The following is a 144179-nucleotide window of genomic DNA, read 5'->3' as shown; positions in this document are numbered from 1 at the left end:
GAGAAGCAAAGGAAGGGGAGTAGAGAGGGAGAGCATCATCAACGTGTGCTTCCTTCTCCTGCACCCTCTGCGAGGCCCCTGGCCGGCAAGCCAGGCTTCGGCCCCGACTTGGAATCGAACAGGCCACCCGTCGGTTCCCAGGCCGGCACTCAGTCCCCCGACCCACAGCAGCCAGCGCTAAAGGCTCTTTCACACTTCCAAAGAGAATTAGACAAACAAAATACCTGTGTTTTCCTGAGGGGGGTGGGGGCGGGGGGGGCCTCGCAGTGGTCAAAATGACTGCTGTGTACACATAGGAAGATCTGTGTGGATATACACGACACCTATAAATTATTGGCAAATACTTCCTTCTTCCCAATGGGCTCTTCACCCTCTTCTGGCCTTTGGCACAGCATTAGTACCATTGTGCCTAAAGAGAAGGGATTTGGGGCAGCAAGAGTAAAGCAGCCCACTCGCTATGTGACTTGCACAGAGTGAACGCAGCAAGCTCTCCCTAGTCCATCGGTTCTTCAGTGTGTCCCCTTTGTGACCTCGGCCACGATCCTACCCAGTCCTCCAGTTCTCCCGTTCGCCCAGCGCTGCTTCAGGGGCTCAGCAGATCCAGACCCCTGGACTGCTCAAGGGGCCAAGCCTTTGACTGAGCTGCTGGCAGTTTCCTGAGTGTATGCTGCTGTGGGCCATTTCTTAGCTTTCTCACTGGGGTTACTTGATCTAAAATGCTCTTCTCGTTCCTATACCTCCAGAAAGCCACTGTTTCCATGAAGGCACAAGGGGCACCCTCTTAGGGAAGATTCCCTTACCCCTCACAGTCAAAGGCCCTCCCTCCGTGTTCTCAGAGTGCCCTCCGTATTTTCCCCAGAGCCACGATATCCTCCTTTAAATTCTGAGGACCACTGAAACAGAAACCTGGCCTGTTTTACTCACTGGTGTGAGACCTCGGTGCCAGGCTCGCTGTATGCATTCAAACGGGCAAAATGTTTTTATCCATCTTTCCCCAACACACTCTGCGGTCCTTGGTGGGTGGGTGGGTCTGTGTGTGAACTTTTCCCTCTGGCGTTGGGCACTTAGCATGAAGGCCTCCTCGCACAGAGAAGTCTGTGGAGCAGCTCAGCTTTCTCTGCATTCCCATCAGTCTTTACAAGGTGTAGCTTCGAGAAAGAGAACGCATCCTCCACCTGCAGGGAGACGGGGTACTGGGGACCGTGCCCTCCGTGTTTCACAGGTAGGGAAACAATGCACGTGAGGGACCTGAGACTGCTGGCCACAACTGCCAAGCTCTGTGGCTGGGCTCCATGCTCCTGTTTCCACCCTTAACCTAGAAGGAAGAAAACTGGAAAGAAGCCTCCAGGGGATAATCTTAAAATAATCAGCTAAAACCTTACCAACAACAACAAAGAAGGTGGGATTCCTACCTCAGTCCGGTTTTTTATGGGTAAACATTACCTAAGTTCCCTGATTCGTCCTGTGGTGTGTTTCCAACCCAAGTTTACTATCCACCAAAATCAAACTGTGAGCAATATGCAAAAATTACGGGCACTGCCCTGCTCCCCTGAATCTGAAAGTATACAAAAAGGAAAAAATCCCCTCAGAATAGCATCTAGAGGAAAAACATATTCAGGAAGGAACTTAAGTCAAAGAAGGACTGAAGCATATTCAAGATGTCCTAAATATGTGGAAAGGCAGCCCATTTTCATGGATTGAAAGACTTAGTATTGCCACGATGCCAGCAGACCCCGAGGAAGAGGCACAGAGTCCATGCGACCGAAAGGCAGTGAGTGCTCAAAAGTGCCGGCCAGTGTGGCGCAGGCCATACAACAGGCCTCGGGGGAGTCTGCTACTCGGGGGCTGGGGAAACACGACACGGAGAGGGACACTGCGGCCCACGTGAAGGATCTGACAGGAGGCGCGACCCCACCAGGCACCCCACCGTGCGGAGCAAGCCTGACTGTTGCGTGACACATGAAACCAAAATCACTTCATCTGCTGCTACCTGGGGCACGGGGACATTCTTCTGTTCAAACCTGGGTAAAGCCTGGGCTGCGTCACACACCCGTGATCCATCCAAAGACGGGGACTGCAGACCAGGTTCCAAATACCAGAGATGCAATCTTCAGCCTGGCCTAAAGGAAGCCCTTGATCTTGAACCTTTATTGCGTTGTCCTGTACGGGACATTCTCTGTGCTCATGCAGGCGATGATAAAACAAAGAGCAAAACAGCTAACATTTATATTTGTTTTCTATTCCATACCTCTCTGCCCCACGTTATTTACTCCTCAAAACCCATTCCTTTCCTAAATAAATGTGTACCTGACTAACTAAGTGATTAAATGAATCAGTCTACCCCGTGGAGAGCACAACTCCAACAGGCTCCTTGGCTGAAAAGGACAAGCTACTCCTAAAATTTCTAGGAAAACGCAAGAGACCCGACATCCCCAACACCAATACAGAAAAAGAACAGAGCTGGTAGTCTGACACTTGCCAACTGTAAACAATATCTTTAAAGGTTTCCTTTCTTTGGGTTTAGAGAGAAGCAAAGGAAGGGGAGTAGAGAGGGAGAGCATCATCAACGTGTGCTTCCTTCTCCTGCACCCTCTGCGAGGCCCCTGGCCGGCAAGCCAGGCTTCGGCCCCGACTTGGAATCGAACAGGCCACCCGTCGGTTCCCAGGCCGGCACTCAGTCCCCCGACCCACAGCAGCCAGCGCTAAAGGCTCTTTCACACTTCCAAAGAGAATTAGACAAACAAAATACCTGTGTTTTCCTGAGGGGGGGTGGGGGCGGGGGGGCCTCGCAGTGGTCAAAATGACTGCTGTGTACACATAGGAAGATCTGTGTGGATATACACGACACCTATAAATTATTGGCAAATACTTCCTTCTTCCCAATGGGCTCTTCACCCTCTTCTGGCCTTTGGCACAGCATTAGTACCATTGTGCCTAAAGAGAAGGGATTTGGGGCAGCAAGAGTAAAGCAGCCCACTCGCTATGTGACTTGCACAGAGTGAACGCAGCAAGCTCTCCCTAGTCCATCGGTTCTTCAGTGTGTCCCCTTTGTGACCTCGGCCACGATCCTACCCAGTCCTCCAGTTCTCCCGTTCGCCCAGCGCTGCTTCAGGGGCTCAGCAGATCCAGACCCCTGGACTGCTCAAGGGGCCAAGCCTTTGACTGAGCTGCTGGCAGTTTCCTGAGTGTATGCTGCTGTGGGCCATTTCTTAGCTTTCTCACTGGGGTTACTTGATCTAAAATGCTCTTCCTCGTTCCTATACCTCCAGAAAGCCACTGTTTCCATGAAGGCACAAGGGGCACCCTCTTAGGGAAGATTCCCTTACCCCTCACAGTCAAAGGCCCTCCCTCCGTGTTCTCAGAGTGCCCTCCGTATTTTCCCCAGAGCCACCATATCCTCCTTTAAATTCTGAGGACCACTGAAACAGAAACCTGGCCTGTTTTACTCACTGGTGTGAGACCTCGGTGCCAGGCTCGCTGTATGCATTCAAACGGGCAAAATGTTTTTATCCATCTTTCCCCAACACACTCTGCGGTCCTTGGTGGGTGGGTGGGTCTGTGTGTGAACTTTTCCCTCTGGCGTTGGGCACTTAGCATGAAGGCCTCCTCGCACAGAGAAGTCTGTGGAGCAGCTCAGCTTTCTCTGCATTCCCATCAGTCTTTACAAGGTGTAGCTTCGAGAAAGAGAACGCATCCTCCACCTGCAGGGAGACGGGGTACTGGGGACCGTGCCCTCCGTGTTTCACAGGTAGGGAAACAATGCACGTGAGGGACCTGAGACTGCTGGCCACAACTGCCAAGCTCTGTGGCTGGGCTCCATGCTCCTGTTTCCACCCTTAACCTAGAAGGAAGAAAACTGGAAAGAAGCCTCCAGGGGATAATCTTAAAATAATCAGCTAAAACCTTACCAACAACAACAAAGAAGGTGGGATTCCTACCTCAGTCCGGTTTTTTATGGGTAAACATTACCTAAGTTCCCTGATTCGTCCTGTGGTGTGTTTCCAACCCAAGTTTACTATCCACCAAAATCAAACTGTGAGCAATATGCAAAAATTACGGGCACTGCCCTGCTCCCCTGAATCTGAAAGTATACAAAAAGGAAAAAATCCCCTCAGAATAGCATCTAGAGGAAAAACATATTCAGGAAGGAACTTAAGTCAAAGAAGGACTGAAGCATATTCAAGATGTCCTAAATATGTGGAAAGGCAGCCCATTTTCATGGATTGAAAGACTTAGTATTGCCACGATGCCAGCAGACCCCGAGGAAGAGGCACAGAGTCCATGCGACCGAAAGGCAGTGAGTGCTCAAAAGTGCCGGCCAGTGTGGCGCAGGCCATACAACAGGCCTCGGGGGAGTCTGCTACTCGGGGGGCTGGGGAAACACGACACGGAGAGGGACACTGCGGCCCACGTGAAGGATCTGACAGGAGGCGCGACCCCACCAGGCACCCCACCGTGCGGAGCAAGCCTGACTGTTGCGTGACACATGAAACCAAAATCACTTCATCTGCTGCTACCTGGGGCACGGGGACATTCTTCTGTTCAAACCTGGGTAAAGCCTGGGCTGCGTCACACACCCGTGATCCATCCAAAGACGGGGACTGCAGACCAGGTTCCAAATACCAGAGATGCAATCTTCAGCCTGGCCTAAAGGAAGCCCTTGATCTTGAACCTTTATTGCGTTGTCCTGTACGGGACATTCTCTGTGCTCATGCAGGCGATGATAAAACAAAGAGCAAAACAGCTAACATTTATATTTGTTTTCTATTCCATACCTCTCTGCCCCACGTTATTTACTCCTCAAAACCCATTCCTTTCCTAAATAAATGTGTACCTGACTAACTAAGTGATTAAATGAATCAGTCTACCCCGTGGAGAGCACAACTCCAACAGGCTCCTTGGCTGAAAAGGACAAGCTACTCCTAAAATTTCTAGGAAAACGCAAGAGACCCGACATCCCCAACACCAATACAGAAAAAGAACAGAGCTGGTAGTCTGACACTTGCCAACTGTAAACAATATCTTTAAAGGTTTCCTTTCTTTGGGTTTAGAGAGAAGCAAAGGAAGGGGAGTAGAGAGGGAGAGCATCATCAACGTGTGCTTCCTTCTCCTGCACCCTCTGCGAGGCCCCTGGCCGGCAAGCCAGGCTTCGGCCCCGACTTGGAATCGAACAGGCCACCCGTCGGTTCCCAGGCCGGCACTCAGTCCCCCGACCCACAGCAGCCAGCGCTAAAGGCTCTTTCACACTTCCAAAGAGAATTAGACAAACAAAATACCTGTGTTTTCCTGAGGGGGGGTGGGGGCGGGGGGGGCCTCGCAGTGGTCAAAATGACTGCTGTGTACACATAGGAAGATCTGTGTGGATATACACGACACCTATAAATTATTGGCAAATACTTCCTTCTTCCCAATGGGCTCTTCACCCTCTTCTGGCCTTTGGCACAGCATTAGTACCATTGTGCCTAAAGAGAAGGGATTTGGGGCAGCAAGAGTAAAGCAGCCCACTCGCTATGTGACTTGCACAGAGTGAACGCAGCAAGCTCTCCCTAGTCCATCGGTTCTTCAGTGTGTCCCCTTTGTGACCTCGGCCACGATCCTACCCAGTCCTCCAGTTCTCCCGTTCGCCCAGCGCTGCTTCAGGGGCTCAGCAGATCCAGACCCCTGGACTGCTCAAGGGGCCAAGCCTTTGACTGAGCTGCTGGCAGTTTCCTGAGTGTATGCTGCTGTGGGCCATTTCTTAGCTTTCTCACTGGGGTTACTTGATCTAAAATGCTCTTCTCGTTCCTATACCTCCAGAAAGCCACTGTTTCCATGAAGGCACAAGGGGCACCCTCTTAGGGAAGATTCCCTTACCCCTCACAGTCAAAGGCCCTCCCTCCGTGTTCTCAGAGTGCCCTCCGTATTTTCCCCAGAGCCACGATATCCTCCTTTAAATTCTGAGGACCACTGAAACAGAAACCTGGCCTGTTTTACTCACTGGTGTGAGACCTCGGTGCCAGGCTCGCTGTATGCATTCAAACGGGCAAAATGTTTTTATCCATCTTTCCCCAACACACTCTGCGGTCCTTGGTGGGTGGGTGGGTCTGTGTGTGAACTTTTCCCTCTGGCGTTGGGCACTTAGCATGAAGGCCTCCTCGCACAGAGAAGTCTGTGGAGCAGCTCAGCTTTCTCTGCATTCCCATCAGTCTTTACAAGGTGTAGCTTCGAGAAAGAGAACGCATCCTCCACCTGCAGGGAGACGGGGTACTGGGGACCGTGCCCTCCGTGTTTCACAGGTAGGGAAACAATGCACGTGAGGGACCTGAGACTGCTGGCCACAACTGCCAAGCTCTGTGGCTGGGCTCCATGCTCCTGTTTCCACCCTTAACCTAGAAGGAAGAAAACTGGAAAGAAGCCTCCAGGGGATAATCTTAAAATAATCAGCTAAAACCTTACCAACAACAACAAAGAAGGTGGGATTCCTACCTCAGTCCGGTTTTTTATGGGTAAACATTACCTAAGTTCCCTGATTCGTCCTGTGGTGTGTTTCCAACCCAAGTTTACTATCCACCAAAATCAAACTGTGAGCAATATGCAAAAATTACGGGCACTGCCCTGCTCCCCTGAATCTGAAAGTATACAAAAAGGAAAAAATCCCCTCAGAATAGCATCTAGAGGAAAAACATATTCAGGAAGGAACTTAAGTCAAAGAAGGACTGAAGCATATTCAAGATGTCCTAAATATGTGGAAAGGCAGCCCATTTTCATGGATTGAAAGACTTAGTATTGCCACGATGCCAGCAGACCCCGAGGAAGAGGCACAGAGTCCATGCGACCGAAAGGCAGTGAGTGCTCAAAAGTGCCGGCCAGTGTGGCGCAGGCCATACAACAGGCCTCGGGGGAGTCTGCTACTCGGGGGCTGGGGAAACACGACACGGAGAGGGACACTGCGGCCCACGTGAAGGATCTGACAGGAGGCGCGACCCCACCAGGCACCCCACCGTGCGGAGCAAGCCTGACTGTTGCGTGACACATGAAACCAAAATCACTTCATCTGCTGCTACCTGGGGCACGGGGACATTCTTCTGTTCAAACCTGGGTAAAGCCTGGGCTGCGTCACACACCCGTGATCCATCCAAAGACGGGGACTGCAGACCAGGTTCCAAATACCAGAGATGCAATCTTCAGCCTGGCCTAAAGGAAGCCCTTGATCTTGAACCTTTATTGCGTTGTCCTGTACGGGACATTCTCTGTGCTCATGCAGGCGATGATAAAACAAAGAGCAAAACAGCTAACATTTATATTTGTTTTCTATTCCATACCTCTCTGCCCCACGTTATTTACTCCTCAAAACCCATTCCTTTCCTAAATAAATGTGTACCTGACTAACTAAGTGATTAAATGAATCAGTCTACCCCGTGGAGAGCACAACTCCAACAGGCTCCTTGGCTGAAAAGGACAAGCTACTCCTAAAATTTCTAGGAAAACGCAAGAGACCCGACATCCCCAACACCAATACAGAAAAAGAACAGAGCTGGTAGTCTGACACTTGCCAACTGTAAACAATATCTTTAAAGGTTTCCTTTCTTTGGGTTTAGAGAGAAGCAAAGGAAGGGGAGTAGAGAGGGAGAGCATCATCAACGTGTGCTTCCTTCTCCTGCACCCTCTGCGAGGCCCCTGGCCGGCAAGCCAGGCTTCGGCCCCGACTTGGAATCGAACAGGCCACCCGTCGGTTCCCAGGCCGGCACTCAGTCCCCCGACCCACAGCAGCCAGCGCTAAAGGCTCTTTCACACTTCCAAAGAGAATTAGACAAACAAAATACCTGTGTTTTCCTGAGGGGGGGTGGGGGCGGGGGGGGCCTCGCAGTGGTCAAAATGACTGCTGTGTACACATAGGAAGATCTGTGTGGATATACACGACACCTATAAATTATTGGCAAATACTTCCTTCTTCCCAATGGGCTCTTCACCCTCTTCTGGCCTTTGGCACAGCATTAGTACCATTGTGCCTAAAGAGAAGGGATTTGGGGCAGCAAGAGTAAAGCAGCCCACTCGCTATGTGACTTGCACAGAGTGAACGCAGCAAGCTCTCCCTAGTCCATCGGTTCTTCAGTGTGTCCCCTTTGTGACCTCGGCCACGATCCTACCCAGTCCTCCAGTTCTCCCGTTCGCCCAGCGCTGCTTCAGGGGCTCAGCAGATCCAGACCCCTGGACTGCTCAAGGGGCCAAGCCTTTGACTGAGCTGCTGGCAGTTTCCTGAGTGTATGCTGCTGTGGGCCATTTCTTAGCTTTCTCACTGGGGTTACTTGATCTAAAATGCTCTTCTCGTTCCTATACCTCCAGAAAGCCACTGTTTCCATGAAGGCACAAGGGGCACCCTCTTAGGGAAGATTCCCTTACCCCTCACAGTCAAAGGCCCTCCCTCCGTGTTCTCAGAGTGCCCTCCGTATTTTCCCCAGAGCCACGATATCCTCCTTTAAATTCTGAGGACCACTGAAACAGAAACCTGGCCTGTTTTACTCACTGGTGTGAGACCTCGGTGCCAGGCTCGCTGTATGCATTCAAACGGGCAAAATGTTTTTATCCATCTTTCCCCAACACACTCTGCGGTCCTTGGTGGGTGGGTGGGTCTGTGTGTGAACTTTTCCCTCTGGCGTTGGGCACTTAGCATGAAGGCCTCCTCGCACAGAGAAGTCTGTGGAGCAGCTCAGCTTTCTCTGCATTCCCATCAGTCTTTACAAGGTGTAGCTTCGAGAAAGAGAACGCATCCTCCACCTGCAGGGAGACGGGGTACTGGGGACCGTGCCCTCCGTGTTTCACAGGTAGGGAAACAATGCACGTGAGGGACCTGAGACTGCTGGCCACAACTGCCAAGCTCTGTGGCTGGGCTCCATGCTCCTGTTTCCACCCTTAACCTAGAAGGAAGAAAACTGGAAAGAAGCCTCCAGGGGATAATCTTAAAATAATCAGCTAAAACCTTACCAACAACAACAAAGAAGGTGGGATTCCTACCTCAGTCCGGTTTTTTATGGGTAAACATTACCTAAGTTCCCTGATTCGTCCTGTGGTGTGTTTCCAACCCAAGTTTACTATCCACCAAAATCAAACTGTGAGCAATATGCAAAAATTACGGGCACTGCCCTGCTCCCCTGAATCTGAAAGTATACAAAAAGGAAAAAATCCCCTCAGAATAGCATCTAGAGGAAAAACATATTCAGGAAGGAACTTAAGTCAAAGAAGGACTGAAGCATATTCAAGATGTCCTAAATATGTGGAAAGGCAGCCCATTTTCATGGATTGAAAGACTTAGTATTGCCACGATGCCAGCAGACCCCGAGGAAGAGGCACAGAGTCCATGCGACCGAAAGGCAGTGAGTGCTCAAAAGTGCCGGCCAGTGTGGCGCAGGCCATACAACAGGCCTCGGGGGAGTCTGCTACTCGGGGGCTGGGGAAACACGACACGGAGAGGGACACTGCGGCCCACGTGAAGGATCTGACAGGAGGCGCGACCCCACCAGGCACCCCACCGTGCGGAGCAAGCCTGACTGTTGCGTGACACATGAAACCAAAATCACTTCATCTGCTGCTACCTGGGGCACGGGGACATTCTTCTGTTCAAACCTGGGTAAAGCCTGGGCTGCGTCACACACCCGTGATCCATCCAAAGACGGGGACTGCAGACCAGGTTCCAAATACCAGAGATGCAATCTTCAGCCTGGCCTAAAGGAAGCCCTTGATCTTGAACCTTTATTGCGTTGTCCTGTACGGGACATTCTCTGTGCTCATGCAGGCGATGATAAAACAAAGAGCAAAACAGCTAACATTTATATTTGTTTTCTATTCCATACCTCTCTGCCCCACGTTATTTACTCCTCAAAACCCATTCCTTTCCTAAATAAATGTGTACCTGACTAACTAAGTGATTAAATGAATCAGTCTACCCCGTGGAGAGCACAACTCCAACAGGCTCCTTGGCTGAAAAGGACAAGCTACTCCTAAAATTTCTAGGAAAACGCAAGAGACCCGACATCCCCAACACCAATACAGAAAAAGAACAGAGCTGGTAGTCTGACACTTGCCAACTGTAAACAATATCTTTAAAGGTTTCCTTTCTTTGGGTTTAGAGAGAAGCAAAGGAAGGGGAGTAGAGAGGGAGAGCATCATCAACGTGTGCTTCCTTCTCCTGCACCCTCTGCGAGGCCCCTGGCCGGCAAGCCAGGCTTCGGCCCCGACTTGGAATCGAACAGGCCACCCGTCGGTTCCCAGGCCGGCACTCAGTCCCCCGACCCACAGCAGCCAGCGCTAAAGGCTCTTTCACACTTCCAAAGAGAATTAGACAAACAAAATACCTGTGTTTTCCTGAGGGGGGGTGGGGGCGGGGGGGCCTCGCAGTGGTCAAAATGACTGCTGTGTACACATAGGAAGATCTGTGTGGATATACACGACACCTATAAATTATTGGCAAATACTTCCTTCTTCCCAATGGGCTCTTCACCCTCTTCTGGCCTTTGGCACAGCATTAGTACCATTGTGCCTAAAGAGAAGGGATTTGGGGCAGCAAGAGTAAAGCAGCCCACTCGCTATGTGACTTGCACAGAGTGAACGCAGCAAGCTCTCCCTAGTCCTTCGGTTCTTCAGTGTGTCCCCTTTGTGACCTCGGCCACGATCCTACCCAGTCCTCCAGTTCTCCCGTTCGCCCAGCGCTGCTTCAGGGGCTCAGCAGATCCAGACCCCTGGACTGCTCAAGGGGCCAAGCCTTTGACTGAGCTGCTGGCAGTTTCCTGAGTGTATGCTGCTGTGGGCCATTTCTTAGCTTTCTCACTGGGGTTACTTGATCTAAAATGCTCTTCTCGTTCCTATACCTCCAGAAAGCCACTGTTTCCATGAAGGCACAAGGGGCACCCTCTTAGGGAAGATTCCCTTACCCCTCACAGTCAAAGGCCCTCCCTCCGTGTTCTCAGAGTGCCCTCCGTATTTTCCCCAGAGCCACCATATCCTCCTTTAAATTCTGAGGACCACTGAAACAGAAACCTGGCCTGTTTTACTCACTGGTGTGAGACCTCGGTGCCAGGCTCGCTGTATGCATTCAAACGGGCAAAATGTTTTTATCCATCTTTCCCCAACACACTCTGCGGTCCTTGGTGGGTGGGTGGGTCTGTGTGTGAACTTTTCCCTCTGGCGTTGGGCACTTAGCATGAAGGCCTCCTCGCACAGAGAAGTCTGTGGAGCAGCTCAGCTTTCTCTGCATTCCCATCAGTCTTTACAAGGTGTAGCTTCGAGAAAGAGAACGCATCCTCCACCTGCAGGGAGACGGGGTACTGGGGACCGTGCCCTCCGTGTTTCACAGGTAGGGAAACAATGCACGTGAGGGACCTGAGACTGCTGGCCACAACTGCCAAGCTCTGTGGCTGGGCTCCATGCTCCTGTTTCCACCCTTAACCTAGAAGGAAGAAAACTGGAAAGAAGCCTCCAGGGGATAATCTTAAAATAATCAGCTAAAACCTTACCAACAACAACAAAGAAGGTGGGATTCCTACCTCAGTCCGGTTTTTTATGGGTAAACATTACCTAAGTTCCCTGATTCGTCCTGTGGTGTGTTTCCAACCCAAGTTTACTATCCACCAAAATCAAACTGTGAGCAATATGCAAAAATTACGGGCACTGCCCTGCTCCCCTGAATCTGAAAGTATACAAAAAGGAAAAAATCCCCTCAGAATAGCATCTAGAGGAAAAACATATTCAGGAAGGAACTTAAGTCAAAGAAGGACTGAAGCATATTCAAGATGTCCTAAATATGTGGAAAGGCAGCCCATTTTCATGGATTGAAAGACTTAGTATTGCCACGATGCCAGCAGACCCCGAGGAAGAGGCACAGAGTCCATGCGACCGAAAGGCAGTGAGTGCTCAAAAGTGCCGGCCAGTGTGGCGCAGGCCATACAACAGGCCTCGGGGGAGTCTGCTACTCGGGGGCTGGGGAAACACGACACGGAGAGGGACACTGCGGCCCACGTGAAGGATCTGACAGGAGGCGCGACCCCACCAGGCACCCCACCGTGCGGAGCAAGCCTGACTGTTGCGTGACACATGAAACCAAAATCACTTCATCTGCTGCTACCTGGGGCACGGGGACATTCTTCTGTTCAAACCTGGGTAAAGCCTGGGCTGCGTCACACACCCGTGATCCATCCAAAGACGGGGACTGCAGACCAGGTTCCAAATACCAGAGATGCAATCTTCAGCCTGGCCTAAAGGAAGCCCTTGATCTTGAACCTTTATTGCGTTGTCCTGTACGGGACATTCTCTGTGCTCATGCAGGCGATGATAAAACAAAGAGCAAAACAGCTAACATTTATATTTGTTTTCTATTCCATACCTCTCTGCCCCACGTTATTTACTCCTCAAAACCCATTCCTTTCCTAAATAAATGTGTACCTGACTAACTAAGTGATTAAATGAATCAGTCTACCCCGTGGAGAGCACAACTCCAACAGGCTCCTTGGCTGAAAAGGACAAGCTACTCCTAAAATTTCTAGGAAAACGCAAGAGACCCGACATCCCCAACACCAATACAGAAAAAGAACAGAGCTGGTAGTCTGACACTTGCCAACTGTAAACAATATCTTTAAAGGTTTCCTTTCTTTGGGTTTAGAGAGAAGCAAAGGAAGGGGAGTAGAGAGGGAGAGCATCATCAACGTGTGCTTCCTTCTCCTGCACCCTCTGCGAGGCCCCTGGCCGGCAAGCCAGGCTTCGGCCCCGACTTGGAATCGAACAGGCCACCCGTCGGTTCCCAGGCCGGCACTCAGTCCCCCGACCCACAGCAGCCAGCGCTAAAGGCTCTTTCACACTTCCAAAGAGAATTAGACAAACAAAATACCTGTGTTTTCCTGAGGGGGGGGGGGGGGGGGGGGGCCTCGCAGTGGTCAAAATGACTGCTGTGTACACATAGGAAGATCTGTGTGGATATACACGACACCTATAAATTATTGGCAAATACTTCCTTCTTCCCAATGGGCTCTTCACCCTCTTCTGGCCTTTGGCACAGCATTAGTACCATTGTGCCTAAAGAGAAGGGATTTGGGGCAGCAAGAGTAAAGCAGCCCACTCGCTATGTGACTTGCACAGAGTGAACGCAGCAAGCTCTCCCTAGTCCTTCGGTTCTTCAGTGTGTCCCCTTTGTGACCTCGGCCACGATCCTACCCAGTCCTCCAGTTCTCCCGTTCGCCCAGCGCTGCTTCAGGGGCTCAGCAGATCCAGACCCCTGGACTGCTCAAGGGGCCAAGCCTTTGACTGAGCTGCTGGCAGTTTCCTGAGTGTATGCTGCTGTGGGCCATTTCTTAGCTTTCTCACTGGGGTTACTTGATCTAAAATGCTCTTCTCGTTCCTATACCTCCAGAAAGCCACTGTTTCCATGAAGGCACAAGGGGCACCCTCTTAGGGAAGATTCCCTTACCCCTCACAGTCAAAGGCCCTCCCTCCGTGTTCTCAGAGTGCCCTCCGTATTTTCCCCAGAGCCATGATATCCTCCTTTAAATTCTGAGGACCACTGAAACAGAAACCTGGCCTGTTTTACTCACTGGTGTGAGACCTCGGTGCCAGGCTCGCTGTATGCATTCAAACGGGCAAAATGTTTTTATCCATCTTTCCCCAACACACTCTGCGGTCCTTGGTGGGTGGGTGGGTCTGTGTGTGAACTTTTCCCTCTGGCGTTGGGCACTTAGCATGAAGGCCTCCTCGCACAGAGAAGTCTGTGGAGCAGCTCAGCTTTCTCTGCATTCCCATCAGTCTTTACAAGGTGTAGCTTCGAGAAAGAGAACGCATCCTCCACCTGCAGGGAGACGGGGTACTGGGGACCGTGCCCTCCGTGTTTCACAGGTAGGGAAACAATGCACGTGAGGGACCTGAGACTGCTGGCCACAACTGCCAAGCTCTGTGGCTGGGCTCCATGCTCCTGTTTCCACCCTTAACCTAGAAGGAAGAAAACTGGAAAGAAGCCTCCAGGGGATAATCTTAAAATAATCAGCTAAAACCTTACCAACAACAACAAAGAAGGTGGGATTCCTACCTCAGTCCGGTTTTTTATGGGTAAACATTACCTAAGTTCCCTGATTCGTCCTGTGGTGTGTTTCCAACCCAAGTTTACTATCCACCAAAATCAAACTGTGAGCAATATGCAAAAATTACGGGCACTGCCCTGCTCCCCTGAATCTGAAAGTATACAAAAAGGAAAAAATCCCCTCAGAATAGCATCTAGAGGAAAAACATATTCGGGAAGGAACTTAAGTCAAAGAAGGACTGAAGCATATTCAAGATGTCCTAAATATGTGGAAAGGCAGCCCATTTTCATGGATTGAAAGACTTAGTATTGCCACGATGCCAGCAGACCCCGAGGAAGAGGCACAGAGTCCATGCGACCGAAAGGCAGTGGGTGCTCAAAAGTGCCGGCCAGTGTGGCGCAGGCCATACAACAGGCCTCGGGGGAGTCTGCTACTCGGGGGCTGGGGAAACACGACACGGAGAGGGACACTGCGGCCCACGTGAAGGATCTGACAGGAGGCGCGACCCCACCAGGCACCCCACCGTGCGGAGCAAGCCTGACTGTTGCGTGACACATGAAACCAAAATCACTTCATCTGCTGCTACCTGGGGCACGGGGACATTCTTCTGTTCAAACCTGGGTAAAGCCTGGGCTGCGTCACACACCCGTGATCCATCCAAAGACGGGGACTGCAGACCAGGTTCCAAATACCAGAGATGCAATCTTCAGCCTGGCCTAAAGGAAGCCCTTGATCTTGAACCTTTATTGCGTTGTCCTGTACGGGACATTCTCTGTGCTCATGCAGGCGATGATAAAACAAAGAGCAAAACAGCTAACATTTATATTTGTTTTCTATTCCATACCTCTCTGCCCCACGTTATTTACTCCTCAAAACCCATTCCTTTCCTAAATAAATGTGTACCTGACTAACTAAGTGATTAAATGAATCAGTCTACCCCGTGGAGAGCACAACTCCAACAGGCTCCTTGGCTGAAAAGGACAAGCTACTCCTAAAATTTCTAGGAAAACGCAAGAGACCCGACATCCCCAACACCAATACAGAAAAAGAACAGAGCTGGTAGTCTGACACTTGCCAACTGTAAACAATATCTTTAAAGGTTTCCTTTCTTTGGGTTTAGAGAGAAGCAAAGGAAGGGGAGTAGAGAGGGAGAGCATCATCAACGTGTGCTTCCTTCTCCTGCACCCTCTGCGAGGCCCCTGGCCGGCAAGCCAGGCTTCGGCCCCGACTTGGAATCGAACAGGCCACCCGTCGGTTCCCAGGCCGGCACTCAGTCCCCCGACCCACAGCAGCCAGCGCTAAAGGCTCTTTCACACTTCCAAAGAGAATTAGACAAACAAAATACCTGTGTTTTCCTGAGGGGGGTGGGGGCGGGGGGGGCCTCGCAGTGGTCAAAATGACTGCTGTGTACACATAGGAAGATCTGTGTGGATATACACGACACCTATAAATTATTGGCAAATACTTCCTTCTTCCCAATGGGCTCTTCACCCTCTTCTGGCCTTTGGCACAGCATTAGTACCATTGTGCCTAAAGAGAAGGGATTTGGGGCAGCAAGAGTAAAGCAGCCCACTCGCTATGTGACTTGCACAGAGTGAACGCAGCAAGCTCTCCCTAGTCCATCGGTTCTTCAGTGTGTCCCCTTTGTGACCTCGGCCACGATCCTACCCAGTCCTCCAGTTCTCCCGTTCGCCCAGCGCTGCTTCAGGGGCTCAGCAGATCCAGACCCCTGGACTGCTCAAGGGGCCAAGCCTTTGACTGAGCTGCTGGCAGTTTCCTGAGTGTATGCTGCTGTGGGCCATTTCTTAGCTTTCTCACTGGGGTTACTTGATCTAAAATGCTCTTCTCGTTCCTATACCTCCAGAAAGCCAGTGTTTCCATGAAGGCACAAGGGGCACCCTCTTAGGGAAGATTCCCTTACCCCTCACAGTCAAAGGCCCTCCCTCCGTGTTCTCAGAGTGCCCTCCGTATTTTCCCCAGAGCCATGATATCCTCCTTTAAATTCTGAGGACCACTGAAACAGAAACCTGGCCTGTTTTACTCACTGGTGTGAGACCTCGGTGCCAGGCTCGCTGTATGCATTCAAACGGGCAAAATGTTTTTATCCATCTTTCCCCAACACACTCTGCGGTCCTTGGTGGGTGGGTGGGTCTGTGTGTGAACTTTTCCCTCTGGCGTTGGGCACTTAGCATGAAGGCCTCCTCGCACAGAGAAGTCTGTGGAGCAGCTCAGCTTTCTCTGCATTCCCATCAGTCTTTACAAGGTGTAGCTTCGAGAAAGAGAACGCATCCTCCACCTGCAGGGAGACGGGGTACTGGGGACCGTGCCCTCCGTGTTTCACAGGTAGGGAAACAATGCACGTGAGGGACCTGAGACTGCTGGCCACAACTGCCAAGCTCTGTGGCTGGGCTCCATGCTCCTGTTTCCACCCTTAACCTAGAAGGAAGAAAACTGGAAAGAAGCCTCCAGGGGATAATCTTAAAATAATCAGCTAAAACCTTACCAACAACAACAAAGAAGGTGGGATTCCTACCTCAGTCCGGTTTTTTATGGGTAAACATTACCTAAGTTCCCTGATTCGTCCTGTGGTGTGTTTCCAACCCAAGTTTACTATCCACCAAAATCAAACTGTGAGCAATATGCAAAAATTACGGGCACTGCCCTGCTCCCCTGAATCTGAAAGTATACAAAAAGGAAAAAAATCCCCTCAGAATAGCATCTAGAGGAAAAACATATTCAGGAAGGAACTTAAGTCAAAGAAGGACTGAAGCATATTCAAGATGTCCTAAATATGTGGAAAGGCAGCCCATTTTCATGGATTGAAAGACTTAGTATTGCCACGATGCCAGCAGACCCCGAGGAAGAGGCACAGAGTCCATGCGACCGAAAGGCAGTGGGTGCTCAAAAGTGCCGGCCAGTGTGGCGCAGGCCATACAACAGGCCTCGGGGGAGTCTGCTACTCGGGGGGCTGGGGAAACACGACACGGAGAGGGACACTGCGGCCCACGTGAAGGATCTGACAGGAGGCGCGGCCCCACCAGGCACCCCACCGTGCGGAGCAAGCCTGACTGTTGCGTGACACATGAAACCAAAATCACTTCATCTGCTGCTACCTGGGGCACGGGGACATTCTTCTGTTCAAACCTGGGTAAAGCCTGGGCTGCGTCACACACCCGTGATCCATCCAAAGACGGGGACTGCAGACCAGGTTCCAAATACCAGAGATGCAATCTTCAGCCTGGCCTAAAGGAAGCCCTTGATCTTGAACCTTTATTGCGTTGTCCTGTACGGGACATTCTCTGTGCTCATGCAGGCGATGATAAAACAAAGAGCAAAACAGCTAACATTTATATTTGTTTTCTATTCCATACCTCTCTGCCCCACGTTATTTACTCCTCAAAACCCATTCCTTTCCTAAATAAATGTGTACCTGACTAACTAAGTGATTAAATGAATCAGTCTACCCCGTGGAGAGCACAACTCCAACAGGCTCCTTGGCTGAAAAGGACAAGCTACTCCTAAAATTTCTAGGAAAACGCAAGAGACCCGACATCCCCAACACCAATACAGAAAAAGAACAGAGCTGGTAGTCTGACACTTGCCAACTGTAAACAATATCTTTAAAGGTTTCCTTTCTTTGGGTTTAGAGAGAAGCAAAGGAAGGGGAGTAGAGAGGGAGAGCATCATCAACGTGTGCTTCCTTCTCCTGCACCCTCTGCGAGGCCCCTGGCCGGCAAGCCAGGCTTCGGCCCCGACTTGGAATCGAACAGGCCACCCGTCGGTTCCCAGGCCGGCACTCAGTCCCCCGACCCACAGCAGCCAGCGCTAAAGGCTCTTTCACACTTCCAAAGAGAATTAGACAAACAAAATACCTGTGTTTTCCTGAGGGGGGGTGGGGGCGGGGGGGGCCTCGCAGTGGTCAAAATGACTGCTGTGTACACATAGGAAGATCTGTGTGGATATACACGACACCTATAAATTATTGGCAAATACTTCCTTCTTCCCAATGGGCTCTTCACCCTCTTCTGGCCTTTGGCACAGCATTAGTACCATTGTGCCTAAAGAGAAGGGATTTGGGGCAGCAAGAGTAAAGCAGCCCACTCGCTATGTGACTTGCACAGAGTGAACGCAGCAAGCTCTCCCTAGTCCATCGGTTCTTCAGTGTGTCCCCTTTGTGACCTCGGCCACGATCCTACCCAGTCCTCCAGTTCTCCCGTTCGCCCAGCGCTGCTTCAGGGGCTCAGCAGATCCAGACCCCTGGACTGCTCAAGGGGCCAAGCCTTTGACTGAGCTGCTGGCAGTTTCCTGAGTGTATGCTGCTGTGGGCCATTTCTTAGCTTTCTCACTGGGGTTACTTGATCTAAAATGCTCTTCTCGTTCCTATACCTCCAGAAAGCCACTGTTTCCATGAAGGCACAAGGGGCACCCTCTTAGGGAAGATTCCCTTACCCCTCACAGTCAAAGGCCCTCCCTCCGTGTTCTCAGAGTGCCCTCCGTATTTTCCCCAGAGCCATGATATCCTCCTTTAAATTCTGAGGACCACTGAAACAGAAACCTGGCCTGTTTTACTCACTGGTGTGAGACCTCGGTGCCAGGCTCGCTGTATGCATTCAAACGGGCAAAATGTTTTTATCCATCTTTCCCCAACACACTCTGCGGTCCTTGGTGGGTGGGTGGGTCTGTGTGTGAACTTTTCCCTCTGGCGTTGGGCACTTAGCATGAAGGCCTCCTCGCACAGAGAAGTCTGTGGAGCAGCTCAGCTTTCTCTGCATTCCCATCAGTCTTTACAAGGTGTAGCTTCGAGAAAGAGAACGCATCCTCCACCTGCAGGGAGACGGGGTACTGGGGACCGTGCCCTCCGTGTTTCACAGGTAGGGAAACAATGCACGTGAGGGACCTGAGACTGCTGGCCACAACTGCCAAGCTCTGTGGCTGGGCTCCATGCTCCTGTTTCCACCCTTAACCTAGAAGGAAGAAAACTGGAAAGAAGCCTCCAGGGGATAATCTTAAAATAATCAGCTAAAACCTTACCAACAACAACAAAGAAGGTGGGATTCCTACCTCAGTCCGGTTTTTTATGGGTAAACATTACCTAAGTTCCCTGATTCGTCCTGTGGTGTGTTTCCAACCCAAGTTTACTATCCACCAAAATCAAACTGTGAGCAATATGCAAAAATTACGTGCACTGCCCTGCTCCCCTGAATCTGAAAGTATACAAAAAGGAAAAAAATCCCCTCAGAATAGCATCTAGAGGAAAAGCATATTCAGGAAGGAACTTAAGTCAAAGAAGGACTGAAGCATATTCAAGATGTCCTAAATATGTGGAAAGGCAGCCCATTTTCATGGATTGAAAGACTTAGTATTGCCACGATGCCAGCAGACCCCGAGGAAGAGGCACAGAGTCCATGCGACCGAAAGGCAGTGAGTGCTCAAAAGTGCCGGCCAGTGTGGCGCAGGCCATACAACAGGCCTCGGGGGAGTCTGCTACTCGGGGGCTGGGGAAACACGACACGGAGAGGGACACTGCGGCCCACGTGAAGGATCTGACAGGAGGCGCGGCCCCACCAGGCACCCCACCGTGCGGAGCAAGCCTGACTGTTGCGTGACACATGAAACCAAAATCACTTCATCTGCTGCTACCTGGGGCACGGGGACATTCTTCTGTTCAAACCTGGGTAAAGCCTGGGCTGCGTCACACACCCGTGATCCATCCAAAGACGGGGACTGCAGACCAGGTTCCAAATACCAGAGATGCAATCTTCAGCCTGGCCTAAAGGAAGCCCTTGATCTTGAACCTTTATTGCGTTGTCCTGTACGGGACATTCTCTGTGCTCATGCAGGCGATGATAAAACAAAGAGCAAAACAGCTAACATTTATATTTGTTTTCTATTCCATACCTCTCTGCCCCACGTTATTTACTCCTCAAAACCCATTCCTTTCCTAAATAAATGTGTACCTGACTAACTAAGTGATTAAATGAATCAGTCTACCCCGTGGAGAGCACAACTCCAACAGGCTCCTTGGCTGAAAAGGACAAGCTACTCCTAAAATTTCTAGGAAAACGCAAGAGACCCGACATCCCCAACACCAATACAGAAAAAGAACAGAGCTGGTAGTCTGACACTTGCCAACTGTAAACAATATCTTTAAAGGTTTCCTTTCTTTGGGTTTAGAGAGAAGCAAAGGAAGGGGAGTAGAGAGGGAGAGCATCATCAACGTGTGCTTCCTTCTCCTGCACCCTCTGCGAGGCCCCTGGCCGGCAAGCCAGGCTTCGGCCCCGACTTGGAATCGAACAGGCCACCCGTCGGTTCCCAGGCCGGCACTCAGTCCCCCGACCCACAGCAGCCAGCGCTAAAGGCTCTTTCACACTTCCAAAAAGAAGTAGACAAACAAAATACCTGTGTTTTCCTGAGGGGGGGGGGGGGGCGGGGGGGCCTCGCAGTGGTCAAAATGACTGCTGTGTACACATAGGAAGATCTGTGTGGATATACACGACACCTATAAATTATTGGCAAATACTTCCTTCTTCCCAATGGGCTCTTCACCCTCTTCTGGCCTTTGGCACAGCATTAGTACCATTGTGCCTAAAGAGAAGGGATTTGGGGCAGCAAGAGTAAAGCAGCCCACTCGCTATGTGACTTGCACAGAGTGAACGCAGCAAGCTCTCCCTAGTCCATCGGTTCTTCAGTGTGTCCCCTTTGTGACCTCGGCCACGATCCTACCCAGTCCTCCAGTTCTCCCGTTCGCCCAGCGCTGCTTCAGGGGCTCAGCAGATCCAGACCCCTGGACTGCTCAAGGGGCCAAGCCTTTGACTGAGCTGCTGGCAGTTTCCTGAGTGTATGCTGCTGTGGGCCATTTCTTAGCTTTCTCACTGGGGTTACTTGATCTAAAATGCTCTTCTCGTTCCTATACCTCCAGAAAGCCACTGTTTCCATGAAGGCACAAGGGGCACCCTCTTAGGGAAGATTCCCTTACCCCTCACAGTCAAAGGCCCTCCCTCCGTGTTCTCAGAGTGCCCTCCGTATTTTCCCCAGAGCCACCATATCCTCCTTTAAATTCTGAGGACCACTGAAACAGAAACCTGGCCTGTTTTACTCACTGGTGTGAGACCTCGGTGCCAGGCTCGCTGTATGCATTCAAACGGGCAAAATGTTTTTATCCATCTTTCCCCAACACACTCTGCGGTCCTTGGTGGGTGGGTGGGTCTGTGTGTGAACTTTTCCCTCTGGCGTTGGGCACTTAGCATGAAGGCCTCCTCGCACAGAGAAGTCTGTGGAGCAGCTCAGCTTTCTCTGCATTCCCATCAGTCTTTACAAGGTGTAGCTTCGAGAAAGAGAACGCATCCTCCACCTGCAGGGAGACGGGGTACTGGGGACCGTGCCCTCCGTGTTTCACAGGTAGGGAAACAATGCACGTGAGGGACCTGAGACTGCTGGCCACAACTGCCAAGCTCTGTGGCTGGGCTCCATGCTCCTGTTTCCACCCTTAACCTAGAAGGAAGAAAACTGGAAAGAAGCCTCCAGGGGATAATCTTAAAATAATCAGCTAAAACCTTACCAACAACAACAAAGAAGGTGGGATTCCTACCTCAGTCCGGTTTTTTATGGGTAAACATTACCTAAGTTCCCTGATTCGTCCTGTGGTGTGTTTCCAACCCAAGTTTACTATCCACCAAAATCAAACTGTGAGCAATATGCAAAAATTACGTGCACTGCCCTGCTCCCCTGAATCTGAAAGTATACAAAAAGGAAAAAAATCCCCTCAGAGTAGCATCGAGAGGAAAAACATATTCAGGAAGTAACTTAAATCAAAGTATTTAAAGATATTCAAGATGTTCTAAAGAAATGGAAAGGCAGCCCATTTTTATAAAAGCAAAGTCCTATTATTTATATATATATATATATATTCATTTTTATTTATTCCGTGCTACCCTGCTCTATGTTATTTACTCTTATTATCCATATTTTTCAAAAATAAATAAATAAATAATCTGTTGAAGTATATTTCTATCAGTGTTTTCATATAAGAATAACTTATCCCTGAAATTCATAGGTTAACCGAGGGACTCCATGTAGCTAAAAAGTATTTCAACAGTATTACTGGTGTTCTGACACCTTCAACTTTAATATTACTACTATGCTGCTGTCATAAGATAGCATCGTACTGGCATAAGGGGAGAATTGCGGCAACGGAAGAGAATCAAGTATCCTGGAAGAAATCCAAACATGTACGGTCAACTAGTTTTCAACAAGTGTGCCAAAGTTGCTTAACAGAGAAAAAATATTTTTTTTTCGACAGTAAGTGCGAATACAGCTGCATATGCATATGGAAAAGAAAATGAATTTAGATCTGAACCTCAATCCACTTAGAAATATTTCCAAGTGATCCCAAGACATAAGTATAAGCATTAAAACTAAAAAAATCTTAGAAGAAAATTCCATGATCTTGGCTTATGTAATGTTTTCTTGACATGACTACTAAAGCAAAGTGAAAAGAAAAAGATAGACAAATTAGACTTCATCAGATGTGAAGAGTTTTGTAGTGAAAAAGACACCATCAAAAAAGTGAAAAACATCCACAGAATGAGAGAAAATATTTGCAAAACATATATCTGGTAAGGAACTTGTATTAGAATATATAAAGAACTCTTACTATTCAACTTTGATCTGTCTAATCAAATTGGCATTATCAGGTGTTTACATGCAGTTTCCCTTTTTATGGGAGAGTGAACTCTGTAATAAACCTTACTAAGAGGATCTCAATACCACTACAGGTAACTTCCAGGAAAACTGTTGTTAGGATTCCTCCTCTCTGATTCATTTGCTCACAATCCAGTAGAATACTTAGGACTGTAGGTTCCATTACTCTTAAAGTCTTGGCCTTCTCTTTAATTACTTGGCTGTGTAGGTCATGAGCACTTTGATCTAAAGAAAGACAAATTATTCCTTAACATTGGCAGATACTTGCAAACTAAGGAGAATGAATTTGTTGCAGAATGCTTGTAAAGGAGAGGCCACCAAGGTAATGTCAGATTTAAGTCTAATACACTTATTGTATACAGCAGTTAAGAGAATCAAATGTCAAAGACTGACACTGTTAGTTTGATCACATAACTATATATGTACCAAAAAACTGACTTAATGTTTTATAGTTTCCTCGAGGAGGTAAAAGAGTTTTCAATATCTTTGTCATTACCTCAGGGAAACCATTCTTCTTGGTCTTAGGAAAAAAGAAATTAAGATTTTATTTCATTTTTTAGAGAGAGGGGAAAGGAGGGAGAAAGAGAGGGAGAGAAACAACAATGTACAAGGGAAACATGAATCAGTTGCCTCTCATTGCTTCTTGCAGGCCCCCAGCTGGGACCTGTCCTGCAACCCAGGCATGTGCCCTGACTGGGAATTAAACCTCCCACCTTTTGGTTTGCAGGCTAGCACTCAATCCACTGAGCCACATCAACAAAGGCAGAAAATTTGTTTTCTAGCCTGAGTAAACTGATAACTCACAAAAGTAATTTTTACTAAGGAAATAAATAACAAATAGACAAAAACCGGTGGTTAAAAACCCACTAAAAACATATTATTTCATTCATAAATCAAAGAAATAGTCATATAGCATGCTTCATGACTATTTCTTTGGCTCTATTCTTAAGGCTCTCAAAATATTCAGCCAAACCTTTGAAATATTTTCTAATGAGATTAGATTTTGCATGAAACTTCCCAGAGAATAGTTATTTCTACTGTTGCTGACATACAGAACTAAAACTCTGAGAATTTGTTTAAAAGTTTTATGATATATAAAATAAGCAACCACCTATGTGCTGAAAAGTTATTTTGACATCTGACACTATAGAAAACCTACTTATAATTCCCTCATAAATATATACAATACTTTAGTTTTCAAAGTGCTTTCATGTATTTATTTGACAGAGCAAAGAGCTATATTTAGCATGTAGTAAAAATAGCAGTTTCCCTCTCAATTATTGTATTAAATACTTTGAGTTGCATTTAAAAAATAAGATTTTGGCCTTGGCTGGTGTGGCTCAGTGGATTGAGTGCTGGCCTGTGAATCAAGGAGTCTCTGGTTCGGTTCCTCGTCAGGGCACATGCCTGGGTTGCAGGCTGGGTCTCCGGTGGAGAAGCGTGAAAGGCAGCCACACATTGGTGTTTCTCTCCCTCTCTTTTACTCTCCCTTCTCCTCTCTCTGAAAATAAATAAATAAATAAAAGCAAACAAATAAATAAATCTTTAAAAAAAGAAAAGGAAAATAAGATTTTGATTTTAATGCAAGGGAGTGACTCATATCTTTTTTTTTTTAAGGTCTGTTTGGTATTTTAGAAAATATCATTATTTAATGTATTTCATTAATAAGAGTATAACCTAGGTCATTCTGGTCATGTTCCAGTCACCTGGTGATACCTGGTGCTAGCTGGGAAATGATCCAGTGCAACAGACAGGCTTATTTCCAGGCTTCAAATGGAATAATTCAGATGCTACCCAACCCCCAGGTAATGAGAATTTTAAAAAACAATTGGGAGGTTCCTGGTCAAGATGGTGACAAGGGAGACATGGCTCACCTCTTCATACAACTAAATCAAAATTACAACTAAAATACAGAACCATCACTCAGGAATGCCAGAAATCGAGTTGAATGGAAATCTGACAACTACGAATCAAGTTGAATGGAAGTCTGACAACTACAGAACTGAAGAAACCACATCCATCCAAGACTGGTAGGAGGGGTGTGGATGTGGAACGGGCTGGCCACACACCCATGTGGATAAAAACTCAAGAGGGATATCGCAGGAGCAAGGAGTCCCAGGTCCACACCAGGCTCCCCAGCCCAGGATTCCTGTGCCAGGAAGATAAATCCCCACAACTTCTAGCTGCAAAAACCAGCGGGGATTGTCAGTGGAGGAGGCTGCTGGAGTCCTAAGCAGTTCCTCTTGGGAAATCCACACATGGACTCACCTACTCACATTCACTCCCTCTGAGTGCCAGCACTGGGGTGACAGCTTGAAAGGCACCAGGAGTATAAAGGGAGAAACTGAAGTGTCTGGCCACTGTCTCTCTGCTGAGCTCTCCACCCATGAGCCGGAAGGCTGGTGCCGTATCTGAGACTTCATCACCCAGGCTAATGCTGGGTGACACACCTTGGAGATCCAGAGAGGCTCTACCCCACCCAACCTCCTCACCCACCCAAGCTGCTTTTCCATAAGAATGGCTGGTCTTTGCTCCTAAACCCTATCAAACAAGCAACACCTGGCTTCAGTGAGCCCTAGCTGTTGCAGCCAGATTAGAGTCACAGATTGGCTTCACCTGGAAATCTCCAAGCCCAGCACAAGTAGCAGCCATCTCAGATTGCTTTACAGCTCAGACCAAGAGCCCTGGGAAAAACACAGGTGGGGGCTGATCTTGGCCTACACCACCTGGGAAACCCCAGGGCCAACACACCCAGTGGACAGTTACAGAGCTACAGGCCACATCAGAGCAGCACCACCCTGCCCCTGCACAGCTGATCCTCCAAACAGCAACCAAGTCTCAACTGCAAGAGGAGCGTGTACTCAGCCTACACAAAGGGTGCACCTCAAGTACCCACTTTGGGTGATAAGGGAGGCTGTGCCAATGAGTCCTACAGGACACCTACTACATTAGTCCACACTACCAAGACAGGGAGTCAAAGCAGCTCTACCTCATACCAAGGTATCAAACACAAAAAGGGAGGCTGCCAAAATGAGGAGACAAAGAAACAAGGCCCAAATGAAAGAACAGAGCAAAACTCCAGAAAAAGAACTAAACAAAATGGAGATAAGCAATCTATCAGATGCAGAGTTCAAAACATTATTTATAAGGATGCCCAAGGAACTTAGTGAGGACCTCGGCAGCATAAAAAAGATTCAGTCAGAAATGAATACACTAATTGAAATAAATAACAATTTACAGGGAAACAAAGGTAGAATGGATGAAGCTGAAAATCAAATCAATGATTTGGAACATAGGAAAGCAAAAAACAACCACATAGAACAAGAAGAAAATAGAATCCAAAATAATGAGGGTAGTGTAAGCAGCCTCTGGGACAACTTGAAGAGGTCCAACATTCACCTCATAGGGATGCCATAAGGAGAAGAGAAAGAGCAAGAAATGGGAAATCTATCTGAAAAAAAAGGGAAAGAAAACTTCCCTAATTTGGTGAAGGAAATAGACATGCAAGTCCAGGAAGTGCAGAGTCCCAATTATGATGGATGCAAAGAGGCCCACTCCAAGACACATAATTATTAAAAGACCAAATATTAAAGATAGACTCTTAAAAGCAAGAGAAGAGTAGTTAGTTACTGGAAGGTAGCCAGATGGGAGGGAGGGGAGAATGGGTGAAGAGGTGAGGGGTTTAAGAAATACAAATAGGTAGTTACAGAATAGCCATGGTGATATAAAGTACAGTCTAGGAAATAGAGAAGCCAAAGAACTTATACACAAGGCCCATGGATATGAACAATGGTGGGGGGATTGCCTGAGGGAGTAGGGGGCACTGGGTGCAGGGTGGCAAAAGAAGAAAAATCAGGACAACTGTAATAGCATAATCAATAAAATTTTTAAAAAAACAAAAATATTTAGCCCCTCTGTATAAAAATATCTTGTCTTGTTCTCACTCTTCCCACCTAGAAAAAAGGAATCATGCTGGAAAGTAAGAAAACTTTGGCAATTTTTATACATATAAATTATCAGTATTATAAATTAGGTGAATTGAAATTAACTCCTCACTCCTTTTTGGGGTAAGATAGTAAAATACCACTGCAGACCACAAACAAAAATGAGTAACATCAATTCAGTTTCTCAAGGCAGACCAAATTCCTGCTGGTTTGTTATCATGAATGGAGGTGGGCGTGGGTGAGGTGGGGTGAAAATAGGGACAACTATAGTTGAACAACAATAAAAAAAAAATGAGGTTAAGAAAAAACAATACCGAAAATGAATGAAAAGTCTTTTATGCAGAGCTCTTCCAGTAGAAAAAATCAGAAATACTCTAGCAGAGAGAAAAATCAACCAAAATGGTTAAGTATTGTTTTATAAAGATAAGTGCTGTCAATTAATGCCTACAAATACTATTTGTGGTTCTTCAATGGTAAAGTCATTTAAATCCTATTTTCTTCTGTCTGTTATGGCTGTTGGAATTTATCCAACACTGTTTCTTATAATTCTCCATTGAATGGCTCCACAATTTCCATTACAATTTTGCTCCTTTTCCTATAACCCTGAGATAATTATAATCACAGGAAGAGGAACCAGCATAAAAACCAGTACATATATTTTCAAATGGCAAAATCGATACTACCTACGAGTATTCTTTAGCATTTAGAGATAGCCAAAGATTGAAGTTGTTTCAGTGCTGTTGCCAGAGAATTAAAATATATTCTCAAAATATTTTTCAAAATCCTTTGCTGGTCTATGAAATGCTTTAAAATAAACCTCTTTGTCTCCTATTCTTATCAGAGCTATTTGAATCCTGGGATATTATGGGAGTGAGTGGTGAGTAAAGCTATAATTTCCCTATAATTTGTTGGTGGTAATTGGAAAGGGGGTTGGGGTCAGAGAAGCAGTTCTTTTAAAAGACACTGCAGATTAAATAAATTCTAACATTTACCACTTTGGAGTTGAAAAATTATACCTTGCTTTGTATATACTGTAATAAGCTTGAAAATACAGTAATACAGTATATTAATATTATTTTAAAATACATTTTTGTTGTACTTTAATTACACAAGTATTAACTAATAAAGTTATAAATTTCCAACAATCATAAGTATATATAAAATTTTTAACATGTTTAAATAGTTTTCTGTTCCTCGTGTGGATGGTTTTGCTCTTTGGGACTATACTCATTCTAACAAAGTATGTGAGATTTTTGTCTTTTTCTTTCAAAGGTCTATAGACATAACTCAATAGGGTTGTGTGTAATGATTTATGGGTAGAACCTAATACCTAAGTCTAGGTCAGTATATGTAGGTTCAATTAAATTACACTGCTAGCATTTCAAATAGTGACAATTCATTGTGGAAACGCCTAGAAAAATATAAAAAGAGATAAATAAAAACTATGCAGAATATCAAAAACCAGTAGTATGCCTTGGCTGGGTAGTTCAGTTGGTTAGAACATAGTCCCATACACCAAAATGGTTGTGGGTTTGGTCAGGGCACATACCTAGGTTGTAGGTTTGATCCCTGGTCAGGGTGCATACAGGAAGCAACCGATCCATGTTTCTCTGTCACATTGATGTTTCTCTCCCTCTCTCTCTCTAAAATCAATAAACATATCCTTGGGTGAGGAATTTTTAAAAAGTCAACATTATAAAATCAAGTTTTTCTGAGGTTTCTATAATTTTTCTTGTTCTAATTAATTAACTCCATGTTGTGGTATTCTTGGGGTCAACATGAAGGTCATTATAAAAATCAAACACCATTTCGATATGTGGTGCCATGTATGCACTGTATTTCAGGAGCTAGGAATGGAAGTAGTCATCCCAGGAACAGGCAATAAAGAATGCATTGTTTGTAGGGCATTTAAAAACAATAAAACTTATGAAAAGTCATCTGATTTTTATTTTCAGGATCAAGGTAAACAATGACAGTGATAAAATACTCCTCCCCATTGGGCAGGGTCTCCCAACCACGCCACGCTTTGAATGCTACTGCCCACGTAACCCCAAAAAATACAACATACCCAATGCATTTGAGATATTTATTGTGTAGAAGGATCTCATTTCCACCTTTATTTTCAATTTTTGAAAATATAAGTGTAGAAGAATGTTATCAATACTAATATAGGCAGCCACAGCCTGTAATAACTTTAAACGTAAAATATACATAATCAGTATTTTTAAAAATTCCAGTGAAGTTGAGAGAAGAACTGTAGACGTGAGCCTATAGATACTGTAGACACTGAGCATTCAAATATTGGTAATCCAGTGTTTTAAAAAGTCACAAGTATGTGCATAAGGAAATAACAATAAGAGCAAAACATGTCACACTTGCATTTAATGCATGAGAATTAGTGACTATAGAACCAAACTCCCACTAAGGATTTGACTCCTTAGAAGTTCATTCTAAGACTTAGTATAAGACCTTTATTTATTTTTTCATGTAAGACACCCGTCCTTAAATTACGACTTAATCGCTTTATTGACCTGGACTAATATAAACAATGTTTCAATCAAGTTCACACTATTGAAGACTATGTGTATTTTAGCTGACTCCTTGGACCCTGAGTTCATGAACAACAACTGTGGACCCCCCCAAAAAATACCGTTAGCAAAAGAAAATACACATTAAAGCACAAAAGCACTTGCCTTGATGTTCTTACTGTCCACAGTTTCCCATTCTTACAGAATTCTCCAGCACTTTATCTATAACAACACTCTGGAGTTAGGGAAGGAACTAGTGCTTTTTGGACACAAATGTTTTCTTTCAAATGCTCTGGTATGGGTGGGGGGGGGACCCCATAATGAACAAAAAAGAAGAAAGAAAAAGGAAACTATGAATATTTTATATACATGCAAAAAGGCAAATGCAATAACCAAAGTTTAAAGAAACCATGTGAAATACAGAGTAAAATTTATTAGTAGTATATGTAAAAAAATAATTTTACTTGCCTTAGGCAGATGCCTTAATTTTCTTTCCCTTTTGAGGGCACTGACTAAATTAGAATGACAAGAAGTTCACTTCCAGGATATTACTTATATGTGTGTGTTTGTGTATATAAATGAACTCTATCATAGCATATAAAAGATACATGTTTAACTGGAAGGAAAAAACTATACCTCTGTATTTATAAGTCAGTTCACATTTGCATTATCAAATCTAATCATTGTTGGTTGGATATAAATTTTGTTGGCTTTCAGAAAATAAACATATTTACACATTTCAGAAAATGTGTTTATATTTCCATAGGTAAAACAAGTATATGCCAATTTCTTGGGCAAGCAGGATACCAGCATTAGAATACATTCTTACATAAATTATTTCTAAAGTATTACTTAATATTATAAGGATTTACAATTGGGACCTTCATTGATATGTATTTATTAATAAATATATAATTGCTGTTCTTTGTTAAAGCAGTGGCCTTTTGCCATTATATATTTATATTCACATTATGTGTGATATACATTAAATATATATCATACAAACCAAGGCAAAAAGAGGAAACTCACTTAAAACCAGAATCTGATTTCAAATATCCCTGTTAAAAATAAAATTTCCAAGGTAGTTTGTAAATTCATTGTTTGAAGCAGTTCCTCAATGGGCCAAGGTTATAAACTATGGTTCAGTTCCCAGGTAAGTCTACAAGTCTGTTTAACCCATAATTTAAATGAATTTTAGTACCATGCTTAAGAGATACAGAAACTATTCACCCATTCAGAAGTTTGTTTTGGTTTGGTTTTCTTTTTCTATAGGAACTGGTTTTTAGCTGTGGGACCAACGAATCCTATTCCAACAGTTTGGGTCTTATGAAAGATGGTCAGGGTCAACAGCAACAGAGAAAAGGACAAAAGAAAAATTAGTAGCAGCATCAGATAAGAAATTATGGAGTCTGCAAGGAAGTAGGTGACTAATTGAGTAGGTATCCGTTAAGTAAGGGTGGTTTTGCTACTGCCCCACCCAAACATTAATTTAAGAAACAACTTTAGCCCTGGCTGGTGTGGCTCAGTGGATTGAGCACCAACCTGTGAACCAAAGGGTCACCGGCTGGATTCCCAGTCAGTGCACATTCCTGAGCTGTGGGCCAGGTCCCTAGCAGGGGGTGCACGAGAGGCAACCACACATTGACGTTTTTCTCCCTCTCTTTCTCCCTTCCCTTCCCTCTAAAACTAAATAAATAAAAAAAAAATCTATAGAAAACCCAAAACAAAACTTTATTTTACAAGTGAAAGTTTTAAAAGTAACAAAAATAACATAAGTAAAAATACTTTAACAAAATACCTCTCTGGTCACTATAAGGGGATGTGGGGATGTTTTCTGTGATTGACAAATACAGTGCAAAAGTACAAACTGTATTATGTGGGGCAACTTAATGTTTAGTTCTTAATTCCAAACAGTTTATATTATATAGTAAGGTTTAGATCAAAAAAGTTTTAAAGAAAATTTTTCATTTACATATTTACAGCCTCAGTGTAGCCTGGACTGTGTACAAAGCCTGCCTACAGTTGTAGAGAAAAATCCTCTGGTTATACTTCAAGCTTTACAGGTGTACTCCATATGATCAAATATCTTTTCCTTGAAATGTTAGAATACTTTAGTCTTATTCTATTATTGTTTCCCTGCTTCATAGAACAGCACCCATTTCTTCCATTTTCAGTAGCATTAAGAGATACATGTTGAATAGATAGGGCAGGAGAGAAATGGAAACTTATATTCCATAATATTAGCAAACCAATAACATAACATTCATTCTGAAAACAATTCCAGAAAAAGAACAGAGACCACGTTTAAAAAATCAAACTGATCATTCAACCTGTGGACTCTGAGGACCACAAATTAACCTTAATTCACAAACCTCTAGTTGCCTTAGCCCACAGGCTACATTTTGCCATAGATTTTCAGTTGTGCCAATACATATGCAGGTGACTCTCTCTCTGACATCAGCAATATTTAACTGGATCTTTTCAAAATAGTAAAAATATACTTGTATTTGAAAATAACAATAACGAACTTATATAATTACTGAATTATAACATACTTAAATAACAATATCCTTTTATATTATAATGTACATTTCATAGACATTTATTATTCTACTCTTATTCCTGTTCTTCATATATGCCTGGAAAAGAATTTTAGACAAATTTGTAAGTGAAAATATTTAAGTGCTCCATTACTCTATAGTATTGGAAAAATGTGTGTTTGGTTATTATGAAAAAGCAAATTACAACTCCCCAAATGTACTATAGAAGATTACGCATATGTATTACACAAAAGGAGTCGGGATTCCTTTCTCTTCTTCCTTTTTCTTGAGGGAAGAGCTTGTGAGCTTAAGCTTTAATTAACCTGTTAGAAAAAGGAATTTTACACATATACTAAATTAAAAGTTCTATTAGTAACTACCTAAGTTTTTAAGTCACTAGGTTTCCTAGCCACTTCAATGGAATCAGCAGTCATAGATCCAGCCCCAGCTCCAAGACTGGACCGTCGTAATGATAGTTCCAAGGCAGAAATTTGACGTAACTCTTTGCGACACAGCTTTACAGGCATGATACCATGAAGCTGTCTCACATTTCCCACTGTCTGAATTTGGGGTGATGGTTGACTGTGAGGTTTTATAAACTGATTTTCTTCTATTTCTGTTTTATCCTCATTGCTTAATAAATGCCCACTAATAGGTGCTAAAGAGCTATAAATCGGAGGTAATTCTGGGCCATCTTCCCAGAGCTTTGGAGGATTTGGTTGCGTTCTTGAGCTGCTTGCCGAACTCTCTAATTCTCTTTCCCTTCCACTTAATTTCATACTTTCAGTTCTAGATGCCCATTTTAATTCTTCTGAAACCATGCCTGCTTCTTCTGTATTCAGGACTCCATCTCCAGCATCATGATCTAAAAATAAGCCAAAGGGGAAAAAAAGAAAAGAGAGAGAGATTTCCTCAAAAGCAGGTATTTAAGTCATGATATCCTAACATAATTACATTATTATTACTCAATATAAATTCTTTCAGCTTTTTTGTTGTTGTTGTTAAATGCCCTCTTAGACAAATAGAAGTGTGAATATGAATTATTCTTATTTTACTTCATGGCATCTTGCATATGAGTAACTGAGAACTTTTCATTCCTGGAATAAAGTTGAGAAATAGTCTGCCAGTGATTTTGGGACTTGCTGGAAACACAGGAGTGCACTGATTGGGCCTCCCTGGTGCCCTTCCACACCAGCCCTCCACTAAGCGTGCTAAGGCAGCACTGGACAATCCTGTCTCTGCCCCTGCCTCCAATGATGCTTCCAGGACTTGGCATTATATGTGGGAAAATCTAGTCTTGGTCAGTACTCCTAGCATGATAGGAGGGTTCTGCTCTCTGGATACAGTCTAGGGCTCTATTATCAAAATGGGAGCACAGACCCACTGAGGGGGGCAGGATACCCTGCTGGAACAAAGCTTTGAGGTCCTCAAATCATAGAATCATCTAATAGCAAAGACAAAAACGTGCTTAAGGGAAGTCCATATAGGTACTGAACCTACTATAGTGAAAAATGCCAACTTTAACATATGTTGACACATGATTAGTACACTTCTAATCCTATGAATACCAAGTTTAAAAACAGAGGTTGCACAATGGCAACTCCCAAGCCAAATCTGGCCTGCAGACAGTTTTTACTTAAATTATAAAACAATATATGATCCAGCCCTAGCCAGTGTGACTCAGTTGGTTGGAGCATTGCCCCGTAACCAAAAGGTTGCAGGTTTGATTCCCAATCAGGGTACATGCCTGGGCTGTGAGTTCAATCCCTGGTCCATGCATGTACAGGAAGCAACCAATCAATGTTTCTCTCTCTCCCTTCTCAAAATGATGAAAAAAACTCCTTGGGTAAGCATAAAAATAAATAAACAAAATACAATAAAATAAAATTAAAAAATAATACACGATCAAATTTAAAAGTTGTTCAGTTTCATATAAAAATATAGACTTCCAACATTTCTAGGAAAAAAGAGAACTGATAGTTTCTGCCTGGCAGTAGCAACTGGAGCAGAGTTGTCCCTGCCACCTAGACAAGAGCTGCAGTCGCCACTGCTCGCTTTGGCTTCCCTGGCTCCTGCAGGCATGTTAGTCTGTGACCCTTGGCTTCCCTGGCTCCTGCAGGCATGTTAGTCTGTGACCCTTGGTTTAAAACAGGATTTTCTAGTTTTTAAAATTCTCTCACAAAAAAACCCCCCAAACTAATAAATGACATAGATCCTCACATAGAACAAGCAGATCCTCACAAAGCAGACCACAGACAGTGGCTTCCAAAGTGTATTCACATTAAGAGTCAATGGGAATCTTTTAAAAATCCTGATGGCTAGGCCACAGTGCCTTATGTCAAAGAGCACAGATGAGCTCACTCACTCCCAAGCCCACTCAGATTCTTAGAAAGTTTCCCTCTTCTAGAATTTTACCATTAGGGAACAATTTAGAGAAAGGTTAATTCACCCAAGGTCACAAAGCTAGTAAGATAAGGAGTTAGGATTCCAGCCCACATCTTCTGACTCTGGTATCCTTACACAGAGTTTTATAGTGATTTAAATGATACAAGGATAGAGATTTGTATACTTAAATAAGTGCTTACACTATGTGTCCATATAAACTGACTTTATCCTCACAAAATACGTTAGAAAACAGATGTACTAAACAGAGGCATGACCAAGAAGTGACCACAGTATCTTGGTCAAAAGATTAATTTTCATGCACTTGAAAATGCTATAAATAATCAGAGAAGATAAATATAAACCTGGTAGGCAAGCAATGAAAAGACTATCAAAAAACAATGAACTCAATACAAAACAGTTATATATTAACTAGGATACTGATTATTAAGCATATAGTACTTTCTGGCAACTCAGAATTTAATATATCTAAATTGCTATATTTTATAATTCAAACAAATCTTGTTTAATGTCATTATATTAAAGTTAACATTTTGAGACAGGATATATAATACAAGCTATATCCCCAAAATAATTCCAACTGTATCTTTTTTAAAGCATGGGGGAAATAGTGACAAGATTTATATTCAATGTTAATAGTTCTGGGTAGAATTATGGGTGTTTTTTTCTGTATTTTTTATTTTTTCTATAATGACTATCACTTTTTATAGCAAAAAAAAAGTATTTAAGATGTTCCTAGTAGAAGAGAAAACTAGCTGAAATAATATCTTCAACATTAGTAAGACTAGCCCTCCCAAGAAAGTTGGTCAGACATGTGTAATTACCACTTTACATATCTCCAAGATTACTTAACTTAGAGGTTTTTGTGTTTGTCTCCTTAAAGAGCAGGACGAGGATCCAAGTTTCTTAAAGCTGTATACCACCACACCACACAGTCATTTTACGGAATCTCTAGTAGATGCAGTAGTATAAACAGGGGTCATTTAAACACTAGATATCCAATGTCAGATATCTCAAATTTGAAAGTGTGTATAAGCTAAAACGACCTTATGCTAATGATTCTGTTTCCTATTTAACATCTTTTTACATTTTAATTTTTTATAAGTAGTGTTTCAAATAAAAGGTTCAGCCAAATATTGCAAGCGGTTTTCAAGTAAATGTTTTAATTATATTAGTAAGTTACCTCTGTATTACTACAATAAAAATCAGAAAGTTTAGTCTCTTTGGCTAGATTTGCACATTTGCATCACATCTCCATCCTAAGACAACTTTTATCCTAGAATACTGGACCAGGAGTAAGAAAATGGACCTTAGACCATAATCTTATTACTATGAGTCACCTGACCTCTGTGTATTTCAATTCCTTCCACTAAAAATGGGGTTAGCAGACACTGGCCTACCTTGCGTTTCAGGGTTAAATTGAACTACTTGTGAAAATATATATAAATTATAAATATCATAAATGTAAGGTAGCATTAGAACTACTTCTAAAATATTACTAAATTTTAAATTTTAAAACTACATTAATTCTGCTTGCATTACATATTCAACATATAAATTTCATTACCCATACATATATAATTTTTCACTAGTCTTTTGTTGTATTGTTGTATCCATTTGTAAGCATTTTTCTCTATAGATACAAAATAGTTACATTCTAAGAGGTTGTAAAATCAAATTTTCATAAGCCACACTTAAAGTATTAGAAGTCTTCTATTTTCTCTAAAGGAAGGCTAATTATTTTATAAAACTTAGAATATATTCTTTCAGAAATATTGATTACTCTTTGGTGGGCTCAAAGAGAGTATATTTTAATTACAGAACTTTTTACTTTTGCAAAGTATTTTGTCATGTTTCAGCATTTCATTTAGGAAGGTGCTACTTCTACATCTCTACATATAACTAGGGAAGAAAACATCTTTTGTCTCAACAGTGGGTTTTATCACATTTTTGAGTTTCCAGAGGTCATGATATGAAAAAGACCTGATTGATCTTAAAAATATATATAATATTATCTTACCTATACTTTTATTATTTATTTTACATTTTTGTATGATAATCAGAAGACTTAATTTACTATAAAGTAGGAAAACAACAGCTATCGTAGGTCATAGGGTTATTTTAAGTCAGGAAACACAAAAACCCATGGCACATGGCAGGCAATCAATATGGGTAGTTCCCTTCACACATATATATTTATTCATTCACTCACTTTTCCTATGGTTCTTTCTGTCTTATACATATACTAGAGAACTATTTTTTTTACAGACTCAAATAGAAGGACATATCTAATCCTAAATAACCAAATCAATTGGGAAAAGGTAAACTACAAATCAGACCAACTTCAAATGCTAGAGAAACAGTCAACAAGACAAGTAGCACTAAACGTCTTACATTCTGATGGTTCTAGTCGCCTTCGAATTGCTTCCCCTAATAGTTCCTTAAGTTTCTTCTTAAGATCTCTGCTGGTTTTCTTATAGAAATAAAGATCTTTTTCCAGCTGTTGGATTTTATCTTCATATGTTTTTAAAGTTTCCATAATAGTTTCCCCATCTTGCTCTATAAAACAGAAATTTACATTTAAAATCAGCATAAATGATTGAAAATTAGGCTTTAACACAGCCCCCAGACCACATTTAAAGGGTCAGAAGTATGTTACCCTTGTATCTGTCACCTGAATGGATTTGTTTTCATCTACAATTTGGATTCTTCTGCTTGTAAAATTTTTCAAAGTAGGATTGGTACCTTAGGTCAGCTTTTCCACCCTACCCCCTACAAGCTAACCACATTTTTATGATTCATAAGCACTTTCTGAGTAGCTACTAAATAGATTTATCCTTAGAACAGAAGGATTTTTTCTGTAAAAAATTCACATTTGGAACTCTATCAGCTGCATCAATATCTTAAAGTTTACATCAAGAATAGTGGGTATATGAAAAGTCACATGCCTAAAGTTTATAGGCTCAGAAAATATACAACCGAAAAACCACTCACCAAAAAAAAAAACCCCACCAAAATCTGTCAAAAGAAGCTAGAAAGATTAAATTACAAAGGAAAACACCACAAAAGAAGAGGAACTAGCATAAGGAAAGTTCTAGTTTACGCTACAATATAGTAACATGAAGCTTCTAATTAATATTTTTGAATGTCTAAAAATGTCCCCATTGGGGTATGTTCTAAAACCAGTAAAACTCAGTAACCTACAGAAAATATAGACTTTCAGATCTCCTCTTTCCTATTGGTAAATTTATAAAATGGTCCTACTGGTTTGTAATTTTCTTTTGTTATAATTGGTTGTTTTGTAAAATTTTATCTAAGTGTATTTGTATATTTACAGGGTGGGGCAAAAGTAGGTTTACAGTTGTGAGTACATGAAACAGTTTATCCTTTTATCATTATTTATTAATTATTGTATTATTTTCCATATGAACAACTGTAAACCTACTTTTGCCCCACCCTGTATAATTAACCCATCATCTTATTTAGAAGATACTTAAAATTAAATTAACATCATAAATCAAAATCTCCATAAAGGATATCAAATAAATAAACTTAATTTTATATCCCATTTTCAATTGAAGTTAGAAAATTTATAAATTGTTAACATTTTCAGATGTTATGAAAACCTGTCCCAGTTTTAGAAATGAATTTTTAAGGCTCTTGCTTTTAGAGGCTTAGACAGAATTAAATAAGGTAAATAGAGTACATTTGAATGATGTGATGTATGGAATCCTGTCAAGAAAATGCTGTCATCAGGCAACTGGATGCCAATTAACTAATTGTAGAATTAATTTAGAGGCAAATTGCCTCAACACTCAAATTCATATATTTTGCAATTTTCTGCTTCCTCAGGTTGCTTCTTCCAGATCCCTTTTAATTCATTTCCAGCTATAGATTCCCAAGAATCAAGACTAAGCAGCTAAGCAGCCTGGATTGAAGGATTACCAGTATCACCTGGCAGTGATTTTGTTGCCATAGCAACTGTTTGTGTACCGGCCATATGCCCAGGTAATGTGAGGACTGACTGCTATGACAGCTCTTTTCACACCAGAGCTGACAGTTAAACTATTGTAAACTGATATATGCCCATAAATGGCAAGCGAATTTTGACCTAAGATACAACCTTAATGCATAAAAGTTATAATCAACTGAAAATTATAACAAGAAACATGACTAGAAATCTGACAGAGCCTATCACCTTAATTTTATGAAGGGAGGGTAATTTAAATATCAAGGCACTATATCCTTAGGAGATAGAAACTTTCAACTGTATACCACAAGGCCAGAAGTCACCCCATATCTCTACATAAAAACTAGACCACGACAAACTAATAGGATTGCAGAAGTTCTTTTGTGTGACAAGCACAAGGGGTGGCATTTCAAGCATGAATAGCTCTACATCAAAGGCAGCAATGCCAACATGTGCTAACCAAAACATGGAAAACACAAAAACATGTATAAGTAGTAACTATTGATAGATGTTGGACTTTTAAGTGATCAAACACTCCCTTCTCAAATCCCCCTCCTACACATCATCTCTACAGAACTGACAAAAGAGGAGGTACCTTGGAAATGATGTAACAGCAACTGCATTTTTTGCTCATGTTCCTTTTGCTGGAGAGTCAGCCTCCGGTCACATTGCAATTTCAGATGTTCTAGTGCAGATTCCAACTCACGAACCATATTGTCCCGTTCCAGAATCTTCATTTTAATTTCTTTATTCTGTAACTGTAGTTTCCGTTCAGCTTCTCGCAAATTAACTACCTAGCAAATACATGTTTTGATCTTTTAAGTGTCTTAGATAGCCTGATACAATACATTAATCTACTTCTGTTAGGTTTCATAAGATAAACTTCCTTAATCACCACAGTATAACTAGGTAAATGCTTTGTAACATACTCACAGAATAACCTAATAGCCTTTTGAATTTGTTGGGATTCTGAATTGGTAGTCATTTCATTTAAGTATAATGTTGCTCTACTAATCACCCCTCCAACATTTCTTAGACACTTATAATCCCATAATTTATATTTATAATCCTATAATTCTATTTATCTCATCTAAGCAGACTCAGAGCTAAAAATTCTTGTAATACCTAGATAATTCTCCACGTTAAGTCCAAAATGGATGTTAGAGATAAGTGACAGAATTTTTTAAACTCCAAATACAGAGTTTGGTTTTAGACTGTGCGTTTAGTCCATTGGGTTCTTCTCTGCATTGATATGAGGTAAAAATGACTGTGTCACAGAGCTTGTTAATAATATAACGACCTTTTTAGAAAAATATTCATTTCTACAAATGGTTCTCAGGATCAGAAACTCCACTGACATTGGCCTGGATGCCTTAGGCTAAGAGCACTTGATCTAAGAGCACCACAAAAGAGTTATCTATATGCCCAAACCTCGGACAGTACTCCACTATTCTTCTGTCCTCCACACCTAGTGAGCGATAGGATACACTCTCATCCATAACAGTAGCTTTCTACTGACAGTAAATAAACAAGAGGAGGGCTGTACATAACACTTCCATTAATTTTTCATCTTTATTTCACTTGGCTAACAGAATTGGGACTTTATTTTAAAACTTTAGTTTTTACTGTTCATTAATTGTCTGATACCCCCTTAAACTGCATATACTTTTCAGAGAAAAAGTTATCTATTTGTTTAATGCTTCATAATATATATCATAAGAGAATACATTAGAGAAAAGATGGATATAGTTCTCCATTGTAAGAAACATCTCTGGATCAGTAAACTGTCAAATACATATAAAAAAATAAATTATTTTAATTAATATTAAGCACATTCAGGTTAATGCTAAAATCTATTAGCCTTTGCCAGTTTTGTACCACTTCACTTCCATGTCAATTCAGTGGTTATGATGAAAAAGCAAATGTACCCCTATCCTACAGCAATGAAGGAAAGGGAACCCAAGCTTGTAGGCCCTTAATTTTTCATGAATGCTGATTAGCAACATCCAAATCTAGAAAATATCAAGAAGTACTGAATGAGGAATACAGCTTAAATTCTTTTATTTTAAACAGCATTTCAAACGCTCCTCTTTCAAAAGGCCCTTCAACTTTAAGAACCACACAAAGTTAGGCCTGCATACTCAGATAATCACAATGCTTTCTGCTGACAACATGCCATACTATAGAGAGAAATCATGCTTAAATCTGGAGTTATACCATCAAATCTTTAAGGTTTTCAAGTTCCTTAAAAATTCTAAATAAATGTGAGATAGCTAAGCATCTTGGCCCTTATTTAGAAGAAAATCCTCTATCCCTCAAAAACTGACCTTATTGAAATATCTGAAAAGGATGGCTCTAATCTCAATAGGATTCAGGTCACTTAGTTTTTCCAAGACATTTGCTTCACTATGAGAGAGATTTTGAAATGAAGCTCTGAGTGAGTTCTGGCGACTCTGGATACTTTCATTCTTGTATTCAATTGCAGCTTCCAAAGCTTCAATCTCTTCTTCAAGTTGGAAAAGAACATGTTCTTCCTAGGCATAATACAATAGAAATCAGTCATGTTAAATGAAATAGTATAACATGGACTTTGTCATATACTTATTTTCTAAGTTACTTGTATGTCCCCATTTAATGTTGTGGCTATAGGTTCTTGGAAACTGCAACTGTAAGCAAAACAATGTATAACAAAACCAATTTTACCATACATTGATTGATATAAACAAGAGTTAAGTTCCTACAGTATATATATTTGGCCATAAAAACATCACCAAGCCTCTAAATAAAGACCCAAAATGCTTCTAATATTAAACATTGAAATAAATGTCAGCTATACATACATTTAAGAAAGATTAAGAAAAACAAGTGAGATAATGATTTGCCAACCTTCTGATTCCATTTCAGGGTTATGGGTGCCCAGCGTGTGTCCCTGTAGCTCATGGTGCAAGGTGGGAACCCACCCTGGACAGCATGTCCTTCCATTGCAAAACATGCTTACATCCATACCAATACTCATTCAGACTGGGGCAATTTAGACACATATTTTCTTCTAAAGTGCAGAGCTTTGGGATGTGGAAGGAAACTGGAGTCCACAGAGAACAGTCATAGACATGCAGAAAACATGCAAACGCCAAACAGATAGTGACCCCAGCCTGGAACTGATATTTTCCCCCATCAATTTTATAATGAAATGAGACTTCCGGACAAGATGGAGGCATAGGTAAACATAGCTCAACTCCTCACACAAACACATCAAAATTATAACTAAACTATAGAACAACCATCACTCAGGACTGTTAGATATTGAGAAGAATGGAAGTCGGATGACTATGGAATTAAAGAAACCACATCCTTCCACACTGGTAGGAGGAGCGGCGATGTGGAACAGGCTGGTCCCACACCCATCAGTGGTGGATAAAAATTCAGGAGGGATATCATGGGAGTGAGGAATCCAAGCTCCACACCAGGACCCCCAGCCCAGGGTTCCAGTACCTGGAAGGTAAGTTCCTATAGCTTCTGGTTGTAAAAACTACAGCAGGGATTGAGTCAGTGGAAGAAACTGCTAGATTTCCAAGCAGTTCCTCTTAAAGGACCCACATACAAACTTTCTCAGATTCTCTGCATCTGAGCTCCAGCACCAGGTAGCAGCATGAAAAGCACCAGAGGCATATAGAGAGGAACTGAAGTATCTGGCATCAGGGTGAGAGCTGGGGGACAGCTTTCTCCCAGGCAAAAAGGTAGGCAGAGGTCACTGTCCCTTTTCTGATCCCTCCCCACACAGAGACACAGGACAGCAGGTGGATGCCATTTCTGAGAATCCATCAATGTGGCTAAGGCTGTTTGCCCTGCCCTGCAGATCCTCTGAGGCTCTGTCCACCCAACTTACCAGTCCACCCAAGCTGTTAACAATGGGTTTTCCAAATGAATGGCTTGTCTTGGCTCATGCTGCCCATCTTCCTAAATCCTCTCAAACAAGCCCCCAGCCTTCATACCTCTTGCTAAGTTGGCCCCAGGCCAAGGACTACCAGCCACCAGCCTAGATTCACTGCTTGGCTTTGTCTAGGAACCTCCAAGCTCAGCACAAGTAGGAGCCATCTCAGATTGCTTTGTACCTCATGCTGGGTGGCTCCAGGCAGAACAAGGTTGGGGCTGACCTTGGCCTGCACCACCCAGGAAACCCCAGAGCCTGTGAACCCACCTACAGACCATATTGGAGCAACACCGCCCTGCCCCTGCACAGCTGATCCTCCACAGAGGGTAGGGGTTGGTGGTCAGTGGTCACAGCCAGTCCTTGCAGCTGACTAACCTGGGTAAATCCCTTTCATTGACCTGCCAACAGCAACCAGAGCTGAAGTACAAGAGGAAGGTGTACTCAGCCCACTCAGAGGGCGAACCTCACCCAGCTTGGGCAATATGAGAGGCTCTGCCTCTGGACTCTATAGGATACCTGCTACATTAGGCCATATTACCAAGACAGAGAGTCATAGTAGCTCTACCTCATACATAGAAACAAACACAGGGAGTCTGCTAAAATGAGGAGACAAAGAAACATGGTCCAAATGAAGGAACAGATCAAAACACCAGAAAAAGAGCTAAACAAAATGGAGATAAGTAATCTATCAGATGCAGAGTTCAAAATGTTTAAAAGGATTCTTAAGGAACTTAGTGAAGATCTCACCAGCACAAAAAAGATCTAGTCAGAAATAAAGAATACACTAATTGAAATAAAGAACAATTTACAGGGAAACAAAGGTAGAATGGATGAAGCTGAAAATCAAATCAAGGATTTGTAACATAAGGAAGCAAAAAACCACCACGTAGAGCATCAAGAAGAAAAAGAATCCAAAAAAATGATGATAGTAAGCAGCCTCTCGAGCAACTTCAAGAAGTCCAACATTCACCTCATAAGGGTGTCATAAGGAGAAAAGAGCGAGCAAGAAATTGGAAATCTATTTGAAAAGAAAATGACAGAAAACTTCTCTAATTTGATGAAGAAAATCAAAATGCAAATCCAGGAAGGACAGAGAGTCCAAACAAGATGGATGCAGGAGGTCCACACCAAGTCACATCATAATTAAAATGCCAAAGGTTAAAGTTAAAGAAAGAATCTTAAAAGCAGCAAGAGAGAAGCAGTTAGTTACCTACAGGGGAATTCCCATAAGACTGTAGGCTGACTTCTCAAAAGAAACTTGCAGGCCAGAAGGGATTGGCAAGAAATATTCAAAGTCACGAAAAGCAGGGACCTACAGCCAAGATTGCTCTATGCAACAAGTTATCATTTAGAATCAAAGGGCAAATAAAGAGCTTCCCAGGCAAGAAAAAAATAAAGGAGTTCATCATCACCAATCCATTATTATATGAAATGTTAAAGAGACTTATTTAAGGAAAAGATCAACATTATAGACTTGCAGCCAAGATGGAGTTGTAGGTAGATATACTCTCTCCTTGCATAACCAAAAGGACAACAAATTTAAAAACAAAAAATAACCAGAACTGCCAGAAAATTGAACTGTATAGAAGCCCGACAACCAAAGAGTTGAAGAAGCATTAATCCAGACCGGTTGGCAGGGCGGAGATGGGCAGAAGGGTAGAAAGGACATACAGCAAGGTGGCAGCTGGAGGACTGGTTGGTCCCACATTTGCATGTAGATAAACCAGAAGGAACAGCTGCGGAGCGAGACAGGACTACGCAACCCAGGGTTCCAGTGCGGGAAAAGAAAGTCTCGAAACCCCTGCAGGTAACCTGTGGGTGCTGTGGGCAGCAGGAGAAACTCCCAGCCTCACAGCCTCACAGGAGAGTCCATTGGAGAGACCCGCAGAGTCCTAAAACAGACACAAACTCACCCACCCAGGAATCAGCACCAGAAGGGCCCAATATGCTTGTGGGTAGCAGGGGAAGTGACTGAAAGCCAGCACAGAGCCACGCAAGCAGCATTGTACCCTCTCAGACCCCTCCCCCCCACACAGCATCACAACTCAGTGACCTGGGTTGCCCCGCCCTGGCAAATACCTAAGGCTCCACCCCTTCCAACACAACAGGCGAGCTGAGACAAAGAAAAATGGCCCAAATGAAAGAAGAGATCGAAACGCCAAAAACAGAACTAAGCAATGACCAGATAGCCAACATGTCAGATGCACAGTTCAAAACACTGACAATCTGTATGCTCAGTTCAAAACACGGATAATCTGGATGCTCACTGTATTGGTTGGGTGTGGTTGCAAAATGGAGGAAAAAGCAAAGGCTAGGCAAAGTGAAATAAAGAAAGATATACAGGGAACCAAGAGTAAAGGCAAGGAAACTGGGTCTCAAATCAATGATTTGGAGCAGAAGGAAGAGATAAACATTCAACCAGAACAGAAAGAAGAAACAAAAATTCAAAAAAAAAAAAAAAAAAAAATGAGGAGAGGCTTAGGAACCTCCGGGACAACTTTAAACATTCCAACATCCAAACCGTAGGGGTGCCAGAAGGAGAAGGGGAAGAGCAAGACATTGAAAACTTATTTGAAAAAATGATGAAGGAGAACTTCCCCAGTCTGGCCAAGGAAATAGACTTCCAGGAGATCCAGGAAGCTCAGAGAGTCCCAAAGACGTTGGACCCCAGGAAGCACACACCAAGGCACAGCATAATCAAGTTACCCAGGATTGAAGATAAGGCGAGAATCTTAAAAGCAGCAAGAGAAAAGGAGACAGTTACCTACAGAGGAGTTCCCATAAGACTTTATCAGCTGATTTCTCCAAAGAAACCTTGCAGGCAAGAAGGGGTTGGCCTGGCAAGAGGTTTTCAAAGTCATGAAAGGCAAGGACCTACATCCAAGATTACTCTATCCAGCAAAGCTATCACGTAGAATGGAAGGGCAGATAAAGTGCTTCCCAGAGAAGGTAAAGTTAAAGGAGTTCATCATCACCAGGCCCTTATTACATGAAATGTTAAAGGGACTTACTAAGAAAAAGAAGATCAAAAACTATGAACAGTACAACAGAGGGGTGTGGGAGGGGAAGGATAGGGGAAAAGGTACAGGGAATAAGCGGCATAAATAGTAGGTGCAAAATAGGCAGGGGGAGGTTAAGAATAGTATAGGGAATGGAGAAGCCAAAGAACTTCTATGTACAGTCCATGGACGTGAACTAAGGGGGGTGGGAATGCTGGGGCGTGGGGTGGGGGAGGGTGGAGGGGAATAAAGGGGAGAAAATCAATGGGACAACTGTCAGAGCATAATCAGTAAAATATATATTTAAAAAGAAAAAGATCATAACTATAAATAATAAAAGCAATAAATACGTATCAACAATTGAATCTAAAAAATAAACTAAGCAAACAGTAAGAACAGAGACAGAATCATGGATATGGAGAGCATTTTGAGGTTGCCTGATGGCAGGAGGATGTGGGGGAATATGTGAAGAGGTGAGGGGATTAGGAAGTACACATAGGTAGTTAATTAATAGCCATGGGGATGTAAAGTACAGGCTAGGAAATGGAGTAGCCAAAGAACTTATATGCATGGCCCATGGACATGAACAAAGGTGTGGTGACTGCCTGAGGGAGTGGGGGTGCTGGGTGGACGGTGGCAAAGGGGCAAAACTGGGACAATTGTAATAGCATAAGCAATACAACATAATTTAAGAAAAAGCATTATAATGAAATTACATTATTCAAGGAACTGCTGTATTTGTGTCCAACCGACTACTAAACTTTAAGAAAACAATGTTTATGGAGTGCTTCCTTAGCGACACAGTGCATTGTTTGTATACACATTTATAACATATAATCATTGAATCGCTGCAATAAACCTATGCAGTAAAATAAAAGAGGCAAAAGCTTAGGTAAGTTATGAAACATCCTAAGGTCATAGAACAAAGGCTGATCACCATGGGGTACGCTCAAAGCCTCAGCCCACAGGATTAGCAATTTTGTAATATATCTCCCTCCCTACCTCCTAAAGTGTACATTATGTGTCAGTAAGATCTGGAGACCCTCTGATGTTTCTTCAAGGATCTATTAAAACATTATGTTGCTAGGAGGGAAAGAAGAAATAGATTCAAAATAAATTAAGAACTAGTAATTAGCCCTGGCTGATGTGGCTCAGCGGACTGTCAGCCTGTGAAATAAAAGGTTGCTGGTTCGATTCCCACTCAGGGCACATGCCTGGGTTGCAGGCCAGGTTCTCACTTGGTGGCGTGCAAGAGGCAACCTGTTGATATTTCTCTTCCTCTCTCCCTCCCTCCCTTCTCTAAAAATAAATGAATAAAATCTAAACAAAAAAAAATTTTTTTAATCTAAAATAAGAAGTGCAAATTGGTAGTTACAGAATAGCCATGGGGATGTACAGTACAGTATAGGGAATAAAGTAGCCAAACAAAGATCTTATACATACAACCCATGAACAATGGTGTGGAGATTGCCTGAGGGAGTGGGGGTGCAGGTGGAAGGGGGCAGCAGGGGGCAAAGGGCAAAAAATTAGGACAATTGTAATAGCATAATCAATAAAATATTAAAAAATAAACTAGTAATCAGATTTGAGTCTAGAGAAAAAACAGTATGGCATTAAGAAAAAGTAGTAAGGATTTAAGGACATAAAGCATTTCATAAGATCCCTGCGAGACATAACTAGAGGGAATATATAGGCATTAAAAATGGTGGCAGCATAACCTCTTTTTCACATGCCAGAGATTTCCTTTGTAGGAAAAAATATGATGAATACCTGTCAAAATCTAGTGGTTCTTTGAACTATCCAAATAACACATTATTTGGTGGGAGCTATCCAAATCTCTGGTAAGAAATTATTTAGGAATTCCTGAAACTTGAATGAATATATATACACATATATATATGCACACACGTGTGTGTGTGTGTGTGTGTGTGTGTGTATATCTGTATATATATACACATGTATATATAATACGTGTACCTGTGGTGGACATCACCTCAACTTTTAAGTTCCTTGAGGGCAGAATGTCTTATCTATAGTCATATCCTGATTACCTAGCACAATATATATCACGGAGTTGAAATTCAGTTAAGTGTCTAATGAGTGAGTTAATGAAGGAAGAAGAAAAAAATATATTTTCATTATGTCTTGGTTATATAACCCAAGAATTTCTTTCCACTTTTCTCCCCAGCATTTCATGGGAAATAATGTCAGTCTTTCTAATCTACCTAAAGAATAGAGTCACTTCTACAACTCCTTTCTGAAATTCAGGGAAATGGTATGTAATAACCTATTCCAGTGGAAGGTAAAATAATACTTATTTTGAAAAGCCATTTTATAAAATATCCTCAAAGAGCCATTTTACTTCTCTGTGCAATCACTAACCATCGTGGACCTGGAAGAGATTACCCAAATAACGTATTTGCGCATTTGCATAGCTCACAGACATAGACAACAATGTGGTGAAGGTCGAGATGGGGGATGGGTGGAGGGGGACAAAGGGTGGGAAAATGGGGGACATCTGTAATCCTGTCAACAACTGAAACAATTTAATGATTTGACAATCACTCCATAAGAAAATAATATTCACCTTTTAAAGTAAAATAACTTAAATCCTGAAAGGTAATCAGGTGAATGAATGAGCGACCAGAAAATAAAAATAAATTATAAAGGACATATTTGACTTATGAATGCATACTGTGTTTATATTTTTACCAAAAACAAATGTGGAGAGAGTTTGCCTTTATATATGGCTGAGGACAACATGATACAAACTTAGTTCCTACAGTTCTGGATCTAAGTTATGGAAGTACCAAGATACTATAAGGTGGGACTGCAATTATAGAACCCTGAGACTAGCCTGCTCCATAAGGCTGTAGTGTGTAAATATTTGTGGTTTCCTCTAAGTCAGCAACAGGTACAGGTTAACAAGATGATTGGCAATGGGAAACTGTTCCAGGATGAAAATTTGCCACAACTTAAACCATAAATTACTAAGATTTAACTATCCTTTATCATAGAGCACTTGTCAAAACTTCATTGTGAACCAAGGAGCTTGTTAAAATGCACAATTCTAATTCCGCAGGTCTGGGTGGGGCCTTAGGTTCTACATTTCTAACAGATTCCCTGGTGATCCTGTTGCTGCTGGTCCAGAGATCAGGGATCTGAGAGTAACAGCAATCTAAAGCAGTGGTTTCCAATCCTTTTAGGGCATACATCCCGATCAGTAAAAAAACTAACAAAAACTTTTGAGCAAGCACTACATATACAGAGGTAGGCAAAACTAGGCTTACAGTTGCACTGTGACATTCTTTTGAGTTAATGATCATAACCTGCATGTCTTTTTACATATGAACAACTGTACAACTTTTGCCTGCCCCCCGGACTAAGTATATATTGTATATTTCTCAATAAATTATATGTGTCTTCTAATCCTAAAACATGAAAGTTTAAAATATGAAATGAACATATATATAATAGTTCTTATATTTTCTTCTATTCCTCAATTACTAGGCAACTGCTCTGCATTATTTAGATGATTTTTGATGCTTAGTATAAAGCTGTATACTGGCATTTTTTTCATTAAAATAATATGTAGGTTTCCATAGTTAAAAGGAAATGACACTTCAATTTACCCTGTTTTCATCCATCTATGAGAATGAACACTCTTTACTCTAAACCCTTAAGTACTTATTTTCAGGATAGCACTTAATTGTGTTTCTAAATTTAATAAATAAATGTTAAGTTAACATGAAAATCAAGGATTAAGCATGCAAAGAATAATGGAATAAAGAATGTAAAATTTCAAGAGTCTAAATGGAAACAATTCTCTGAATATATTTACGGTTTCAATATAGCAAATTTTTTTTCTCTTGGAACAACTCCATCAAGATTTATGTATTTTAAATCCAGCTCGCTAAAGTATGTAGTAGGAAATGATGATTAAGTCCCATTGAAACAAACTAAAACATCCGGTATCTCTTTCTCAGGGATTTTTTTTTTAAATGAATGAGTATTACATGATTTATCTTCTCATTATTTTTTGGGTCTCAACCTGCAACAGCAATGATAATTCTTTCTCTAAACCACAAAATATCTACTTGATCTTTTCTTAGAAATCAAGCAGTCATTAAATGAAAAGGTTTTTGTGTATTAAATAAAATCTATGCTAAAAAAAGAAATATTGTTAATTTTTAAGTCTTAGTTTCTGGATTTTACCAAAGGTGATTTGTTTATGTTAAATTGGTGATCTAAAATCTATCACTTTACCATAGCATAATACAATTAGAAAAATATTTTGAGTTATTGTGGGAAGAGAATTCTAAGCAAGTTTAAAGACATCAAAAAGCAAACTATTCCACCTCAATTTTTATTGTCTTGTGTCCCATAAGTATCTGATGTTCTCTACCATCTGCTATTGGAAGATCTACCTGTTAATATTCATCTTGGATTGAAAACAGTGGGAGAGCAGAGTCCACTTCAGAGTTACACTAAGACCAACCATGTGGAAGAAAGATGCAGAGAAGCTAACCTGACTAAACGGGACTAAGAGTGGTTTCTAAATAGGTAGCAAGTACACTCTTCTATTTTCACCATAAAATCCTACATGATCTTAGTTATAGAATTCCACACAAAAAAGAATCTAAATGTTTCTTGATGACAACAATGGACCCTTTACCCTTCTGCAAATATAATTTTTTACCCTTCTGCAAATATAATTTGCTCATTCCCATCTCCATGCCTTATTTAAGTGTTCTATCTAAAATGGCCTTTTCTATATTGACCAATACAGTATAGTAGATTATGTTCTTCATAATCCAGCTCAAGATTCCAATCCACCAACACTGCCTTAATAATCTTCTTCCAAATGATCACCACCTTGCTTTGTATAAGTAATGTAATAAGTATGGCTTTATGATATTGTCTGTAACTTGCTTTTTTATGTTCTTCAGGGTTTAGAGTTTTCTTATCCCCTGTCTCTTTTCCCCAGATAGAGTATAAATTTCTCAACAGAAGCATAATGCTTTTTGCTTTTTTTTTTGGTTTGTTCGTTTCTTCCTTAGGGCCCAGTAACAATCCTGGGCAGGCCAGAAATCCTCACATGTTTTGCTATATCTTAGGCTGTCATATCTTCAAATTTACCAGCTTAGGTTCCAATATAAAACAATCTCAGGGGGACAGCCTAATTCTGTGATCCTCTGCACAGCTACCTAAGTTGAATTATAAAACAGGGCAGTGGAGGCTTATAATGCCACATAGCCCCCAGTCGACTTAGTTTTCAATACCTTTGATCAACTCAATGAGCAATAATCTAGTATTATGAAATCCTTTCTCCTGTTTCTTCTTAACCTGGCCTCTTAACTCCCTCTCATTCTTGGCTCCAATCTAAAAAAACTACAGAGTTCAGCAAAGTTGTGTTTCCCCACTATTCACTTTCTCTTAGCATTTTTCTCTTGCTTTGATAATGACAGGACGTCAAAAATAAATATTCACAGAGAAAACTTGGGCTCAAATATCCATCTTTGTCTGATCAAGTAAGTTACAGGTACCACTTCCAACTAGGGTAAAATTTTGAAAAATGACAAAGTCTGGGGCCATTTATTAATCAATAAATATCTTTTATATAATTTTTTTAAAATAAAGATGAGAGGAGCTATATGGTTCCTTGAATGAAAACTCTAACTAAAGGGTATTTTTATTGGGATTTGAATTGTATGCATCTGCTGGAAGGGACAGGCTTCTTAACACCAGGCCTTTGTCAACCAAGGTTAACAGAAAAAGTTAACCCTTAATGCCCTAAACATCCATTGGAGGTAATAAATTACCTAGTATCATTCAAGAAAGAAGCACAGAGAGAAAGAAGGTGCTGTTTTTGGAAGAAATGAGAAAAAGAGTCCCTTCAAATCATTGTCTATTTTGTGAATTCAGATGAGAAACCCAGCTGAGAAAGGCCAGACTCAAGGGAAGGGTTAGTCTCCCAATCCCTGGCAACCCAGGAAGGGGCCACGTTCAAGGACCTCTGCATAAGGGCATGGCAGTCTCTAGTCAAGCATGGCTCCTGGCGCCAGGTAAATTCAATGCATCTAACAAATTGTCAAGAAAACAAAGTTCACCAGATTTATCATTTTTATGTTTAAGTGACAGAGACGAAGGGAGTCATCCAAGTGATCCGTCATACAGCACTTCCAGTTTCAAAGAATACTGACTTACTTCAGGTGATAACACGCTACCATTTTTAAGTTTCTCATCAACACTGTTTCTTTGTCTCTGTAGCTGATCTTTTTCTTTCTGGAGGGCTTGAATTTGTTCCGAAATTTTTCTTTTCTCCTCAGCTGTGCTGCTCTGGAGCTCCACATTCTTTTCAGACAACTCTTGGTCCAACAAGTTCAAGCGAGTTGATATTTTCAAACTATCTGTGTTTAAGGCCTAAAAAGATACAATCAACAAGACACCCAAAAAGAGTTATTATAAATCCAGACTGCATATAATTAGGAAAGACACAGAGAAAATCACTAATGAATATATTTTTAGGTTCTATGTTATTGTTTTCTCCCATTAATTTTTTTGGGAGGAGGGGGAGGTAGATTTCATTTTCTAACATTTTAATTAAGTTGACTGCCTTTTTTGAAAAAAATGAAAATTCATTTTTTTTATTAAGATCAAATAAAGTAATTCTGGGACAAAAAAAATGAAAATTCAAACAATGAATTTACTACCAGATATTGCTTGGCCACACCAGACTACACGACATATGCCTTGAGAGGCAGGATATTTCTTTTTTATTATTTTCTAAGTTGAACTTTTCTTCTTTGACCTGGTTATACAGTAGAATTAATTACATTAAAATTTCCTAGAGTTTGATATTTGGTTTCTTATTGTTTAAATATATAATTCATTTCTACTTGTTTCTGGTCAAAAAAATACAGCCAGTTAAATTTATAAAGATTTTCATAATGGACTAAGTTAATTTTTTACATATTTTTTCATCAAAGTAATTATACGTATACGCTACCATAATTTTTTAAAAAGCTGTCCTCTACACCACCCTTTCACCTCAGTCTTGTTCCCCAGAAACAACCATCTTTAATGTTTTACCTATTTCTTCTGGTGTTTATGTCCATGTTTTAAATAACATTTTCAATTTTAGATATTGTCTACTGATTGTTGATTATGAAAGATCAGGATTTAGCACTCCTATGCCTTCTCTTTTCTACTTCTCCCTTCATTCTCCCAATATGTATTGTATTATAATTTTACATTAAATCAATATTCAGATTCCATGACCTCATATAGTTTATATCTCATCTATTAAAAATTGTATTTCTACCTGATACAACTTTTTTTGTATCTTACAGCTAATTCTTCTCCAATAGAACTATATTATTCCTCTCAACATGATTTCTTTCATTTGATCAAATTTAATCAGGAAATCTTTTCATTCCATTCTTTTCTGGAAACATTTCACTTGGAGCCTCCACACTGGACAAGTTGTTCTGGGATTTTCTTTTGGTATTATCCTGGGAATTTCCATGTTGGATCACATTTTCAGTCCCAAGTCTTCCTCTTTCATAGCTTATTGCCTCTTTTTTGTGGAGTACATCCGCCCGTAGTTTCCTGAGACAGGCCAGGTGGGAGATAATTTTTTTCACTGGGAAGTGTCCATATTCCATCTTCACACACAATGTGGGTGGTCTTTTGTAACTGGCTTATTTCACTTTACATGTTCTCAGTATTTATCCATGTTGTGTGGATATATCATATTTTATTTATCCATTCATTTGTTGATGGACATTTGTGTTGCTTTCAATTTTTGTCTATTATGAATAATGCTGTTATGAACATTCATGTACAAGTTTTTGTGTGGATATGTTTTTTACTTCTCTTGAACATATACCTATGAGTGGACTTGCTAGGTCATGTGGTAATTCTATGTTTAATCTTTTGAGGAACTGCAAGATAGTTACCCAAAACAACTGAACTATTTTATAATCCCACCAGCAGCATATGAGAGTTCCAATTCCTTCATATCTTCACCAATGTTTATTATCTATTTTTCTGATTATAGCCATACTTGTTAGAGAGAAGTGGTATCTCATTGAAATTTTGATTTGGACTGGTGCAGCCACTGTGGAAAGCAGTATGGAGAAACCTCAAAAAATTAAAAATAGGTCTGCCTTTCTACCTAGCTTTCCCACTTCTGGGAATATATCCAAAGGAACCCAAAACACTAATTCCAAAGAATGTAAGCACCCCTATGTTCACTGCAGCATTATTTACTATTGCCAAGATATAGAAGCAGCCCAAGTGTTCATCAGTAAGTGACTGTATAAAACAACTATGAGTCATTTACACAATGGAATACTACTCAGCTGTAAAAAAAGAAAAAAGAAAAAACAATTTTACCCTTTGAGACAGTATGGATGGACCTGGAGAACATTACACTAAGTGAAATAAGCTAGTCAGAGAAAGACAAATACCATATGATTTCACTCATATGTGGAATCTAATAAACAAACTGATCAACAAGCAAAACAGAAACAGACTCATAGATGGACAGCAGGTGACAGCTAGTGTGGAGGAGTGGGTTGGGTGTAGAGGGGCTGAGCAGAAAGGAAAAAGGACTCATGGATATGGACAACAGTGTGGTGATTGCTGGGGGAAATGGGGTATAAAGGGATGAAATAGTAATGGAAGAAATACAATTAATGATTACACTTTTTAAAGTAATTTTGATTTAAATTTCCCTGATGGCTAAGAATGTTAAGCACTTTGTCATGTGCTTATTGGTCATCTGTTTATCTTCTTTGGAGAAATATCTATTAAATTCTTTGCCTGTTTTTAACTGAATTTTCTTTACATTATTGAGTTGTAAGAGTTTTTAATCTATTCTAGATACAAGTTCCTTACGAGATATATGATTTGCAAGTATTTCCCCAATTCTGTGAGTTGTCTTTTCATTTTTTTAATGGCATCGTTTGCATCACAAATGTTTTTAATTTTGATGCAGTCCAATTTATCAAATGTTTCTTTTGTTGTTTATGCTCTTTGTGTACTAACCAAGAAACCACTGCTTAACCCAAGATCACAAAGATTTATGTTTATGTTTTCTTCAATGTGACAGTTTTATAGTTTTAGCTCTTACATTTATTTTAGGTCTTTGAGCCATTTTAGAGTTAAACTCATATATGGTATAAATGTAGTTTTTGATCTATCATGTTCCTTTGCATATGCATATGATCAAATGCATATGATCAATTCTTGTATTTCTTAAACACTGAAAAAAGGTAATATTTTTATGCCTTTTGTTCAGAAAAGAACCCAGCAGCATAACAGCCTCAAGTTTTCCTTCTGTTTCATTAACACAATATTGAAAGAATCAATTTTTATTTGATCTATTGTTTCATTTATTTGTACTGTCAACTTAGTATGTTCTTGCTTCTAAATATGACATCTTCTTGAAATTATAAAATATGTTTTTATTTTTCTTCTGTATCATGGAGTAAATTTATTTCCAGAAAAAGATGTTCCTTCTTATTCCTTTTTTATTTTTCCTTCTTCTCTTATGATATAGAACATATCATAAAGATCCCAGGTTTTCTTCTATTTACTCACTTGATATTTAATTTAATGATCCCTTTTGTTTTCATTTACATGTTCTGAGGGACAGCTTTTAAAACTTCACCCTGACAGCCAATGTGAGCATGCTACCTGGATACAGTACCAGCAACTAGGGTGGTTGGAGGGGATCCCCCTACCCCTATATAAAGCAGCCTGGTGCTAAAAATTATTTCAGCACGTTTGGGGAACGGAGAAGAGGTCAGTACTGGTCCCATCCCTGTCTACCTGTTATTAAAGCGAAGAGGTTAAGAATATGCCACTGTCAACTCAGATCCTACTGAACTAGATTTTGGATGAAAGGCAGAACTAATAAATAGTCAGGTCACTGATCCTCTTTGTTCCTTCATTCAATAATTTTATTTTTTTAATATATTTTACTGATTATGCTCTGACAGTTGTCCCATTGATTTTCTCCCCTTTATTCCCCTCCACCCTCCCCCACCCCACGCCCCAGCATTCCCACCCCCCTTAGTTCATGTCCATGGACTGTACATAGAAGTTCTTTGGCTTCTCCATTCCCTATACTATTCTTAACCTCCCCCTGCCTATTTTGCACCTACTATTTATGCCGCTTATTCCCTGTACCTTTTCCCCTATCCTTCCCCCTCCCACGCCCCTCTGTTGTACTGTTCATAGTTTTTGATCTTCTTTTTCTTAGTAAGTCCCTTTAACATTTCATGTAATAAGGGCCTGGTGATGATGAACTCCTTTAGCTTTACCTTCTCTGGGAAGCACTTTATCTGCCCTTCCATTCTACGTGATAGCTTTGCTGGATAGAGTAATCTTGGATGTAGGTCCTTGCCTTTCATGACTTTGAAAACCTCTTGCCAGGCCAACCCCTTCTTGCCTGCAAGGTTTCTTTGGAGAAATCAGCTGATAAAGTCTTATGGGAACTCCTCTGTAGGTAACTGTCTCCTTTTCTCTTGCTGCTTTTAAGATTCTCGCCTTATCTTCAATCCTGGGTAACTTGATTATGCTGTGCCTTGGTGTGTGCTTCCTGGGGTCCAACGTCTTTGGGACTCTCTGAGCTTCCTGGATCTCCTGGAAGTCTATTTCCTTGGCCAGACTGGGGAAGTTCTCCTTCATCATTTTTTCAAATAAGTTTTCAATGTCTTGCTCTTCCCCTTCTCCTTCTGGCACCCCTACGGTTTGGATGTTGGAATGTTTAAAGTTGTCCCGGAGGTTCCTAAGCCTCTCCTCATTTTTTTTTTTTTTTTTTGAATTTTTGTTTCTTCTTTCTGTTCTGGTTGAATGTTTATCTCTTCCTTCTGCTCCAAATCATTGATTTGAGACCCAGTTTCCTTGCCTTTACTCTTGGTTCCCTGTATATCTTTCTTTATTTCACTTTGCCTAGCCTTTGCTTTTTCCTCCATTTTGCAACCACACCCAACCAATACAGTGAGCATCCAGATTATCCGTGTTTTGAACTGAGCATACAGATTGTCAGTGTTTTGAACTGTGCATCTGACATGTTGGCTATCTGGTCATTGCTTAGTTCTGTTTTTGGCGTTTCGATCTCTTCTTTCATTTGGGCCATTTTTCTTTGTCTCAGCTCGCCTGTTGTGTTGGAAGGGGTGGAGCCTTAGGTATTTGCCAGGGCGGGGCAACCCAGGTCACTGAGTTGTGATGCTGTGTGGGGGGGAGGGGTCTGAGAGGGTACAATGCTGCTTGCGTGGCTCTGTGCTGGCTTTCAGTCACTTCCCCTGCTACCCACAAGCATATTGGGCCCTTCTGGTGCTGATTCCTGGGTGGGTGAGTTTGTGTCTGTTTTAGGACTCTGCGGGTCTCTCCAATGGACTCTCCTGTGAGGCTGTGAGGCTGGGAGTTTCTCCTGCTGCCCACAGCACCCACAGGTTACCTGCAGGGGTTTCGAGACTTTCTTTTCCCGCACTGGAACCCTGGGTTGCGTAGTCCTGTCTCGCTCCGCAGCTGTTCCTTCTGGTTTATCTACATGCAAATGTGGGACCAACCAGTCCTCCAGCTGCCACCTTGCTGTATGTCCTTTCTACCCTTCTGCCCATCTCCGCCCTGCCAACCGGTCTGGATTAATGCTTCTTCAACTCTTTGGTTGTCGGGCTTCTATACAGTTCAATTTTCTGGCAGTTCTGGTTATTTTTTGTTTTTAAATTTGTTGTTGTCTGTCTTTTGGTTGTGCAAGGAGATAAAGTGTATCTACTGACGTCTACATCTTGGCTGGAACTTGATTCAATATTTAAATTGGCCTCAAACTCAAGGCCTCCTGGAGGCAAAGATTTGGCTAGAAAATCCTTTTCAAGTCTGTGGCAAGCCAGTTTCATGTTTAGACTCTGTTGTGGCTGTTGCTAATGATGAAGATATGCAAAGATATATCAAAAAATGTATCTCATGGCCCTTCTACTCCCTTCACAATCTTTTTTTTTTCCAAAAACTTGAAATTGAGGCAAACTCCTTCACAAAACCACTTCTTTGGCTCATAAAATCCAAGACCTCTAGCAGAAATTTTTGTAAAGATCCCCAATTCTTTATAATTTGAAAAATAAATGAGCCTCCATTACATAAAATCTTCTTTTATAGGAACCCTGCAAACCTCTAACTTCAGGTAGTAGTGATAGCTAGAACATTTCAAGTCCATTATTCAAGTCTATTTCAATGTTCAGTATATATCATCAAATATTATTTTAAAAATATCGACTAAAGTTAATAATGGATGTTTCCAGGGAAAATGAAGAGTTACTGCTTAATAGTTACAGAGTTTCTGTTTGGGTTAATAAAAAAGTTTAGAAATAGGTAGTAGTGATGGTTGTATAACATTGTGAATGCAATTAATGCCACTGAATTGTACATTAAAAATGCTCAAAATGGTGAATTTTATGTTATATATATTTTACAATTTTTAAAATACCCCAAAAAGTTAGTAATAAATAAAGCATACTTAGAACACTGAACATTTTACTTCAAAATTGCAATAGATTTTAGTGATGGCCATTAGATAGGCAGTGATAAGCAAAATACACTAAAAACCAGAAGAAGAGTTTTCTTCTGATTTCTGATTTCACAATGTTTACTTCTTGGAGGAAAATGAAAATCCTACTTTATTAAGACTTACAACCAGAATGAAATAGCTTATTAAATAGAATACCTGACTAGATCTCAACTTTTTATTTTCCAGGTGGCTCTTCTCCTGTAACAGGGCCTCCTTCTTAGAAACTATGGCCTCCCGTTTCTTTAGCTCTTCTTCCAGTTCCTCTAATTCTTGGCGTTGGTTCAGCACCTTCTCTACTTCTTCATCTAACCATTTCTTTTGCTCAACCAATTTCTAAATTAAAATTTGAAAGAAATGTTATTTTCCTTCTGCCATAAAATTTATATGGTAATATAATTTCATATTGGCTCAAACACCTTACATGTTATTTACTAGTGAAAATAACAAAATAGTGTTCCTGTCTAAAACTGTCTAGAAGTACATGGTTCCAGTTAACATCTTGCTGTGTTGTTTAATAAGGAATTAAAATTTACTACTCAAATATGTTCAAGTCTGGGATTTTTTAGGCTGACCAAGAAAGGGCTGATGATTTTCTATAAATATATTAAGAATTAGTTCTCAGAACACAGTGGGAATCTTTTTCTCTTCCACAGAGGTGCATACTTCCACCACAGCCCTTATACTGCTGGTTGCTCTACAGTCTGTCCCCAACTTGAGACCCTTGATTGATTGCAGGATTGTACTTTTCACCTTTGTATCCCCAAAGCCTGGCCTATAATTGGCCTTTAATTAAATGAATGACTGAATAAATGCCTTATTAAATCAATTAATCAATGAAGTCAATGAATGGATACATACACACAGTGGAAGGCACAGATAGTGGAGCACTGAAATCACCTCTCCACTGTATTCTGTCAACATCAAATAATTATATAATAAAATACATTCGTAAAAATGTCCAAAACAAGCATCTTACTACTCTCTTGATTTAAGGATACCCAGAAATAAGAACAAACAAAAATATGAAAATATGACTGTCCAACATAAAGTCTACCAAGCACTCATTTGCACTATGTGTTTACAGTAGCAAAGCAATGCAAATTAAACAACAGATAATAGATAACAAATCAACACAGTATTACTTTCTAATTCATCTCAAACTTGCTTTTAAAAAAGTAGTTCCTAGAAATCTACATTAAGACAATGAGACAGTAGGTATACCTGGGAAAAAAAGAGCAAAATGGCCACAGCAAAGTTGGTCCAGAGCTAACAGTCTTCCATCCAGGCCTAGAAAGTATGGTCCTATAGCACTATCACATACAAGCCATACTGAAGCCTAAAATAGTAGCTCTACAATTTTTAGGAACAAAAAGGATACCCCAGAACAACTATTAAAATACTTTAGTTTTGTTTTATTCAGCTAACCTTGGAAGCATATATGAGACCCTATGAAGTCTAGCAATTAAACATATTCTACAAACATTCCTTGATTGTGAGACTGGTTTGAAAGGTGAACAACAGCTTTCATAAGCTCCATTCCAACATGAGAGAAACCAAAAAATTATTATTGTTGATAATAAATGCTAACTCCTAGGTAACATGTAAGCAAAAATGGAGAAGGGGATTGGTTTTGTCTGGAAAATGGAAGAAATGTCAATGCCAGCCCTGTAGAGTAGGTAATATTTTAGGTGTGCTTTGAAGAGTGGGTAGGAGTCTGCTAACATAATACAGGTTTTTTAGGGAAACAATAATTAACAGATTTTTCTGTAGCTGATACAATAAAGGTTATTATGATTTGTGTAATTCACTGCATCTTAGTTTTCTGAAAATTTCTTGATTTGTCTTTTTTTATAGCAAAATTTCCTACCATACAGTTCCAATTTTAAATATTTTCTTCTTATAAAGGAACGTCATATCAAATCAAAGTTAATTGCTAATAATAGTTAAAATAGCTTTTAATTGTTAAAAGTTATTATAAGCTATCTGGATATTCATATTGACTAACATATTCTTGTCCTTGTTTTGAGTCAAATTCTGGAAAATGGTTTTTTGCTTTGCAACATTAAAAAACATAAAGTTTTTGGGTTTTTTAAAAGTTTTTTAAAACCCAACAGTCAGTGCAAGCAACAGGAATCTTTTTATTATTGTATTCACTTAAAATTTAGATCCGTAACATTTCAAAACACAGGTCTCACTACTCTTTGCATTCATACCTCTCCTACTCTCCCCCTACCCCCACATACCTTTTCCACCAGAAATGCTCTTTAACCAACTAGTGACATAAATAACTGGGAATATAGTTAAGTCCTCTTGCAACATCATTGGTAGGTTATGCAACTTTAAGCAAAACTATGTATAATGAAGACAATTTTACTATAGGCTAATTGATATAAACAAAAGCAAAGTTCTAAGGCCTCTCATCAGCATTATAATGAAACGATGTTCAGTAAAATAACATTAAAGAGCCTGATGTACATTTATGAACTAAATTTTACTATTAAAGTATAAAATTTACAGAGAGAACACATTTTTCAGAATCAAAGTGATAAATATGCATTTGCGTGAAATCACAATTTTAAGTCAGTATTTTTCTGTTAATTTTTAGAACCATTTTTAATTTACATAGCACTAAATTTTTATTCCTCTGAACTTTGGTATGTTTATTAATTTCATTTTTAAAAATATTTTATTAATTTATTTTTAGAGAGAAGGGAGGGAGTGAGGAAGAAAGGGAGAGAAACATTGATGTGCGAGAGAAAACTCAACTGGTTTCCTCTTACATGCCCCCTACTGGGGACCTGGCCTGCAACCCAGGCATGTGCCCTGAATGGGAACTGAACTGGCAACCCCTCATTTTGCTGGTCAACACTCAACCCACTGAGCCACACTGGTCATGGCTGAATTTCATTTTTTAAATGTGGCACTAATACGAAAGCTTTTTAATATATTATATATGGTACATACAAAATGAATAGAAAGTTGTTTTAGAAATATACCAGTATGTTTCCATGAGAATAAACTGGTTTTGATATGGGAATAAATACAATCCAGTGAACATGGGTTTCATGTATACATTACACAGCATTCAAACAAACCCATTTCTACTGAAATAATACAGCATATTTATAGATGAGAAAATAATTTTTAAATAACCGTTTCAGAATATTAGAATTTGAACCTCAAGTGGCAAAAATCTAGTTTGAAAATTTTATTCAGAATTCACTTTTTACTTCTATTTAGACAATCATAAAAAAGAAGAAAATCAAAAGAACACCAAACAGAATTGACAAACCTGTAATTGGTCTGTACTTCCAAACGAACCTTTTTTCCTTTTCATCTTAAATGCATCAAGGTCCTCTGCTTTCAGTTTTAGACCTTCTTCCAGTTCTGTTTTTAGTTCCTGTAGAAAACAGAAATCAGAAACACCTTATGGCTTTTACTATGTGGCCCTCATTAAATATTTATGAAATAATCTTATTTTCTTAACACTTGCTCCCTTCATTGAAGACAGACAGACAATGAGTAGATGAAGGTTGGGGCTATTTGAGAAGACAATTAACATTAGCCCCTCACTGAAGCAATTAAACCTCACATCGAAAATCAAGGTTTACTGACAAACTAAGTGGTTTTTTTCTTTCCCAGTGTTACAAATTAGCGTTAACATGGGTAAGTCTGAAAATCATAAATGTGCTTTTCTCTTGTATCTTTGTGAACTCATTACGCTCAGTTAGTCCACCCAAGGCACCCATCTGTCATGGGGATATTAGAATTTATGACAATAGATATGTAAAATGTATTAGTCCATTTCTGATACTAAAAAATCAGATTTTGCAGCATGAGAATAACCTTGCAAGATGGATCATGGTCCCATGAAGAGTATATTCCAAATTTCTTTAGTTTCCATCCACATCTTAAGTCACGTCAAGAGGCCCAATGCTTACTGTGCTCTCCCAAGGATTAGAGAAGATGCCACTGTCGCCACTACAGCTTAGCAGAAATCAGGACGGAGTCTATGAATCAAAGTGGGCCAGTCCACAGACTACCTCTTACTGGTCCATGAGAGGTAAGTACAGAAATTGGAAGTATTTAGAAATTTTCATCACAATTTGACAGAATAATTTTATGTCTGTTGAATCTAGTAAGATGGACTTTCATAGTATCTCATTTTTTTTTACTAGTTCATGTTTTTAAAAAGTATTGAACTGTGATAAAATAATAAAAATTGCACCTCTTCCACAGGTAATTTCAGAAGTATTGATATAAAGGAAGTAAAAAGGAAATCTACAGTTTTCCATCCCTGGAAAAGGCAGAAAGGATAAAAGAGACAGTAAGAAAGATGTGTGTCCCAATATCCCTCTCTTCAGTTTTGATCCAGAATGGGGCTGATAAGTAAGGTACCACTGAGGGCAGAGACTGAAAATGCAGGGCAGAGGCCTCACACCCTTGTGGGATTGCCCAGCTTTGCTGAATGAGCCAAGTACAGTCAGGAAAGAGGGGCTGATGGAACCCCTTGGCCTTAGGTGACATGGACCCTACCTTGAGAACAAATAGGGCCAATTATCATGGAGAATTGACCCCAAAACTAAGGTGAGGACAGACCACAAGCTAAGTGGAAGACCATTAGGACAGGAGATGAAGTCAAAGCACCGCCACGGTCTAAACTAAAAGCAACACCAGACTATCAGTTATGCCAGCCTCAGGTTTCATCATCAGAGGCCAGAAGGGAAAGGTGGACAAGGGACAGCAGATTTCAGCTAGTCACTCCCAAGGACCAACTGAAACTCAGGGGGCCACGTCCTTCTCAACTCCACAGGATACAATAAAAAGCTACGCACCCAACCACCACATACACCAGATTCCACCTTATGGAGGGAAGCACAGGGCAGAAGAGGCTAAGAGAATGAATATTCTTATTCAAGAGAGCTATGAATTATTTAAAGGAAATGTTTAAATTATCAAAGGTTTAAACAGGCTGGACATTTGGTTAGTCCCCATCATGTGTCCCGCAACTGTCATGACACGGATTGGGCAGGGTCAGGGGATGCCATGAAGAACACAGGTCTGCTATAGACTAAATAAATTTTCACTTACCACCTGAGTTGCATTATGAATGAATTCGGACCCTCTTATAACTACTACCCATCAATTTATCATGCTTCCCTAGATCTAGCTCACAGTTAGACTTTAGCCCCTGTCATAGTCACAGCAACTTCAGAGTGCTTAGATAGAGGTACATTGTCCCTGGAGGTAACTCTCTACTATTCCTATTCTTCCCCATATCCTTTAAAAGAATATTGCAGTAGGTCTAAGTCCCTCTTCTACATGTTGCAGTAGCATTATTGCCTTTATTTTATATTGTAATCCCTGTTACAATATTAAAATAACTTTCTGCCAGGCACTGTGCTAGCCTTTTTATACCTATTTAAGTACCCCACTTAATCCTCACAATAATCCTATTGCCGGGGATTATTATAAACTAAATTTTATAGATGAGGAAATTGGTGCTTAAAGAAGTAAAAAGCCCAAGATCACAATATGGCCCACAATTCCAGGAGTTCCCATACCTTTTCTTTAGAGCTTATCCACAGACTTCATTTAAGAACTGCTGCTCTAGGAACCTGTGCAGAAGTCGTGGTAGTCTCTGGAAGCGGCGTAGTTGAGTGGAAAATGGACAAATACGAGTGTCATTTAGCTCCCAACAGAGGGCAAGATGACCTTTAGGACATTCAGCAGGCTTTCTGTTTGTGCGTGAAGTGGTACAAACTTCAATCTACCTTTGGGGCAGACTGTTCCTTTTTCTGGAATGCTCATTCTCCCCCTTAAATGTGTCATTTCCGTAAAATGTAAAATATGGCTAAAGGAACAAAATTGTCCTATGTAAGTATGTAAAAAGTTACAGGCGAAATTACATTTCAGCAGTATATGCTCTCTGACGAAAAGTTTTTTCTTTTCCCTAAGCATAGATTTACAGTTTCATGTCTTTTTGTTTTTTATCCTCATCCAAGGACATTCATTTTTTTTCTTATTGCCTCTAGAGAGAGAGGAAGGAAGAGAAAGAGACAGAGAGAAACATCAATTGGTTTGTCTTCTTGCACACACCCCAACTGGGGATTGAACCTGCAACCTGGGTCTGGGTATGTGCCCTGAGCAGGTATCAAACTCGCCACCATTTGGTTTATGGGGCAACACTCCAACCAACTGAGCACATCGGCCAGGGCAAGATTTCTACAGCTTGTTGGTTTAAGCCATGGCCTATGAGGGTTGAGCAACTAAGACCCAAAGACCAGAAGAATTACCATTCTCACATTGGAGGAAGGCCTGTTTCTTACATTGGAGGAAGGACTTAACAAAGAGATGAGGTCATTGACAGTAGAAATCAAAATGGAACAGATTCAAGACATTTAGAAGATATAATTTATAGGACTCAGCGGTTCATTGGATATGGGTGATAAGGAAAAGGAAAGAGTCAAGGATGACTGCCAAATTTCTAGCTTACCCAACTGAATAGGTTGAGATATCATGTAAAGCACATTGGAAAACTGTATTTTCTCCCTCATGAAGGAAGCAGGGAAGGGGGACAGTAGGGAGTTTAGTAAGGAAGACCATAAATTCATCTACAAGATAACCTAATCAAGATATCAATAGTTAAATATGAATCCACAGCTCAAAGAGCAACTCTTGAATTAAGGATTAAATTTGGGAGTTGTCAGAGTTTAACTGCAGCCATGGAAAAAGATGAGGTAACTCAGAACAGAATATAGAAGAGGGCACAGACTAGAGCCTTGAGAATTTCCCATATATAAAGGACTGATAGGGTAGAATGAGCTAGCAAAGACAGAGAACAAGCAATCAATTAGAAAGGGAAAAAAAAACAGAATAACTTCAAAGACAGTGGGGAAAATATTTCAAGATAGTGTAAGCGAACTGTGCTAGATGCAACTAAGGTGTTAAGACAAGGACTTTAGCCCTAACCAATGTGGCTCAGTTGGTTGGAGCATCATCCTGTAATCCAAAGGTTGCAGGTTCAATTCCCAGTCAAGGCACATACCTTGGTTGTGGGTTGAATTCCCTGGTCTGGGCATGTATGATCCTCAGTCCAGGCACATATGAGAGGCAATAAATTGATGTTTCTTCTTCACATCGATCTTCTCTCCCTTCCTCTCTCTTTAAAAGCAATAAAAAAAGTTCTTGGATGAGGATTTAAAAAAAGGACAATGACTTCAGTGACAGAGCACTAGTGAACTTCTCAGAGATATGAAATGGAGCCTGAAGCCAGACTGGAGAAAGAGAATAAATGGAAGTAGAGAAAACAGAAACAAATACAATAAACTTTTCCAAAAAGTTTGGTCATGAAGAGAGATGGACAAAGTAATACAGGACTGAAGAAGGATTAATTTTAGGATCAGCAAAAAATCTAAGATGCTTAAAAAAGGATTCTAGAAGAAAAGGAAAAATTGAAAATATAGAAGAATTAAGTGAGTTAAAGCACATAAGTGCTTAGCATACTACTGAGGGGAAATATTCAATAAATGTTAACTACTGCCATAATACTAATTACCATTATTAAGAATGAGTAAAGGAAATTAAGAAAGCAATTCCATTTACAATAACATCTAAAAAAACAGAATATCTGGGGATAAATTTAACCAAGGAAGTAAAAGACTAGTACACTGAAAATTATAAAACACCACTCAAAAAATTAGATACCTAAATAAATGCTCATGGTAAGGAAGACGTCATATTGTCATTACATTAGTACTACATTAAGAGATCTACAGATTCAATGCAATCCATATCAAAATTCCAGTGGCCTTTTTTGCAGAAATGGAAAAGTTGATCCTTAAATTCATATGAAATTATAAGGGGCCTCAAATAGCCAAAATGATCTAGAAAAAGGAAGAACAAAGTTGGAGGACTTACTACCCAATTTCAAAACTTACTACAAAGCCACAATAATCAAAACAGTGTGGTACCACTATTAGGACAAACTTCTAGACAAATGGAATAGAATTGAGAGTTTAGAAATAAGTCCATAAATCTCCAGCCAGTTGATTTTTGACTAGGGTATCAAGTCCATTCAGTGGGACAAGAATAGTCTCTTCAACAGACAGTGCTAGGACAAATGGATTTCCACGTGCAAAAGAATGAACTTGGATCCCTTTTACACACCATACATAAAAATTAACTAAATATGTATCAACGACCGGTTAAATATAAGAGCTAAAGCTATAAAAGTTTTTGGAAAACACCATAATCTTCATGCTCTTAGATTTGGCAGTGGATTCTTAGAAGTAAAGTACAAAAGAAAAATATATACATTGGACTTCATAAAAATGAAAAACTTTGCTGCATCAAAGAATATTATCAAGAAAATTTAAAGACAATCTACAGAATGGGATGAAATACTGAAGGCCATGTATCTGATGTCCAGAATATATAAATGTTCAGAATATATAAAGAACTCCTATAACTCAACAAAAAAAGACAAACAATCCCATTAAAAAGTAGGCAAGACTCCTTCCATTGCCACTTATCCCCCATACACTCTCTTCTACCTCCCTCTACCCGCCCCCCCTTCCCCTCTGGTAATCACCATGCTGTTGTCTGTATCTATGAGTTGTTTTGTTCGTTTTTGTTTTTTTTTTTTTTTGCTTAAACCCTTCACCTTTTTCACCCTAATTTTATTAACAAGTGTCACCCCAATAAATTAAAAAATAAAATAAAAGCAGGTTGAAATAGGAACAAAAAAGTAGATGAACAAAAGAACCTGAATAGACATTTCTCCAAAGAAGATATAAGCACATGAAAAGATGCTGGACATCATTAGTTATTTGGAAAGTGCAAATCAAATCCACAATGAAATACCACTTCACATGTAATTGGATGTAAAAAACAGAAAATAACAAGTGTTGGCAAAGGTGTGGAGAAATTGGAACACTTATACATTTCTGGTGCAAATGTAAAGGGCACTGCCTCTATGGAAAACATTTAGTACTTCCTCAAAAAAGCTAAATAAAGAATTACCAAAAAATAAAAAATAAAAGAACTACCATATGACCCAGCAATTTCACTCCTGGGTATTTCAATTCCAAAGGAATTGAAAGCAGGGACTTGAACACTTGTATGCCATTGTTTATCACAGCATTATTTACAATAGCCAAAGGCGAAAACCACCCAATGTCTATCAACAAATGAATGGACAAAATGTTGGATATGCATACAATGAAATATTACTCAGTCATAAGAAGAAATGAGATTCCAGTACATGCTACAATGTGGATGAATCTTGAAAATGTTATGCTAAGTGAAATAAGCCAGACACAGGACAAATGTATTGTATGATTCCACTTTTATGAATATCTAGAATAAGCAAATTCAAAGAGAGATAAGTAGATTATAGGAAGGAGGGAATAGGGAGTTCATAATGGTTGCAGAGTGTCTGTTTAGGGTGATGAAAAAGTTTTGGAAATAGATGTTGATGGTTACACAATACTGTGACTATAATTAATGCCACTGAACTGTACAATTGAACAATGTTAAAATGATATATTTTGTTATACATATATATTTACTGCAGTTTAAAAAGTTAATATGTAATATGCCAAAACTTATTGAATTTTATAATTTAAATGGGTGAATTGTTTGGTATGTGAAGTGTATCTCAATAAAGCTGTTTTTAAAAAGGAGTAAGTAACTTGCTTTATGTGCTTTTCAAGTTCCCTTCCATCACTAAATTCTGTGATTTTTTAAGGTCTAAAAATAGATTATATTCCAAAATTAAATATATAGGAAATCTGCAATTATATTCCAACCTTTTCCAAGGTTTATATTCCTTGGAAATTTATAATTCCAAGGAATTATATTCCAAGGTTTGGCTTAACATTTCAACAAGAGACAGAATATAGTGCTTACGTAAGTGTTACTGATATTATGATCATGATCACCCTCTCTATCTTCAAAAGAGCCCTGTGAGGCAAGTATGATTAAGGCCATTATAGATATGAATAAACAGATTCAGAAAGGGTGATTTTCTCAATAAATGATCCAGCTCGGAACTGAAAGTCTGCAGATTTGAACTTATGCAGGCCTGGCTACAGAACCCAGACTGATGCCACTAATTCCTCCCCATCCCAATCCATTCTATACAACTGCTGGATGCACAGGTCTGATCACTCACTCTTCTGCTCACTATGAATGAAATGGTATCATTTTACCTTGTACTTTTTTCCTTGCCACCACATGGACAATGCATTTCAAAGCACTCTGAAAATGGGAAATCCTATTCAAATGTTAGATGTTATTTAGGAAGTTGGCTTTATATGTTTTTGACAGCCACAACAAAGGTAAAGCTCTAGTTAGAGAAATTGTATCACTGAACTTTCTTTTGTGAAGTCAAAGCCTTCAAAGACAGTACTCAGAATTCAATAAATAGGTTTTACTATGTAGATGAATGAAGCTTTAAAGAGAATGAAAAGAGCAGCCAAGGACAAGTCAAAGTTAGATACCTCACAAGCCAAATAAGTCAAGATCTTGGCTTTCTTAGCTTTGTGTCATTTAATATTTCATATTATGCTTAGCAGGAAAGTATGACAATATTACTTTGATTTTTTGTTGGTCCCGCTTAATTTCTGTATCCAGTTGCTTCCTTTTTTCATTTTCTTCTTGAAGTCTTTTTTGCAGCTGTATCTTTTGATATTTCATGTGATCTACACTCTGCTCTAGTTCATTAGCACATTTCTCATTTTGGATTGAAAGTGATGCCAACTTCTTACTATTTTGTTGCTTCTTCTGTAAGACCTGGGATCATATAAAATATTTCAAAATGAAAAACTGCATATCTCATAAAGCTCAATTTAAAAACTTTTCACTGTCAAGAGTAAACATTTTGCCTAGATTTTAATTTATTTTTATTTTTGATAGGTTCACAATTGTTTTCTATATTTCTATTTTTATAATTGGGCAACCACCATACTTTTCACTAGATATAAAGCATGATAAGACTTCCTGATGCTGACGGCCAAATGGAACAAAATTAATCTCTTTACTTTTTATTAATGAGTATTTTAATTAAAAAGTATGTGAACATGGTAAAAAAATACAAAAATGAACTTATATTTAATTTTGACAGTTATTGTTGTGCTAGAGCAAAATGATAATACTAGCATTTTATTGTCTTTTCCACATCAGTATAAGTACTGAAAATCTTATTTAAAAGTGAGATAGGATGTCATTGTCTTTTGCTCTTAATCCACAGATGCTCAAAAGTACATCAGTTAGCATTAAAATATTAATGCAGCATGTATTACCATATTTTGCCATGTATAATGCTTTTTGTCCAAATTCTTAAGGGAAAAATAAGGGTGCGCATTATACATGGGTATAATGATTACATACCATGAGTATAATAATCCCATGTATAATGTGCACAAAAACCGTGGGTGTGCATTATACACAGCAAATATAGTATATATATCTAAAGACATAAAAAATACAGATTTTGGATTTTTTTTAATTAAAATTTTTGTTTTACAAACTGAAATAATTATACAAAAAAAAACCCTCTAGTATTTCAATATTTAAAATGGTATATATCAGAATACTGAAAGCTGGTATGTTACTACAATTATGTGACCCTGAAATGTTATTTTGCTATTTTAAATCTTAGCTTGCTCATTTATAAAACAGGGTAAATATACTCACTTCAAAGGATTAAATAATGATTAAGTAATACATACAAAATACCTGGTATGTAGATGGCACTTTGTGACACTTAATATCTGGTGACTGTCACTCTCCTCCTCACCACCACCACCATCCTGTACCGTCTTTATAATCCCCTCCCCCATCAGCTGTGCATGGATATGTCAAAGGCACAGAAATCTGTAACACTACACGGGAATCTTGTTTCAGTCCTCTACTGTGTGAGATTCTTCATCTGAACTTAAGTTCTGTGTCTTCTTTCCTTTCCTTACCAGAACCCTTAGGACAAGAGGATATGCAGCATGAAACTTAAAAAACAAAAGGAACTTTTTGTGGTAATTCACAAACCCTATTAATAATTTTTCATTTAATCTTTTAATCGCAACCATTTTAGCTGTATGATACAGAACACACAAAAATAATCTGCTAAATCCATAAATAAGGCTTCAACAGTAGATACATAGAATAAATATAATAACCTCCTTAGAAAAACAGTAATTCTAGCTATTATTAATACTGAGTATAAGAATTATAATCAGAATTGAAGCTAGGATATAAAACTATGAAATTATTAAAAAAATTTTATAATAAGCACAAAGAAAAAATGTTAACTGTTTTGTTCTACTGTTTTGTTAAAATGAGTCCTTTGTTACATATCACAGCCTTAATTTAAAAGATCAAGGAGTAAAAAGGAATTAATCCCAAGGCTCTCTGAGGTGAACTACTAAGTGAAAATAAGAATTCTGAAGGAAAGTGGAGGTGTGACATGGACAATTATATTCCTTTAATCAGTTCAAACTTTCAAGTCATTATTTTAACTTGGTGTTGACTCGAGGCTACCTAGGTAAAAAATTTTAGTGGTGATGTCCGGATGTTTGAGGTGTCATTACAAAACCCCAGGAGGAGGGATTTGGGGGAGCTGTTCACCTCTGCATTCCCAGGTAGAACAGGACCTGGCACAAAGGAGATATGCAGTGAACACCTTGTTGCAAGAAAGTAGCTATGGAACAGTTTCAAAAATAAATAAATAATGCTCTCAATAAGTTACCTACATTTTTGTTCTACCTACAGTGGAAAAGATACGAAAGCAATAAACTATGAATAAAAAATGAAAAAGGCATTCTAGCTAATTCATTACAATCAGACTAACAAAGCAGTCTGCCCATACCAAAAGTATCTGAAAATGGCTTCATTACACAAACTCTCTGTAATCAAATATTCCTCATAGAACAGAATTTTTAACTGTAGCTATTTCTGAGGATGTATCTAAATCCAGCATTAGGAAATAAGCTATAGTACTAGAAGTTACTAACGTTTCTTCAACCAATCAGTTATGGTTTGAGAAAACTGAAACAGTTATTTGTTGACTGTCTCCAAAGTGCCACACAGATGTTTTATATGTATTATTTAATCACCAATCTTTGGTCCTTCAGAAAAGGATATTATTTCTGTGGTTATCTTTCTTTCTTACCTTATGGTTTTTTATTAAAAATTAAAGTAATATACTTTTTTTTAAGATTTTATTTATTTTTTAGAGAGAAGGGAAGGGAGAGAGTAGAACGAGAGAGAAACATCAATATGCGAGAGAAACATTGATCGGCTGCCTCTCGCAGGTCCCCAACGCAGGCATGTGCCCTGAGTGAGAATCAAGCAGGTGACCTTTTGATTCGTAGTCCGGTGCCCAACCTACTGAGCCACACCAGCCAGGGCAAGGTAATATACTTCTTGAATGCAAAAATATATAACTCAGATCAAAATTATGTAAACCTACCAGCACTCTGGAAAAGAAAAGCTGCATTCCAGTTTGCCTTGCTGGTAAAAACAAAACCCTACTTCTTTCCTAACTAGGTCCAAGAATCCTCAAAAGCAGAAAGCTTTAAGTTGGTTTTCTCAATTACATTTTAATATTACCTGGACTTTCAGCTTTGCAGCATCCATCTTTTTACGGAACTCCCTCTGTAATTTTACTTTCAAAGCAACATCAGAAAGATCTTTGTTTTCCAGTTCCTGTAGCTTCTTTTCTGTCTCAATTAATTCCACTTTTGCCTGTTCTGCTTCATGCTCAAGCTTCGTTACTTTCAGAGAATACTGTTTGCTTACAGACTTGGCATCATTACCTTCACCATAATAATAGTAATAACAATTATAAATTATCTTTTAAAAAAGTAAAATTTCAGAAACATAAAAATGTTCTACTTTTAAAAATCCAGCTGAGTAGTGTAACTATTTAAGGCGTCACATTAAAAAATTCAAACCTCTTAACAATTATTTCCTTAATGATTGTTTCCATCTGGTGCCATTCACTCTTCACAATGGAGCTTTTTTGTGTTTTAGTGTGATGTTTCTGGTCTTCTGAATACGTAGTTTAGCTCTGCTGGCATCAGACTCTACTTAAGAAGGATATCTGGGGTGACTCTTAGGCCTTTTACTTATTACACTTCAACTTCCTGCTACCCATAATCTGTTTCTCTGAATTTTTTTTTTTTTACTACTACTATGAAAAATTTTCAACATATTAAAATTAGGGAAGTGATATAGCATATGCTCATCACCCACATTCAAGAGTTATCAAGATTTTGTCATAGTTACTTCCATCTATGTTTTTCTTTAATTGCTTAAAAATTGTAAAGGAATTCCAGATGTGTTATCTCACCTAATCATATTTAAATGAGCATCTATACAAAATATGGACAAAACCAAAAAGTCATTAGTACACCTAACAATATTTATACCTACCAATTCCCTATCCAGACTTCCCCAATTATTTCAAAATGCCTTTTACAATTGGTTTATTTTAATTATGACCCAAACAAGATCCATGATATATCTGACTGTTATGTCTCTTAATCTTTTAATCTAAAGCTGCCCCCCCTTTCATTCCATTGAACATGCTAAAGGTGAATTCTTTTTTTTTTTAAAGATTTTATTTATTTATTTTTAGAGAGAAGGGAAGGGAGGGAGAAAAAGAGGGAGAGAAACATCAGTGTGAAAGGGAAGTATCAACTAGTTGCTTCTCACACACACTCTGACAGTTTCCCCTTGCTGCAAGAGGAGTTGGGACCCATCATAACTCATGTAGTTTGGGTGTGATTATAGCTTGAGCTTGAAGAAAAAAAGACAGTATTTCCTCAAGTCCCCTAAATGTGAACAGAAAGTTGTTTTTCATTGGAGTTAGAAAAAAGAAATGCTAGTGTCTCTTTTTCTTTCAGTTCTTAACTTAATTTCAAAGTAGTCAAGGCTCATACACTGAGTATTTTGGGGGAGGAGGGCAAAAAGCTTGAGACATGCTTCTTATGGCAAGCCTAAAGTAGCTTAGGGTGAGGAAAAGATGTGGTGCATACACAAACCCGGCAGAAATTTGAGATAAGAAGAACTAGACTCAGCTCACTCAAGAGAACAGCTCTCAACAATAAATCCTTACATCTTCAGAGAAATAAAAATCAACTACACTTAAAATATAAAGTTTATGATTACCGTTAAAATTACCTATCCAAGAAAATAAAGATTAATAATTTAAATAATTATAAAAATGAGTTAGAAAAACGTCTGGTATACATAGATACCTAGTATAATGTTTCTTTAAAAGTGGCAAAAAACAGTAAATGCCCCAGAGTTCCAACAGGGCACAGAATTCACAGTTAGAACAATTCATAGATGAATCCCAATATAACAAAGTTCTTTTAATAACTAACCTCCACATATTGGCTCTAGAACACACCTTCATTGGATTATTATTACCTGTTTTCATTAATTCTTTAATCAGATCTTCCTTCATTTTGATGTTAATTGTAAGTTCTCTCATTTTTTGTTTAACTTCAGTAAGTATGAGTTCTGAAGTCCTTAATTTTTGCAAATTCAACTCTTGACTCTCTTGGAGACAATCAATCTTTGAATCTTTAAAATAAAAGAAATAAAACAGAAATAAAACTATGTTCTTATAAAATATTCAACAGAAGTAGAGCTAAAAAAGAGAAGTGAACCCAGAAGCAGTCTAGAGGTATCAGAGGAAGGGACAGAGACAGGGAAGGAAAGAAAGGAAAAGTACACAGAAATTGGGACTTTAGTTTTCTAGTTTATAGGAAGACTTTTCCTTTCCTTTCCTAAGAGACACGAGCACTTCTTTTCCCCAATTCCAGTGAAAAACAACTCTCTGGTCACGTTTAGGGGAACTGAAGTAAATATTATCTTTTTTTCCTTCAAGCCCAAGACTATTATCACACCCATACTACATACACACTTTAGTCATATCCCATAGGTTCTAATACAATTTTTCATTGCCCTTAGATATTCTGCAATTTGACTTTTTAACTTGAGTTATTTAAGAAAGGTGTAACATCTCCAGGTGGGTAGAGGCTTGAATTTTTTTCTTATTAACATCTACACTTATAATCAAAGAATGGAGTCTACATCAGACTACTAGATTATGGGCCAGCTCTGCTATTATCTTACACCAGAATGTAAATAAACTATGTCACTGTTTAGTTCAGCTGATCTTTTTTTTTTTTTTTTTTTTTCATAGACTTCCTCAGTGAAGGAGCTAGTATACTGATTTACATTTTGGCATAAGTTTCTTTCCTGGTTGTAGACCAGTAACAGTTTGAGAATGGCACTTGAATAGCACTTACCTATATCATTTATACCTTTAATATTTTATTTCACTTTTATTTGTGACATACAGGTAATTTTTTGTTAAATACTACATGCATAGGTTCTTTAAAAAGGCTCTCTATTTTCATAGTGTAGGACTTATTTATCACATTATTTATATTTTCTATACTCTTTTTGTGCTTTTACCACTCATAGGCCAAGATAAATGAGTTGAAAATATCCTACTATAGTTTTTGGAACATAAATATCTTATGCTGTTATGCATCAAATAATCTGTATTTGAGTATTATGAGCACCCATACACTACTTTGCCTCCAATGCCAAGGGTACATCATTAATGGCAGGCATGTGTGCCAGTGAAGCAGGAAAGGAGACATCTAGTAAATTATATAAGATGTATTTTAAAGTAGTCAAGAGTACAATGCATACCAACTTAGGTTTGAATGTAAAATCCCCATTCTGAGAAACTGAGCCTATAATTCTAGCTAGAACTGACTGGTGGAAAAATTTCTTACTAAGGACTAAAAAAGAATGATAAATCAGAAGCAGAACAGAGAACATAAAGGAAGTTCTACCAACCAGGAAAACACTCCTTCCAAGTTCCCATCTTTGAGAATTCCTAGATGCTTCTTATTGACTGAAGAAAAAGAGATGTCTTATAAACATTAAATGTAAATTACTTAAGTCTGTGTACCTTCATTCCCCAAACTTGACTTTTGTGTTTGATCATGAATATCATTCAATTCAACAAGAGAACAAACAGAGCCTGGCTTTTGAATCCATGAGCGACTTCTACGTCTAAAAAACAAGATCAGGGTCAAAGATAACTTGTCTGTTAGTGTTTGCTAATCTGCCCTCAAATTAGTTTCCCCCCAAAGTGACAGTAATGTTAAAAGAATTATTAACTATATATAGAATTTTACTAAAATTCCCACCCATGTCAAGCCCAGTGGGAAATTCATTGTTTGTTGTTACTGTGGCAGCAGAATCAGGAAATCCAAAAACATTCTCCCTGAAAATTAAAATATAATGACCATAAAAGATCTAAAAGCAAAATTATTTTTCAATTGGAAGTCTGACGACTTGTGTTCAAACACTGATTTCAGAGTACATTAGTTGGCAGTATATTTAGCAAAAGCTACCTACTATTATTTAAATGCAAAAGATATACTTTAATGAAAAAACTCTTCATTTGTATATTTACTGCATCATAAAATTATGTTTATTAATTCAGTCTATATATAACATACCTAATTTCAGGTTTCTCTTGGCCTTCAGACTCGTCATCATCACTGTTATCAGAAAATTGGCAATGGAGGACTTCATCTTGTTCTTCTATGTGGCCCAGGAGCATCTGACTTCGTGTCCGAAATCCAGCAACTACTCGATCCAGAGAGCACACAGAAGGACTTGTGTAGACCTTACAAGTGATTTCCCCACCCAAAAACAAAAAAAAAGATTTTTTAAATGTCCATTTTTATCTTACTACTCAACATGTTTTTAAGGGGTTGTTAAATACTCTTAAAATACACAATCACTAATAATATGCATGGCCCCCCAAAAGTGTCAAAATTCATTTCACAATACTATTGTGCCCCACAGACACATAATTCTTTCAGAATCTACAGAGTTCTTTCACTTGTAGAAAGCTCTTCTACCCGCAACTATGGTATAATATTCAAAAATGAAACCAAACAGAGGCCTGAGCAAAAACATCACAGCTCTTAAACAGCACAGGCACTCCCCGGTGAATGCAAAGCCCGTACACAGAGCAACAGGAGGCAACTGTTTCACACCCCACCCATCTTGCCAGTTCTGAACACTTGGAGAATCTTAGTGTTCCTGCTCAGGGTCTGCACCCCTCTCCAATCCAAACCCACCGCATGAAGAAATCCAGAGCCATGGCCACTCCCTCCACTGAGGCAAAATATTCTCAATTTGGAAATCCAAATGTATTTACTCACACTTTACGTGTGGTGGTTAGGTACAGCTGATTAATTCTGTAGGTGACATACTTAACATGTATCATAGGATAATTAGATGTTCATGAGCTAGCCTGGGAACTTTCTAATATATTACAAGGTGCTTCTATTGGCAAAGTACCTGAAGTTCTCAAAAAATGAGCATGAAAAACAACAACAATGAATAAGAAATTTCCTTTGTGCTCTTATTCTAGTTCCTATTACCAAATACTTCTTTTTACCACCTCTCTGTAATCAAACCTCAGGGTAATTTCTCAAAAAAGGTAAATAATAAAATCTTAAGAGGAGACATTCAATTTGTTATAAGCTATTAAAATTGTGACACAGGGAAATGTGTACATCACAAGGTGTTCAAGATTCAGTTCACACAGGTCCCTCATATACCCCCTTTCAGAAAAGCCTACCTGATTCTTTGATATCTGATTTTTGTGCCTCTACTGTTGGTCACCTAATAAGACCATCTATCACATCAGCACAATGATGGAAAGGGCATGAAGTTTTCTAGGTAGCCTCCCAATTCTGGAGATTTGGGTAGGGGAGGGAATTATTCACAGAAGAACCAACTCAAGAAGTATTTAACAAGCACAATATATCCAGCTTGGCCATTTGATCCACAGCAGATAGGCACCAAGGTTTCTCTTTGTCAAGGGAGGTGGGAATTATTTCAGGTGCAAATACAATTTTTGGTTCAGAGTCAAATTTTGTTCTCCAAGATTATAATTTGCTTTTAAAACTTCTTTTTACAAAGAAAACAAATGACCCAGCTTAATAATTAACACCAAATAAATTCTGCCACAATGAGTAACAGCAAATTAATTCTTTTACAGTCATTCCACCCAACACAATGGGTTCTTTGCCCATTCTGGGTTCCTAAAGCCTACAAAGCCAGGCCCTTCCTACCTAGGTACTGGGTCCTGCTTCCCTCAGTTGCTTCTGCATTCCACAGCTCTCTAATAGGGATATTTGAGCATTTGCAACCATACCCCCAACATTACTAATCACACAGAAGTACTCCAATAAGTTGACTAACAATTCAGATAACTGAGGTGTATCCAATCAGAAGCCAATTGTTTTTTAATTTTACCACTTTTTCCCTAGAATTACATCGCCACAGGGCTAGAGAAAACTTTATGGTTATTTAGTTCAACTATCCATCCCATGTTTAACTCTCCTCTATATACTGCAAATTACCATTTAACCTCTGCTGAAACACATTCGCTGGTGATGCTCAGATCATCTTTGGCAGTTCTCACCGATAAACCCCTCTTTTTAATTCCCTTAACATTTTTCACTGTTCCCAACTCTACAGACAAAGTCGAACAATAATGATAAGCCTTCAAATACAGGTTTACAGTTGTATGTGAAACAGAATTTATTTTTGTATTATTACTTATTTATATTACAACTACAAACCTATTTTTGCCCACCCTTGTATTTGAAAAAATTATCATGTCCCCTCTCAATCAGACTAAATCTAGAGGTACTTCAGATTTCCCCAGGTTCCTTCAGCAACTTGGTTTTTCTCAGAAAATAATCTAATGCGACTTAAAGTGCTGTACCCAGTCCTGACCATAACATTCTAGTTCCCCATATAATAAGAGAATCTCCTCTCATCATTGACACATCTGAGTTTGTTTCATCAGGTATGCTGCAACTTTGCTTAACTCATTCACCACAGATTGTGGTTTCCATCTATTTAACTTTGTAGTTGCAATGGAGAATTCTGCAAAGGTACATGGCACTTAATGTGTCATTTTGTTACTGTGCAGTTGGTGTGTTCTCCTGGAATGAGTCACTTAGCTAGCAAAAGAACCTGGTCAAAGCTCAGCGGGCACATCTTCTCTGTATTCTGCTGTGTTCACTCTTTACCATGAGCAACTATGTGTGCAAGGAAGTAGTTTTAAAAAAATAAAATAAAGATTATGAGAAAAAACGGCCTTTATGTGAGAGGTAAAATCTCAGCAAAGGCTGAAAAGGCTGTTAATCTATAGTGTGGGGTTAGGCACAGAAATTTTGTGACTAAAAAAAATATATAATTCATTCTAGCCCTGGCCGAGTAGCTCAGTTTGTTAGAGCCTTGTCCTGATATGTCAAGGTTGCAAGTTCAATCCCTGGTCAGGGCACATACATGAAGCAACCAATAAATGCATATATAAGTGGAACAACAGATCGATGTTTTTCTCTTCTCCTTTGTCTTTATCAGTAAATATCTTTTTTAAATGTAATTTATTTGGAGAATAAAAGGAGACGATTTTACAAATATTCCACTTTTGTGAATCTGGAGATTCCAGAAGGCTTTTAAAATATATCCCTTATAAATATTTCAGTCAAGTTCTGAAAGTGATATTGTGTACCTATTGCTTTTTTTTCCTTTTCATGATACTGTATTTCATCAAATCTAAAATGTCATCAACTGCAAGACAAACCATTATTTTTATACCACCAAGAAAGGAAAAAAGCTACCAAACTATGACATGCCATCAACTGGAAAACATATCTTGCCATCAAAAACAATAAGATATGAAAGAAAATAGGTGAGTTTTACGATCAATGAAGTATGAGAGATTTTCATCAACATTTATGGTATTATACAAAACCTCAGTAATGAACACCTTTTCAGTATGTGCCTTTTTCAAAGTGCCTTTTCTTTGAAAAGAAAAGTTTTCCTTTCCAAAGTGCCTTTTTTAAGGATGTATAGCACTGGCTTTTTGCTTTAATGATACCATATTTCTTTTTTAATTTTTTATTTTAAAATCATTTTTATTGTTATTCTATTACAATTGTCCCGATTTTTCCCCCTTTGTCCATCCCAACCCCTGCTCCCACAGTCAACTCCCCACTGTTGTCCATGTCCATGGGTCATTCATATAGTCCTCTGTGTAGTCCCTTCCCCTTCCTTCCACCATTATTCCGCCGTTCTGCCTCCCCTCTGGTCACTGTCAGTCCCTTCCATGTTTCCATTCCTGTGGTTCTATTTTGTTTCTTAGTTTATTGCTCACTAGATTCCTCTTACAGATGAGATCATATGGTATTTGTCTTTCACTCACTGGCTCATTTCACCAGGCATAATATTTTCCAGTTCCATCCATGCTATCACAAAGGGTAGGAGTTCCTTCTTTCTTTCTGCTGTGTAGTATTCCATTATTTAAAAGTACCACAGTTTTTTGATCCACTCATTTACTAATGGGCACTTAGACTGTTTCCAGCATTTGGCTATTGCAAATAGCACCGCTATGAACATAGGGGTACATAAGTTCCTTTGAACTGGTGACTCGGGATTCTTAGGGTATATTCCCAGTAGTGGAATCACTGGGTCAAAAGCAGTTCCATTTTTAGTTTTTCGAGGAAATTCCATACTGTTTTCCACAGTGGCTACAAGTCTTCATTCCTACCAACAGTGCACTTGGGTTTCCTTTTCTCCACATCCTCACCAGCACTTGTTGTTTGTTGATTTATTAATGATGGCCATTCTGACAGGTGTGAGGTGATATCTCACTGCGGTTTTAATTTGCATCTCTCTGATGGTTAGTGATTTGGGCATCTTTTCATGTGTCTATGGGCCATCTGTATGTCCTCCTTGGAAAAGTGTCTATTCAGATCCTCTGCGCATTTTTAAATTAGATTGTTTCTTTTCCTGGTAGTGAGTCTTATGAGTTTTTATTTATTTTGGAGATCAAACCCTTGTCCAGTGTTTCATTGGAAAATATATTCTCCTGTACATATTGATGATGGTTTCTTTAGCCATGCAGAAGCTTTTTATTTCCATTTATTTCTTTATTTCCCTTGCCCTAGGAGATATATTGGCAAACATATTGCTATGTGGGATATCTGACATTTTCCTGCCTATATTTTCCTCTAGGAGTTTTATGGTGTCACAACTTATATTTAAGTCTTTTATCCATTTTGAGTTTATTCTACTATATGGTTCATCCCAGGGATGCAAGGATGGTACAATATTCGCAAATCAATAAATGTAATGTATCACATAAACAAAATAAAGGACAAAAATCACATGATCATATCAATGGACGCTGAAAAAGCATTTCATAAAATCCAGCACCCATATATGATAAAAACACTTAAGCAAAGTGGGAATAGAGGGAGCATACCTCAACATAATAAAAGCTATATACAAGAAACATATAGCCAACATTATACTCAATGGGCAAAATCTAAAAGCTTTCCTGCTAAGATCAGGAAAAACACAAGGGTGTCTGCTCTCTCCACTCTTATTCAACATAGTAGTTGAAGTTCTAGCCATAGTGATAAGAAAGAAAAGAAAGAACAGAAAGAAAGAAAGAAAGAAAGAAAGAAAGAAAGAAAGAAAGAAAGAAAGAAAGAAAGAAAGGGAGAAATGAACGAAAAGGCATCCAAATTGGAAAGGAAGAAATAAAACTGTCATTATTCACAGACAACATGATAGTGTACGTAGAAAAAAAACCCTATAGTCTTTACCAAAAAACTACTCAACCTAGTAAGTGAATTTGGCAAAATAGTGGGACACAAAATCAATATGCAAAAATTGAAGGCATTTTGTATAACAACAATGAAATATCAGAAAGAGAAATTAGGGGAAAAAAACCATTTAGTATAGCAACAAGAAAAATAAAGTACCAAGGAATAAATTTAACCAAGGAGGTAAAAGACCTGTACTTGGAAAACTATAGAACACTGAAGAAAAAAATTAAGGAAGACACAAATAAATGGAAGCATATACCGTGTTCACGGTTTCGAAGATTTAACATCATTAAAATGTCCATACTATCCAAAGTAATCTATAGAGTCAATGCAATTCCTATTAAAATACCAATGGCATATTTCACAGATCTAGAATAAATATTTCAAAAATTTATATGGAACCAAAAAAGATCCCGAATAGCCTCAGCAACCTTAAGAAAGAAAAACAAAGTAGGAGGGATCACAATATCCAATATCAAACTATACTACAAGGCCACTGTAATCAAAACAGTCCGGTATTGGCATAAGAACAGACACATAGATCAATGAAACAAACAGAGAACCCCGAAATAAACCCAAATCTCTACAGTCAATTAGTATTTGACAAAGGGGACATGAGCATACAATGGAGTAAAGACAGCCTCTTCAATAAAGTGTGTCGGGAGAACTAGACTGGTACATGCAAAAATATGAAACTAGGCCACCAACTTATACCATATACCAGAATAAACTGAAAATGGATAATTATATTTCAATGTTAAGAGAGTTAGGAACCTCTATTGTATTTTAAGTTTAAATCAAGATTCAAGTTTGCATTTCATGAGATGAGTTCTCAGCATCTATTGAGACAAATGAGGTTTTTTTTTTCATATTAATTTGGTATATAATATTAGTACTTTACTTTTATTTACCTGTATACTATTTGACTGTGAGAGGCAACTTCTTTAGGATTTCTGCAAGAGTAGACATGTCCTACAATTCCATTTTGGTGTTTAATTTTTCAGATTAAGAGATAGTTGGGAAAAAAATGTGCAACAGGAAGAGGCACACAATGGTATGGCTTTAGAATAAATATTATTCAGACATTAAAAATCATGATATAATAAAGAAGAGTATTTCATGAGTATCAAATGTTTGTGATATATTGAGAAAGCTAGTGATGAAAGTGTATGTATAAATATAGTACACTTTTAAAATAAATAAGATCTTTTCATTCTTTCCCTTCAATATGTATAAAAGTGCGTAAGAAATAAAATCAAACTCTCTCTGTAATCAACATAAAAATCAATTAAGCTACTTTTCCCTTTTTCTTTTGAAAGTATTTTAAGATAAAGTATTTCTCTTATCAGACTATTTTTACTTCAAGAAAATAATAGAGCTCAACTCTAAAAGAAAATAATTGGGGCTGGAAAACATTAGCTGGACTTCTGCCAAGGACACAGAAATCCAGGAGAAAATAAAATGGTATTTCGTATGTCCTCTTTGGCTTAATGTAGCTAGTTTTGGTATCCAATATGAGACATTCCTCTCATGCCTAAAACGATATAACAGTAAACAGGACTTGAACAAGGTTTGCCATACTACGTGTCTTCCACATACAAGCTTGCCTTTTCATATCTGCGGCAATCACCATGCCAGGCAAAAGAGATGGCCAGGATTTCTAGACACATATGACCTTTGCACCTTCTTCCTTTGTCCCTTCCTAAAGTGGCTAGATGGTTCTTTTGGGGCATAAGGAAATTTTTTAAAAGAAAACAATGCTAAAAATTTACTAATTTGAAACAATTCTAGATGTCTGCTTCAGGTCTAATCAAACAACTAGAGATAACAGAAGGGCCTACCTTTCTCAAAAGCCCACAGAGCTCTATCTCTTCAAAGAGTCCATGTGTGTGCTGTGTATGAATGTCTAGTAGAAATTAAAAAAAGAGACTGAGAGAGAATAAGTGTGTGTAACTCTCTGTAATCAGAAAAAAAAACCCAAATGTTATTTTTTTTTAAAAAAGAATGGACAGAACCAGGAAATACCTTCACATAACTAGCCAATAGTAAAAGAAAAAAATTAAATATAGAATACTTGATATATAAGTATTAAGTTGAAATAACAGATATTGTGAATCATGTGAAGAATTTATCTTTCTTCCTAAATGTTTTATGAAAAGGTACCACATATTTAACCATAAGGATAGTGTCTATGACTCTACACAGTAAAACTGAAATTAATAACAACAACGGTTTAAATTTTAAAATTCCACTACTCAAAATTGAAAACTACACAGGTAAGGGTAACATCTGTCTTTCTCGCTCTGAAGTATTGGGCCCGGGACCTCGTGAAAGCACCCTGTGGACATATATTGAGGACACAATGTGCAAGGCATTTCAGTGTCATCATCTCATGGAAATCCTCCATAGACTCCTCCCCATTGTGACAGATAAGGAACCTGGGGCTCATACAGGTTTAGTCATATGTAGGCCTATACAAAAAAGCTGGTGTTCATATCCAAGCCTGCCTAATTGCAAAGTCTATGACATTTTTCATATTTTGTGTCCCTTTGACTACAACCATCACATAGATCTCAAATCATTTCCCTTCATAAAATCAATAAACAAAAACCAAAATTCAAGAATCTGCTAATTAGTCTTTTTCCATAGTAGAAATTACTTGATTTTTCAAGAGAAATATGTGTGCATATATTAACTACAACACACATTCATAAATAAAAATTAAAACAAAAGTTTATACTGCTCTTTATACAGTCTTGGTATGTCAGGTTGGCAAGACTGAGTAATACATAAATGTCATTTTGGGAAAAACTGCCCTGACTGGTGTGGCCCAGCTGGTTGGGCGTCACCTGCAAAGTCAAAGGTTGCCAGTACAATTCCCACTCAGGGCACATGCCTGGATTGCAGGTTCAGTCTCCAGTCGGGGCATGTACAAGATGCAATCGATTAATGTTTCTCTCTCACATCATGTTTCTCTCCCTCTCTTTCCCCTCTCCCTTCCCCTCTTTCTAAAAATAAACACATAAAATCTTTTAAAAAAGAGAGTAAGACAAACCAAATAAGTCAAAAGAAATATCCTCCAACCTCATCTCAACTTGGTGTGGTTAAAGAGAAAAAAAGTATCAGACTTAATCATGTCTGCAAATACGATGGCAAAGGGTAGCTCCTCTTCCTTGATGAATACAGATACTATGTTCCTTCCAAATACAACCATACATTCTCCCATTTATTGATATTTTTATTAAAAAGCATGATATGCTTAAAATAAAGATATATGTTATACACAAAGTCCATAAAACCAGACACCAAATATACCTACTGAGACTATACAAATACACTGTGATATTATATTACGTATAATATTTTTAAAATCTCAAAATAAGAGATTAGTGTTTAGACTTTACCTTCCTGGCATCTGATCTTGCTGGGATATAAATATAATGCCTCAAACGAGAATCAAACGGTACAGTATATGGTCTCTTTTCAAGTATCCTGTTATCTGGTCCATCTCCACAAGTTTCTTTAGCCGAAGAGGTCATTGAGATATTAAGTTTTGTTAGTTCTTCACTTAGTTGATCCACAAGAAGTTGTTGTTCTATTATTTTTTCATTCTTTGTAGAACAGAAATGAAAATTTTAAAAGTAGAGATCCTCAGTATGTGTGTAGATAATGATAAAAAATAAATTGTATATTGACCAAAATCACAAGTCATAACTACCTTAACAGTACAGTAAAACCTCATTTATCCAAAGACTAGCCTTCTGGTGTTCACAGGTATGTAGGACTGTTCTGAGGGGTAAGCACCTTTGAATAGTAAGCAGCAACAAACACAGCATAGTTAAACACGCCAAAAAAAAAGGCCCCATACACTGTGACTCGTTGGTTTGCCAACCTGAAGCACTCTGATTAGCTGATCTTTACAAAAGTTTGGACTCTCTGAATGAAATCCAAGAAGTAACAAGAGACAAGAAAGTTGGAAAGTGGAAGAAGAGCTGCAAATAAGAGGCTGCAGCAAAGGAGACAGAAAGTGGCAGCAGGTGCAGTGAAGTGAAAGCCTTTACTCAGTGAAAAAGAAAGCAGAAAGCACAGAGACAGAAGATAGGCAACTGATAGTCCTGGGAGAAAGGAGAGCTTGGTAATCAAAGGCAGGACACATTGTGTAGGGGTGGGGGTAGGGGGCTATGTGTGTATGGTTTAGCTTTATAAGTATCCTCTGAACAATGTTTAAATATATCCAATCCAGAAAGCTCTAACATCAATCTTTGTTTCACAAGCACAAAATTATATAAACAAGAAACTGTCATTCATTTTAGCATTTCACATGTACTACAGTGTCTAAAAAAAGAAAACACTGAAGTTTCACTTTGTTAATTCTGAGCTATAAAAATGCAACCTTATTTAAAGGTCATGCATACAGATAATCAAAATCCTTACATTGTCTGGAAAAAGGGTAAAAATACCAATTAATATTAAACGTTATTAAGACAAGGATGCATGGAATACTCTCTAGGATAACCTCTGGAAAAAAAGAGTAAAAATACAACTTCTAAGCTAATGAAGTCAAAATTAAAAATACACTACCCAAAAGAAGGTAAGAAAGGAGAGAAAAGGAAACACAAAACAGGGAGAATAAAGAAAAAGTACAACAGTGGGATTATAACCAAAACATAATAGTAACTATGTTAAATTCATAAATGAACTAAGTAATCCAATTAGAAGATAAAGACTGCCTGAGAAGACTGTAAAATTATCTAACCTGTCGCTTACAAGAAACAAAACTAAAATAGATACAGAAAGAATGAAAATAAGATGAAAAAGGAGGCATCATGTAAATATTAAAAAGAAAGCTGGCACAGGTATACTCCTATCAAAATGGACTTTAAGGCAAAACCATGACAAGAGATAAAAAACAAGAGAAAATGAGTTTTTAAACAGGTCAACTCACTATGACAATGTAATGATTCTTCTACATTTCTGTGTACTTAATAACACAGCTTTAATATATAACGCAAAAATTGGCTAGACTTCATGGAGGAAGTAAGACAAATCCAAAATCATAGTGGGAGATTTTAACATCACTCTAAATTACTTATATAACAAAAAGACCCCAGCAAATGAATAAAAATATACATCTGAAAAACAGGATTAACAGAATTAACAGCACCCGATAATGCAGAATACACTTTCTTTTCAAGCACATCTCTAATATCTATAAAAATTGGCCTCACACTGAGCCATAAAGCAAATTTCAACATATTCAAAGAACTGAAATCATAGGGATCACAATGCAATTAAGCTAAAAATTAATTTTTAAAAATCTTCCATGTGTTGGAATAAAATAATTATATAGTCCACAGGTCAAAGAAAAAAAGTCACAATAAAAATGAGGAAATATTTTGAGCTGAATGTGATATATAGGTAAAGGTAAGCTTAGGTAAGAGTGACTCAGTGTGCTCACATTGTTTGTGCAGACAACGTGGCCTGTTTTGAACACCTGCCTTCCTTCCGGCAGTCTGGGACTTTGGTACGTGCTAGGTAGAGAGTGCCTTCATGACTAGCCGTCAATAAAAACCGTAGGCACTGAGCCTCTTCTGAATTTCCCTAGTAAACAACATCTCACATGTCTTGTCACAGTCACTGCTGGGGGAATTAAACATATCCATGTGACTCCACTGGGAGAAAACCTTGGAATTTTGTGCCTACTTTCCTCCAGACTTTGCTCTATGTGCCTTTTCTTTCCTTTGCTATTCCCTGCTCTCCTTTCACTATACTAAATCTTAGCCATGAACACGACTATATGCTGAGTCCCCTTAGTGCATCATCCAACCTGAGGGTGGTCTTGGGGACCCGAGACATAACAATACATCATAACCAAAAAAAAAGAAAAGATTTATTCCAAGAATGCAAGACTAGTTTAAAATTAGAAAAATCAATTATAATTCACCACACTAAGAGAATAAAAGAGAACATGCATGATAAAGAAAAATCATATGGCAAAATTCAATATCTAGTCAAATATTTCCAGTCAAGAAATCTGCCTTGGTTTGATAAAAGGTAAATAAAAAACAGCCACAGCTAACATGGTACTTAATAGTGAAAGTTTTTCCTCTATGATTGGAAACAAGACAAGACACTTACTATCACCACTTGTATTTAACACTGTATTGAAGATCCTAGCCAATGAAGAAAGTTAAGATAAAGAAAAAGGTATAAGGATTATAAAAGAAGAAATAAGACTGTCATCATCTGCAGATGACACAATTGAAAACAAAAATCCAAAAGAATTTACACAAATAGTAGAGTTAAAAAGTGAATTTCAATTCTGGTCAACAGGGAGGCACAGCTTTGCACAACCACATCAAATTACAACTAAACTACAGAACAACATCTCACAGAACCATCAGAAATAGAATTGAATGGAAGTCCAACAACTATGGAATTAAAGAAATTAATTCCATGCATCCAGACTGGTAGGAAGGGCTGAGACACAGAATGGGCTGATCCCACACCCACATGTGGTGGGTAAAAATTCAAGAGGGATATCGTGGGAGCAAGGAGTCCCAGCCCCACACCAGGCCCCCCAGCCCAGGGTTCCAGTGCCAGAAACAAAAGTCCCCATAATTTCTGGCTGTAAAAACCAGTGGGGATTGAGTCAGTGAAAGAAATTTCTGCAATCCCAAGCAGTTCCTCTTAAAGAACCTACACAGGAACTGATTCAGGCTCATTCCCCCTGAGCTCCAGCACCAGGGTAGCAGCATGAAAGGCACCAGTGACATACAGAGAGGAAATGAAGTGTCTGGCAACAAGACAAGAGCTAGGGGGCAACTTTATCACAGACAGAACGGCAGGCAGAAGAACCCTCCCCCCAACAGGGCCACCGAGATGGCAGGCCGGTGCCATACCTGAGGCTCCATCAACCTGGCTAACATTTTTTGCCCTGCCTTGCAGATCCCCAGAGACTCAATCCCACCCAATTTACAGACCCAACCAAGCTGTTAGCAGCGGCTTTGTACATGAATGGCTGGTCTTGGCCCATGCTTCACATCTTCCTAAATCCTCTCAAACAGGCAACAGCCAGCTTCAGTGAGCCCCAGGCCCTGTACCTCTTGCTAAGTGGCCCCAGGTCCAGCACTAGAAGCAGTCAGCCTATGTTCACAGCTTAGCTTCCCCTGGGAACCTCCAAGCCCAGCACCTGTAGCAGCCATCTCAGACTGCTTTATAGTTCATTCAGGATAGGCCAAGGCAGACAATAGGCAGCGGCTTACCTTGGCCTGCAACACCCAGGACACCCAGGTCCGGTGCACCCTGTGGGCCGCTGCAAACTATGTCAGAGCATCACCATCCTACCCCTGCACAGCTAATCTTCCACAGAAGGCGGAGGTTGGTGGTCATTGGTCACAGTCAGACTTTGTGGCAGACTGGCATGGGTAAATCCCTCCCATTGACCTGCCAACAGCAACCAAGGCTCAACTACAAGAGGAAGGTATACTCGGCCCACTGGAGGTGCACCTTGAGTACACAGCTTGAGTGACAGGGGAGGCTGTGCCACTGGACCCTACAGAACACCTACTACATTAGGTCACACTACCAAGACACAGAGTCATAGCACCTCTACCTAATACATAGAAACAAACACAGGGAAGCTGCAAAAATGAGGAGACAAAGAAACAAGGTCCAAATGAAAGAATAGAGCAAAACTCCACAAAAAAACCTAAACAAAATGGAGGTAAGCAATCTATCAGATGCAGAGTTCAAAACACTGTTTATAAGGATGCTCAGGGAACTAGGCAAGGACTTCAACAGCATAAAGAAGATCCAGTCAGAAAAAAAGGATACACTAACTGAAATAAAGAACAATTTACAGGAAACAACAGTAGAATGGGTGAGGTCGAGAATTAAGTCAATGATTTGCACCATGAGAAAGTAAAAAACAACCAATCAGAACAACAAAAAGAAACAAGAATACAAAAAAATGGGAATAGTGTAAGCAGCCTCTGGGACAACTTCAAGAGTTACAACATTCACATCACAGAGGTGCCAGAAGGAGAAGAGAAAGAGCTGAAAACTAGAAATCTATTTAAAAAAATAAACACAGAAAACTTCCCTAATTTGGTGAAGGAAATGGACATGTAAGTCCAGGAAATACTGACAGTCCCAAATAAGATGGATGCAAAGAGGTCCACTTTGAGATACATTATAATTAAAATGCCAAAGATTAAAGATAACTATAAAATCTTAAAAGCAGCAAGAGAGAAGCAGTTAGTTACCTACAGAGGAGTTCCCATAAGACTGTCAGTTGACTTCACAAAAGAAACATTGCAGGCTAGAAGGAATTGGCAAGAAATATTCAAAGTCATGAAAAGTGGGGACCTACAGCCAAGACTAATCTACCCAGAAAAGTTATCATTTAGAATCAAAGGGCAGATAAAGAGCTTCCCACGCAAGAAAAAACTAAAGGAGTTCATCATCACCAAACCACTATTATATGAAATGTTAAAGGGACTTATTTAAGAAAAAGATCAACACTATAAACAATAAAAAGGCAATAAATACATATCTAGCAACAATTGAATCAGAAGAAACAAACTAAGCAAACAAGAAGAACAGAGACAGAATCATGGATACAGAGCATTTTGATGGCTGCCAGATGGGAGGGGAATGTGGGACAAGTGTGAAGAGGTGAGGGGATTAAGAAGTACAAATACGTAGTTACAGAATAGCCATGGGGATGTAAATTCCAGTGTAGGAAATGGAGTAGCCGAAGAACTTATATGCATAACCTATGGACATGAAGAATGGTGTGGGAATTGCCAAAGGGAGTGGGGGGTGCCGGGTAGAGGGAGTCAAAGGGGGAAAAACTGGGACAACTGTAATAGCATAATCAATAAAATATAATTTTTAAAAAGTAAATTTAGTCAGGTTGCTGTGTATATCAATATACTAAAATCAATATATTTATAAATATCAAGAAACCATTAAAATGAAATTTTAAAAAGACTCCATTTAGCTACATTAAAAAAAATCAAGTGTGTAGGAATGAGTGTAACCAAAGATGTCAAATACTTCGGTGCACACACACACATACACACACACACACAGAGGAAAACTTAAGTAAATGAAGGAAAATACCATATTCATGGATTAGAAGACTCGAAATCAAACGTCAATTTTCCCCAAATGAATCTACAGACAGCAAAATCCCAATCAAAATCACAAAAAGTGTGGGTTTTTGTGGTCCTTGAGAGCTGATTCTAAGATTTACATAGAAAAACCAAGACATTATTAGAGGTTAGGGGAACCAAGCAGAAGGCCTTGCTTTCCTGAATATCTAGACTTATTATGAACCTACAGTAAGTAAGAAATGTGACATTGACTCAAGGATAGACAAACCAAGGATACAACACAAGGTCCTTAATAGACAATAAATTCAGGCACAAATGAACCTTGACTTATGACAAAGGTAGCATTCAGAACGGTGGTGAAAGGATGGTCTTTTCAATAAATGGTGACAGAACAAGTGGATATCTACACGGAGAAAAAAAAAGAAGTTTATCTTACCCCATACACAAAAATCAATTACAGAAGTACTGTAGAGCTAAACGTTAAAGGCAAATCAATAAAGCTCCTAGAAGATAATATAGAAAATATCCTCCAAGGAAAGGCTTGTTAGAGCACAAACGTCATTACCCATAAAGAAAAGGATTGTTGAATTTGATTGTAATATGTCTTTTCATCAAAAGACATCACTGAGAGTGAAAAGCTGAAGAGAAAAAATATTTGGAACTGTATAACTGACAAAGAGCACATCATACCCAGGATATACAGGGACAGGCAAAAGTAGATTTACAGTTATTCCCATGGCAAAATATATAATACCAGAATAAATAATAATGCAAAAATAAACTCTGTGCTTAACACAGAGTACAGAGTACATGTGTTTCATGTACTTAACAACTGTGAAGCTACTTTTGCAGCTGGTGGCAACCAGACTTGCCACCTGGTCCTTAGGGACTTAAAAAGTGGGCTCATTCCAATGACAGGGCCACAAAAGTTCTATATTATTTTCATCATTACCTACCGTCCACCTTATAACATTATCACATTGCCTATGACCTTGGCAAACAACGGAAGGGAAAAGTATGAAGAAAAGATAACAATGTAAGTTAAACTAACAAAAAAACGTTTTCCCTTCACACCAATTTAGGGGAAAAACTACAATAATTCTTTTAGGTGCTTGTGTTCTGAACTCTTCAAATGAAAGCTATTTTTGTAAACATTTCCATTTATCATTTAAATGCTATCCTATTAAGTTAGGTACTAGTCCAATTAAATATACAGCACTAGATGTACTGAGAAACTCTACCTGCAATCTATTCACTTTTTGTGCTTCTTTCAAAGACAGAACATGTCCTTTGTTTTCCTGCACCATCATTTGCACTTGATTCTTCAGTTCCTTCACCTCCAGTTCCTTCTCATTAAATACTACTTCATCAGCAGCCAGAGCACACTAGGAGGAGGGAAAGGAAGCACAAGAGAGTCACCACAGAAAGACACTCAAGAGAGCCCACATAATACCACAAAAGTAGTGACTTAACGACAGCCTGACAATGTCCCTTAAAATTTTTTTTACCCTATTCATTTTCAAATTATTTTCTGCTGTCTTTATAAGGAAGCCAGAAACAGTTGCAAGGAGCTATCATTGCTATAACATAAGGTTTATCATAAAGATTGGAAGATTCTCCTGATTTTTATTTTCTGCCTTTTAAAATGAAAACCAGTTATTCAGGTTCTAAAGTACATTTCATAAGATTTTTACAAATTTGCTGGAATTTCCATGAGCTTTTAATGTGGATTTTTAAAAATCAAAGGTCACATTTTCCAAACTGACCTGAAGAGTATAAGAATGCATTCGGATTTTTTTGTTGTTTTTGGTGCCAAAACTCGGGAACAAACCGTGGATGTTTAAATAAACAATATTTGCTAATTTTTGTACACTTCCTCTAAGGAAATGTATGAAGAAATGTACACTTACTATGAAGAGGTGTGTTTTGAAGATGTCTGAAAATACGGTTAAACAAATACTTTTCCTAGTTTCTAGTGAATTATGCCTATTTTCAAATAAACTGGAATATGCAAGTAATACTTTTAAAACGCTATTTAAATTAAAGAAACAGAGGGAAAACTAATATTGGCATTTTAAAAATATCTCACTGAACAGACATGCTTTCTTTTTCATGAAGAACCTGAAGTTCACTGAGATAAAAAAACCTTTTCCCAAGATGACTCAGTGGATAAACTAAATTCCTGATATTAAACCCTTGGGCCTATCTGGATCCAAAGCATAAGCCACAGGGAAAGACAAGAACAAGTAGTTGGTTTACAAAACAGTGTTCACTTTACAACTAAGATTTGACTCACAAAAAACCAAGTATGTGTGTGACCCCGCAGGCAGTGGCACAGAGGTAAACTAGCCTGGGAACCCCGACAGCTGAGGCCAGCCTTGACTTTGCCACAGGTTCACAGAGGGTTTTGGGCAAGTCCTTTCTTTCCCTGCTTGGGATCCTCAAATAAACAAATGAGGAGGGAACAGGTGACACGGATAGTCCTTATCACCCTATATGTTTATGTAACCTCTATGACTTCTCCTATAAAATACGATATACCTGTAATTCTCATTAGTTAATATCCTCTTCTATTGGCAATTGTCCATTTAAGAAGCTTATAATTGCTCTCCCAGTGCTGCATATGCTTCCATATATGCTTTAAAAACCACAATTTTATTATTTATTATTTAAAGTGTTTAACTATTGATTGAGTACATTCATATTCAGTACTGTTCTTGTATTTAACATTTGGAATAAAAAAAGAAACACAGTCCCTTAAGAAGTATTTTTGAGGGGATGCAGTGTTCTAATTGACTAAGAGCAAAAATCAAAGTTACAACATTATCTGGTAGCTTCTAAAAAGGAGACTGTAACTTCAAAATGACACTTCCCTAGCAAATCCAGTTACTATTCTATGGGTGAGCAGATCCATAATCTCATCTTGGCTAGGAATTTTTTTAAAAGTACTTACCTGCTTGTCTGAACAGGCTCAAGGAAGCAGACTGAACAAAGAAAATGTTTTTGCCTCTCCCTCCACAGACCCACTATCTTCCTAAGAGATAAACTTGATAAACTTATCAAGATGCCTTCACAGTAACTCCTGGTATGTGGCCCTACGTGACTACTGAGTACAATCCCTTAGCTGCCACTGACATATGACCTAGGCACAGGGAGGTGAAAAATAAATAAAAGGAGATAAAAATAAGTTAAATTTTATGGAGCCTTACTACAGGCCAGTCAACCTGCTCATCACTGTACGGGAACTAATGCTTTCAAAGTCTTCACAACACCCTTACGCGTAGTTATTATTGTTGTTTCCACTCTACAGATGGAGAAACTGAAGCACAGAGGTGTCAAGCATTAGCCCAAGGTCACTGAGCTAGTAAGCGGAGAAGCCAGGATTCCACCCTTCGGCGTTTGGTTCCCATGTTCTTAATGACTATGTTATTATTCTGCCTCTCACAGAAAACAAGAACAGAAATGGAAGTTTAAAAACAATTTTTTAAAGAGGCATCACAGGGTGAGGAATGACACCTATCATTTCTCTAATTACTGTTTAGTGGTCTCCAACATACTAGTCTTGCAAGACTGCAGACCAAAACACATGGTATCCATTTTTTAAAATTGGGAAACACTGAATGGTATGTTTTTCACTTTGAAATTCATAATATACATTAGCACTTTCAAAGTTCTGAGAAGTCTTAGAATTAAGAAACCTGTTTGCTTTTTGCAAGAGTGCTTAGCACTCTTGTGCTAAGAGTGACAGAAAAACTATAGTTACTTACACTGGTACATGGCAGACATTTTCCTAAAAACGAGAACCATGATTTTCAGGAAAACAACTAACAGTATTTGTTACAAATGATAAATTTCAAGTTTCATGCAAAAGTTAAGAGTTTTGGAAAACATTTCTGTTACTGTGAGCAAGATCACAGCTTCCATACTTAAAGGCTTGGTGGTTAGATCAGTGCTGATGGTGACAAATGTGATTTTTTGATATTGTGTAATGAAATGTATCAACATCTGGAAGGTCGGCCTAAATTAGTAAACAAATATTTTTCAAATGACCAATGCATGATGATTCAAAATCAAGTGTGAATAAAAGATCCATTCAAAGTACAAGATAGGAACCAAGAAATTTTAATGTATAGATCTTAATGTAACAAAATAGTTTCAAATCCCAGGTAAGCTCTACAAGATTTCTACTTGTTGAGTTTTGGTGTAAATTCACAGTACCCACAATTATCTACAAAAGGCATTAAATATTCCTCCCTTCCAACTACAAATCTATATGATGCTGGATTTTCTTTATATACTTTAACTAACACTGTAAATAACATAACAATACATTATGTAACAAATTGAATGCTGAAGCAGATATGAAAATCCACCTGTCTTCTATTAAGCCAGCTATTTAAAGAAATGTACAAAAACGTAAAACAATTTAATTCTTATTAACTTTTTTGTTCCTTAAAATATTTTTCATAAAAATGTTCTGTATATTATCATATAATGATTATTACTATTAGTTTTGAAGAAATTAAGTTTAAATTTTTGTTTTAATTCTAAAGTGTTAAATATCTATAGATACAGTGCGAAAACTTGATTTTAAGAAATCTGCAAACAAAAAATTCAGTAACTGGTATAATAAAGAATAATACAACTTGCTTTTTTCTAATCTATGTAAGAAGGTATTGAGGAAAGATTTTTAACTAGACAGCTATGTTTTTAACTTTTTCTATTTTTAACTATGTTTTCCTATTTTAAAAAACTGGCAGAACATCCATTTGCCCACCAAATTGAAAACTCCACATAAGCAGAACTAGGTGTATCCTGTTCTCCATTATGTCTCTTGTGACACATAACCTTCACTCAATGAACTTTTTTTTAAAGATTTTATTCATTTATTTTTAAAGAGAGGGGAAGGGAGGGAGAAAGGGAGAGAAACAGCAATGTGTGGTTGCAACTTGCACACCCCCTACTGGGGATCTGGCCCACAACCCAGGAATGTGCCCTGACTGGGAATCAAACCAGCAACCCTTAGGTTCACAGGCCAGCACTCCTTCCACTGAGCCATACCAGCCACAGCTCAATAAATGTTTTCTGAATGAAAAATGGGGCAATGTAATTCTGAACTCAATATACATATGTGGAATACATATATACGCACATACCTACATTTCTTAAATATTATCAAACATGATGATTTGTTTAAAAAGATCAGTACCTCAAACTCAATGGGTGAAATATTTTTTTCCTTCAAGAACCACTGACCCATAGAAGGACAAAACTCAATAAAGTATAACTTGATTTTGTTTCAGAAACTGTTTCTTTTGCTCCTCTAAATTTAATGACCAACTTCACAAGCTTGTATTTAATAAATATAACAAATTAAAATCACTTTACTGGAGAAAAAAGAAGCCATGGAAGGCATGAATGATGAGGAGAGGGCAAGAGGACAGGGCCAAACAGAGCAAAGCCAAATGAGACTTCACATATAATCCTTTTAAAATTTTTCTGAAATTCTACAAGGACTCTTACTTGCCCCAAATAAATTTAGTCCTTAAACAAGTTAGTTTATAAAAAGCAGTGTCTAAGTACCTGGCATTTCTTCAGCTCTCGCTTCAGCTGGATAACTGTAACATGCTGTGGTCCTTCTTCCAGGTTTCCAATGCCTTGGCTTCCTCTGAATGAGGTAAGAAGCGCCTTCCTAACCTCCTGGGTCATGTTAAACCACTCCTGCAGTTTTTGTTGCTGCTTTTGGTTTAGTCTAACGGCATCTTTTAACTCCACCAGGAAGGTGAAGGCTTCCTCTATACAATTTTGGTAACCCAGACATTCTCCTTGGAGCTGAGCTACTTGCTCCTCAAGAGAAAGGATCCTGTTTTTATCAGGAGTCCCCTCTCGATGGATCTGGCTGGTCTGGCTGATACTACTGGCCTGCTGGCTTTGCAAAGCTTCTCGAAGCAACTTAATCTCAAATTCCATTTCGTCCATCCGGTCGGACTCAGGGCTCAAATTTAGGGTGGGTTTGTTTCTGATGTTGCGTGCTCTGTTGGCGTATTTGAGAGAATTTAAGGATTCGTCAAAATCCAAGGAAGATGGGCTGACACAAGTGATCATGACAGTCTTCGCACTGCCTCCCAGGGAATCTTTCAGAAGTCGGGTAATTTTAGCATCTCTGTACGGAATATGTGAACCCTTCCTGCGTGGGTCCCCAAGAGCACTTATTACATTTCCTAACGCCAGCAATCCACTGTTGATCTGAATGGATTCTTTGAACCTTTCGCCAGTGTTCCCTGTTTTCGTTACTCTTTCTGATCCCGCCAAATCGACAAAGTGGAACTTTGAGGCAATATGCCGATGAGAACACCAGGAGCCATCATCAGTTGCCTCTGTATTTTTTACAACTTGACAAATGCTGATTGTAAAAATGGCATGTGACCTACTGGAGTGTTCATTCATTTGGGTGGTGCCCGTGTGCCGCGCTGCATTCCCCATCTCCAGCAGGCTCATCACTTCATCCGCACTCTCCACCTGGCACTCCTTGGCCCCGACAATCACTTGAAACAGAAAGTTTTTAAATCAGGTTTTAATCAAAATCCAGTATAAGTTAAATTAACCACACAAAACTTATCATTTGCTAGACTGCCCAGCTAAGAGAGTCCCTTTTAAAAAATCAGCAGTATTTAAAGTACTAGTAACACAGCAACATTAAATAATTTCAGATAATCTCCCAAAGGAACATCTTACAGAGAGCACTCATTTGGATGTTTAAATTCTATAAGATATCATACTGTATATAATTTTTAATGATCGGGTTTCTTTGCAGGCACACATCACGCTCAATTCTTTAAAACAGATGACAAACCCTGGCCAGGTGGCTCAGTTGATGGGAGTGTCCTTCCATATAACTAAAAGTAGCAGGCTTGATTCCCAGTCAGGGCACAGACCTAGGTTGCAGGTTCAACCCCAATGGGGGTGCATACGGAAAGCAACAGGCCAATGTTTCTCACACTGACGTTTCTCTCTCCCTCTCCCTCTTCCTCCTCCCCCTTCCTTACTCTCTCTAAAATCAACAATAAAATATCCTTGGGCAAAGATTAAAAAATAATAATAAAATAAATAAAATAGCTTACAAAAAAAAAATCCCTTTTTATTCCAGTATTTGATTTGTAGAGTCTACTGGGTTAATTAAAAGAAAATAGATCATATAATTTAATTATATAATGCAAAATAATCAGTAATAGTTCATTTTTTAAAATTAGTTTCTTTTGAGTTTTGTTACTACTCAAGTTCTCCTTAGGTTTAAAGTTTTTTGATATTGTGGAGTAACAACCAAAAACAGATGAAAATTGCAGTATAGTTATTCATTTTAAAAACAGGTATGCCCTACATAGTATCAGAGTACAAGGTAAACAAATGAAATGGCAATTCAAAACAAGCAACAAAGTTTCTTTTTCAACAGCAAAATAAGAACCAAAAAATAATCTAAACTTACCATTACCCACATTATTTGTTTATATCCAAAATATTTCAGAAAGGAGTGCGTAGTTTTGGATTGAAATCAAAGCAGTAAAACTGCTAATTCTGAGTTCAAATTACAGTGTTGTACTTCCTTTTTAATCAGATCTTGTCGTGCCACTGTTTCTTTGAAAAATTATCATTTCACTCACATTTTTCTCACGATGACACCTTTTTTAACAACCTGGTTCATTTAAAGTTCTAAAGTACCTGTCCTATAGACAGTGCTGAAATGTCAGCAATTATAAAATATAATAATATAACTGTAAATCACAGCATAAATTGTATAAAACTTTTCTGATGTTAGACTATAGCTTAGTACTATCCGTGGTTTTCAAACCTAGCTTCACATCACCTTGGAGCTTTATAAAAAAGGAATTACCAACACCCAGGCCCCATCCCAGAATAATTCATTAGAATCTCTGAAAAGTGGAGCCCAGAAACCAGTATTTTTTAAAAAGCCTCAAAAGTTATGACAATTGTGCAGGACCCATGTTAGATACCAACCACTGCTTCACACAAAGGAACTAAATAAATATGTCAAACAAATGCATTTCGGTTGTAGGACATTATATAAGATATATGGCAATTTGTCTTAAGACAATTTGTTACATATTTCCAAAATTTTTGCAGGACTGATATTGGCTATGAAATATTTTGATCATTAAGTTTATCAGGAATGACAGTATATACTCCTATGAGACAATTTAAAATAAATGTATCATTTTACATAAAAGATAAAGACATTCATTCAGCAATTATATTTCATAAGATAGGGAAGCGCAAATCACCAGTTTGAATTCTGTCCAGAAAAAATAAACTGGGGTCAAGATGGTAGCATAAGTAAATATGGTACTCACCTCCTCCCACAACTACACCAAAACTGCAACTAAACTAGAACAACCATCATTTCACAACCACCTGAAATCAAGCTGATGGACGTCCTAGAACTATGGAATTAAAGATCACCTGAGACTGGTTGGAGGGGTGGAGACTCAGAAGGGGCTGGTGTCACACCCCCACGTAGCAGATAAATATCTGGAGATACATCTTGGCTACGGAGGTCCTTCCTAAGCAGCAAGAGGTCCCAGCCCCACATTAGGCCCCTCGGCCCAGGGTTCCAGAGCCAGGAGCAGAAGTCCCCATAACTTCTGGCTGTAAAAACCAGTGGGAATTGAAGCTGAGGAAGACGGAAGCTTCTGGAGTTCCAGGCAATGTCTCTTAAAGGGCCTGCACACGGCCTTACCAGAACTCACTCTCTGAGCTCTAGCATGGAGCAGCAGCTTAAAAGGCACCAGAGACATATAGGGAGAAACTGAATTGTCTGGCATCAGAGCAAGTGCTGGAGGGGCTACTTTCTCCCAGACGGAAGTGCTCAGAGGGGCCATATTTCCTTTTCTGAGCCCTCCCCTCAACTAAGCCAGCAGGTAGGCACCACATCTGAGACCCCATTAACCTGGCTCACCCTGTTTACCCTTCCTGGGTGATCCCCTGAGGTCCTGCGCCACCCAGCTTTCAGGCCCACCCAAGCTGTTTCCTTCCAAATGACTTGTCTTGGCTCATGCTACAGGTTTTCCTAAATTCTCTCAAACAAGCAGCATCTGGCCCTAGCGAACCCCATACGTCTCACTAAGTGTCCCCAGGCCTAGGACTAGCAGGAGCGGGCTTTGGTTCACAGCTTAGCCTCACCGGGGCACCTCTAAGCCCAGCACAAGCAGCCTTGGCCTGAACCTCCGGGAGGCCCCAGAACCAGCGCACCAAGTAGACAACTTCAGACCACACTAAAGCACCACCACCCAACCACCTTCATAAGCAACACACCCTGGGGGCGAACTTGGCAGGCACCTGAGCCCTGCTGAATTAAGTCCTCCTCTGTAGAGTGGGCCACTGTGTTGATCCTCCATGGTGGTGGGAGGTCAATGATCAGTGATCACAGCAAGTCTGTGCAGCTGATTAGCAACAGGAAGGTAAATCCCTCCTATTGACATGCCAACAGCAATTGAGGCTCAACTACAAGAGGAGGGTGTACAGCCCACACAGAGGTACAACTCGAGTACCAAGTTTGGGTAATAGGGCAGACTGTGCCACTGGACCCTACAGGACACCTACTACATTAGGCCATTTTACCAAGCCTTGGAGACACAGCAGCTCTAATACACAGAAACAAACACAGGGAAGCTGACAAAATAAGGGGACGAAGAAACATGACCCAAATGAAAGAACAGAGCAAAACTCCAGAAATAAACGAAACAAAATGGAGATAAACAATCTACTAGATGCAGAGTTCTAAACATTGGTTATAAGGCTGCTCAAGGAACTTAGTGAAAACTTCAACAGCATAAAAAAGAACCAGTCAGAAATAAAGGATACATTAACTGAAATAAAGAAAAATTTACAGGGAAACAACAGTAGAGTGGATGAAGCCCAGATTCAAATCAGCGATTTGGAATACAAAAAGGAAGAAAACACCCAATCAAAAAAAGAAGAAGAAAAAAAGATCCACAGAAAACAAAGATAGTGTACGGAGGCCCCAGGACAACCTCTAGTGTACCAACATTTGCATCATGGGGGTGCTGGAAGGAAAAGAGAGAAAGCAAGAAGTTGGAAATCTATTTGAAAAAATAATGACAGAAAAATTCCCTAACTTGGTGAAGGAAATAGACATGTAAGTCCAGAAAGCAGAGAGTCCCAAACAAGATGAACACAAAGAGTCCCACTCCAAGACACAGCATAATTAAAATGCCAAAAGTTAAATACAAAGAGAGAATCTTAAAAGCAGCAAGAGAAAAAGCAGTTAGTTACCTATGAGGGAGCTCCCATAAAACTGTCAGTTGACTTCTCAAAAGAAACTTTGCAGGCCAGAAGGGATTAGCAAGAAATGTTCAGAGTCCTGAAAAGCAAGGACCTACAGCTGAGATTACTCTACCCAGCCAAGCTATCATTTGGAATCAAAGGACAGATAAAGAGCTTCCCAGACAAGAAAAAGCTGAAGGAGTTCATCACTACCAAACCAGTATGATAGGAAATGTTAAAGGGTCTTCTTTAAGAGAAAAAGATTAAAAATATGAACAATGAAATGGCAATAAATATATATCTATCAACAATTGAGTCTAAAAATCAAAATAAATGGACAAGCAGAAGAGAAACAGACTCATAGATACAGAGAACATTTTGACAGCTGGGAGAGGGTTCAGGGGGATGGACTAAAAGGTGAAGGGATTAAGAAGTACAAATGGACTGTTACAGAATAATCATGGGGCTATAAAATATAGCATAGGGAATATAATCAATAATAGTCTAATAGCTATATGGTGTCAGATGGGTGTGAGATTTATCAGGATGATCACTTACTAATTTACATAATGTTTAATCACTGGGGAATATACCTGAAGCTAATATAATAATATATGTCAACTGTAATTAAGAGTTAAAAAATGATTAAAAATTTTAAAAAACTGTATTGAATTATCTAATACTTTTGTGAACTACTCTGTTTGCTTTCTAAAAAACAAAATAAAAAACAATTTCTTCAAATATCCAGGAATGCCAGTGCTGCCAGGACAGGGCCTCTAAGGTGACAGGCTTTACTGCCCTCTGCAGGCTGCTGTTTGAATGATGACAGCCATCTTATTTTCCTGGCCACTACAAAATTCCCCCAAGGAGTGACTCCTCTGGCAGGACCCTTGATCTCCAGGAAGGTTCTACTAAATGCCTTTTCTAGGAGAGGAAGACATCCAAGAACAGTCATTTGTAATTAATAATAGTGAAAATTTGGAAACAGCCTAAATGTACAACAATGGAACAGTTGTTAAATTATTGTAATACATTAAGAAGACAAATTATCACATGACCATGAAGAATCACAAGGTTGAAAATTATTTAATGATATGCGAAAATGCTTACAATATAAAGTGAAAAAATTAGATGTAATACTATATGTGGGGAACACAAGTACATGAAGAAACAATTATACAGTCCTAGCTAGGTGGCTTAGTTGGTTGGAGCATCGTCCCTTACACCAAAAGGTTGTAGGTTCAATTCCCAGTCAGGGCACATACCTAGCCTTCAGGATTGAACCCCAGTCAGGGTGCACTGAGGCGGCAGCTGACTGATGTTTCTCTCTCACATCAATGTTTCTTTCCCTCTCTCTCCCCCACTTCCTCTCTCTCCAAAATCAATAAGCATTATCCTTGGGTGAAAATTAAATTTTTCTTACATTTAAAAATAATAAATAAATAACAATTATACATAGAAAAAGAAATCTAGGAAGCTCTCACTTCACCCAGTGACTAGCACTACTCTCAGCAGCACTCGCCCAGCACTCGCCCACACCATGGCGTCCGTCTTGGAGCCTGCCTGCATCTACTCGGCCCTCATCCTGAGAAACGATGAGGTGATGAGGTGACGATGAGGTGGATGAGGTGACTGAGGTGCTGAAGGGGTGACCTGTGATGGCAATGGAGGGTAAGATCAATGCCCTCATTAAAGCAGCTGGTGTGAACGCTGAACCTTTCTGGCCAAGCTTGTTTGCAAAGGCTCTGGCCAAAGTCAACACTGGGACCTTCATCTGCAACGCAGGGGCGGGGCTGGGGGACCTGCTCCTGCAACTTGTCCTGCACCAGCAGGAGTTCCTGCCCCCTCCACCTCTGCTGCTCCAACTGAGGAAAAGAAAGTGAAAGCAAAGAAAAAAGAATCTGGGGAGTCTTTTGATGACATGAGCTTTGGCCTTTCTGACTAAACCTCATGTGTAACACATTCAATAAAAAGTTGAACTCTAAAAACAAAGAAGGATGATCTTTAACTTTTTTCCTTATACTTTTCTGTGCTTCCTAAATGTTCTATATAGAACATGTTACCTTTTAAACCAGAAAAGCAGAAAGTATTATTCTTTAAAATACTTGCATTTTAACCCTCCTCTTCTAGCCTTCTCCCATTTCCAAACAAATGGATATTTCATAAGATTAATGTGTGTTAAGCACAGGGCTTCAGACCTTGAAAAGCACAACAAAGAGCAGGTAAATGTAAATATAAAGGACCAAACACAGAAACTCTCTACACTTAAAAAAAAAGGGGGGGGGGCATGCAATAGGGGTACTGGGACAAAAAAATCAAAGTGAAGAAAGGAGAGTTCTGGATCAACTTGGACAAACACTAAATGGAGAAATCATCCCCAATATTGGGATAATTGAGGAAAAAAAGTACAAAGTTAATTTAACTATTTCACAGTCTCACTTAAGGTCATCTGGAGGGTGGGAGCACAGTCATAGGAAATAAGAACTATCTTGAGGCTCTGAGACTTCCGACCAAGATGAAGGCATAGGTAGATACACTTTGCCTCCTCACACAACTAAAAACAGGACAACAAATTTAAAAACAAAAATTAACCAGAACAGCTAGAAAATTGAACTGTATGGGAGTATGACAACCAAGGAGCTAAAGGAGAAACATCCATTCAGGCCGGTAGGAGGGGCGGAGACGGGCAGCCGGGGAAGACAGGACGTGGGGCAAGGCGGCAGCTGGAGGACCAGGCGGTCCCACATTTTCATGCGGATAAACTGGAAGGAACAGCTGGGGAGCGAGACAGACTGCACAGTTCTGGGTTCCGGCACAGGAAAAGAAAGCCTCAAAACCTCTGGCTATAAAATTCTATGGGGGTTGCAGCAATGGGAAAAACTCCCAGACTCAAAGGAGAGTCCACTGGAGAGACCCACAGGATCCTAGAACTTAAACAAACCACCCACCCAGGAATCAGTACTAGAAGGGCCCAATTTTCTTATGGGTAGCAGGGGAAGTGACTGAAAGCCTGCCAAGAGCCGAGCAAGCGACACTGTTCCCTATCGGACCCCTCCCCCACATATAGCAACACAACACAGCAACCTGGAATGCCCTGCCCCTCCCAATGTAACAGACATGCTGAGACAAAGAAATATGGCCTAAATGAAAGAACAAATCAAAGCTCCAAAAATAGAACTAGGTGATGAAGAGATTGCTAACCTATCAGATACACAGTTCAAAACACTGGAAACACTGGTAATCAGGATGCTCACAGAAATGATTGAGTATGGTCGCAAAATGGAGGAAAAAGTAAAAGCTATGCAAAGTCAAAGAAAAATACATGGGAACCAACAGTAAAGGAAAGAAAACCAGGACTCAAATCAATGATTTGGAGCAGAAGGACAAAATAAACATTCAGCCAGAACAGAATAAAGAAACAAGAATTCAAAAAAATGAGGAGAAGCTTAGGAACCTCGGGGACAACTTTAAATGATTCAACATCCAAATCATAGGGGTACCAGAAGGAGAAGAGGAAGAGCAAGACATTGAAAACTTATTTGAAAAAATAACAAAGGAGAACTTCCTCAATCTGGTCAAGGAAATAGACTTCCAGGAGATCCAGGAAGCTCAGAGAGTCCCAAAGAAGTTGGACCCAAGGAAGCACACCAGGGCACATCATAATTACATCACCCAAATTGAAGATAAGGAAAGAATCTTAAAAGCAGCAAGAGAAAAGGAGACAGTTACCTACAAAGTTCCTGTGAGACTATCAGCTAATTTCTCAAAGAAACCTTACAGGCAATAAGCAGCTGGCAAAAAGTATTTAAAGTCATGAAAAGCAAGGACCTACATCCAAGATTACTCTATCCAGCAAACCTATCATTTAGAATGGGAGGGCAGATAAAGTGCTTCCCAGATAAGGTAAAGTTAAAGGGGGTCATCATTACCAAGCCCTTATATGAAATGTTAAAGGGACTTACCCAAGAAAAAAAAGATAAAAAACTATGAACAGTAAAAGGACAATGAACTCACAACTATCAACAACTGAACCTAAAACAAAAACAAACTAAGCAAACAACTAGAACAGGAACAGAGTCACAGAGATGGATATCACATGGAGGGTTATCAGTGGGGAGGAAGAGGGAGAGAATGGGGGGAAAAGGTTCAGGGAATAAGAAGCATAATCGGTAGGCACAAAATAGTTAGGGGAGGTAAAGAATTGAACAGGAAATGGAGAAGCCATAGAACTTATACGTACAACCCACAGACACAAACAAAAGGAGGGGGGAATGCTGATGGGAGTGGGGGTGGAGGGGAATAAAAGAGGAAAAAATGGGACAATTACAACAGCATAATCAATAAAATATATATTTATAAAAAAAAGAACTATCTTGAATTACAACTTAATAACTTCATCTTTCCCACTAGTTGAACTAGTTAAATCACCTGGGTGATTTAATTGATATTGTTAATTGATAAACTATTCAATTTTAAAGTAAAAACAAATTCATTTGCTTCTATGTGTTTTTAAAGCTTCTTTGGAATAGATCCAGAAACTGAATTAAATCCTATCTATTTGCTAAAGAAGTCTATCAAGTAAATACACTACTTTACCTGTGTTTCCTTTTTCATCTTCTCGGATGTGAAGATCCTTCATAGATGTCTCCAATTCTAGAAGATCTCTTAGGTCTTCCTTATATACTTCTATATAAGACACTTTTATTTTAAAGTCAGTGCTTGGATTTTCAGAGATGTTTTGAAATATTTCTTGGATAGCTCGAGGAATGATACCCTTTTGATCCTCTACAACTGAAGCTGAAAATTTAGAAAAAGAAATCACACATTAAACTTAAAATTTAAGAAAAGTTACAACATAAAATTTACAATCAAATTTATTTTCTCACAATTCTCTATATTATAAATCTTTTAAACCATAACTATAAAATTCATAGGTAAAAGTTTCCACATGTACACCCTTACTCAAAATTCATTCATTCATTCATTCATTCATTCATTATTCAACAAATATTTATTTACTACTGCCTATGTGCCAAGCAGTATTCTAGGAATCTAGGAACCATTAGTTGACAAAATAGAAAAAAAAACTCCCTTCCCTTGTGGGACTGTACTGAGGAAAGACAGACAATAGCAAAAAAGAATAACTGGTAAGTGAATTAAATGCTATATTAAAAATGATAGGTATGCCCAGATAAAAAACAGTTAAGAGGGAATGGAAGTGTGAGTGCATTTGGGTGGGAGGTGTTGGCAATTTTAAGTAGGAAAGTCATGATGAGCCTCATTGGGAAAGCTGACATTTGAGCAAAGTCTTGAAAGGCATGGCAGAGGAACCATATGGGGATCTAAGGGAAGAGTGAACCAGGCAGAAGGAACAGCCAGTACAAAGATGCTAAACTGGATCTAGTGTGATCAATAAACAAGGAGGCCAGTGTGGCTGAAATGGAGAGTGGGGAAGAGTGGCAGGAGATGAGGTCATTGAGGTGACAACAGCCAGAACATGTAAGTCCTTGTAGACTTTGGGTTTTATTCTGAGTGAGATGAGAGCACGGGAGGACAGCAGTAAGTTGTGATTTAAGAGCCCACACTGTCTGCTGTGTTTTGCAAATACTATAGAAGGGCAGGGGTGGGTGCGAGGAGACCATTTAGAAAGCAGTGCAGTTATCTGGGAGTTAAGAGGGTTGGGGAGTAGACATCATGGTGGCTCACAGCAGGACAGGAGCAGAGAAAAGGTGAGAAGTAACCCAATTCTAGATGTATGTTGAAGGGAACAGTATTAAAATCCCCTGGCAGATTGGAAGTGGCATATGGAGAAAGCAATGAGTTAAGAATGACTACAAGGTTTTGTCTTGAGCCACAAGAGTTGTCGTCAACTCATATGGGGAAGAGTGGGGACTGAATTGGTTTGAGGGGAAAATGATAGAAGTTCATTTTTTGACCGATTAAGCTTGAGATGTCTGTCAGTATCCAACTGAGATGTTTTAGCATCCAACTGCAAAGACTAAACAGGCAGTTGAATAGGTAAGTCCAGAGTTTAATACAGTAGCCCGGACTGGGGATTTTTTAAAAAGTTGGAAGTCAGCTACTTATGTTTAAAAAAAAAAACCCAACAAAATAACTTTGGATTTACATATGCAGTAAATGGTAAAGATATGACCAAATGGCTTTCATGAGTCTGGATGAGGTCAGGGGGAAAAGTACAGTCAGAAGACTCTATATACCTCCTCTCCTCCATCACTTCCACAACTCAGAACACAGATCAGTACAATAACATTATGAATGAACAAAAATACATACAAGCAACTCAGATACTTGTACACCAATGTCCATAGCAGCATTATTCACAGCAGCCAAAAGGGGGAAACAACTCAAGTGCCCACCAACAGAGGAATGGATAAGCGAAATATGACAAATAAAATGGAATATAATTCAGTCATAAAAAGAAATAAAGTAGTAAATATGCTACAAGAAGGATGCCCTTGGAAACATTATACTAAGTGAAAGACTCCAGACATAGGAGAACAAATATTGTATGACTCCACTTCAAAGAAATATCTAGAAGATGAAAATTCATAGAGAAAGAAAGTAAATTAGAAGTTACCAGGGGTAGGGGGAGGGTAGTTATTTCTTAATGGGTACAAAGTCTCTATATATTTGGGATGCTGAAAAACAGCAGTGATGGTTGCAAGCTGCTGTCAATTTAATGTCAGAGAACTGTACTCTTAAAATGGTTATAATGGTAAACCTTATGTTATATATATTTCACCACAATTTTTAAAATAGTAAAAGAAAAGTACAAGATAAAATTTAAAGTAAGTGAAAGAATAAATTGGGACTTAGGGTTAAATAAACTTCTCTAGACCAATTTAGAAACAAACCTGCCTACTATTTTCAGCATTGTTCCATAGGAAAAAAAAAACACTGGCTTATAAATGTACCTTAAAACAAACTTGCTTCCAAGTTTAAGATTACCAACGTTTAGATTTTTGGCAACAGTCATCCTGAAAATCTGAACCTCTATTAAAAAAAAAAAAAAAAAAAAAAAAGGGCTTTCGCCTAATTTAAGATGCAATACTGCCCTCGTGTGGCAAGTAAAGGAAGCTGTAGGTTTTTTAATACAAGGGAGAAAGATTCTTTTTTGGCAGCTTCCAGAAACTAGCCAATAACAGTATCTATAAACTACAGTACATATAAGCATTCTGGATTAGCCAGTATATGTAGCTGATTATTCCCTACTTCAACAGATAACAAAAAAGCACCAAAATTCAAAAGACTGATAAAAAAATCTCAATTTCAAATAATACTTATAATAAAGCTTCAATACATATTTTGGTAACCCAAAAACCACATTTCAATGTTAGGCTTATATTCCTGAAATAAATTATTTCTTTTTTGCATATTTTTTCTTTTTGAAATAAACTATTTCATAGAGAGAACTTATAAAGTTTTATACCTCAACAGCCATTAGCTCAATAGCTATTATATGCTATTTAAAGGGTACAGAAATAAAAGTTTTTAGAGAAGATTATGCCTGGTAAAATTGATACATCCAAGATTCTAAAATGTAGGAAAATGAATATTAGTTTAAATAAGTATCATATTAAAATATAAGAAATTTTCATTCTACGACAGTAACTAGCAGGGTACCCTAGGCACTGCAAAAGCTCACTAAATTATTTATTGGGGAGGGGGGGAACCAACATTATTTGCATGGCCAATAATCAAACAGCGACAACTAACCCAGAATTGGTGTCAGTCTGGAAAATTGAAAATGCTCACTAATTTCACTAATACACCAAGAAGGGTAACTTCAAACAGCACAATACAATTTTTTACTTATTAGATGGTAAAAAAAACAAAAAACAAAATAACTTTGGATTTACATATGCAGTAAATGGTAAAGATATGACCAAATGGCTTTCATATATTGGTGGTGGGAATAGATATAAATGGGGAATGAGCCTTTCTGGAAGGTAATTTGTCAGTATCTAAACACATTTTAAATGTATATACCCTCTGATTCACCAAATCCACTTCTAGGAATATATTCTATAGAAATACTAACACAGAGATACAAAGTTAAATGTACAAAGATATGTAATGCAACTTCTTTTATATAAAAATCAGAAACAACCTAAATATCCATTAATACTGGAGTGAATGAACCGTGCCCCATTCAAACTATAAATTATACAGCCAAAAAGATGAGATGAAATTCTATGACCTAAATGGGAAGAAATAAAGTGATATTTTGTAGGGTTAAATGCAAAAAGAAAGTTACAGAATGACAGGTATATCTCATTAAACAAAAAAGAGACACAAAAACTACATGTGTATTTGTAATGTGCCTAGAAAAATGTCCAGAGGACTCTAGAATGGTATACATCAAACTGTTATTTCCTAGGGATGAAAGGAGCTTTCATTTGTTTAGTTTCTTAAGCATCACTTGGTAACTGTTTTTACAATGAAAAAATTAATATACTTTTTTTAAAAACTAGCAGAAAAAACACCATCAAAATAGTTTCTAATGGTGATCTATTTCTTTGAGTACTGAGTACCTTAGAGCAGTTAAAGTATTTTAGGACAATGTATAACTTTCTCCCTTAAAGAATTAAAATTACACTCATGGCCTCTTAAAAAACTATAGCTGTAATTGTCACCAAGATCTGAACATCCTATACCTCTATTAGTATAACGCACGTATGGAGTCTTTAAGGTCATAAAATATTGGCCAATCAAAAAAAAAAAAAAAAAATACAGCCCTGGCTAGTGTGGCTCAGTGGATTGAGTGCCTGCCTCTGAACCAAAAGGTCATAGGTTTGAATTCCAGTCAGGGCACATGCCTGGGCTGCAGTTCAGGTCCCCAGTTGGGGGCATGTGAGAGGCAACTGATTGCTGTATCTCTCCCTCTCCTTCTCCTTCCCTTCCTCTCAAGTAAATAAAATCTAAACACAAACAAAAAATATTTAAAAACTACAGTCTTCAAGAAAAGCCACAATAGTAGAAAATCTGAATTTTATTTTATTATGAGAACCTAAAATAATCTAGTATCTTAAATCTTCCAATCCTGTATACCAGTGATCCTAAAAAAATGGGAAGAGTAGTGGCATCGGGCACTTAAGGCCCCTCCATTTTATCTTTGGAATGATGGCTCCTTAAACCACACAGACACCTTCCAAACTTTACCACCCCCTATCCCTGCACTTAATGAGAGATGTTTCTGAAAGTCACATATTCTACATTTGAGAAGTATGAAAGTAGAAAAAATACTGACAGTCATTACACATCTAGAGATTAGTAATAATAATTTTAAACAATGATGTATACATACACCATTCAAAAGACTGCTTTTAGTATAAAAATGCCAATACAGTAAGCAGTCTCAACAAAGGACTTGGCTTTCAAGCCCAGCACTGTCACCGGCCACCTAACTCAATAAGCCCTTAACCATTCTGTGGCTGGGGCTCCTCGCTTACAAAGGAAGAGGAATGATTTTCACGATTCATTACAGCTCTAAAGGAATCTTATTATACTACCTTTCCCAAACTGTAATTACAAGCAGGAAAATTTATATCCTAAAGTATTCAGTATTTCAAATAGAAATCTGTATATATATTTGAGGTAACAGATGTGTTAACTAGAAGGGAGGAATCCTTTCACAATGAATACATACCCGTATATCAAGTCATCCCAATGAACACTTAAAATATCTTACTGTTTTGTCAACTATATGTCAATAAGTCTGTAAAAAACTGAAATCTGGCTAGAAAATGGGGGGAGGGACACTTTACACTACATAATAAATTTCTCTTATTTTCCTCTAAGTTCTAGTGAGGAATCTTAATATTTACAAGTGGACTACTAAAAGAAGCAAAATCTAATCACGTTAACTCATGTCTCTCTAATTTAAATTCTGTTCAAAATGACAAAAGGTTGCCAGAAGCAGGAGGGGAATACGGGAAATGGGTAAAGGTAATCAAAAGCCACAAACTTTCCATTACAAGATAAGTAAATCCTGGGGATGTAATGCACAGCACAGTGACTATAGTTAACAATACTGTATTATGTGTTTGAAAGTTGCTAAGATTTCTCATCACAAGAAAAAAATTTGGAACTGCGCAAGATGACTGATTTTAACTAAACCATGATAATCATTTTGCAATATAAATATCTATCAAATCATTCCTCAAACAATTATAATCATAAATTGTAATAAAACTTCAGTTATTTAAAACCGATGTTTGTTTTTGATTATTACTTTTTCCTTCGTATTGAATTTTTTGGGGTGACACTCATTAACAAAATTACACAGGTTTGAGATGCACAATCCCACAACACATCCTCTGTACACTTTATGGTGTGTTCACTGCCCCAAGTCAAGTCTCCTTCCATCACCATGTACCCCACTACGCCTTCCACCACCACCTCCCACCCCCTGACCCCTTAAAACAAATGTTTCAAAGATGATATATGAGCACATCTGATTATCCTATTCATTATTTCATTTAATCAATATGCTGAGCACCTACTATGAGTCAGGTACAGTCATATTTTAGTTTCATTCAAGTGTTGCAAATCAAAGAGTATGAGACTCTTACCAACATGGCCTCCTCCGATGGTGTATGTCTTCCCAGATCCAGTTTGTCCATAGGCAAAAACAGTTGCATTATAGCCTTCAATGACTGACAACACAAGTGGCTTTATGCACGTATTATAAACTTCATCTTGAGTGGAGTTTTTGCCAAAAACAAAATCAAAAGTAAAGACTCTATCTCTCCCAATGATAATTTGCTGGGTGTTTGGAATAACTCTCACACAAACTTGATGATTATGAAGAACTTCTTTGCAGAGCAGAGGTCTAATTCTTACAGCAACTTTTATTGGTATTTCTTCCATGGCAGCTTAGATTTTACTAAAAGATTTTCTATTTCATATTCAGTGTCTAGTGTGAGAAACATCCATTTTACATAAGATCTGGACTCCTGTGTATCAAAATAAAGCAAAATTGAATTATTGACTCTTATAATAAATCATCATCTAAAGCAAAGTCAATTACAGCAGGTTTTGCTCCAACAGAAGATAGTTACAAAGAGTAAGTCTGTCTTGTAAAAGTAAATCTATAATTTATAGATGAAATGATATGATGTCTGGATTTGCTATAAAATAATCTAGGGGGTGAAGGCCATGAATTAGTAAATGATGAAACTAAATAAAAGCACATGGGATTCCATTGTGCCCTTTTTTATGTAATGATGTGCTTCCCAGCTCAATCTAAATATTGAATAATTAGGGAATGATATGATGTGTGGACTTGCTATAAAATAATCTAGGGGGTGAGGGTCATGAGTTGGTAAATGATGAAGCTAAATAAAAGCACAGGGGATTCCATTGTGCCCTTTTTTATGTAATGATATGCATCCCAGCTCAATCTAAATATTGAATAATTAGGGAGTTAGAAAATTAAGGCAAGAACATAACTGGGAAATTGTATACAGGTGTTAAAAAAAATCCTTGTACTAGGTTTTATAGCTAAATATTGAAAAATAACATCTCTTCATTGCCACAAATGTCATATAAATAAATCGATGAAATAATGTTAAGGATTTCCATAAGTCAATATAAATTTAAAAGGAATTTTTTATTCAAAAATAATCAAAACTAACAGAAAAACTGCTTTTCTACTCCTAAATTATGTTATACTTATTTCTGAAAATCTCTGGTGGAATTAATACATTAAAAATTGAATTGCATCCTGGCTAGTGTGGCTCAGTTGGTTGGAGAATTATCTCAGAACTGAAAGGTTGCAGGCTCAATTCCCTGTCAGGGCATACACTTAGGACTGCGGGTTCATTTTCCAGTCTGGGTGTATATGATCCCTGGTCCAGGCACAAATAGAAGGCAACGATCAGTGTTTCTCTCTCACATTGGTGTTTCCCTCTCTCCCTTCCCCTCCCTCTAAAAAGCAATGAATGTCCTCGGGTGGGGATTAAAAAAAAATTTAGTTACACTTGCAATGAACAACCTGAAAAATTAATTAAAAAAAACAATTCTGCCCTGGCTGGTGTGGCTCAGTGGAACCAAAAGGTCACCAGTTCGATTCCCAGTCAGAGCACATGCCTGTGTTGCGGGGCAGGTCCCTGGTTGGGGGTGTGCGAGACGCAACTAACTGATCATGTATCTCACACACACTGATGCTTCTGTCCCTTTCTTTCTCCTTCCCTTCCCCCTCTCTAAAGTAAATAAATAAAATCTTTTAAAAAATAATTCCATCTACATTAGCATCAAAAGAATAAAATACTTAGGAATAAATTTTTTTAAAGATGTATAAAACCGATTCTTGAAAACTACAAACTACTGTTGAAAGAAAGTAAAGAAGATTTATATAAATGGAAAAAACATCTCTAGTTCATAGACTGGTAGACAACTTTGTTAAGATGACAATATTCCCTAAACTGATTTACGGATTCAACACAACTCTTATCAGAATCTCAACTGACTTCTTTGCAGAAATCGACAAGCTGATCCTAAAATTCATATGGAAATTCAGGGGACACAGAATAGCAGAAAAAATAGTGAAAGAGAACAAAATTGGAGGACATGTTTCCCTGATTTTTAAAACCAAGCAACAGTAATCAAGACGGTGTAAGGGCATAAGCCAGACTTAAAAATCAATGAAAAACGGGAGGTAGGAGAAAAGGGGATAAATGGTCATGGAAGGAGACTTAACTTGGGGTGGTAAACACCCAATACAATATACAGATGATGTGTTATAGAACTGTATACCTGAAACTTATATAATTTTATTAACCGATGTTATCCCAATAAATTCAATGAAAAAAAGAAATTTAATATGGGGGGGAGAGGATAAAGGGAAAAGAATTGAGAATCCAGAAATAAATCATCACATTTGTAGGCAATTAATCTGTAACAAGTATGCCAAGACAATTTAATGGGGAAACTGTCTTTTCAACAAACAGTCATGGGACAACTGGATAGTCACAGTCATAAGAATGAAACTGAACTCCCACCTCACATACACAAAATTTAATTCAAAATGGTTCATAGACCTAAATGTAATCATTGAAACTATAAAATTCTTTGTTTCTTTTTTTTTTTTAAGATTTTATTTATTTATTTATTTTAGAGTGAGGGGAAGAGAGGGAGAGAAACAGTAATGTGCAAGAGAAGTTATCAACTGGTTGCCTCTTGCACACCCCCAGGATGCCCCCAGCATGCCCCCAGCTGGGGACCTTGCCCACAACCCAGGCATGTGCCCTGACCAGGAATCAAATCAGCAACCTTTCTTTTCTGGCAGACACCCCACCCACTGAGCCAAACTGGTCAGGATGAAACCATAAAATTCTTAAAAGAAAACATAAGGGTTACTTCTTCCTAACCTTGGATTTAGCAATGGTTTTTCAGACAGAACACCAAAAGCACGAGGAATAAGCAATACAAGGAAAAAAACAGATAAAATTCACTTACCAAATTTAAAGTTTTATACTTCAAAAGACACCATCAAGGAAGTGAAAAGAACTCACTGAATGGGGGGGGGGGAATATTTGCAAGTATATCTAATAAAGATCTGTATTTAGAATATGTAAAGAACTATGACAACTTGATAGTAAAAACAACAACCCAATTTTAAAATGGGCAAAGTCTCTGAAAATACATTTTTTTCAAAGAAAATATTAAAATGGTCAATAAGCAGAAGCAAAGATGTTCAACATTACCTACCAGGGAAATGCAATCAAAACCACAGTAAAATACCATTTCATGTCCACTAACACAACTATAATCGAAAAGACAGATCATTTAAGTGTCAGCAGGAAGATAGAGAATACAGAACCCTCATACACTTCTCATGGCAAATAATGCAACTGCTTTGGAAAATAGTCTGGCAGTTGCTCAATAATTTAAACAAAGGGTTATCATTTGACCCAGAAACTCTACTTTTAAGTGTATGAAAAGAAATGAAATATTTCTTCACATAAAAACTTACACACGAATATTGTCCTGATAGGATAAAAGGTTTAAAAATGTAACAAGCAATCTATGATATTTAGTGTAGATGATGAAAAATAACCAGTTTGGAAGAAGGCAAGTCTTGAACAGTATCACAGTAGTAACCTAGCAGATTAAAACTAAAATAACATTTTTAGCACTACTTGCTATGGAAATGTTAATTAAAACATATTAAATGTTCACTAGCCTTTAAAAAACTCTGCAGCAGTACCGGGCACTTATAACTTTGTGAGTGGATAAGTCTGTAAAGGATCACAATAATGAAAAACATTTACATCACTCTAATAAAGAGCCCACTGAGAGTTAAAAAAGTATCAGCTCCCTTGGGCTGTAAAATCCCAAAACAGAGTCAACAAACTCTCTTTAATGGCCATAGAGATGCATCTAACTTTTGTCAGTTTTATTCATTCTACTAATACTCAGCACTGAAAAAAATAAATATACATATGATATGTCTTTTCTAGGATCCTAAAGGACTCTACAATCATTCGGTATTGTAAACTTCTCCAAAGAAATTGCAGAGATGCTGCGTTGAATTGGTTCTTCCAAATGTCTCTGAACACCTACATTAGAAGTTTTCATCATACAGATTAGTTTTTTTAATGCCATCATTTTAAAACATGGTCTGTGTTATGCCAAGCCTAACTACTTCCAACGAAATTGGAAGTAGTACTAAGTGTAATTGGGGTATTTTCATTTTCTTGTTTTTTATAATAGGAATTTGGCTACAAAGGCAAGGGCTTGCAAAAAATATTAATATACAAGGATGTGATTAAAAATCCACAGCACGTAACACTTCTTCAGCTTCTGGTTAATTACAGTGATAAGGAGCATAGGTGTTATGTCATCATTAAATGTAAAGAAAGGTGAAATCTGGAGGATAATATTTAGGCATACTAAATGGAAGTTTGAAAGCTACACAAAGGCAAGAGAAATACTTGGCCCTTGCTTCCATGTCATTACTCAGAAATAAGTGTTTCCAAATACTGTTGCCATCCCGTGCCCTTGGGTTTTCAGAGGTAGTGGTTGTCTAAAAATTGTGGTTTGGTAGCATTTCCGTAAGAAATTTCCCAGCAAATGGATAGTGAATCGCATAAGGATCTCAGAAAAGGCTCCAAGTACATAAAGAACTAGGTAGAGAAGATACGAAGAGAGAAAACATCAAAGATTTAAAAAACTGAAGAAAGCGGTGTTATTTGAAAGGTTTTAAAGAAAGAATTTGGGCACACTTTCTTTATCAATTTATGACCTACGTCTGAGGGAGGGGACTATCGGACTTATACAGCACTTAAAATGCGCCAAATTTCAACATCCGGGATGTAAAGAAGGCGGCCTGAGACCTACGAAACGAAACTCCCAAAGTGGGTGGGCCTTCCATACCTTCCAGACCCCGCACTCGGAAGTACCAACCCGAGAAATACACCAGGATCTGACTCAATACCTGTCGATCCCGAATTCCCACGCATCCCTACACCCTCTAACCTTCTCAAAGGGACCCAACTTCCTCCTGTCGCTAGGCGGGGGTCCCAGCACCCCTCGGGCGCCTTCGTCGGCCTCGCCGGTGCCCCAATCGCCCCCCAAGCCCACCTTCGGCGCACCTCCCTCCCCCGAGTGCCCCGCTCCCGGGTGGCGCCCCCTCCTCCCAACGGCGGGCCCAAGGCACGGCAGGACGGCAGGACGCCGCACCGCACCCAACCCCGCTAGCTCATCCGCCCGCCTGCCGCGCACTGACCGGCAAGAGAAAGCCTCGGTCTCCGGCGGCGAGCACAGCGCAGAACCTCTCGATTTCTCTCCACCGCGCCGCCGCCCCCGCCGCCTGCGCCTTTTGTTGTCACGGGTTTCTCCCGGCAACCGGCGAAGCCTGACGCCAACGCAGCCCCCCTCCCAGCCAGGCGTCACGCTGCGCGCCGGCCCCGCCCCCAACCCAGGTCCGGCTCCTTCAGGCTCCAGCAACCCGGAGGTCAGACAAACCGGGCCAAGGCGGAGCTTGCCTCCGGGCACCTGAAGGCCTACCTCCTTGGGTCGCTGAAGAGCCAACACCGTAGGACCCGTCTCAAACTATTGAGCCAAAGTAACCCTCCGAGGCCAGGCACGGCTGGGCAGCCCTTCCGTTATGCCAAGATTGCAGGTTCCATCCCCGGTCAGGGCACATACAAAAATCAAGCAATGAGTGCATCTATGGTGGAATAACAAATTGGTGTCTCTGTGTCTCTCTTTCCTTTCCTCTAGCTCTCTAAAATCAATAGATAAAAATTTAAAAAAGAAAACAAACTTCCCACAGATTTGTAAAACGATGGTGAGACACATTGTGTTTCAACATTTTAGCTACCAATTCATTTTTATTGAGGTAAAATGCTTATAAAATGAATCTTTTAAAAATATATATTTGTTATATTTTCCCCATTACCATTTAGTCTCCTTATACTCCTCTCTCCCCACAATCACCATGGGGAGTGTTGTCCATTTCAATGAGTCCTTTTTTCTTTTTGCTCAATCCCTGCACCCCCTAATCCCGCCCCCCCGCCCCCCCCGCAACTAAGCTGTCATCTGTTCTACATCTATGAGTCTGTCATTGTTTCACTAGTTAGTTCAGTTTGTTAGATTACACATATGAGTGAAATCATATGGTACATGTCTTTCTGACTGGCTTATTTCACCTAGCATAATATTCTCTAGGTTCATCCATATTGTTTCAAAGGGTACAATTTTCTTTTTAACAGACAAGTAGTATTTGATTGTGTAAGTGCCCCATAGTTGTTGTATCCACTCATCTACTGATGGACATTTGGGCAGCTTCCATTTCTTGGCAATTGTAAATAACGCTGTAATGAACATAGGGGTGCTTATGTTCTTTTGAATTAGTGTTTCAGGTTCTTTTGGATATATTCCCAGAAGTGGGATTGCTGGGTCAAAATCTTTTTAAAGTGTGCTATTCGGTGGCATTTTAGACATTCACATTATTGTATAACCGTCACCTCTGTCTCATTCCAAAATATTGCCATCACCCCAAAAGGGAATCCCCACACCAATTAGTAGCCACTTTCAGTCCCTTCTCCCCCAGCCCCTGGCAACCAGTAATCTTTTTTTTTAAGCACATTTTATTGATTATGTTTTCACGGTCATCTAAATTTTTCCCCGATAGCCCCCCTTCTGCCTGGTACCCCCATTCCCTCCCATAATTCCCCCACCCGCTGCACTTAGTTCATCTCAATGCATTTAATGAATGCATTTAAGTTCTGTGGTTTCTCTATTTCCTATACTATTCTTAACATCTCCCTGTCTATTTTGTACCTACCAATTATGCTTTTTAATCCCTGCAACTTTTCCCCTATTGTCTCCCTCCCCCACCCACCCCCCACCCCCGATAACCCTCCAAATGATCTCCATTGCTATGATTGTGTTCCTACTCTGGTTGTTTGCTTAATTTGTTTGGTTTTTTAGATTCAGTTGTTGATAGTGGTGAATTTATTGCCTTTTGAATGTTCATAGTTTTGATCTTCTTTTTCCTAAATAAGACACTTTAATATTTCATGTAATAATGGCTTGGTGATCAGGAATTTCTTTAGATTAACTTTGTCTGGGAAGCACTTTATCTGTCCTTCCATTCTAAATGATAGTTTTGTTGGAGAGAGTGATCCACATTGTAGGTCCTTGCTTCACACCACTTGGAATACTTCTTGCCAGTCCCTTCTTTCCTGCAAAATTCCTTTTGAGGAATCAGCTGATAGTCTTATGGGTACTCCCCTGAAGGTAACTCTCTGCTTTTCTCTTGCTGCTTTTAAGATTCCCACTTTATCTTTTACCTCGGGCATTTTAATTATGATGTGTCTTGGTGTTGACCTCTTTGGGTCCAATTTCTTTGGGATTCTTTGTGCTTCCTGGATTTGAATGTCTATTTCCTTCACCAAATTAGGGGAGTTTTCTTTCATTATTTTTTCAAATACGTTTTCAATTTCTTGCTCTTCCTCTTTTCCTTCTGACACCCCTATGATTCAGATGTTGGCACATTTGGAGATGTCCTAAAGTCTTCTTATAATATCCCTGTGTTTATTGAATTTTTGTTTCTTATTTCTGTACTGGATGAATGTCTATTTCTTCCTTATATTCCAAATCATTGATTTGAATCCTAGGTTCCTTCCCTTCACTGTTGGTTCCTTGTAGATTTTTCTTTATTTCACTTAGTGTAACCTTCATTTCTTCCTTTATGTTGTTGTCATACTCAATGAGTTCTTTGAGCATCCTGATCACCAGTGTCATGAACTCTGCTTCTGCTAGGTTGGCTATTTCTGTTTCTTTTAGTTCTTTTTCTGAAGTTTTGTTCTGTTCTTTCATTTGGGCCATATTTCTTTGTCTCCTCAATTTGGCAGTCTCCCTGTGTTTGTTTCTGTACATTAGGTGGAGCAGCTTTGACTCCCTATAAAAGACACCCATGTGGATGATTGTGGCTTCTTTAAATCCTTGGCTGTTGGACTTCCGTGCAGTTCAATTTTCTGACAGTTCTGGGTGTTACTTGTTTTGAGATTTAGTTGTAATTCTTTTTGTGGTTATGTGATGAGGTGAAGCATGTCTACCTATGCTACCATCTTGACCTGGTTAACTCACCTAGATATTTTTTTGCTTGTGGATAGAGTTTAGGTAATATCACACACATCTGTAGGTGCTTGTTGCCCCTTCTTTCCTGTTAGGAGTATTTGGATCAAAAATTTTGATAAACTAAGTCCTACTGTAACTCCCTTCAATTAGTGATGGTCAGCCTTCCCATCCAATTTTCCTCAAAGGCTAAGTCAAGTGGTACTACTTTCTTCAGATCTGAAAACCCACTGTCTTCCTCCTCTTTATCAACACAAACTGGCATCTTCTACTGTGATAACTGAGAGCACAAACTCTGTTGTCAGTTCATGAGTTCAGATCTGGAACTGCCCCCTTCCTAGCTGTGTGACCTTGGACAAATTCCTTAACCTCTGTGAGCCTTCATTTTCTTGTCTGAGTCAGAATATGTGGAGTGAAGACATGGTTTCGTCATTAATACTTCCATCTCAAACAAGTGACTGGTCTCTGTTTTCCCACCTTTCGATTCTTATCACAGCTACTCACTGAATTTTCTTGTAAGTCCCACTTGCCACCATGAAATTAGGTGCTAGGAGTATCCTTCTTAGTGACAAAGACCACTACTTTACATCTCTCTTTTGGTCACAAACAGTAATCTGCTATCTGCACCCATGAATGTACCTGTTCTTGAAATTTTGTATTCATGGAATCATACAATTTGTGGCCTTTTATCTGGCTTCTTTTGCTAAACAATGTTATATGGGTTCACTCATGAAAGTAGTTTGTATCACTGCTTTCCATTCTCTTTAATGGCTGAAATATATTCCATTATATGGACATACCACATTTAATTTATCCTTTCATAAATTGAAGGAAATATGGGCTGTTTCTACTTTTTGGCTAATGTGAATAAAGCTGCTATGAACATTCAGTTACCAGTATTTAGTTAATGTCTATTTTCAGTTCTTTTGGATATAGACTGAGAAGTGGAATTGCTGAGTCCTATGATAATTCTATGTTTATCTATTCCAATTTAGTTTTAAGAGCCTCAGTGTCTCCCATTTTTGGTAGCACAATGTAAGCATCTTCAGAAACATTCCTCCTCTCATGAAACTTAGGGGTGAAGATGAACGAGAGCTGCTTAATTATTAAATCAAACTATTTTGAATTTTAAATATTCAAAGGTATGAATTTGTTCATTGTTTTGCATTTTTGGAACTCTTTTTTTAAATTACATCTTATTGATTATACTATTACAGTTGTCCCAATTTTTCCCCCTTTGCCCCCTCCATCCAGCACCCAGCACTCCCTCATGCACTCCCCCCACCATTGTTCATGTCCATGGGTCATGCATACAAGTTCTTTGCCTACTCCATTTCCTATACCGTACTTTACATTCCCTGCAACTACCTACTTCATAATCCCTTCACCTCTTCACCCATTCCCCCACACCTCCCTCCCATCTGGCAATCATCAAAACTTTCTCCTCATCCATGATTCTGTCTCTGTTCTTCTTGTTTGCTTAGTTTGTTTTTTAGATTCAATTTCTGACAGATATGTATTTATTGCCATTTTATTGTTCATAGTTTTTATTTTCTTTTTCTTAAATATGTACCTTTAACATTTCATATAATAATGGTTTGGTGATGACGAACTCCTTTAGTTTTTTCTTGTCTGGGAAGCTCTTTACCTGCCCTTTGATTCTAAATGATAGCCTTGCTGGGTAAAGCAATCTTGGCTGAAGGTCCCTGCTTTTCATGGCTTTGAATATTCTTGCCAATCTCTTCTAGCCTGCAAAGTTTCTTTAGAGAAATCAGCTGACAGTCTATGGGAACTCCCCTGTAGGTAACTAGCTGCTTCTCTCTTGCTGCTTTTAAGTTTTTCTCTTTATCTTTAACCTATGGCATTTTAATTATGATGTGACTTAGAGTGGGCCTCTTAACATCCATCTTGTTTGGCACTCTCTGTGCTTCCTGGACTTACATGTTTATTTTGTTTGCCAAATTAAAGAAAATTTTTTTTCAGTGTTCTTTCAAACAAATTCCCAATTCCTTGCTCTTTCTCTTCTCCCTCTGGCACCCCTACAATGCAAATGTTGGACTACTTGAAGTTCAACATTTGTCCCACAGGCTGCTTACACTGTCTTTGTTTTTTAGGGATTCTTTTTCTTCTTGTTCTGATTAGTTGGTTTTTTGCTTCCTTATGGTCCAAATCATTGATTTGACTCTTGCCTTTATCCATTCTACTGTTGTTTCCCTGTAAATTGTTCTTTTTTTCAGTTAGTGTGTCCTTTGTTTCTGACTGGATCTTTTCTATGCTGTTGAGGTCCTCACTAAGTTCCCTGAGCATCCTTATAAACAGTGTTTTGAACTCTGCATTTGATAGATCACTTACCTCCATTTTGTTTAGTTGCTTTTCTGGATTTTTGCTCTGTGCTTTCCTTTGGGCCTTGTTTCTTTGTCTCCTCATTTTGGCAGCCTCCCTGTGTTTGTTTCTATGTATTAGGTAGAGGTGCTATGACTCTGTGTCTTGGTAGTGTGACCTAATGTAGTAGGTGTTCTGTAAGGTACAGTGGCACAGCCCCTCCTATCACCAAGCCTGGGTACTCAAGGTGTGCCCTTCAAGTGGGCTGAGTACACCATCCTTTTGTAGTTAAGCCTTGGATGCTGTGGGCAGGTCAATGGGGGGGATTTACTCAGGCCAATCAGCTGCAAGGACTGGCTGTGACCAATGACCACCAACCTCCACCCTTTATGGAGGATCAGAGTAGGCTGTGCAGGGTAGGCTGGTGGTGTCCCAATGTGGTCTGTAGCTGTTCACTGTGTTTGCAGGCTCTGGGACTTCCTAGGTGGTGCAGCACAAGGTCAGCCCCCACCTGTGTTGCTCACAGCCACCCTGCCTGAACTGTAAAGAATTAGAGATGGCTGCTACTTGTGCTGGGCTTGTAGATTCCCAGGTGAAGCCAAGCTGTGAATCTAAGCTGGCTGCTTCTAGTGCCAGGCCTCGGGCCACTTGGCAAGAGGTACAGGGGCTGGGGGCTCACTGAAGCTGGCTGTTGCTTGTTAGAGAGTATTTAGAAAGTTGTGTAGCATAAGCCAAGACCAGCTATTCATATGGAAAAACCACTGTTAACAGATTTTGTGGACCCATTAGTTGGGTGGGAAGGAGAATCAGGGGATCTGCAAGGCAGGACAAACAGTGTTAGCCATGTTGATAGAGTCTTAGATACAGCACCTGTCTACTAATCTCTGTGGCTCTGTCGGGGGAGGGTTCAGAAAATGACAATGACCTCTGTCCTCCTTTCCCTCTGGGAGAAAGCTGTCCCCCATTTCTTCCCTTGATGCCAGACACTTCAGTTCCTCTCTCTATGCCACAGGTGCCTTTCATGCTGCTACCCTGGTGCTGGATCTCAGAGAGTGTGTCTAAGTTGGTCCATGTGTAGGTTCGTTAAGAGGAACTGCTTAGGACGCCAGAAGTTCCTTCCACTGACTCAATCCCCTCTGGTTTTTACAGCCAGAAGTTATGGGGACTTATCTTCCTGGCACTGGAAACGTTGGCTGGGGGGCCTGGTATGGGACTGGGACTCCCCATTCCCAAGACATCCCTTCCAAATTTTTATCCGCCACACATGGATGTGGGACCAGCCCATTTGGTGTCTGCGCCCCTCCTACCAGTCTGGATGGATGTGATTTCTTTAATTCCATAGTTGTCAGATTTTCATTCAATTCAATTTCTGATATTCCTGAGTGATGGTTGTTCTATAGTTTAGCTGTAATTTTGATGTGCTTGTGCGAGGAGACAAGCAGTGTTTATCTATGCCACCATCTTGACTGGAGATCTGGCTTTTAGAACTCTTTTTTTAAAAAAGTACTTCATGACATTGACAGGTCAGACTGACCTGCTGAGAAAATCTCAATAAATAACAGTATAATTTATTGGGTTGGCCAAAAAAGATTTTTTAGTTTTTTCCATATAATGGCTCTAGTAGTACATAGTTGTCTTTTACTTCATTTGAAACAATTTTGTTAGAGTGTATTGTAACAGCTGTCATATCACATGCATTTAAAAAATATTGTTAATTTTTGTGCAGCCATTTTAATATTGAAAATGGAAGAAATACGCAACATTTTGGACATATTATGCTTTATCATATCAAGAATGTAAAAATGCAACTGAAATGCAAAGAAAAGATATGTGCAGTGTACGGAGAAGTGCTGTGACTGATCAAATGTGTCAAAAGTGCTTTGTAAGTTTCTTGGTACTATTGACATTTTGGCCAGATAATTCTTTGCTGTGGGGCTGCCTTATGCATTTGAAGATGTTTAGCAGCATCCTTGGCCTCTACCCACTAGAAGACAATAGCTGGAAATAGCCAACATACTCAAAGTATCTAAATCAATAAAGTTATTATGAAAATGAAAAAATGTGTCTTTTATTTTATGGAAAAAAAACTAAATGGACTTTTTGGCCAACCCAATAGATTTGAAAATTCCTAGGAAGGCTCAGCAGCAGGATTCAGTAGGTCACATGTTTGCTGAGGAGATCACAAATACCTAACAGGATTGGAATGGGGTATTTCCTGTTGCCCCCAAATTGGTGCACGAAAAGAGGTCACTTAAGTTTCCCACTGTAACTTGAGTATCAGTCATTGTCTCTCTCTCTCTCTCTCTCTCTCTCTCTCTCTCACAGACACACACACACACACAGGATTTATAGCCGCTCAAAGGCTAATTCTACTCTAATTTCAGCCCTATCTCCTTTTAAAGTCCTTGTAAGGAGGACATGAGTGCTAAGAGGGAGAGTCATGAGTCATGGAGTCTTGGGCCTTGCAGGGTAGTGAATAAAGCCTTCCCTCCTAAGTCAAAGGAGGCTCTAAAAGTGGCCTGGAAAGCCCGGGGGAATGGCACTAAAAGGAAACTAGCCTTCAGGTTGGACATGGCAAGAGATGAGGTCTGATCTGCTTTAGTGCTTCTCTAGAGTGAACCAAAGCAAATGAAAGGCAGCACAGAGAGGACACAGAGTAGAGCATCCTGCACTCCCACTGTCCAGCAGGGCAAGAACCTTTCTCCAATCTTGCCCTTACTAATCCATTCTCCACACCTGCTATAGTGATCTATTTAGGACACAAGTCTGGCCACAAATCTGTCCTTTGCCGGTAGCCTTTCTGTAACATCACAGAGAATATTACTTCTTAGCAGTTGGAATGCGAAATCTGTGTATGGTAAGACAATTTTGCCGATAAGATGCTCTGCTAGCCTATGCCAAGATGGAAACTAAGCTTCCTGGGTTTGACTTGGTTGGTACCCAGGCTTCAGAGAAGAGCATGGTGGTATTTATATGAGACCAGGAGAAGAATTACGTGACTGTTCTTGAGAAGGAATGAAGAAGGTGAAGGAAGGGGAAGATGATAGGAAGAGGCTGAATCAGAGAGGAGGAACAGGATAGATGATAAGGTAATTCCAGGGAAAATGGAAGTCACTAATACAGATCTTTAGGTTTTATGCTGTGAGGTATGTGATGTGACCCCTTTCTTCTCTCTCCCCTTTAGAATCTTCAGCAAACTCCACATAGCTAACCAAAACATTTGTGACAGAGAATTGTACACAGAAACTTAAAGATATGCCAGTCCCAGAGTCCAGTCTGGTGATGGATAAAACCAAAACTTGACCATGTGGACCGAGAAGGCAGAGGATTAGAAGAAAGCTAAAGTCTGGCTTGCATGTCAGTGTTTTACCTCATTAATGAACCAAACAATGCAAATTAAAATTAGAAACCATTTTCACCTATTAAGTTGTCAACAACTTACCATAAAGTAATATTGGCAACTGAGACATACACTTTTATAATCCCACCTCTTGTCATCTCTTTAAAAATAGAGATATCAATAAAGAATCATGTACAAGCATGTTCATTATGATATTTATAATAACAAAAATTTGGAGGTTACATATATGTTCAATGAAAGGGATTGACAAGTTAACAATAGTACATTTATAAGAGAGAATATTATGTCCTCATTGAAATCCATGTTTGCAAAAATTTGGTATAAGAAAATGCTTACAAATTAAGGATGCAAATATATAATTTTCTCACCTGAAGAGCTGGGATAAAAATCATGTCTACTTCATAGGGTTGTTCTGAAGTTTTAAAGGAGGAAATAATTGTAAAGCTCACAGAACAGTAAGTACTTAAAAGTTATTAGGTGATTAGGATGATGATAATTTTCTCAGCTTTGTTCAGGGGAGAGATACACATATAAAAAACACAAAATAGTAAAAATATTCAACAAAAGATAACCAACATCAACAATGAGTAAAGTTCATTTTTTTAAAAAAATTTATTGAATTTATTGGGGTGACATTGGTAAATAAAATTATATAAGTTTCAAGTAAAGATCATTTTTTAAAATTTAATTTTTATTGTATTTCCTTCCATTACTATTTAATCCCCTTATACTCCCATCTCCCAGCAATCACCAAACTGTTTTCCATGTCTATGAGTCCTTTTTCCTTGTTGCTCAAGCCCTCCACCCTGTAACCTCCCCACTCCAACTTCCTGTCATCTGCTCTCCATCTATGAGTCTGTCTCTGTTTTGTTTGTTAGTTTAATTTGTTCATTAGATTCCACACATGAGTGAAATCATATGGTATTTGTCTCTCTCTGACTGGCTTATTTCAGTTAAAATAATGTTCTCCAGATCTAGCCATACCATCGCAAACAGTGAAATTTTGTTCTTTTTCACAGCCGAGTAGTATTCCATTATGTAAATGTTCCATAGTTGGTTTATCCACACATCTATTGATGGACACTTGGGCTGCTTCCATTAACTTGTCAATTGTAAATAACACTGCAATAAACATAGAGGTCTTATGTTCTTTTGAATTTGTGTTTTGGGTTACTTCAGATATATTCCCAGAATTGGGATAGCTGGGTCAAAAGGCAGATCCATTTTTAATTTTTTGAGGTATCTTCATACTGCTTTCCACGGTGGCTGCACCAATCTGCATTCCCCCGAACAGTGCAAGAGGGTTCACCTTTCTCCACATCCTCGCCAGCACTTGTTGTTTTGTTGATTTACTGATGATAAATATTCTGATAAGTGTGAGATCGTATCTTGCTGTGGTTCTCATTTGCATTTCTCTGATGATTAGTGGTGTTGAGCATCTTTTCATATGTCTATTGACCATCTGCATGTCCTCTTTGGAGAAGTGTCCGTTCAGGTCTTTTGTCCATTTTTAAATTGGGTTGTTTGTTTTTTAGGTTTTGAGTTTTGTAAATACTTTATAGAATTTTTTAAGGCATGAGGCTCCATGTTTATTTTTTTAAGATTTATTTTTAAATTTTATTTATTAATTTTAGAGACAGGAAGGGAGGGAGAAAGAGAGGGAGAAAAACATCAATGTGTAAGAGATTCTGTTGCCTCTCATATGCACTCCACTAGGGACCTAGTCCACAACCCAGGCATGTGTCCTGACTGGGAATTGAAATGGCAACCTCTTGGTTTGCAGGCTGGCACTCAATCCACTAAGCCACACCAGCCAGGGTTTATAAACTTTTTATATTAACCCCTTATAAGATGTATCGATGAATATGTTCTCCTATTCTGTGGGGTATCTTTTCATTTTGTTGACGATATCCTTTGCTGTGCAAAAATTTTTAGTTTGATGTAGTCCTATTTGTTTATTTTTTCCTTTGTTTCCCTTGCCTGGAGAGATATATCCAATGAAAAATTGCTACGAGCAATGTCTGAGATTTTGCTACCTATGATTTCCTTCTACGATTTTAATGGTTACAGGTCTAACATTTAAGTCTTTGATTTTGAATTTATTCTTGTGTGTGGTGTGAGAAGGTGGTCTGGTTTCATTTTTCTACATATAGCAGTCTAATTTTCCCAATACCATTTATTGAATAAACTATTGTTAGCCCATTGTATGAGCTTACTTCCTCTTTTGAATATTAATTGACTATAAATATGCGGGTTTATTTCTGGGCTCTCTATTCTGTTCCATTGATCTATGTGTCTGTTTATAGGCCAGAACCATTCTGTTTAGATTACTACAGCCTTATAGTATACTTTGATATTAGATAGTGTGATTCCTCCAACTTTGTTCTTTCTCCAGATCACTGTTGCTATGCAGGCCCTTTTGTGGTTCCACATACATTTTTGAAATATTTGTTCTAGTTCTGTGAAATAGTGTCATTAGAATCTTGATTAGAATTGTGTTGAATCTATAGATTGCTTTGGGTAGTATGGACACTTTAATGATATTAATTCTTCCTATCTATGAACACAGTATGTGCCTCCACTTATTTCTATCTTCTTCAATTTCTTTCTTCAGTGTCTTATAATTATCCGAGTTCAGGTCTTTTACATCCATCCTTGGTTAGGTTTATTCCTAGGTATTTTATTCTTTTTAAAGCAATTGTGAATGAGATTGTTTTCTTAATTTCCCTTTCTGTTAGTTCATTATTGGTATATAAAAATGTAACTGATTTCTGGATATTAATTTTGTCCTCCTTCTTTGCTGAATTCATTTATCAGTTCTAGTAGTTTCTTGGTGGAATCTTTGGAGTTCTCTATGTACACTATCATCTCATCTGCAAATAATGACAGTTTTATGTCTTCCTTCTGATTTGGATGCCTTTTATTTCTTCTTCTTGTCTGATTGCTATGGCTAGAATTTTAGTACTATGCTGAATAAGAGGTGAAAGCAGGATATCCCTGTCTTGTTCTTGATCTTAAGGGGAAAGCTTGTAGTTTTTGCCCATTGAGTATGATGCTGGCAGTGGGTTTGTCATATATGGTCTTTATGTTCCTTCTAATCCCACTTTATTGAGAGTTTTTATCATAAATTGGTGCTGGATTTTATCAAATGCTTTTTGTGCATCTATTGATATCATCATGAGGTTTTTATCCTTCATTCTGTTTATGTGGTGAATAACATTCGTTGATTTGCAAATGTTGTACCAACCTAGCATTCCTGAAATAAGTCCCTCTTGATCATGGTGTATGATGTTTTTGGTGCATTGCTGTATTCCACCTGCTAATATTCTGTTGAGGATTTTAGAGTCTACGTTCATCAGGGGTATTGGCCTATAATTTTCTTTCTTTGCAGTATATCTGGTTTTGGAATTAGGATAATGCTAGTCTTCCCCACCCCCTCTCTTTCTGTTTATTTGGAATCAAGATCCAAACATGGTCCACATGTAGTATTTGGTTGATATGTTGCTTAATTCTCTTTTAAGCAGTAACAGGTACCCTCCACCTTTATGAAAACTGTGGTAAAATACACATAACATGAAATTTACTATCAACCATTTTTAAGTATGCAGTTCAGTACTGTTAAGTGCACTCACATTGTTGTACAACTAACTTCCAGAGTGCTTTTTATCTTGAAAACCTGAAACTCTATTCCCTTAAGTTAAACAATTCCCCATTCACCCCTTTTCCCAAACCCTGGCAACCGCCGTTGTACTTTCTGTCTCTAAGAATTTGACTGCTCTAGGTACTTCATATACTGGAGTCATGTAGTGCTTGTCCTTTTGTGACTGGCTTATTTCACAATGTCGTAAAGGTTCATCCATGTTGTAGCAAGTGTCAGAGTTCCGTTTTTAAGACTGAATAATATTCTGTCATGTGGAATAATAACCACATTTTGTTTATCCATTCATACCTTTTTGGACAGTTGGGTGGCTTTCAACTTTTGGCTATTGTGAATAATACTGCTATGAATAAGGATATACAAATAGCTCTTTAAGATCCATCTTTCAAGTCTTGTGGATACATACCCAAAAGTGAAATGGCTGAATCACATGGTACTCCTATTTGTTATTTTCTGAGGAACTACCATGCTATTTTTCAGAGCAGCTATGCCATTTTACATTTCCACCAACAGTGCACAGGCTTCCAATTTCTCCACATCCTTGCCAGTCCCAACTTTTTTTTTTTTTTTTTTTTTTTTTTTTTTACCATTTATTTGTTAAAGAAACTATGCTATTTGTCCTTTAGAATATCTCACATTATAGACTTGGCAGCTCCATCTTTCTGTTGTCATTTAACTTGTTCCTGTATTTCCTACTTTCCTGTAAACTAGTTAGATCTAGATTCTTGATTAGATTCAGGTTCGATTTTTCCGGCAAGAATAATTCACAAATGGGACTGTGTACTTCCTATTACAACACACTAGCAGGCACATAATGGCTGTATATCCCACTTCTAGAGATGTTCAGATTAGTAGTAGGTACTTTCAGCCTAATCTAGCAATTAAAAAAGTTTCCCATCAACATTTTACCTAATGGTTTTAACAGCCATTGATGATCATTTTCCAGGCCTATTATTTCATTAGGGATTCCAAAATGGTAATTTTCTAATTCCAATATTCCTTTTGCATTTATTAACTGAAATTATTCTATAGAGTTTTCCCTCCATCAGATTATCCTGAAATGCAATTAATATAGAAATGGCAGGATACACACTTGATTTTTTTATTTATTGATTTTGAGAATAATTAATTGATCAACCAATAGGAATTTTATTTTGGGGTTGAGTGTGGTGTGATTATGATCTCATAAATTTTTGCTTTCCAAATACCATTTTCATCCCTCAAAATATGTGTTAACTTATTAAATAGCATTGTGACCTAATGTTTTTTATTTAACTCAAGCTTCCTGAAAGTTATTGAGTCTTAATAATTGAATCACATTCTTACAACCAAGGAATACTGATTTATACGCCAACTAACCCTTAGTTCATCCAGAGAATGTCAAAATAAAAATGGCAAGAGGGAGAGTAATTAGGTTTTTCCCACCTCCAGAGAGGAAATCAGATTAGTTCTTTACTTAATCTAACTCAGAATGTAGCCTTACCCTTTTCCTAGATCTTCTTTAGCAGTTCCCAACTTGAAATGATCCGCACCTGCTGAAGAATTCTGAACATACAAAGGTGTGGAAGACAAGGTGGTTTGGGCTGCCTACCATTCGTTTTCCTTTCTATAAGCAGACTTCTATTTCTTCAAGAACTGCAACTGCTCCACATAGGGGAGGTAGAGCTACAAAGCCACTACTTATATTGGTGCAAGTTGTGCAGTACACACCTCTGGGGTGGGGATTGCGGCGGTGGGTGCAGCATTCATATTCCGTCACTGTCATTTGTAAGGTCATGATGACAAGTTTCCAGCAGATGGCAGTAAAGTACTTGGGGAAAGGACACCTTTTTTTTTTATTCACAGGGGGCTGACAAGGCAGATAACAGCAAAAACAAGATTATGTTAAAAGATGGGGGTGAAAGTGGGAAATAAATGCGTGATAGGTAATGAGAGTTATGAAATATAAAGTAAATACCCAAATTCACTGCAAACCTTTTAAAATTATAAAAGGTAAATTCTATTTTAATGAAATGATTCATTCCAGGTTTAAGAAAAGTTTTAAAATTCTTTATTTAGTTCCAGTGCAGTTACTCTGGAAAAGAAAAAAGAAAAAATAACCTAGACAGACCGATACCCTCAATGGAAATCATTATGTGCAAAACTAACTGTCATTACTGACAAAAAGCTGGAATTAAGCTGTCAAGATGATATCTTTATAAGAGCAGCAGCATTTATACAACAAAGACCCTACCCATCCCCTTCTCATACCAAATGATTACGATATATAGAAAATTACACCTTCAGAAAAGATACCAGTTAAATAGATGAAATATTGTCACTGAAGATTAATCACATTATGGCATGATTAATTTTAAGAAATCTGAGATTTAAAGAAAGCATTCAAGTTCCTTCACAATTTCTGTCATGTGTCCACAAAAAGGGAAAACAGAGTTAAAACTAAACAAGAGAAAAAAGGATAAACTTGGGAATACACAGTGATCACAGTGATAAGTCAGGAGAAATTAACCCTACCATCTTCTCTTAATATCAAAGTGAAATTGTATAAATGATTATGTAATATAAAAGTGCAAGTTTTTTTTTGGATCATTTTACACTTTGGGTCAATAATATATGCAACGTGTTCGATGAAATGGAATTCCTTTCATATCTTCCCTGTGATCACGGGCATAGTCCCATAAGTAATAATCCAGAAGAATGGAGTTTATCTCTCCACTAGTTTTTTCACCCTTTTTTTCAGTAAGTTCCAGAAGACAGTCCCGGATTAACTCAACACACCAAAGTGAGCATCCTCTGATTTCCACCTCTTGCCTATTCCCATACGAGAGCATTTCTCCTGCAAGGGGAAAAAAACAAACCAAGAAGCACTAATTGTCAATGATATAAAATCTACTCAGAGCTTTACTATAGAACAAAACACAACTGAAAACTGCAAATCTCAGACTTTATTTATTTTAGTAATTTAAACCATTTCTAAACTCAGGCATTAATTCAAAACTGCAAGTTCAGTTCCACAAGGACAGGGATGATGTCTGGTTTGTTTGTCTCAATATTCCTAGGACTTAGCATAGCACCTTGCACATACTAGCTCCCCAATAAATATTTACTAAATAAATATAAGGTAATCATAAATATAAAAATATGACACAATATTACTAAATTACTGGAAAGAAAGGATTTAAAATTAGGTTTAATGTCGGGGGGAAAATACTGCAAATTTTGGAGGACTCCTAAGGGCCCAAATAAACATCACCTCCCATCCCCACTTGAGAACTGAATATTGTCTTGGGGACACCTTAGGTACATCAAGGACAACTGAGAAAATCAAAGCCACTACTTGCTCAATTGGCTAACTTGAGCAAGGAAAACCATGTGGTCATTATTTGGATTCAGGATCCTTTAGTCAGTTCTGCCTGAATATGGAGCCGAGAGCTCCTAAGTGCTGTCCTGGAGATATCCAGGGAAAGGGAAAGTAAAAGAGATATAAGTGGACCACATCCTCAAGTTTGAAAGAAGTATCACTGGAGTTTAAGAAAGGAAAGTTCTACCTCATCTAGTCAAGCCACTTGTTTTAGATTTAAAAAAAAAGAAATCAGTGTATACACCTTTACATTTATAGTTTCTGTTTCTTTTAGTTTGCTAATAAAGTACTTTTTAAAAAAAAATCCAATTTTGTTTAAATAAACAAGGGGTAAAGAAGTTTGTTCACCCTATGTCAAACTAATTAAGGAGAGCGGTCTCCTTTTATAAGCTGGACAAAATGGAGGCCGTAACAGCTGCAGATGGACATCTGGAAAAGAGTTTCAGGATGAAATGGATGGTAGAAGAAAATTCAGACCACTCTGTACAACTATGCTGGATGGGTCCCTTTTCACCACGGTTTTTCTCACAGTGGCAGAGACAACTGAGTGCTATAAAAATTCAAGAGAAAGAGAAGGAAAAATTGTGAAAAGTTGGGAAAAGCTATGTCAAAGAGGCAGCACTAAAGCGAAAACTTTGTTGATATGTAGGATTTTAACTGAGAAAAACATGTGGTGAAGGAAACCAGGCAAGAGGATATTTAGAGATCGGAATGAGCAGTGTATACATTGGCCAAAGAAAAAATATATATATATCAGCTGGACTATGTCTGTATGTAAAAGGATCCCTGACTGCTAACAGTCGTCCCTTTAAAAGGTATCCAACAATTAATGACCTGAGACATGAGCATTACAACATAAAATGGCTTGTTATTTTTCAAATGAGGAAACAGAAAGAAAAAATCGATTGCCCAAGACAGCATAAAAGCCTGGTAGAAGCAACCATAGGAATAATGGTACCTTTATATTCTGTATTATTCTGTCTTTGGGTGATTGAAATCTATTTCACAAGAGAAAATTATGCAGTCATAAAAACTATCTTTTTTTTAAAAACAAAGAAAAAAGAGTAGCTGAAAATACTGCACCCAAAAGAGAAATTAACATTAAAATTATACTGTATAATTATTTTTCTTATACAAAGAAATGTTTAAAAAACAAAAAGCTAATTTTCACACAAACACAATTATTTGTACTCATATATTATAATAAGGCTTCCATTCTTGAGAATCAATAATTGAATCAATAATGGTAAAAAAAAACAAGCCTAAAAAAGTGAGTAACTTGTGCAAGATAACCCAGTGGCAGATCCTGGAGCCCCCAGACTCGAAATCCAGTACATATTACCTCTGCCCCATCTTTTATTTCACTTCATAGTGTGCTCTTTGGCTTAATTAACATTCTTCAAACACTACACCTGATGAATTGTTTTAGTGTTGTTTACACACCATGAAACATAAACTTATATTTTATTATGATGCTCTGAAATTATAATATCTAAATAGCGCAATTTCCCACATTATACATATTCCACAGTGTAAACAACAAAAAGCAATTTTCTGCATATTTCAATTGCCCTCCCATTTTTCTTTACATGTGTTTTTAACCATATAGTGCTTTTATATAAGGAAAGGAGACCTTTTGTGAAAGAAACTAGAGACTCAACAATAACTTAGAGTATAATGAAGAATGTCTTAATTAAGTTGACAAACCTTTGAGAAGTTTCTCCAGTAGTTCACTAGAGTATTTCAAGGCTCCCAGGTGAACAAGAACCTGAGGTAATCTATAGTCAGCAAACATGGTAATACTGGAGATGTCCTTAAAGCAGCCGAGACCTTTTCCCTCTAACACACTCCATGTATCTGCCACAAGGATTTGGGCCCGTTTGTAAAAAGAAATTCTTTTCCCCTGACAAATGGAGAGAATATAAATGTTACCTGGGAATCTGAAAGCTCTATGAAATGTTATAAAAAGAAGACACACATTGAAAATATTTTTCAAGGGGAGAGTAATATTACTCTGTTGATAAGAATTTAGAGATCTCTTACAGAAAAATGGGGTGGGGGGGTTCTAATAAATACTACATTATCTCTATCACTCCAAATTTACATAGTGTATTTTTCAAGGAACATAAAATACAATGTATGTAATCATGGTACTATTTAGTGTTCTTTTTCAACGTCACTACTTCATGTACGTATTTCTGTGTCACTATAATTCACCTATTTATTAATTTTAATAGCTAAATAGTATTTCTTTAGTAAGTTTCTTGAATTTAAATGTTTTTCTAATTGCAACATAATTTACATTAATTGTATAAAATACAGAAAAGTATGAAGAAAAAATAATCATCCCTAAACTCACCTCTGAAGAGAATCACATTCCTTTTTGACCTGTTTCCTTTCAGATAATATGATTATCTTATTCAGATAATATGATCTACAGTCAGAATTTGTCCAGTCAACCATTTTTAGAAATAGTCAAAGTCAATATGTAACAAAAATAAACTACCAATTCTACTTATGTATGGAAGAAACAAATTTAATAAAGCATTATAAGATAGTGGGCTATAATTTAACTTAAAAATTCTCTACAAAACTACAAGTATAGATCAGTAAAGACTACAGAACAAGTAATTATGATTTACTCCTAGTCCTAACACCAGTGGTAATAATCCCAATCATCTTTTAAAATTGCTTATCTGATAGGCAGAAATAATCAATGTCACTGGCTGCCAAAATATATCCTGATCACCAGTAAGAATGTTTTAATATGTAAATGATATAAGTAATTAAATAAAAATTGAATTCTTCAAGGAAAGGCTCCATATAAAAATTCCTTGAGATGACAATATAGATTCCTTTATTTTCTGAAAAAACTCCAGTGACACTGTGCTCTAGTGAGAAATAACCTAATGTTGCTTAAGCATAAGGCACACCTACTACAATCAATCCAGACCAACTTTTACTAACTAAATTAAACTTTCTAAGGCCAATATTAAGAAATTCAGTATTTTTTTTCCCAGGGCAAACACATTTGCTCATTTTTTTGACAAGGTGTAAAGTCTGTAAAATTGAATGCTGGGGGAACAAATCACCATTAATAAGTATCCTATAGCATTTGGGAATAACCTATATTTCCAAACCTATCAAAGTAGGACAACCTGGCAATTGTTCCTTTATATAAACTAGACTTATATATGGTAATTAGGTTTCTAATTCAAGTCTAGTTTATTAAACAGCAAGACATAAAACAATTTACAAAATAAAATTGTATATAAAATACAATTATTATATCATAATGTTTACTATGACAGATAGAAACTACTCTATGTTTAACAAGATTCATAGAGCAAACTGGAAAAAAAATCAATGAACCAGCCCTGGCTGGTGTGGCTCAGTGGACTGAGCTCTGGCCTGCAAACCAAAGGATCCCCTGTTTGATTCCTGGTCAGGGCACATACCTGGACAGTGGGCCAGGTCCCCAGTTGGGGGTACCAAGAGGCAACAGATACATGTTTATCTCACACATGGATGTTTCTCTCCCTCTCTTTCTGCCTCCCTTTCCCTCTCTCTGAAACCAAATACATCTTTAAAAAATCTACAAGCCAGATTTATATAACAAAATTAGTGCTAGCTTCTAACAAAACATAAATTGTCACATCATGGCAACTGTTTCCATGGTAACCAACTACTATATCATAAAGATTAGCTCAGGCTGGTGTGACTCAGTGGATGGAACGTCGGCCTGGGAACTGAAAAGTTGTTGGTTTGATTACCCATCAGAGCACATGCTGGGTTGCGGACCAGGTCCTTCTCTCACACATTAGTGTTTCTCTCCCTCTCTTTCTCCCTCCCTCCCTTCTCTCTAAAAAATAAATAAATAAAATCCTTTTTTTAAAAAATTAATTAAGATACTCCTTAAATATATACGATTCAAGTGAGGACTGAAAAAATAAATTTAAATCACCTATAAAACATTTTCTTAAAAGATGATATGGTTTTAATAATCAAATGATCTTAGTAATCAAATTCTACATCTCTAAAATATTAACTGATATTACTGAAAATACCAGCAAATCCCATAATAATAATTCCCTGTATGTTCCATAATATTGCTTTGTGAATAAAATTTTTCCAAATAGTACCTTTAAAGTGATTGACAGTGAAAAACGCTATGACCATGAGTTATCTTCAAATTTATCACAAATTAGAAAGATCAAGAATTACAAATGCTTATGAGTAGCATAAAACATTATCTATTAAAATGTTTAAAAACTATTTTTCATGCATATTTAACAGTATGTCAGAGTAAAGATGACAGACTAAGGAAGCCAATTTATTAATTAGGACTTTTACATAGTACTGCATCCTCTAAATCAGTCACCTGAAGAGCTTAAAATAACAGCTCTTCCCACTGATCAGAATCTTTGAGGGTGGTGCACTGGAAATCTAACTGAATTTTACAGCTTCCTAACTGATACTGGGGCATAGCCAGGCTGAGAAATCACCAATCTAAATCTGTCTGAATTAAAATTTCCTAAGTACATTAATTTGTTTATATCTAAAAATGATAATCTCAGTAAATCAGTATGCATTAAAAAATAATCATGATTATTTTTCTGCAATTTGTTAAAGATTTTAAAATATAGCAACAAATACCATAACCATGTTCTGAAGGGGTAGGGAAAAGGGCACTCTCACATGCTGCTGATGGTCATCTTTGTTATCATCTTTCTGAAGAAGAGTTAGCATTTTATGCATTATAAGCTGGAAGATACTGGCTATGCTCTGACTCAGCATTTCCACTACTAGGAATCCATTCTAAGGAAATAATTATGGATGTTCAACTGTTGTGCAGCATTGCTTATTATCACATAAAACTGAAAACAATAAGACATAAAATTTAATTTAAAAAATAAACTGTGTATCAAACACAATGATTGTGGTAAAATAGTTATGGGACTGTGCATCCATACACTGTCATACCGTGAAGCCATAAAAATTATACTAAAAAATTGTACTGTAAATTTTTATTGATACAGAAAGATGTTCATAATATGTTAAATTTTGAGTTTATACTTCATGATACTAATTCTCCCCTGCCTGCATGTATACACATGCACACACACACACAGAGAAAAAGACCAAATTTTAATCAGTGGTTTCCTCCTAGTACAATAGACTGCTTCTCTGTACTTTACAAATTCTGTACTTAATGTTTTACTTTTGCAATTAGAAAATTTTAAACCATTAATAAAAATATTTAATTTTAACATTTTCTGAATTTTGAAGCAGTCCCAAAATTGTTCATTAGAATTCTTCCAGATTTGGAATTACACAAAGTGCTTTAATTATTTGTGTATCTTTTATATGACTATATAAAGATAACTAAATTGACTAATCAAAGCATTAAGTGAGCACTCACTATGTGCTCAGTGTTAATATGAGGTATCATAGGGATTACAGAAATATAGTGCTTTAGGTAACACTAATAATAGTCTTATTGAAAAAAATGAAAAAATACAATATTCCTTTCAAAAAGTGTTGATATTTTGTATTTTTTTATCCTCACCCCTTATTGAGGATATGCTTATTGATTTTGGAGAGAAAGGAAGGGAGGTGGAGGGACCGAAAGAAACATTGATCAGCGTGCCCCAACTGAGGACTGAATCCACAACCCAGGTATGTGCCCTGACCGGGAATGGAACTTGTGACCTTTTGGTTTATGGGATGATGCTCCAACCAAGTGAGCCGTAACAGCTGGGACAAGAATTCATCCATCGATGTTAAATTTAATTTCAGTCCATCTTCTACTACAATCATGTGGATTCTGGAATATGTGGATTCCTAGCAATGTGAATGGCAGTTTGATTTCTTCTACACACTGTTTAATACATGATGGGGGAAAAAGTAGGCTTACGGTTGTTTATATAGAAAATAATACACTAATTAATAAATAATAATACAAGAACAAACTCCGTGTTTCACATATTCATATTGTAAACCTACTTTAGTCCAACCTTGTATATTCAAGTGGCCTGAATGATTAGGCTGAGGAGCTGAATCCATAATTTCTTGAAAAACAAGGCTGAAATGACATACTCTGAAAACAAGGATAAATCTCAAAGTAGCCTCTGCATTAGCAAAATGGTTAATCAAAACAGAATGAAGTTCAACAGGAAGTTGATCTACAGCCTCTTTTCCAGGAATTGCCACTGCCTCTGCCTCATCCACATACCCCTGAAAGCCACACTTCATTGGTCATAATCCCTGATTGTCCAATCATCCCTTGCCCAGGAGTTTTAGAGAGGAACCTGAGAACAAGTCTCTCTCACTCCCTCTCTCTGGTGGTGAAGCAGTAAGATGGAAAAAGCTTGTCTACTTCACGGAGAAAGCTGGTCCACAATAAGAGAAAAATGGAGTCAACAGAAGCTAAGAGAAGAGACTGAATCCTGATGGCAATGAGTCCTTGATCCTGGATGTGCCTATCCACAATATCTATCCAAAAATTCTTCCTTTTGATTAAGACCTTTCTAGTTTTGTGTCTGTCACTTGCAATTAAAAGAATCTTTATACACATAAACAGGCCACCTCTCACTTTACAGTAGAACTAAAAAGCTAGCTATTGACTAAATGACCTAAGACAAACTAGTTTAACTTTCTTTTTTGACTGGTTCCTGATGGAAAGGGGAAAATTTGTTCTGTGTCCGTAGGCCCCACAGAGCTGTTTTATGGCTCAAATGAAAGTGTATGTGCAAACACCCTGTAAATCATAAAGAACGATTTAACCAATATTGTTGATAATTTTAGTTGTTGAATTGTGATTACAAAAGAGTAGCTTTAACATTGAAATCTGACATAGATTAAACTATGTGACTCTGCTGAAGTTATTTTCAATTCTTGTCACAGTTAAAATACATGGTGATAACAAATTCTAAAAATTTTACAAAAACAAAATCCAGGTGTACACTGGGAGGGTATACAAAATGTTCACCAGTTTAAAAGTAAATCTCTTTAAAATTTTTTGTACCATAATGCAAATAATACTGTTAAAGTATCCTGTGCATGAAAAGGAAAATGCACAGTATATATACATTAGAACTTTACAAAAAATATTAGAGAGAATTTAGTATGCGCTCTATTTTCACTCAATGAAGTAAATTTTTTAAAAGATTTTATTTATTTATTTTAGAGAGAGAGGAAGGGAGGATGAGAATCATCCATGTGCAAGATAAACATCGATTGCTTGCTTCTTGCATGCCCCCAATCAGATCTGGCAGCAAAAATGTTTTTAAGTATTAAAAGGACCTCCTTATCCCGAAGAGAGAATATCATGTTGAAAGTCCACTGTTTTTTTAGGTTTGAAACATTTCACAAGGACAATGAAAAAAGGCCAAAAAAATAAAGGGAATATGCTGATGCGAAATGCTAAGAGAAGTAAGGTCTTTGAAACACTGCTTAATTGTTGCTGTCCCTCCTTCACAGGAACGAACTTCAAAATTTAAGTTTTTATTCTCAAAAGGAGTTCCGGAAGTAAAAGTTAACAATTAAAAGAGTTGACAATGAAAAGATCAGAACTGTAAAATCCCCAAAAGAAGCAGCTCACCTCAAACTCGGTCACATCTCTGTAAGAGGGAAAGCTTTCAACTACCAGATGCATTAGCTGCTGTGCACTTTTTTCACTTTTTCGGACACAATTAAGAAAAGAGCCTTCAAACTTCTCAAGCAGAATTTTCCCGGTTTCATTGAGAATCCGATGCCTCTCTTCTATCAAAGGCATGGGAAAGTCAGTGTCAGAACGGAGTATATGCCGAACCTGATCCAGGGTCACTGTGGCATAGTACGAAGCACTGGTTATTGGTATCCCTTGGGGAGAAAACAGAGGAACAGTGTCATGATTTTATATTCACTAGGCCCTTGCTTTTACAACACACAGTTAATATGAAACTAAATGGGTGTTAGAGGAATTAACTAAAAGTGGATGAATAAAATATCAGAAGCAAACCCCTCATTTTCTATTTGTTCATGTGTACTCATTCGCCAATTTCTATTGTAATATTACATCAAGTGTATTTTGACAAAGTAAAATGTTATGTATCTGTCCCCTTTGTTTTTCAGATTTCATCAGACTTATCTCCGATAGTACGTATTAGGATCAGTTCCCACTGAATAAGGATTTAACGCCAGCTTCTTATCATACTTTTATTTTAAGCTGACAGGCTGGCAATGAAGAACTTCAAGTTCGCCTTATTAACACATTATTCCATCTTCCAGCCCATTCCTGGGGCCTCTCCCAATAAAATGAAGCCTCAAAGGATACAGGGTCTGACCAGCAAAAAGGGCACCAACCTTCGTCCAGGGCTCTGTTGATCGCGGCGCACAGGGACCAATACCCGCTGTAGGTTCTGCCCCTGTACCCCACCAAACATTTGTGCTCATCGCTATCCGACCAAAAGGAGAAGTTGAGCGTGTCCGCAACGAAAACCCAGTTGACTGCGGCCTCGTCGGCCGACCTAGGGTTCAGCTCATGAAGGGCCTTCCAGGCCTCCAGGCGTAACTCCGGCCCCGAGACCTTGGGGATAAGCAGCTCGGCCACCCGCCGCACGCCTCCGCCGTCAATGAACACATCCCGACTGTTTTCCGCTATGAATTTTGCGGACTCCCTGGGAGTTAGGGGACCGTCCATATCACCCCTCCTTTTGGGGACTAGGGAACAACGCTTTTGCCAGCGGGCTAGCCAAACTCACTTCCCTCTATTCCTCAGCGCCTCTACCTCCCTATGCAACGTGAGATCAATGCCCTCCCTGGGTCCCGCCCTCGCCCCCCGCTCTCCCACCGCAGCTGCACCCACGCTGCTTTCCGAGGCGGCTGCTACGCTAAGGAACTGCGAAGAACGCAGGGACTAGAGCCCCGCTACAGCTGCAGGCACTTCCGGGAAAACGGCCACGCCCACACGCTCCTGGGCGCGCGCCCGGGGTCCATTTCCGGTTCTGCAGGCCGGGAAATAGCCCGGATGGGCCAAACGCGCGCTCTCCGGGAGTTGTCCACCGTAAGCCTTGAGGCTGCGCCACTTTTTCCGTGCTCCACCCAACCTTCAGGCGGGTGGGATTGCAGTGTGTTTCAGGGGTCGTGGTCGCGATGACTCAGCCGGTGTACTGCATTTCCATCACTTGGCTCCCACTTCTCCCCGGGAGGGCGAAGCCTGAGCTTGACGCCTTCGACAATGCCTGCAACCGCATCCTTGGGTCGCGACCAGCATTATGGCCTTGGGACTTGGTGCGCAGGTCCAAGCCGCCCCCAGACTGTGACAGGGGTCCACGGTCCCCCTCTCCCCAACCCCAGGCAGACACCTTCTTTTGCTAAATTCGTGGTCCATTTGGAGGCGGAATGAACGATCAATTGGAAAGTTTGGAGAAATGAATGGATGAGGCCATGACGAAAGCAACGAATAATACCCATTTTGCAAGAGAGGCTGAGTGGTTTAGTGGTTGGTCCCTAGTCACAAGAATGGCCCCTGTTCACTCACCCCCAAGACTGCAAGCAACGTTTATCAGTGTGAACTGGTATTGCCAAGCAGTGACTTTGTCAATAGCCTTACTGAGGAGAAAGTGGAAGTAGTATTACCTTACAGCCCAAAACCGTTTAAACAGTATCTTCCAATAGAATGAGGAGAGAGATACCCAAGTTTGCGTAGTGATGAAAATTTAGAAGCTTTTTATTTTCTCCTTCGGAAACAAATCTCCATGGATGATATGAAACGTTCACATCTTTGGAAATAGGCTATTTTAAAAAATCAGTAGTTATCTTTAGTTTTTAACAGTAAAGAACCTTGAAATTTTTGGATGATTTGGAACTTACAAGTTTGATAACTGTTCCCCTAGAAAAGCAGAACGTCACCCTCTGGTTTCTTCATTTTGGTAAGAAAAGGGAAATTTAAGGACTTCAGTATGATTACTTTTCCAGAAAAGTCACTAGTAGATCAGTTATTGAATAAATGTAAATCTGTGGACCTGGAATTTTTCCTGTGTACACTCCAGCAGCTCTAAGTTTTGGGAGTCAAAGAAATTGATCAGCTAGAAAATCTAGCAATCTACAAAAGAATCCAGGAAGCTAAACAATTTAGGCCATTTTCTTTCACTAAGGCTTACTGATAAACAGCTTGAACTCCTACCACCTTCAGGATTGAGTTAAAAGTTAGGAGTAGTATAAACAAGAATGAAACATACTTCCTTTTTCTAGAAACTTACTGTTGAGATAAACTTTTGAGTATGTGTGGGGGCAGGGAGCAGGGGGTGTTTTTTTGTTTGTTTGTATGTTTGTTTTATACTTAAGTATGCCTACAAAATACTGGGAATACAAAAAAGGGAGCTCTTGCCCTGACTGGTGTGGCTCAGTGGGTTGAGTGTTGTCTGGCAAAGTGAAAAGGTCAGTGATTGGATTCCAGTCAAGGAATGCCTGGGTTGTGGCCCAGGTCCCTGGCTGGGGGTGTGTGAGAGGCAATTGATCAATGTTTCTCTAGCACATCAATGATTCTCTATCTCCCTCCCTTCCCCTCTCTTTAAAAATAAATAAAATCTTTTTATTTATTTTTTTTAAGTGAGCTCTTTACCTATTCAACATCCTTTCCCTCCTTCCTTTCCAACAGAACCCTGATGTTTGTTCAGAACTCCCTCTTACCCACAGCTGGGGTAGCTCAGCCTCCTCTGCTCCAGGGGTGGTCTGGACTGGTCTAAGGATAATAGCACCCTCTTGCCAGGGACTAGATTTGTTTTTTGGTTTTTTTCTTTTTAATTGTGTTGTTTTTTTTTAAATGATGTTTATTCTATTACAGTTGTCTCAATTTTTCTGCGCCCTCCTCCCATCTCCCTCCTCCCATCTCCCTCCTCCACCCATCTCCCTCCCCCACAACCCCGCTGCTCCCGCAGTCAATTCTCACTCTGTTGTCCATGTCTATGGGTCATTCATACATGCTCTTTGTCTAGTCCCTTCCCCTTCTTTCCACCATTGTCCTCCTTCCCCATCCCTTCTGGTCACTTTGAGTCTGCTCCATGTTTCCATGCCTGTGGTTTATTTAGTTCATTAGTTTATTTTGTTGAATAGATTCCACTTGTAGGTGAGATCATATGGTATTTGTCTTTCACCAACTGGCCTATTTCACTTAGCATAATATTCTCCAGTTCCATCCATGTTGTCCCAAAAGGTGGTTCCTTCTTCTTTTTTTTTTTTTTGCAGATTGATTTTATTTACTTATTTTTTAATGTCAAAATCCGTTATAAAATATTAAAAAATTTATATCCATTATAAAGTCTCAGCAATTAAAATGTGATGCCAGCACAGAAATAATCAAGTAGATCAATGAAATAAAATGAGCATTCTAGAAACAAACATACGCATCTGTCTAAAAATGTAATATATGATTAAACTGATATTTCAAATCAATGGAGAAAGGAAGGCTTATTCAACAAATAAGGTGCATAAACCACTATTACTTGAAATAAAACCAATATAGAGCCCTATTTCTCACATTATACAAAAAATAGGTGAGTTAAAAATCAATATGTAAAATCTAAGGAATATTAGGAGAAAATACAAATTAATATTTTTCTTACCCTAAAATAAAATATTCAAACCCAGAAGCTATAAAGTAAAATATTGGCAAGATGACTGTATCAAACATTTAAGATTATACAGTAATAGACATATTAAAAAAGTTAAAGGACAAGTATTAGAATAGGAAAGTTTTTGCAACACATCTAAAAAAGGGTTAATAGTTTTTTGGGGGATTTTAGGGAAAAAATTGTACAAACATTTAGTAGAAAAATGGGTAAAGAGAACCAAAAGTCATTTAAAGATTTTTCAAAATATTAGAAATAGGCAAGAAATATACAAAAACGGGATTAGTTTCAACAAATAATAAAGGAACAATTAAAATAACACATCATTGTCACAGTCAGATTAATAAGTATTAAAAATATTGGTACTATCAAGTATTGGTGACTGTGAAAGGAACTGAGTATTCATAGACTCCTTTTCTTCATCTTCTTAAAGCAGTCCCTTTAGCATATTTTGCAATGCTGGTTTGGTGGAGGTGTACTCTTTTAACTTTTTGTCTGGGAAACTCCTTATTTCACCTTCCATTTTAATTGAGAGCCTTGCTGGGTAGAGCAGCCTTGGTTGCAGGCCTTTGCTTTTCATGACTTGGAATATTTCTTGTCATTCCCTTCTGGCTTACAGTGTTTCTGTTGAGAAGACACCTGTTAGCTGTATTGGGACTTTCTTATATGTTGCTACCTCTTTCTCTCGCTTCCTTTAGGATTCTCTGTTTCTTTTTGATATTTGCCATTTTAATGATCATGTGTCTTGAAGTGGGCCTTACTGGGTTCCTCTTGAATGGGACCCTCTGTGTTTCCTGGACTTTTGTGACTTTTTCTCTCCTCCAATTAGGGAGGTTTTCCATCATTACTTTTTCAAACAGGTTCTCTATTCCTTGCTCCTCTTCTCCTTCAGGTATCCCTATTATACAGATATTATAATGTTTCAGGTTGTCCTGCATTTCCCTAACTACCTCTTCATTCCTTTTGAATCTTTTTCCTTTTCTTGCTCTTTCTGGGAGCTTTTTTCTACCTTATCTTCTAGCTCGCTGATTCATTCCTCTGTTTCATCTAGCTACTTTTATTCCTTCTACAGTGTTCTTCAATTCAGAAATTGTATTCTTCATTTCCTCTTGTCTCTTACTGATAGTTTCTATGTCCTTTTTCATGCTGATACAGTTTGCAGTAAGTTCTTAGTAGTTTCCCTGTAGTTTTTTGTAATTCTCTCTGAGCTCACTGAGCTCATTGAGCTTCTTTAGAACCATTGTTTTGAACTCAGTATCTGATAGTTTACTTGCCTCTATTTCATTTAGTTCTCTTTCTGGTGATTCCTCCTTTCCCTTTGACTGGGGGGTGGAGGGTTTTTTGTCTTCTCATTATTTGTGAGACTCTTCTTTTTGCTTCTGCTTCTTAAGCTGATCTGTCTTGATTTCCTGACTTTGTGGTGTGAACTTCTATGGTAGGAGGCTGCTGTTTTTTCTTT

At 38.9% G+C, this 144179-nt stretch overlaps 2 protein-coding genes and 1 pseudogene across 3 annotated transcripts; 1 reads left to right on the top strand and 2 right to left on the bottom strand.

Moving 5' to 3' along the window:
* Positions 1–32092: 32092 nt before the first annotated feature.
* KIF27 (kinesin family member 27) lies at positions 32093–115673 on the bottom strand. The gene is made up of 18 exons (XM_054582975.1): positions 115549–115673; positions 110390–110773; positions 104391–104591; positions 95079–96040; positions 90737–90880; positions 83778–83984; positions 75184–75353; positions 74628–74731; positions 73064–73219; positions 71237–71442; positions 68225–68422; positions 60918–61025; positions 57782–57958; positions 51256–51471; positions 40446–40652; positions 38714–38912; positions 36543–36707; positions 32093–32610 (listed from the first exon to the last, which is right to left on the bottom strand). Exons 2-18 carry the CDS (start codon positions 110685–110687, stop codon positions 32126–32128), a joined length of 4203 nt encoding a protein of 1400 aa, XP_054438950.1. The 5' UTR covers positions 110688–110773; positions 115549–115673; the 3' UTR covers positions 32093–32125.
* LOC129078234 (60S acidic ribosomal protein P1-like) lies at positions 101335–101739 on the top strand (annotated as a pseudogene).
* A 14175-nt stretch (positions 115674–129848) lies between the features above and the next one.
* QNG1 (Q-nucleotide N-glycosylase 1) lies at positions 129849–140027 on the bottom strand. 2 transcript variants are annotated; one of them, XM_054583250.1, is made up of 4 exons: positions 139957–140027; positions 138712–138971; positions 132816–133011; positions 129849–130583 (listed from the first exon to the last, which is right to left on the bottom strand). In XM_054583250.1, the coding sequence occupies exons 2-4, from the start codon at positions 138883–138885 to the stop codon at positions 130351–130353; spliced, it is 603 nt and encodes a 200-aa protein (XP_054439225.1). In that variant the 5' UTR covers positions 138886–138971; positions 139957–140027; the 3' UTR covers positions 129849–130350. The 2 variants fall into 2 exon arrangements, with proteins under 2 accessions (XP_054439225.1, XP_054439223.1); XM_054583248.1 differs by lacking the exon at positions 139957–140027 and adding an exon at positions 139455–139933.
* Positions 140028–144179: the final 4152 nt, after the last annotated feature.

Source organism: Pteronotus mesoamericanus, unplaced genomic scaffold (assembly GCF_021234165.1).
Source record: "Pteronotus mesoamericanus isolate MK-2021 breed Mesoamerican mustached bat unplaced genomic scaffold, CSHL_Meso_final contig_73, whole genome shotgun sequence".
NCBI classification, from domain to species: domain Eukaryota; kingdom Metazoa; phylum Chordata; class Mammalia; order Chiroptera; family Mormoopidae; genus Pteronotus; species Pteronotus mesoamericanus.
Note: the sequence above shows the minus strand (reverse complement) of the source record. Positions and strands in the feature narration are given on the sequence as shown.

What these genes read in the sequence shown, in the direction of transcription:
- KIF27 (XM_054582975.1), bottom strand. Translation starts at nt 110,687, where the DNA reads ATGGAAGAAATACCAATAAAAGTTGCTGTAAGAATTAGACCTCTGCTC. An exon ending in TAAAGAATTAATGAAAACAG is followed by an intron (nt 71,443 to 73,063) that starts GTAATAATAATC and finishes ATTATGGTGAAG; the next exon opens with GTAATGATGCCAAGTCTGTA. An exon ending in GAAGTACAGACCAATTACAG is followed by an intron (nt 57,959 to 60,917) that starts GTTTGTCAATTC and finishes ATTTTAATTTAG; the next exon opens with AAATTGGTTGAGCAAAAGAA.
- QNG1 (XM_054583248.1), bottom strand. Translation starts at nt 139,791, where the DNA reads ATGGACGGTCCCCTAACTCCCAGGGAGTCCGCAAAATTCATAGCGGAA. An exon ending in GAGATGTGACCGAGTTTGAG is followed by an intron (nt 133,012 to 138,711) that starts GTGAGCTGCTTC and finishes TCCATTTGTCAG; the next exon opens with GGGAAAAGAATTTCTTTTTA. An exon ending in ACTGGAGAAACTTCTCAAAG is followed by an intron (nt 130,584 to 132,815) that starts GTTTGTCAACTT and finishes TTCCCCTTGCAG; the next exon opens with GAGAAATGCTCTCGTATGGG.